Genomic DNA, 142,517 nt, shown 5'->3' on the forward strand with positions numbered 1-142,517 from the left:
CAGACTACCCTGAATTTGCCTACACTCAAGTGTCCTGAGCTGGCTCTGCCTCACACATCTCTCTTTTGAATCCTTTTTTAACCAAAGAACCCTGATTCTACCCTAATGCCCTCCAGCTTGGTGAACCTTTGTTTTCTTCTGACTCCCTCACATATATTGACCATTTATACCCCTCTCTGGGTTGTCAGACTTAGCAAGTAGAAATATAGAAAATATTAATTTGAATATTATGTAAGCAATAAAGTACTTTTTTAGTACATTCCAAACATAGCATGGGATATACTTATACTAAAAGATTAATTATGGAAATTCAAGTTTAACTGTGTACTCTTATTTTGTCTGGCAACCATCCCCTCCCACAAGTCCTCCTTGGCCCAGTCTCAAGGGAGAGGAGGGATCTCTCTCATCCTGAGCTCATCCTGAGCTGCCTCTAGGATGCACCAGTGATCGTCTGTAACCAGCAGGGGCAGGGCTAGCCTTTGAAAACACCACAGCAGGTATGGAAGCAACATCTTTTCTTCTCAGTGTCTCTCTCCTGGTACATAAATGATGGGTGATAAAACAGGCTGAGAGTACTCGTTATTGGAGAGGTCCCAATTCCTTTGAGAAACATTTCCCTCTCAAACACGAAGTTGATCAAGACATCACCATAGACAGATACACACGATTCACTGTTACCTCACTGGCAGTGGTTTAGCTGCTAAGTCATATCCAACTCTTGTGACCCCATGGACTGTAGCCTGCCAGGCTCCTCTGTCCACGGGATTCTCCAGGCAAGAACACTGGAGTGGGTTGCCATTTCCTTCTCCATTAATCTTATTCTATTTGGTGCTGAAGTCCATGGATTTCTGGGCCTACACTACCCTGATATTATTTAAACATTTAGTAGCCTGAATGTGTTATAGGTATTTCCAACTGGTGTCCTCCAAGCTGAATTTGAGATCTGGATTTGGGCTCACGGGGGTAGACTGTGCTGTGCTGTGCTTAGTCGCTTAGTCATGTCCAACTCTTTGCACCCCCATGGACTGTAGCCTGCCAGGCTCCTCAGTCCATGGGGATTCTCCAGGCAAGAATACTGGAGTGGGTTTCCATGCTCTCCTCCAAAGGATCTTCCGGACCCAGGAATCGACCTGGGATCTCCTGCATTGCACGTGGATTCTTTACTAGCTGAGCTACCCAGGAAGCCCCAGGTGCAGACTACATGGGCTAAAATGTCAGTGGAGGAATCTGCTCTTATCTCTGGTTCCAGGAGGGAGCTCTGCTACAACATTCACTTTCTAACATCTCCGTATAACAATAGTAAGTCAGTCCAGGTCAAAGCCCTTCAGATAGGCTTTCAAGGGAGTCATCCTTTCCTTCAGCTTATGGGGACGGCTTTCTTTCTTACATGAACCCCTCTGCCATCACACTTTCAACAGGAGGTATCAGGTCAAGCATATCCCCTCTCAGTCAGCTTTCTGAGTACATTCTCACCGCCACACTCCCTCACTCCTCCATCTACCACTGGCTTTCTGTCTTGAAGCATCTAAGATTCCAGATTTGGGTTTAGGTTTTGGAGGAAACAGTTCTTGTAGATCTGAGGCAGATGTCACTGGGTCCAGCTCGACTGACCTGCTCCTTTATAATTTTAATAGCATACTGATTTCTAGCACATCAGTGAACAAAATAAATAAGAATCTCCTCTATAATGTTCAGAGATTCAGAGAAGAGGTAACTAGATTAGCAAGGGTCTTCTTGCACAGTGGAGTTGCTACTGGAGATTGTAAATGAGTATGATGTGGTCAAGGTTCCCTAGAGTGACAAAGAACTAATAAAAAAGATTATCTATCATTATCTAATTACCTATCATTATCTAACTACCTATCATCTATCTATTACCTATTTATGTTGTTGTTGTTCACACAGTCATGTCCAACTCTTTGTGACCCCATGGACTGCAGCATGCCAGTCTTCCCTGTCCTTCACTGTCTCCCAGAGCTTGCTTAAACTCATGCCCATTGAGTCAATGAGGCCATCCCACAATTCATCCTCTGATGTCCCCTTCTCCTCCTGCCCTCAATCTTTCCCAGCATCAGGGTCTTTTCTAGTGAGTCGGCTCTTCACATCAGATGGCCAAAGTACTGGAGGTTCAGCTTCAGTATCAGTCCTTCCAATGAATATTCAGAGTTGATTTCCTTTAGGATTGACTGCTTTGATCTCCTTGCAGTCCAAGGGCATCTCAAGAGTCTTCTCCAACACCACAGTTCGAAAGCATCAGTTCTTCTGTGCTGAGCCTTCTTTATGATCCAACTCTCACATCTGTGCATGGCCACTGGAGAAAACATGGCTTTCACTAGTCAGACTTTTGTCAGAAAAGTGATGTCTCTGCTTTTAAAAACTCTGTCTAGGTTTGACATAGCTTTATCATCTACCTGTCATTATCTATGTACTATCTGTCTATTGATCTATCATCTATCTATTTATGTATCCATCTGTGTATCTATCATTGTCAACCTATCCATCGACCATCTATGTAGGTATCTATCTTTCTGTGTATCTATCATCTTTAACTGATTGGAATTGGCTCATGTAACTATGTTGGCTGGCAAGTCCCAAACCTGTAGAGCTGATGTCCTAGTTTGAGGGCCATCAGACAAGTAAATTCTCCCTTCCTCAGGGGAGGGTCAGTTTTTTGTTCTATTCAGCTGTCATTGTTCAGTCGCTCAGTCGTGTCCGATTCTTTGTGACCCCATGGACTGCAGCACACCAGGCTTCCCTGTCCTTCACCATCTCCCAGAGCTGCTCAGACTCATGTCCATTGAGTCTGTGATGCCCTCCAACCATCCTGTCCTCTGTTGTCCCCTTCTCCTCCTGCCTGTTCTATTCAGGTTTTCGGTGAATTGAATGAGGCCCACTCACATTATGGAGAGCAATCTGCTTTAATTCATTTAAATGTTAATTTCATCCAAAACACACACGCAAACACTCAGAATAATGTCTGGGCACCAAATGACTGGACACTCACTCCATGGACCAACCAAGTGGACATGTAATCTGAGGTTACCACCAAGCACATGGAATCATAGCTCAGGCTTCTCTTTGTAAGAATTTGGCTTCTGATTATGAAAGAGAGGCTAAAATCATACTAATCCTTCCTCAAGGAAACTATAAATGCTGACTAAGATATAAAATATAGATGATTAAAGGTACTGGAGAACAGTGTAGAAGCTTGAGGTGAGAACAGGGAGAAGATTCCAGAGAGAAAGGAAGTGTGTTGCAGTGAAGCAACATTTGCTGCTGGTTCTTCCCTCTAGGACTTTTGCTGATTTCCAGTCTAGGGCACAGAAGTGGGCAGAACACAGTGGCTTAGAGCCTATAACACTGTCACTAGACTGAGGAAACAAAAAGGAGAGTTCAGAAGCAACAAGAAGGCAGGATGTGAGGGACCAATTATCTAGAAAATAGAGACCCACAAGGAAGTGAATTCAGTGTTCTGCACACAATTTCCCTTCAAGGAATTTTCTGCCTGTCCTCCATGAGTCACACGATTTCCCCTCTGTCCATGGGATTCTCCAGACAAAAATATAGGAGCAGTGAATGCATGGGATACTGAATAATCAGACAAAAGTTACCTGCTAAAATAACAGAGGTTTCAGCAGGCTCGTGGTATTCAGGGGACAAGAACTGGTACACGAACTTGTGAAGGGGGCAGTGGAGGCCTCCTAATTGCTACATTAGGTGGCGGAAGGCCAAATAAACCAGACCTCAAAAGACACTGAAACCCAATCTTGACTCTTCGAGAGAATCTTTCTGTCCTCTCTCTGCCCAAGGGAAGAAAATAAAATATTCCCTTGAGAAAGAAAATAGTCACAACTACATGATTTTTGATATACATTGTTTGGCATCTAATAAAAACAACCAGTCATGACAAATAACAGAAAAAAATAGCTGAAGATGAAGAGGAAAAATAGAGAATAAACATTCATAGGTCTCTAGATATTGGAGCTATCAAGCAGACTTTCACCCTGATTATTTTGTATAATGAAACAGAAGAAAAGACAGACGTGGAATCCACAAAAATAATCTAATTAAAATTCTAGTATTAAAAATAAAATAACTTCAGTTAAGAGTTCAGTAGAGGTAGTCAATAGCAGTCCAAACAGATGAAAAGAGAGGAGTGAGAGATGGGCAAATAGAAAATATTCATATTAAGCCTAGAGAGAAAAAAAAAGAACAGAAAATGCAGAAAAGCACATGAGAGACATATGAGACAGGATAAAAACATCTAATACATGCATAATCATGGTCCCAGAAAAAGAAAAAAAAATTGGAATAAAAGCAATTTTTAAAGAGAGAATTTCTGAGAATTCTTCAAAACAGACATCAAATGGCATATTCTAGAAGTTACATGAACCACAAACAGGATTAGGACAAGAAAAACAGCACGTAGAGACAGCATTTTAAAGCAGTTGGAAGACCAAAAAAAAAAAAAAAAAAGAGAGAGAGAGAGAGAAGAAATTTAAAGCAGCCAGAGGGGGAAAAATTCATTACCTTCAAAGGATTATAAAAATTATGGATAGCTTTTCAGCCAAAAATATGAGTCAAATATAATGGAATGACATCTTTTCAGCACTGAAAAAAAAATCTGCCTACTTAATACCCAGTGAAATTATCCTTCAAGAAAGAAGGCAAAATAAAGATGCCTTCATGTGAATTAGTCTGGTTTCTTGATCAGGAAAAGAGGCACTGGGAGTAGTTTTGTAATAAAGGGTTTTATTATAGAAACTGGGGCTCTCAGGGGTGGGGGTGGATTGGATGAGGGGATGAAGTTCTGGAAGGCTGCAGCTGGGGGAACAGAAAGTCACCAACCTCTTCAGCCTAAAATACTGAAGTGGCATATGTGTGAATGTATGTTCGGTCGTGTCTGACTCCTTGTGATCCCCTGGGCTGTAACCCACCTGGCTTCTCTGTCCATGGGATTATCCAGGCAAGAATCCTGGAGTGGGTTGCCATTTCCTTCTCCAGGGGATATTTCCTGACCCAGGGACCTAACCTGTGTCTCCTGCATTGGCAGGCAGGGTGATAGACAGTGGCTTTTATGATGTTTTCCTCACAGGGTCCTGTGTATTCTGGCAGGCTGCACAAGGCCAGGGCCTTAGTTCCAGCACTCAAGGCCTATTTACCTACAACCCAGGGCAAAATAAGTGTAGCTGGCACTCTAAGGCATGGCAGAGATGGTTCAAGACCTACCAAAAAGAAAATGATAAGATCTTAAAAAATATAAATTTTAGGTAGCTGTTGACTTACATTGAAAATGATCAGGTTCTTCATCCACTTATGGTTACTAGGGGAAGGGGGAGGGAGAGGGAGAGAGAGCTTGGGAGTTTGGGATGGAAATGTGCATATTGCTATATTTAAAATAGATAACCAGCGAGGATCTACTACACAGCACAGGGAACGCTGCTCAAAATTCTGTAATAACCTAAATGGGAAAAGAACCTGAAAAAGGACAGATACATGCGTGTGTATAACTGAATCACTTTGCTGTACACCTGAAATGAACACATTTTTAGTCAACCATATTCCCATATGACACAAGAATTTAAAAAAAGAAAATGATCATGGTCTTCTAGATGGTTCGAAGTCTGGTTTGGAGTCTAAATACATCTGGAACCTGCACTTGGGGAGAAACATACTCAATTCACAGATGATTGAAAGTGACAGCTTAAGAAGGGAGTGAAGAAGCGGCCCAGTGAATGATCACCAACAATGATGTTTCTAGAGGAAACTCACAGGGCTCTCACCTGCGCAGGCCTCTGCAGTCTCAACCCTCATTCCTGGGCCAGCGGCTCCTCCTGGGTGCCACAGTACTGTCACAGCCAATGTCCCCCCACAGCAAATGTCCCTGGAGCAAGAGCGGTCTCACCCTCCAGGCGGATTCCCTGGGCAAAGTCCCTGAAGGCTCTCCATCCACACCTTTGGGTTCTGAGGATGTTCTACCTCCATGGTTTCACTGGAAGGGTTTACATCGCACACCTGGACCAGTGGTCACCTGAGGGATGTGGACACTCCCTAGAGCTGACCTATGCTCTGTGGGAGTAAAGGGCAACCTTGAGAGCTGGGGCAGCCAAGAGAATAGGGGGGGATAAAACCACCGTTCATTGAGCACCTACTGTATGCCGCTGCTGCTGCTAAGTCACTTCAGTCATGTCCGACTCTGCGCAACCCCAGAGACGGCAGCCCACCAGGCTCCTCTGTCCACAGGATTCTCCAGGCAAGAACGCTGGAGTGGGTTGCCATTTTCTTCTCCACCTACTGTATAACAGGTGCTTAATACTTTGCACTCATGACCTCATTTGATATTCACAATTCTGTGTGTGTGTTTTTTTTTAATGGATTTAACAGTATTTGAGTTATCTAGTTATTTAAAAATAAGTATTTTATTTATAAATATGTATAATATATTTATAACATTTCACTGCATCAGCAGTGAAATAAATATAAATAAATATTTATTTATTTTTGACTCTGCTGGGTCTTTGCTGCTGCATGAGCTTTTCTCTAGGTGCCCTGAGCCAGGGTTACTGTTCATTGTGGTGTGTGGGTTTCTCATTGTGGTGACTTTTCCTGTTGCAGAGCACAGGGTCTAGAGTGCACGGGCTTCAGTAGTTGAGGCACATGGGCTCAGCAGTTGCAGCTCCCGGAGTCTAGAGCACAGACTCAGTAGTTATGGCAAATGGGATTAGTTGCTCCACGGCAAGTGGGATCTTCTTGGATCAGGGGTCAAACCCATGTCTCCTGCATTGGCAGGCAGATTCTCTAGCACTGAGCCACCAGGGAAGCCCTGTACATTGGGTTTTGTGTTTTCCATTGTGGCCAAGATGCTGAGGCACAGACAGATCAAGCATCTTGTCCGAGGTTGTCCAGCCAGTGGGAGGTAGCAAGAATTCACTCATGTCCAGAAGTCTGCCTCAACTGGTCTCCCCAGGAAAGGTGAAAAGAGAAGACAGGAGAGAGAGTGGGCTGTCTGCCCAGCTTGAAAGGGAGTGGGTTCCCTCCCACTAAACCCTCCCATGGGACTGTGTCCCATGTCCCTCACACCACGCCCTTCATCAGGCTGTTTCCTTCTCACCTCTGAGGCTTTGCCTCAAAATGTCACTAGGTGGCATACCTCCCGCCTCACACCGTTCCATTGGTAAACGTGTTTCACTGCTTCCTTTGTATCAGTCCCCGACTCAGGAATGGCTCTAAACAGATGAAAGGGCACGTCTCTGTCCTCCAGGCATGCTTCTGGGTCTTTTCCTGTAACGTCTCCCCCAAAGGCTCCTGCTCACCGGCTTTCCCCCTCCTTCCCTTCTCCAGCCTAGGTCCTTGCAGTATTGGAGCCAAGGAGGTGTGTTTGGGTGACTTTTGAGTTGTTCTCCTGGCAGGTGAAAGTGAAGTGAAGTTGCTCAGTTGTGTCAGACTCTTTGTGAACCCATGGACTGTAGCCCACCAGGCTCCTCCATCCCAGGGATTTTCCAGGCAAGAGTACTGGAGTGGGTTGCCATTTCCTTCTCCAGGGGATCTTCCTGACCCAGGGATCGAACCCAGGTCTCCCACATTGTAGGCAGACGCTTTACCGTCTGAGCCACCGGGGAAGTCCAGAAGGTGTGCCCTAGAGGTGAAGCATATGGACTCTGGAGCTGGACAGCCTGGTTCAACTCCAGGCTCTGCCTTGGGCTAGCAAACCATGCCTCAGTTTCCCTACCTGGAAGAGGGTCGCAGAGCAGAACTACTTCTCATGATTTCAGGGGGGCAACTAATAAATTTATTGATATCTGTCAATTGCCTATAATGCTGTTTAATCCATAGTACTGAATGCATAGTGAGCACTGGACACAGAGAGGGAGACTTGAAAGGTTGGTCAATGGTTCTGTGATCACCATGCCTAGGCTGGAGCAGAGAGTTAATATCTCTAGACCTCCTGGCCACCTTGGTCTCAATTCAGAGCCTCTTCTCCAGTAGACAGGATTGGATTCCACCTGTAATTTCCTGGGTAGGAAGGCTAAAAGGGAGCACACAACACATTCTGCTGAAATTCAGCTTCATCCCTGGGTGCTCTGCTCAGTCACCATCAAGCGTCCTTCACGTGCATCAGACTTTCCTGGGTACATTCTCATCCACAGAGAACTCATCCTCACTGCTGTCTCTCTCTAGGGCAGCGGTCCCCAAACTTTTTGGTACCAGGGACCGGTTTTGTGGAAGATAAAGTTTCGTGGTGCCCAGGATGGTTTCAAGCACATTAGATTTGCACTTTGCTTCTAGGATTATTGCTGGCTCCACCTCAGATCAGAAGGCATTAGATCCTGGAGGTTGGACCCTCTGCTCTAGTGTTTATTTTATTTACCTGTTTCCTTTCCGCCACTGGAATGTAAGCCCCATGAGGGCAGGGCTTATTGTCTGCTTTTCTCACTGCCCTGTTCCCGGTGCCTAACAGTGCCCGGCACGTAGCACGTAGTAGGTGTTCAGTAAATCTGTGTTGAGGCAGCGCCCGTGTTCACCGCCATAGCGGTGCATGTAGCGCACGTGGTGGCCACCTACCTGCACACTTTAATTTTTTTAACTTAAAACAATTTTTTTTTTAATTTCTGCAAGAGCAAATTCCAGTGTTGAAGAGGATTTGGGCAGCTCTTCAAGCTTTTGAAGGTTAACTCTTATTCAATTTTTACTTCAAAGCAACAGAGAGGTTTTGTGCTTGGCAGCTTGCCAGGACACAAGGCGGGCCTCCTGGGATCCCCTCCTTTCTAATAAGAGAAGTATGGTCCACATAGGCAGGCAGGGCAAGGAGGGGAGGGGTGCAGAGGGCCCAAGGGGGCTGTTTGGACATGGGGTCACGTGTGCTGGCGGCCTGGCGGAGGCAGGAGGTGGGATGGGCCAGGACAGGGCACGAGGTGGGAGTGGACTTAGTGCAATGCCTGTTCTGGCTGAGCCCTCACACTGGCTTCACCACACCTGGTCTCATCCACACCCACCTGTCAGGAGTCTCCAATCACTGCTTCGTCCACACCCACATCTGCTTACACACTTGTACAGCCACTCCCCGCTGTGGACAAAACAGAGTTCACACCCTTTACCCCGGCAACCAAAGCCTCCAACATTTAACTTCATATCCCTCAACCAAAGCCTCCAACATTTAACTTCATATCCCTCAACCAAAGCCTCCAACATTTAACTTCATATCCCTCAACCAAAGCCTCCAACATTTAACTTCATATCCCTCTCCAGCGTGACTCTCCTGTGATCCTATGCAAGCCTTCTATTGCTATGAAGCTGGTCTTCTCTTCTTTTCTCAGAACATACATTTTCCTTTCTTTTCTCTGGTGGTCTTTGCCCATAACACATCTCCTCCATCCTCTCCTGGACTATCTTACCCTCTTTCTCTTTATTTCAGGCTTCCCTGGCTTTCAAGATCCAATTCAAGTCTTACCTCCTCGGGATGAGGGTGGGGGAGTTCTACCACTTGCTCTTGTTGGTACAGCTTTTTCCTAGACATGTACCGTCCACAGTCACCCTCTAGGGACCAACTTCATTGTGGGGATTGTATTGTCCCCACATTGTGACAATGTGTATTGTCACATTCATGGTACATACATGCAGCTGTGTTGGCATTTCTGAGTTTCCCCACTACTTCCAGACAGATGCCTTTTTAAGACTGGAGGCACACACTGGTGGGAGTGGGCCTGCTGACCCCCAAAAGGATGCATCATTGCTTAGATGCAAATTCATCCCACTGATCAAGATTGCACCATAAGCCCACTGTCTCACCACGCCATATTGATTTTTCCACTTTCTTTGATCTGGAGTTGTCCTTGGACACTTGACCTCTGTTTCTGGATTTTATTTCATTGGCCCATCCTCGCACCCCCTTCTTTTCATAGAACATGGCTTACAGATCCTGCCCTGCTTCAGTCTCCCCTCAAAGTGAACTACCTTCTGACATCCAGGCAATGATATTTCAGGTAGACATCACTTTGCTATACAGCCAAGATGGGTCACCAAGCAGCAAGAGATTCACTTACTCCTCCTGACGTCCTTTGCGCCTTTTCTTAGGACTTTTGCCCAAAGGACACTCAGGAAGGATCAGCTGTGGTAGCAGCATTGGTGGATGACTCCAGGGAGGCTATAACCGAAGGCTGTTCTCATCGCCAACTTTCTAGCCACAGCTGACTCCAGATTGGAAGAGACAGTAGAGTGAATGACTGACCCCTGCTCTGGGTGCTCAACCCCCTCTTGTAAGCATCACTCCTCACTGTTCACAAAACCCAGGGTCAACTTTATTAGCATCTTTGCACACTGATTCACTGGTCCTCACAGCAGCCCTGAGATGGAGGTTGGTGCTGGCCCTCCTGTTTTTTTAAAAACGGACAAGACACCCCCTGGCCTCCCACAATGGTCACCCAGCAGCTGGGTTGACAACTTTTCCCAGGAAGAGTGGGCTCTCGGTGGTCACCTCCCAAAGGAGCAGGAGGAAAGGCCGGTTGAAACCGGCGTGTGGGGCCGACGTCGCGTTCAGAGACCGAGGCTGGGAGAGGAGGCTGGAGGCCACAGCCGCCTCGGTTCCCCGCTCACTCACGTCCACTGTCGCCTTGTGTGACACCTAGGAGAGTAGAGGGGCAGAGACAGCACGGGGTCAGTGCGCTTCAAGGGGGCGAGGCCACTTCGTGCAGCACAGGGAGATGGAGGCGGAGTTACCCCACTCAGGCCCCGCCCTCCCAGGAAGCAACTCCGGCCTTTATTTCATTTCCTTCCTTCACATGTTTCTCTACCTCCATCATCTCCTGGGGTGTCACCCTGGCCATGCTGTTTGCTCTTTGAAGGAGAGACAGATAGGCCTGAACGGGGCTGAGGGCTGCACGAGCATGTATATTTGCTCAGTCATGTCCAACCCCATGGCCTATAGCCCACCAGGATCTTCTGTCCATGGGGTTTTCCAGGCAAGAGTACTGGAGGGGGTTGCCATTTCCTTCTCCAGGAGATCTTCCTAATCCAGGGATAGAACCCATGTATCCTGCATCTTCTGCATTGGCAGGTGGATTCTTTACCAGTGGACCACCTGGGAAGCCTGCTCAGGCATGCACCAGTCTGTAAAAAGCCAACAGCGACTCTTAGGAGCATTTCCCAAGCAGTCGGGTGTACGTGGCACAAGCTGGAGACTCATTTTCTGTTAAGAGCTGCACTTGTTCTTGCCAAGTCTCAGTTTCCTCATTGTTAAAATGGTCTGCTCCACCTAAGTCAATGGTTTCCAAAATGAGCTCAGCAAAACCAGGTTGTCTGAAGTGCCAAGCCCCCTACTGGCCTCCGTGAAAAGAATTCTGCTCTTCACTGTTTACAATAGCCAGGACATGGAAGCAACCTAGATGTCCATTGGCAGATGAATGGATAAGGAAGTTGTGGTACGTATACACAATGGAATATTACTCAGCTATAAAAAAGAACACATTGAGTCAGTACTAATGAGGTGGATGAAACGAGCCTGTTATATAAAGTCAGTCAGAAAGAGAAACACCGATACAGTATATTAACACATATATATGGAATTTAGAAAGATAGTAAAGATGTAAAGAAAACTTTTGGACTATGTGGGAGAAGGTGAGGGTGGGATGATTTGAAAGAATAGCTTTGAAACATGTATATTACCATATGTAAATTAGATGACCAGTGCAAGTTCGATGCATGAAGCAGGGTGCTCAAAGTTGGTGCTCTGGGACAACCCAGAGGGATGAGATGGGGAGGGAGGTGGGAAGGGTTTTCAGGATCCGGGGACAAATGTGCACCCATGGCTGAAACATGTCAACGTATGGTGAAAACCACCACAATACTGTAAAATAATTAGCCTCCAATTAAAATAAACCAATTAATTAAAAAAAAAGAATTCTGCTCTTTTAAAACCTTGTGAAAGTGAAGTCGCTCAGTCGTGTCTGACTCTTTGCGACCCCATGGACTGTAGTCTACCAGGCTCATCTGTCCATGGGATTTTCCAGGCAATAGTACTGGAGCGGATTGCCATTTCCTTTTCCAGGGGATCTTCCTGATCCAGGGATCGAACTCGGGTCTTCTGCATTATAGACAGACGCTTTACCATCTGAGCCACCAGGGAAGTCATGCTAAGTCATGTCAGACTCTTTGCAACCCTATGGGCTGTAGCCCGCCAGGCTCCACTGTCCATGGGACTGTTCAGGCAACAATACTGGAGTGGGTTGCCATTGTCTCCTCCAGGGGATCTTCCCAACCCAGGAGCTGAACTCGCATCTTTTATGTCTCCTGCATTGGCAAGCAGGTTCTTTACCACTAGTGCCACCTGGGAAGCCCTTTAAAACTTCATTTTCACACAACTCCTTAGGAAGGTTTCTGAGGCTTTAAATTTAATTAAATTGAAAATGTTGGCCTTGACAATCTCTTTCGTTTCTAAAAAGATCTGTAAAGAGATAAATCTAACAGCGAAGGTTACCATAAATTAAATCCTTTAAAAGATTAAATTATTCCTTTTTCCTCTTGTTTGCTTTCTCCATGATGGGCAGGTACACACACACACACACACACACTCAGAACCCTGTCGCTGTTCCCTAGTTTCATGTTCCAAATCTCAGCTGCTCTTTCTGAAATTGAAGACAGTATACTTTCTTTATGAAATTCCTAGCAAAGACTAAACTGATAATTAATGACTCTTATCTTAGGAAGGTAATGGAAGAACAGAAGGGTCTTTCTGGTCTTCCCTCTTATGGAAAATTGCATTCTTCTTCTCAAATACGAACTCTCCCTTCCTGTAGGCTGTCATCAGCCCCCGCCCATGCCTGTGGCCTGCAGTGCTTCCTGCAAGAGAATATGAGCCCACCCCACTGACGGCTGTCTTAACTGTGAGATTCGTCTTAGTCAATGAGTGGCCTTGACAGAGGCCATGAGTGAGGAGAAGTGCTAAGAGACATTGCATGTTTTCTCTGTTTTTCCCCACTGCAATGAGAATGGCATGTCCCACATAGAAGCCTCTCTTTTAACCTACATTCTAGAATGAAGAAGACATGCGAAGTAGATTTGTAGTGAGATGTAGTGATACACCTCTGATATGTCACATGAATGACATAAACCTCTGTTACAAGAAGACACTGAGATTTGGGGATTGTTTGTTACTATAGCAAAGCTGATGGATACACTTCCTGTTCATGCCCACTACTCTCTACAGTTGTAACAAAGGTAGATAGAATCTCACTGGCTGCCTTTGGAGGAAGTTTAAAGGATAAAAAGAAGACTGGTCCCACTCCTGGGGCAATTCTGGCTCCATGGATGGGCGCCTACTCTATTCAAGACTCTGTTGCTTCTTTGAAAAACATAGAAGTCTAGAAGAAAGGGGAGTAAAAAGAGAGCTGCCAGTGAAAAGAAGCCTTAAAGATTGTGATATTAAGGAACCAGAAAAGAAAAAAAGGAGCACTTGACTTTCAAATGAACCTTATGTCAAAGGAGAACATACCCTCCCCCTCCCAGCCAACACACACACCCACATACACCACCTTACCCTGGAGATGGTTCTGTTGAGCTGCCCAGTGATTCCTGAGTAGTCAGCTTCTGAGTTGAATAAGCCAGTGAGACCAATGTGGGGAAGTATCTCTTCCAGGTTATATGTTCCAGAAATGGAAAACTTTGGCAGGTGCAAATCCAGCAGGCTGGGGAGAGAATCAGATGGAGAAGCACTGCTGTCTCATTATACAGGCTGCTCTTGCCCTCTGTGTGAGAAGCCTGAGCTTTGGGAGGGAGACATGCTCCCCAGGGCGGGGTGGGGAATCAGGCTTCTCATGATACCACCTACTATGCCAGAACATCCCACAATCCAGAAACCCCTTTTCTTCAGACCACACAGAGTATCTTGTCTGGATCTAAGAAGACTCCTGGCACAGCCATAGGTGTTCATCTTTGTCACATTTCTGGAGGACTTTCTAGGTGCTGGACATTGGGTTAGGTTTCCAAGGCTTTGCTGATTAAAGTCACAGAGTAACTATGGAAGGTAAATGCTGTTAACATTGCCCCACCTCCATATCTGATTCATGAGCAAGTTCTGTTGGCTCAGTTTCTGAACTATATCCTAAACCTATCTACTGGCAACCCCTTAATAAAGTTACACCATCTCTAACCTATCTGGACTTCAGGGGGTGTTGAAGATCTGATGAGAGACCTTGCCTGTGAAGTGACGTCATGAATCCAGAGTAACTCTCTCCTGTTACTGCCATGCCTTTGCCATCAGATTGTCTTATTCCTGGATGGCATCACTGACTCGATGGACGTGAGTCTGAGTGAACTCCGGGAGTTGGTGATGGACAGGGAGGCCTGGCGTGCTGCGATTCATGGGGTCGCAAAGAGTCGGACACGACTGAGCGACTGATCTGATCTGATATTCACAAGTTTCCTTTGACCCACAGAATTCTGTCCCTTTCTTCCTGGGATTATTCATCTCTGAAATTATTGTTTGACAGTTGTCATGACACCTGCAAGCTTGGTTTAGTTACCAGCCAGCTTGGCAACTTGTGCCTCAAATAAATTCAAATTAGAGATGCTAATTCAATTTTTTATTGGTTTAACTCCTAGGCCAATATGAGGGTACAGATGTCTAACTGAAGTGGGAGGTAGTGGGAAGTCGGTGAGTTGAACAGTGATAAAAAGGAAACAAATGTGGAGGACAGAAAGCAATAGGGTATGGCAGAAATTACATTGGCCAATTTTTGAGCCTACCAGACACAATTTCATAGGCAGCCTTTGGAAGGCAGGTCCCGCCATAGAGTGGGGTTTGAGTACAGCCTAGCTGAGGGGTGTCTTATAGAGAGCCCAACATAAGAGTAGGTGTTCAATCAATGTAAATAAAGAAATGGAGTTATCAGAAAGCACAGTTCCCCTGGGCAGACCAGCCTTTCTCATAGCTGAATAAAGGGAAACCTGCTGCTGCTAAGTCGCTTCAGTCGTGTCTGACTCTGTGCGACCCCAGAGACAGCAGCCCACCAGGCTCCCCCGTCCCTGGGATTCTCCAGGCAAGAACACTGGAGTGGGTTGCCATTTCCTTCTCCAATGCGTGAAAGTGAAAAGTGAAAGTGAAGTCGCTCAGTCGTGTCTGACTCCTAGTGACCCCAATGGACTGCAGCCTACCAGGCTCCTCCATCCATGGGATTTTCCAGGCAAGAGTACTGGAGTGGTGTGCCATTGCCTTCTCTGAAAGGGAAACCTGGCAGCTTGAATTTTCCATGTCTGGAAGCCCATTCAAATGCCACCGTGATATTGTGACTCTCTAGCACAACACGTGGTATCAGGGAACAACTGAGGTTTAGATAAATAACCTGGGTTGGTTTTGATCTTTGAAGGTCAAAGTGGGAGGTCAAAACAGACCCTTCTTAAGAAAAAAAAAAATCTCCTGGTCTAGAAAATTCTATGGTACTTCCTCCTGTGATGGGGGAAAGGGCAGGTTCATCCCAAGGGAGCTTGAGAATATGGGGCTAGAGTCAAACTGACCAGAGCTGTGTAGAGTCACAGACAACAGGAATAATACCCTAAATCCTGGCCTGTGTCCTTGACCTGTATCTTTTATTTGGTACTTGAATCTCTACCCAAACACAAAACACTGTTTCTCTATCCTTGGTACCTGTGCCACTGGGGTGCTGAGAGAAGGCTCCCATGGGGATGAAGGTGACTGACACCTATCAAGTAGTGATGGTGGATTTAAGAGGTTTAGTCTATACCCCACCCCTTTGAAGCCAGTGAATGTTCTGACCAATAGAATATGGCAGAAATGACATTGGCTAACTTCTGAAACCAGGCCTTAAAAGAGCGGGAGCCTTCACCTCCTGCCTTTCAGAATGCTCCCTCTTGGATCCTTGAGCTGTCTTATAGCAATATCAACTGTGCTGAGCTGCTGTGCAGAAGCCCAAGCTAGCCTCATGGAGATGCTACATGGAGAGAGACAGATGCCTGCTAAGCTCTTAGCTTAGCCAGCCAGTCAGCCCAGGCTCTAGACATCCAAGTGGAGGAAACTTCAATGCTCCACTTCTGGCCACTATCTGACTCTGTCTATGAGAGACCCAAGTGAGAACCGCCCAGCTGAACCCAGTCCACCCGCAGAATCAAGAGAGATACTAGATGGGTGTTTTTCAAGCTATTCTTTTGGGGGTGGATCGTTATGCAGCAAGAGGTAATTAGAACTTGAGGCCAGGTTTTATCCAGAGTACCCCATAAAAGAAGATAACATCTCAAGAATGGGTTAGTTGGAGTATGTGGTCTAGGGAAACCAGAAAAGGCTAAAACCACTATGAGAAAAACCACAAACCAAAAAGCAAGTGAGAGGGAAGCGGATAGGTAGAGTTTTCCCAAACTGGCGATCGGCATTTTTATTTTTACAATGTTCTTCTTGGTATTTAGGTTCTTTAAGGAATGTTTTAACTAAAACAGAGCCACTCTTAAGAAATACCCACTGTTCTTGTGAATCATAATTATTCTTAATATTGGATAATTGTCCTTGATCTGATTTGTTATGTAGACTTAGCTGTCTTCTGGTAGTAAATTATTATCTGGAGAAAAAGACAAGAGGAAAAGCAGAAAGATGTCCAGAAAGGGGTGAAGAAGTGAAGTGAAGTGAAGTCGCTCAGTCATGTCCGACTCTTTGCAACGTCATGGACTGTAGCCTACTGGACTCCTCCGTCCATGGGATTTTCCAGGCAAGAATACTGGAGTGGGTTGCCATTTCCTTCTCCAGGGGAACTTCCGGGTCTCCCGCATTGTAGGCAGATGCTTTACCGTCTGAGCCACAAGGAAGGGGTAAACATGATTAATGCCCGGGGAGCCCTTCTCCTGCACCAGGTACCACTCTCATATTCTATACATATTAATTTGATTAATCCTCCAAGCAACCCAGTGTGGTGGTTATAATGGCCCCATTTTACATTTGAGAAAATTTGAGACCCACATCCTGGAGAAGGGCATGGCAACCCACTCCAGTATTCTTGCCCGGAGAATTCCATGGACAGAAGAGCCTGGTGGGCTACAGTCCATGGGGTCACAAAGAGCTGGACATGACTGAGCGACTAAGAACTGAGACCTACATGGCAAGAATTGCCCAAGATCACGTAGTTGGTTAACTGACAGTGCAGAGAGCCAGGCTAGGGCTTAGGATCTTGCAACTGGAGTTGATCAAGACCTGCTGGTTTCTCATATAAAGTCAGCCAGAGTCCTTCCGCTCTGGCACTTACCTGGGGAGGAGCAGTTTATCCCATTTCTTCAGGGTCTCTGGCTGCAAAGCGGCCTCCACCTGTGCCATCTTCCCTGGGTCAGGGAGGATCAGCAGGGCCTGGGCATTTCCACTGTATTCCAGCTGCAGGACAGTGCAGGCCACCTCCTGGTCATAGAGGAACCTGTGCATTTCCTTCTGGTGCATCATGGGGATGCGGAGAGAGGTCCTCCCATCCACAAAGAAGCTCTCTTGCTTCTGGGTCTGGTAACGATTGAAAGGATGCTTCCACTTGGCTTAGGACAAAAAACCCACACAACCATGAGAAGACATTCTAGAAGGGCAAGCCTGGGGAGACATACACTAAGCTGCACTGGTTAGAGATGCAGGATCTCTCACAGTCCTGTCCACGTGTGCAGTACTTTCTTTCTTTCTACTTACCATCTCCACCCACAATCATCTCCTGACTTGACCTCCTGAAAACACTGGTCTTGGTGATGGGGGAGGGGGCTGGCTCATCCTGTCCTTCATGCCCACCCCCAATCCATGACCAAGTATTGCTGATTCTGTCTCCAAAGTTACCACTTTATTTGAAGCCACCATCTGACTTTGAACCATTTCAGGAACCTCCTAAGTTGTCTTTGTTCTACCCTTAAGTGAAGTAGCTCAGTCGTGTCTGACTCTTTGCGACCCCGTGGACTGTAGCCCACCAGGCTCCTCCATCCATGGGATTTTCCAGGCAAGAATACTGGAGTGGGTTGCCATTTCCTTCTCTAGGGGATCTTCCTGATCTAGGGATTGAACCCACGTCTCCCGCATTGCAGGCAGATGCTTTAACCTCTGAGCCACCAGGGAAGCCCTGTTCTACCCTTATTCTCCTCCAAATCATTTTCCAGATTGTAGCCAGACTGAACTTGCACCAGTCTAATTAAATTTGTTTCTTTCTTGAAAATGTAACGGTAACTCTTTTCCTTGGACCTTTGCACATAGTGTATTTCAACCTGAACCCTCTTCCATTCATTTCTCCCATAGCCTCTTTGCCTGAGTATGTCTAACTCATCCTGTGTGTCTTAGCTTAGATGACTTCTCTTCCGAGAAGCCTTCCCTCGCTCTTTGAATCTGGAAAATTATATCTTCCAAGAACTCCAGTGCACTCGTATCTATTCAGAAGAGTATCACTTTCCTACTGAGTTGTAGTTGTGCTTTTTCTTACTGACAACTCACATGGGACTGTGGCCTCCACAAGAATGAGAAAACTCTGTCTTATTCATATTGTTGTTGTGTGGTTGCCAAGTCGTGTCCAACTTTTTGTAACCCTGTGGACTGTAACCCACCAGGCTCCTCTGTGAATGGGATTTCCCAGGCAAGAATATTGGAGTGGCTTACCATTTCCTTCTCCAGGGAATCTTCCAAACCCAGGGATTGAAACTGTCTCCAGCAGATTTCCCCAAAAGGTAATGAAAGTCCTTGTGATATAGTTAGTACTTAATGTATGCTTTTGAATGAATGAATAACATTCCTAGAGGCCTTAAACATAAAGCCAAAGTTTACCTTGAAAATCATTCATTCAGCAAATGTCCTTAACCTGAACACATACTTAAACCTGTGTCAGACTCAGGAGAACCAATAATGATTTAGACTCAGACCCTAATGGTGCAAACCCAAGGATGTGAGGAATACACACCAACCCTAGGATACTGGTTGCCTTTAGGGAGGGATGGAAGGAGGAAAATGGGACCAGGGAAGGATTAAGAAGGAATTGAATGTCTCTGCAATATTACTTTAAAAAAAAACCTGAAGTGAATGGCAAAATGTTAGCATGTGTTAATTCTAGGTACATGGAGGTTTTTATGTAATTTTCTACATATTTCTGTAGGTTTGAAATAGGCAATAATATAAAACATAAAATATTTCCCTAATAGTGAATTACTAATAGAAAAGTAAGATTAACTGTAAATTGTATTAAAAAATCAGAGTAAAAGTAGAACAGAAAGAAACATGGCAAAAGAAATCAAATATTGATAAATTAAGAAGTAGTGATATAAGACCAAGGCTTCTCTGGTGACTCAGTGGTAAAGAGTTCACCTGCCAATCCAGGAGACGCAGGTTAAATCCCTGGGTTGGGAAGATCCACTGCAGATGGAAATGGCAACCTATACCAGTATTCTTGCTTAGGAAATCCCATGGACAGAGGATCCTGGAAGCCTACAGCCCATGGAGTGGCAAGAAATCAGACATGACTTAGTGACTAAACAACAATAAAAACAGATAAGACCAGTATTTAAATATAGGGAGGTAACTTCCAGAAGATACAGCTATAAACTTTTAGATAGGTGCCTTTTAGGGGCAGGGTTGGAGACGGAGGAGCCTGAGCCAGTCCTCACCTTTAAAGAACATATAATTCAAGAGAACCATGAGCGTGTCTGGGGTGAACTCCTCCAGGCAGTCCACGACCTGCCCGTACGTTTGCCTGCTCACGTAGCCATTAATCTGCTTCCTAGTTGCATCAGAGTTTGTGAAGTTGGCAGAAAAGGCAAAAACTCCATACAGCTCCCTGATGTTGTCCAAAATGTGCTGCTGAGGCTTCAGCTGTGTGTCCAGGAACAGAGAGTTGCCTAGTTTCAGTTCCAATTTGGGGCTGGGTAGGTCAAGGGTGTGGATGAGGCTCTGGAAACCCCGGTGGATGTCGGCTTCTGGGGTCTCGGTGAGGTTGAAGCCAAGGCCCTCCAGGATCTGAGTCCGGGTATTAGCTTGCACCCCCAGAGAGAGCAGGGCCAGGGTGCTGGAGAGGCTCACTGGGGAGAAGAAGATGTTTCCTGGGGTTTCTGCTGCCAGCTGCTTGTACAGACGCAAAGCGAAGCTGGTAAGGGTGGGTGTGATTTTCTGGTAGGCGGGGAGGGACTCTGAGAGCTGACCACGCGGGGCTTCAGGCACCCTCAGGCTCTTATCTCCATGGGCAGGAAGGGGCTGACAGTGGACAGAGGCCAGGATCCCAGCTCCCAGCAGCCACAGCCATGCTGGCCCCATCCTCTGAAAACAAGATGGGGAACACGTCATCCTTCTTCATAAACAGCCTCGTGTTTACACAGTAAACCCACATCCAGGCTGGATCCCACAGAGATGTCAAGTGGGGCACTGCAGAGGGTGAGGAGGGAGTGAGCAAGCTGGCTCCAGACACTTTCCCCCAGGGCTTCAGTCACAGCAGGAGCCCCTTCTCAGCTTTATGTACATATTCATCTATAACATTTTGTTGATTTTTCTGAACGATTAACCCCCCTTCCCCCTCCCCAAAATAAACCCCAACAACTTCCATGGTCTTTACCCTTTGCCTTCCTTCTCCCTGCCTTCCTTCCTTCTTCCTTCCTTCCCTTCTTTCCTTTTTCTTTCTACTTTCTAGTCATTCTTTCAATCATTCATTAACTTTCAAAGACTGGGGTGACCCTCAACAGTATAGGACAAAAGTCAGGACACTGTGACAGGAGGGATGCTGGCCTCCCCTGCACTTGGGTGTGACCTTTAACTAGCATCTTGCCTACTGGAGGGGTAAGATGCTGCATGAACCTCCTGGCCAGGCTGTCCCAGAAGGAGGCATGCCCTCTACTCTTCTGGTCTCCATGAGCTGGAGTGTGGATGTGACAATCGGCCTCAGAGACCTTATGGATGAGGGCAGCTCATGAGGTGGGGCAAAGCCACAGGATGAATGGGGCCCGGGGGTTGGGGGAGAGGAGAGAGATTTACTCCATCTCTGTTATCTCCAGTAGCTCTTGTCACTTGCAGGGGCTGAAACCTCTATCTTAACTGATGGAGAGATTTAGGAAAGACATCTGCTGAATTGAGTCTCCCACCCACAAATTCAAATGTTGAAGTCCTAATCCTCAGCATATCAGAAAGTGGTCTTGTTGGGAAATAGAGTCATTGAGTTGTAATTAGTTAATATGAGGTTGTGTGCATTCAGGCTAAGTTGGCTTCAGTCATGTCTGACTCTTTGCAACCCTATAGGCTGTGGCCCGCTAGGCTCCTCTGTCCATGGGATTCTCCAGGCAAGAATACTAGAGTGGGTTGCCATGTCCTCCTCCAGGGGAATCTTTCTGACCCAGGGATCGAACCTGCGTCTCTTATGTCTCTGAAGCTCTAATCTATATGAATGGTTGCATGGGCCCTAATCTATATAACTGATGTCCTTATAAAAAGGGGAACTGAACACAGGGACACACACAGGGAGAAGGAGATGTAAGGATGAAGGCAGAGATCAATCAGGGTGATGATTCTACAAGCCAAGGAACACCTAAGATTATAGGAGCAAAGAGAGCAGCCTGGAGCAGACTCCCACCTTGGAGCCTCAGGACCCAGCCTTGCTGACACCTTGATCTTGGATTTCTTGTCCTCAGAACTGTGAGAATCCGTTTCTGTTGTGTAAGCCACCCAGTTTGTGAAAGGTTGTTAATGCAGCCTAGGAAACAAATACAATAGCTCCTGCGCTTTAAGGAGCTCATTGATGTGACTCCATTAATATCATCCATAGTATCATAACATCATTAATATCAGTCTATTAATATGAAGTGGCCAGAAGAGCCTTCATGCCACCCCTAGGGGGTCAAAGTGCTTCAGGGTGAGGAGTGCAGCATCAGCTCGGGGTGAAGGCTTATCACACACACGTCCCCACATCCACACAGAGCATGCACTCAGCACCCCCCCACCCCCACCTTGCTGTCCTCGGTAAGAAGTCCCATCCCCTTGCTCCTTTCAAGACTGACCCTTCTGTTGTCCCATGCCACAGCGGCCATCCACAGCTCACCACCCCATCTTCGTTTGTCTATCCTGATATATTTTATGTTTTAACACACTATTGACCAGGGGATTTTGCAGAAACCAAATCCTATTGCTGGTGTTTTGTTATATAAGTGAATATTGAAATGACTCTGGTCAATAATGTTTCAGTAACAAAAGATATATCTCTGATCAGTACGTTGTTAATCAGCACCTTTAATGCCTTTCACTCAAACCAACGATCTCTGGGCCATTTACATATTTTTGCAGATGGTTTATAGCACCTGGTGCCCTAAAAATCCCATTAAACCCCAAGGCCAGTTGTTGGGAGGGAAGAATGTAGTCTCACTATCGATTATGTCGAAACACATTTGCTGGTCAAAGTACTGCAGGCAGATCCCCAAGGCCATGTCCTAACCTCTCCACTGCAGCTCAGTACGTGGCATCACTGACTCAACGGACATGAATTTGAGTAAGCTCCAGGAGTTGGTGATGGACAGGGAGGCCTGGCATGCTGCGGTCCATGGGGTCGCAAAGAGTCAGACATGACTGAGTGACTAAACTGAACTGAATTGAACAGGCCCACTTAGTAATGATTCTCATTCATATTGGGAAACAGAACAGCTTAAAAATTGGACTGTCCCTGGATAAAATTAGAAATACAGCTGTAATAAAACTTTTTCCAGTTTATTCTTTTTATCCCAGTGAACTTACTACCATTTTCTACTTATTGCACCCTGAGGACACCCAGACCTGCAGAGTTTCTATTTCACAAAGGACTGAACTGTAAGTCAGAGGGCCTGGGTTTGAATCAAGGCTCTGTAGTTAAATCACTGGGTGGCACTGTGTTAAGGAAGCTTTCTGAACTGCTGGTTGATATTTGCAAAATGCAAATGACAATGCCTACCCCCTGGGGGTGGGGTTGCTTAAGGATCGTAAGACATAATATAATATAAAAGCACCTGGCATGTAGGAAGCATGCAGTGCTAATTTTCACCCCTTTCTACTGAGACTGGATGTAGTTACACCAAAGTTATTCCTTTATTCCTTTTCCCAAAAGATCTCAGAAGAAAATTAAGAATCCCATGAATTAGGTGTAGTATCCCTATTTATCGTTTCTTTTGTGGTGGAGATGGAGATATTAGCTGTATTGGGTCACTAGTTCCCAGCCTGTTCTCAGATGCTGTGGGAGGGATGTGTGCGAAAGCGGGGATGATATTTTGGATCATCTCAAAGTCTGGAGAAGGAGATGCAACTGCAGTGTAGTGGGAGAGAGAAAGCTCTGGAAATGCTAGAATAGACTCAAGCCAGGAAGCACGGTCTGCCCCACATCCCAGCAGTGCCCCAGTGGAGGAAGACTGCTTCATGTCATTTCATGGAATCCTTATGAGAACCTAAGACCTCTGTAATATTATCCCTGTTGTACGCATGGGGAAACTGAGTCTCGAGGCCAGACAGACACAAGTGGCAGGAGCATGGGTCAAATTCCAGACCAGGGCCCTGAAGCATCCCTCTTTCATATAATAAAATGTCCCATCAAGTTGCTACGACCGTGCGATCATTTTGCTTTGGGTTGTATTGCTCTGTTTTCTTGTCTAACTGTGAGAAATACTGAGAGTTTCTCAAAAGAAATTTAAAGGCCAAGTTATTCATAAAAAGTTGTTTAAAACCTGAAGTTCCCGCTTCAAGGCTTAGAAGCAGTACACCATCACATTTTTCCTTCAGGGAACTCAGTTCTGCCATTTACTCTGCCAAAGTGAGAAGGAGGGACTGGTTGGGGGAGGGGGGCGGTGAGCAGGGGGAGGGAGAGGAGAGGGGAGGGAAAGAGAGTGCCGTCATCCCCACCTTCATTTCAGACACGAGCGTGGTACTCACAGCAAGGTCCCTGGGCTGGGGGCCCTGGGTCTTCAGCACCGCCTCGCCTCCTACCCGCAGGAAAATAGTGTTTGACAATCACGGCAGCCTAGTTAATATTTGTCAGGTCAATTCCTAGAACTGGTATGAAGGCCGGAAGTGACGTTTTCTTTATAGTTTGCGTCCTGCTGGCCTGTCCAGCAGAGTGAATTGAGATCCTGGACCCGGCCTGGTGAGTGAAGACATTCACATATGGATGTGACGTCAGGGGGTCGTGACGTGGCAGCTGCTGACCCATTACTGGTGGTTTTGTGTGTCTGGGTTGTGTCCTTTATGAATCACTCTGAATATGAGATGTTAACTACACGTACTGTGGTGATCATTCCACAATATGTGTAAATCAAACCATCATCCAGTACACCTTGAATAAATCCTTCATGGACTCCCTCTGCTAAATGGAACTGAGCCAGGTGGTAGATGCTCCCCTCCCCCAGGGTAAGCAGATAGAGTTTATTCCCTGTGGAATATCCAAGCTCCAAAACTCCAAAAATACAATAGCAGGACCATCAGGAGAGGAAGCTGGGCCTTGCCCAGACAAGAGATAAGGGACCACATATTTCTCATTTTCAAAGTCAAGAAAATCTTCCCAACTGGAAAGCTCCTTGGAGGTTAGAAAGGGAGGGGGCACCACCCCATAGTAAGTGATGTCAGTTACCTGTAGTCCTCTTCGATGGAGCTCATCTTGACTGAGAGATGCACATGTATACATGAGAGGACCCATCTTCCCAACCCAGGAATGGAACTGGAGTCTCCTGCATTGCAGGTGGATTCTTTACCAACTGAGCTATCAGGGAAGCCCAACTATGGGTTCAGAACCAGGCAAACCCAGAAGAAACGCCCTATATAGGTGATTAAAACTGCCACGAGGCACCACTCTCTCTCTCTCTGAGTCTACACATGTCTGTCTACATGTCCTGTACTCTTTTCCCCAAATAAACACTTTAATTGTTTCAGTACTTTCTGTATTTATGGGAATTCTTTTCTGCAAAGCCAAGGGGCCAGGGCCTTGTCACTGACCACTGGTCTAGTGATTAGGAGCTGGTCTCTCCCTGCAGCAACCTAACCTCAGTCTCTGACAAGGAACTGAAAACCTGCTTCAAGCCACTGCAGGTTGGGGCCACTAAAGTCAGGACCAGGCCCTCAACATCCTCTACAATCACCTTCCCTCTCTGCCTCTGCCATGCATCTGCTTGGATATGATCCGTGCCCAAGCATGGGTCTCCTGGCCTGCTTCCATTTGCTTATGCTTCTGACTCCACTTCTTCCACATTTTCTAAAACAATCCACCTCATGGTTCCTCTCTTGAGTTAGCTCTTTACTGGACTACTTTTCCAAGATACTCTTGTGGCCCATCCCCAAGCCTCTCTTCTTGTAGCTTGGGTTTAAGTGATAATGCCAATGGCAAGGCCTTTTCTTGGGCATCTTTGTTAAAAGAATGAAAGTTCTAGCCCTGAAACGACTCCTCTGGTAGTGGATGGGGTTCCTTCGGGCTCACATCATCCCCAGAACACCCTTGGGTTGTGTCCTAAATCCCACCACAGAGGGACTTTTCATGTTTTGAGGGGGCCCAGGTCTCTCTTGTCCAGTCCAAGGCTCCTGGGTCTACTGGCGGCCCCCAGGAGGTTCTGTCTTGGTCATGTCATTACATGGCTCAGGAGTCAGTGCCCCCTGCCCCATTTTTGTCCACCCGTCTCACTCCTGGCCTTGTGTTTTCAGCACTGAACCTGGAATTTCTACCAGAAGAGTTTCATTTCACCATCTGGCCTCGTCTTCTCTGGCTGCTACGCTGAGCTAACCCATCCAGGCAAGGTCCTGCTGCGTGGGTAGCGCTATTGGGTCAGCCTGTTTGGATGTCTTTGTGCCCTTGGCCTCTGGACCTGACTTGTCAAATGTCTGGTTGCCATCAGAGTCCTTGATTCTATATGTCCAAGGACGTTCATAGCCAGCCGGGTAATACCCAAGTCCCAGCCACACACACACACACACACACACACCCTATTCTGTGCATGATTGTCCTTTTTTTCCCACACTGCTTTTACTTCCTGTGTGGTAGGAGGCAATAACAACTCTCTCATAGAAGGCTGTTTTAGCTCAGTTGGTAAAGAATCTGCCTGTAATGCAGGGGACCCAGATTCGATCCCTGGGTCGGGAAGATCCCCTGGGGAAGGGAATGGCAACCCACTCCAGTATTCTTGCCTGGAGAATCCCATGGACAGAGGAGCCTGGTGGGCTACAGTCTGTGGGGTTGCAAGAGTCAGACAGGACAGCAACTGACTACCACTACTACTATTAGAAGCTTGCTGTGAAGGTGGAAAGAGGCCAGGGGAGGGACAGAGGAGATGCTGTCAACATACTCGGGACTTTCAACCTCTCTGGTACCCCATTTCTCCCTGGAGCTGGGTGAACATATGGAAGCCCCCCAGGGGTCTGTCCTCTTCCCAGCCTCCTCTCTGCAGTGGGACCTGCCTCTCCCTGGGGCTGCCAGGGGCAGGGGGCAGGGGGTAGAGGGAAAGTACAGATGAAGGGCCACGCTCTGACTTCCAGTTGGGCAGGAAGCAAGGCTGTGAGACAACCCCCGACTGAAACAGCCCTCCTGCACCTGCTCACCCACTCAGAATTGCTTCTCTGCCTATGTCAGCCTTGTTCCAGGATAGAAGACATCCTGGCCAAATGTCCCTGGCAGACCCCCTCAACCCCTTTATGCCGCTCTGTTCCTGGACAGAAGACCAGTGAAGACCTGTCCCCACTCCATTCCCAGACCACACTTCTCAGTTTCAGTGTCTCTGATGCATGGCTGGTGAATTGTACTCTTTTTATTCTTGGCCTGCTAAGTTCCTGTGCTGCACAGTGTGGCCCTGGCTCTACTCAACTTGGGGGTTGAGGACTTTGCCCACAAAGAGGTCTCTTTGAGTCTTCTCATCCTCCACAAACAGCAAGAAGGGTCTGTTGACCTTCACGACCACCGGGACCTCCTTTGTGTTCATTGGGACTTTCACAACCACTGGGACCTCCTTTGTGTTCATTGGGACTTTCACGACCGCTGGGACCTCCTTTGCCTTCATTGGGACTTTCAACAGATTATCTGTGTGAATGGCTGTGTCCACGGTTAAGGCGTGCTCGCTCAGCTCTATCTCAGCTTGATGTAGGGCCTGGAAGACACAGATTCTGAGTTAGCCCCAGACCAAGCTGGCTGGAGTGGGGGTGGCAGTGGGGGTGGGGTGTGCCCAGCAATTTCCTATGGCAAGATCGAGAGGCAGCCTCCCCTGACAGCTGATGCCAGTTGAAAGAAGGCTGGTTTCCACTCCTGGAAAGCCACCAGCAGTTGGAGGAAGGCTAGCTTCCACTCCTGGAAAGCTGCCCTTGGCTCCCAGCAACCGAATTCGCCCTTGAACGTCAGATGTCCCCAAAAGGGGTCAATTACTAGGGTTGGGGATTGTTGGGTTCAGACATCCTCAGGGTTGGGCGGATGACTCAAGGAGTCTGCGCATTTAAAAGGGAAGAAAGGGGAAGAAAACAGAGAGGAAGTCTGGGTGATCTGAAGGCTTAGAAAAAATCCCGCAAAATAACTGAGAGATAGTCCTTTCCAACACTTCTATAAAAGGATGTGATGAAAACCACCAGGGAGCTAGGTTTTCTTGTCTCCATCCAACCAAGGACAATTTGCCCTCTGAGAAAAAGCGCTTGTGCCAGAACTCACATGACCCCCGATCTGCAGGAGGCCCTGCTGGGGAACGTGGCCATGACATTGTTTGTACTGGATTGTGAAGAGCTCAACATCTCCCAAACCCAGCACTCAGGGCACATCTGCTGGGTGGATTTTGTTAGTGGCTCAGGTGGTAAAGAAGCTGCCTGCAGTGCAGGAGACCCGGGTTTGACACCTGGGTTGGGAGGATCCCCTGGAGAAGGGCATGGCAACCCACTCCAGTATTCTTGCCCGGGAAAGCCCATGGATAGAGGAGCCTGGCAGGCTACAGTCTACAGGACTGCAAAAGAGTCAGACATGACTGAGCCACTAGCACTTACTTACTTATACCCACTGGGCCATGGAAAGCACAGCATGCCTGTGGGGTCCCAACCTTGGGAACTCCATCCAATGTCTCTGAGCAGCAGGTCCCTCATCTCCCAATTAAAGAACAGGGTTCTTTGCGTTCATTGGGAGACTGAGCGAGAGAAACCGTGAGAAAGTGTTTTGTGGTTTGTCAAGCGCTGTACCAGGATGAGAGACTGTGATTGCTGTTTACATTCTGGGCAAAGTGTTACAGGGCAGCCACAAGGCAGCCAGCTAGTTAGTGACCTTGGCGGAGTCATTGGAGGGCAACCCCTGTGTCCACCAGGGTGGGTAAAGTTATCTCATGAGTAGATGCTTCCTGGCATCCGAATGTCTAACTGGCATCTCCAGTTTAGCAGAGCTAGTCTCTGCCTGCCCGAGACCCACCCCTTCTTCATCTTTCCTGCCTCAGACTTTGGCTCCATTGTTTCCCACTCTTCTAGCTCACAAACTGACTCCCCTTCCCGCTCCCCAGCTCTGTCTAAAAAGCCCACAGCACCTTCTCATCACCATTAACTCTCCCTTGAATGCCCCGTCTAACCGCCAATATCTCTCACCTAGGTTACCCACCAAACTTCCTACTGGGTCCCCTCTTCCTCCAGGGACACTGCCTGTTTTCCACATGGCAAAAAGTGATCTTTCATAAAACACTCATGTCAGCCTTGGTGGTCTCCCATGTCGATCAAATAAAACCCCAGTCCTATCCAGGGCCTGGGAGACCCAAGTGACCCGGCTCTGCCTGCCTTCTGCCCTCACCTCCTACCAGACTGTGTCTCACTCATCACTCTAGCTGCCTGGGCTTTCTTGTGGTTCTTAAAAAAATGTCGGGTTCACATCCCCTCCAGATACACTGGTTGGTCTCTTTGCCCAGAACACGAGTCCCGAGGCATATACCCCCTTGCTTTCCCTTGGCCTTTATCCAGGACTTGGCATAAAGGCCACCCCAGCCCTTCTAATGCCTGCCCACTGCACTCCAGCCCACTGTTCCTGGTTTCTCTGCTTTCTTCCCTTCAGACAGTGTACTGCGGGTGGATGTAGAGCATACAGGTCTGTGGGCATGCTCACTGCCCTGTCAGGAGAACATAACAGCTACTAGAGTCAGATGTTGTCTGGCTGGCCCATGACTTTACCCCCGAATGCCTCCAGGGCTTGAAGCAATAACCTTTGAGTGAGAGAATGATGAAAGGACCCCCAAAGCCCAGGGATCTGGGCAGATAAGAGCTATAACTGCTGTATTAAAAAACTGATTTTCAATCAGGGCTGTGGTGGATAATAAAACAGAGACCCTAGAAATTGCCCCACTCACCTCCAAATTAGGCAGGGGAGCCTTCGATGTGATGGCCTGTGAGATTGCTGTGGCAGTCAGTATATGTTTGGGGTCAATCTTGGGAAGCAGATGCTTAAAGTTTATCTTGAAGGAGATCTTCAACTTGGGCAAAATTAAGCGCACCAGTCTGTTGAGAATGAAAATGACAAGGAAGCTGAGCTATGTCTCTGTCCTGGCATCCACAGGCTGCACCTTGCTTACGCTGAAAGATCTTTTCCTAGTGGAAATGTAATGGAAGTGTTTGCTTCAGGGCTTGCTTGGTGGGGGGCAGATTAAAGATGCTAGGGTCTGAGCTGCAAGGTTGAATTTCCAAGCAAACCACTAACTCAGAATACACTTTACTATTCAAATGATTCCCTTCACAGGCTTTCTATACCAGAGAAGATGAAGGTCAGACCAAGGGCATCCAGCCCTGAGTCCCTCTAACCCTCCATCTGGAAGCAGCAGTTTAAACTGTATGGTGACCCTAAGCATGCTGAGGGGGTTGGGGGACATGGGGTCCTCTTGCCGCAGGTAGAGCATAGGGAGTTTTCACAGGAGAGGAAGTTCCATCTTGGATGATAATCTTTGAAACAGAAAGGAGGACTCCTCCTTCTACAGATCAGCAACTCTGTAACTAAGGGAGAGTATTAGAAAGTGATTGCAAAAAGTCAGATATGACTTAGCAACTGAACAAAACATTAGAATGTGTAGTGCCAGCCCTCTCACCCAACATTTTTGGTTGCTCACAGACCAATCCGTCTTAGCCTGTGTCAATGCAGTGTTGAGCTTCTGATTGGATAGCGACCCACTCAGCTGGGTTCCTCCACTGCTGAATCCCCTCTGCCCCAACTAGGAATACTGTGGGATGTACAACTGTGGCAGAAAATGACAGATCCACTCTGCGGTGGCTCTCAACTGTAGGAGTAAATGCTATTTACAGATTTCTTCCCAATCTGCACATTTGTTGCCCAAAGACTATTCCCCGACTCCCGCCATTAAGATCAGTGGGCCATTGAAGATCACAGTTTCGCTATGTAATTTATCCACATTGATTGGAGCTCGACGGACACGGTACTCAAGCTGGATCAATTCAATTCTCTCTTCCAGGAATATGTAATTGGAACTGAAAGATGCTCAGTGAGGTGTGGGTTGGAGCATCTGATTGAATGGAAGAGAGTCATGTCTGACCACAGCAGTCTTAGCTTGACATTTACTTCCTTAAGATCATTTCCTACTTAAGATCCCTGATGAACACTCCACCACTGAATTATGTTATATACCCTACTCATTCTCTCATAGCTTTTCTACAAGTTGAAGCTACTTATTTGTTAGTTGACTTTCTACCTTCCCTACCAAACTGAAAATTTCATGAGAGCAGAGATGTGTTTGGCTAATCATTGTATTCCCAGTACCAGGCAGTTTCTGGCATAGAATAGATACTCAGAAAATATTCTGGGGGTGAGTGGATTGTGTGCTAATGTGTGTGGGAAAGCTGGTTTGCTGAGCTGGAGAGGTAGAAATAAGGACTTGTGACAAGAGAGACGGAGTTCCAGGTGACTTTGCTGTCCCTTGTTCCAATCCCTCATGAGACCTGGCTGTGTTTATTCCCTGAAATTGCATTTCATGTATTTTGTAAGTTTCGTGAAATTCCCATGTATCTTTCCAACCATTCCTCTCTGTATCTAACTTGATCTTTTATGAAGTGGGTTTCTGATATTGTACATGTCACCAAAAGAACCATAATTAACAGTTTAAGGGGCTTCCGACTTGGTAATGGGATTCAGGCCATTATTCTTCCTGTTTGGTTTGTTTCGTTTTCTACAAATATCCTAGGAAATAACTAGACGCCAAACTCACCCACCCTTGCCGCCCAAATAAGGCTTTTGCATAGAGGAAGTGAGGGCTGAGCAAAAATCTAATTCAAATCTAAAGTATTCATTCAGAATACCATACCTGAAGTCACTGATTTTCTGAAGTTTAGCTCGCTTAGCAGTCATCTTTTTAAGATCAGTGTCAAATTGTCCGGCATCTGGAAGCATGAGAGTTAGGGACACATTTCCTTTGCAAGGCATCTTAACCATCGTAGCATGTAGCTCCTCTGACCGGCTGTAAAGCATCCGTTCTGTCTTTCTCATCATGTCCACCTGCACTTTGGTTTGGTCATTCACAAAGAAGACCTCCTTCTGGGTGAGTTTGGGCTGAAAAGCTCTTTTCAAGATGCCTGGGAAAATCAGGAAGGAAAAGTCAAAGAGTGATCTGGTGGAAAAGTCATCACCACCTTCATGTTTGGGGTCCCCAGAGGTGATCTGCTTGAGAAGGAAGCAGTCCGTTTAAGGTGACACCTTGACTCTAGTGAGCAGAATAGTTAAAAATTCTAGACTGATGCAAAGGAAATAAAGGCAAACACATGATTTTCAGAAATAATCACCCTACAATTTCTTTAACTCTGTATTTCTCAAAAGATGTTTACCAAAATAACTGCCTTTGGGACTATAACACCGAGAAAGGATTTTGTCATCAAATAATTCAGGAAACATTGATCACAGCATCCCTTCTTTGAAAATTTCTACTGCATTTGAGTGTTTTAAGAGTTCAAAGAATGGTAAAGAAATCTATTTAAAATGTATTAAGCTTGCTGTTAAGTAGAAGCTAACACAACATTGTAAAGCAATTATACTCCAAAAAATTAATTATTTAAAATAAAGTATATTAATTTTATTCAAGGAGGTAAGCTTTTTATCAGAAAGGCACACACACCTCAGTACACATGCACATCCCTGCGTGAAATTCTATTTTAAATAATGCAATTCCCGGTGGGTTTTAAGAAACATTCAACGTACACACCAGTTTAAAAAGGCATCCATCACCCAGAGTGATGGCCATCTGGTCTGGTCTGGAAAATCTCTACAAGTGTTAGTCTTGCTTCTGATTCTAGAGGCAGACTCACGGTCCTCTCTGTTCTGTTGCTGCTACTTGCTTTTTCTAGAGAGTGATATGGATAAAGCTTTTGGAAAACTGTTGGAAGCTGGAGGGCTACAGTCCATGAGGTCGCAAAGAGCTGGACATGACTAAACCACCACTGCCAAGGGGGAATCATGCTGGAGAGTTCTCTGGAATATCCAGAGAAGCGATCCCTCCAAGATCATTCATGTTAGGACTTCCCTGGCAGTCCAGTGGTTAAGACTCCCTGCTCCCAATGCAGGGGGCACAAGTTCAATCCCTGGTTGGGGAAATAAGATCCCTTAGGCCACACAGTGCAGTAAAAAAAAAAAAAAAAAAAAAAAAGATCATTTGTGGAGCACTTTTTATGTCCCAGGTACGTAGTTTGGAACTGTGGGCCTAAATATGAATAACAGGTGGTCCCAGTGGCTTCAGCAAGCATCCTACGCTGGGAAGCACTGTTTTGTGAGCAGTTCCCTCACTTATCATGCACAGGACAAACATTATTCATGTCCTGGTAGGAACCCTGTTTAATCAGTAATAGAATATCCATGAATTGACTCATTTAAACCTAAAATTTCTTGAACTCAAAAAATGTTCCAGGTACCATACTACATACTGAGGTTACAGCAATGAATAAAACAGAGACCTGATTTATGTTTTAAAAAAACTGTTCTGGCCTTGTAATGGAGAAAAGGTTGGAGGCAGGCATGAATGGCAACAGCGTAATCAACTTTGGAAAGTCATCTAGGCAAGAGTTAGTGCTGGCCTGGGCTAGAAACCTCTGGGATAGGCTTCTCAGATGGCGAGAAGTCAACACATTCCAGGTCGACTCTGCAGGCAGAACCCATATGACTTGTGTTCTTGGATCTGGAGGTTTTGTCTGGAGCAGCTGGGTAGATTGCACTGTGATTCTCTGAGATGAGGAGACACAGGGTGTTGGGGGTGGTGCCAGGTTGGGGAATTGTGTTTGGGGGTCTTGAAACATCCCCCCAAAGGTCTTAGAATCTGGACCTCAGGGGAGGTGGTCCGGGCCTAATCTAGAGACTAGGGAATAGAGTACAGATGGTGTTTGAAGTTGTGAACCCAGGTGAGGTGAGAGACATTTCTAGAAGTCAGGAGAAGAGAAAACAGCAAAGGAGACAAGAAAGGGATGGGCTCTGGGCTAAGAGGAAGGTGGGAGTCCTTGGGCAGAGAAGACAGAAAGGGAGCCACCTTGAGGATGACGAGGGCACAGCTATTTCTTCACTGTAATGGAAGGGGAGAGTGAGAGGAGAGGCGTGTGTGCCTCAGACAGCACGTGGAGGACATCTTGCCTGACCTGCTTTCTTGTCCCCATTCGGGCAATAGGAGAGGTCACAGCTGAGAGTCAATAGAAGAAGGAGACAGGAGATACTGAGTGGAGGAAGAAGACGTAAATAGACACCAGCGAGGGGTGACTGAGGCCACCTGAAGAAACATTGGTGATGTCAAGATCTGTGACCAGGAATTCACACTGATATTTTAGACACCTGGTGTGTGACCCTGAATTCAACACTGGACGCAGCTGCAGAAAGCATCTCATCTCGCACTAATCCGAGACCATACACGACAAGTGAATTAGCCGATGTTCATGGCTCTGCAAAAAAAGATTTCTTTGTTTTCCCCTTTTTTATCAGCGAGAGTGATCACATTTTATTCCAAAATATCTTAAGCACCACAAACAAGATGACTGAGAGGATTAAGAGAAGAGACGCTGAAAAATGCTAGACAATGCAGTGATATCAAAGTCAATTAAAAAGCTGGATCTACTGGTTGCTGAGAAAATGGGATATACCGACAAAAATTATGGCTTTTTCTTTTTTTCCCCCTGACTTAAACCTGTTAGGAAACGCAAGGGCAAAGATTACCCAAAACAGGAATTCATGCAGTTAATAAGCCTCACCTTTGAAGAAAATGTGGTTAACAAGACACAGGATGGTCTCAGGGTTCAGGTCGGTGATTAAGTTTGTGATTTTCGTATGTGTTTTTTCAGCCACATGGTGGCTGATGGTCTTCTTGGCTTTTTCTATATCTGTAAAGTCAATCATCTGGATGTCCATTCCCTGCAGCTTGCTTATCTGCTGTAGAAGCATCTGGTTGACCATCATTTTTCTGTTGATAAAGAGAATGTGCTGGTGCTTCAGTACCTTCTGCTTCACTAGCTCACGCCCCACGTGGACCAGAGGCTGTAAGTACTTGTGCACATCCAACAGTTTGGGCTCAAGTTTCAGGTCCTCAGGGTGGTGGGTTCTCATTGTAGACTTGATCCCCAGGGAGAGGGTGGCCAGGGTGGTGGTCATGGCCATGGGGGAGAAGATGATATTCTTTCTGGGATCCTCAATTATCAAAGCCTTGAACAATTCTTGGGCAAAATCCTTAGGGTGAGCTTCCATCTTCTGGGAGAGAGCTGAAATTTTCTTTAATAAGACTAGGTTCATGTGCTTTTGAGAGTGTTGTTGCTTTTCACAGAAGATGCTATTAAACAGGCCACAGAGGATGAAGACCAGAGACAGGGCCAGATTCATTCTCCCGTGGGACATTTCTGCGGCAATCCAGAGCTGTTACTGGAAGGAAGAGGCATACAGGTGAATATTCTATGGAACGTGTTCTCAATGCTGTAGGGGCTGAAAAAGGCTCATTTTATCTATATGCAGCTCACCTGGGTGGGGTTGCTATTAGTCCTGGATTGGAGAATGTTAGCTAAGTCCAACGGAGAAGGTAATGGCACCCCACTCCAGTACTCTTGACTGGAAAATCCCATGGGTGGAGAAACCTGGTGGGCTTCAGTCCATGGGGTCGCTAAGAGTCGGACACGACTGAGCAACTTCACTTTCACTTTTCACTTTCATGCATTAGAGAAGGCAATGGCAACCCACTCCAGTGTTCTTGCTGGAGAATCCCAGGGACGGGGGAGCCTGGTGGGCTGCTGTCTATGGGGTCGCACAGAGTTGGATATGACTGAAGTGACTTAGCAGCAGCAGCTAAGTCCAATGAGGAAGGTCTAATGAGGATTTTGGAACCTGACTTAGGACAAATTAAAGTGATTTGGTTAAGAGGGATTTAGTTCTGTCCCTAGCTGACCCTGCAAGTGGATCTTCTCCATCCACACTTTTTTTCTTTTTTTAAATACAGGGTTCATGACTCAATCCTGAAAAGTGTGGAAAGGAAAGAAACAAGAGGAGAGAGAGAGAAAAGATTGCAGATTCAAACACCCATAGAGGTCTGGCCAGAAATACTCACACAGAAAGGCAGCTAGTTCAGTGAAATAGGCACTCTGGGGACTGTGGAAAATGGGCCAGTGTGCCCAGGTTGAAGGGGCTGGCATTACTTAGCTCCAGCTGTGACTAGGATCAGTTCTGGGGCAGTGGTGTCGGGTGTCTTTTTGTTGTTGTTGTTGGTTTGTTTCTGAAGCATCAAAAAATCTGGATTTTAACATGAAAATTCAACCTTTCCCAAAGCAACTTGCTAGCAGCCCAAAGTCCAGATGCAGGCCTGCCACATCTGACCTTAGAGATGCTGGTGTGATTTCTAAAGTGAATCCCGGGTGGTGCTCAGATGACTTGAACAGCAGCTGAACCAAGGGCCTGGCAAAGGTCATCTCAGGAGATCCCGGTCGCCTCACTTAAGCCCTCTCCCTGCCGTCAGCTACTGCTCATCACCCACTGTCAGGGCAAAAACCCCTCTCTGTCCCCGTATGCAGGCTTCCCAGGTGGCGCTAGTGGTAAAGAATCTGCCTGTCATTGCAGGCAACGTAAGAGACACGGGTTTGATCCCTGGGTCAGGAAGATCCACTGGAGTATAAAATGGCACCCTACTTCAGTATTCTTGCCTGGAAAACTCCACAGGCAGAGGAGCCTGGAGGGCTACAGTCTATGGGGCCACAGGGAGCTGGACACAACTGACTGAGCAATCATAAATGAAGGAATGAATGTCCCTATATATGACCCCACAATTGAGACCAGAAGTCAGGCCTTGCACCTGAAGGGAGCACAGATGGCAGGATTTCTGGCTGCACTGATGGGAAGGAAACAGATGAGAACCATGGCCTGATTTTGTGCTCAATTTTACCTCCTTCGGGCAGGGCCTGTCCTCACTTCCTTAGTTCTCTATGGCACCCAGCTCAGCTCCAGGTACAGGATCCACTTCTCTGCATTATCCCTGCCACCCCTGGTGTCCCTTAAATAGCATCTACTATGGACTGAAAGTTCATGCCCCTCGAAATTCCAATGTCAAAAGCCCTAGCTCTGAATGGAACAGTATTTGGAAGGAAGGCCTTTGGCAAGTAATTTGAGTCGGATGAGGTCACGAGTATCCCTTGTGTGTAGGCATGTATTAGTTTCCCGTACAAGAAGAGACACCAGAGTACGGGCTTTCCCCACTCTGTCCCTGCGTGCGCACCACAAAGATGAGGTCCGGTGAGGACACAATGAGAGGACAGCCATCTGCAAGCCAGAACTCGCACCAGAATCCAGCCATGTTGGCACCCTAATCTTGGACTTCCAGCCTCAGAGCTGTGAGAGAATACATTTCTATTGCTTAAGCCACGTGGGTTATGGTATTTTGTTATGCAGCCCAAGTTGCCATGACAGCATCACCCGCCTGTCAATCTTTCCCCCACCAACATTTCTGGACACCCTGAAGCCAGAGTGGGCTCCTCATAGTGTCAACCACTTCTGTTTCGTGGTTCCCCATGAGTTTCAAGGGGATGGAGTCCAAATTCTTCAGGTGGCAGATAAGTCCTGCCACACCCTGGTTCCTGCCAACCCGACTCAGCAATCCAGTCCTAAGCAGTTTACATCAGTCCCGCATTGTCTCCTCCAATTAGCCCCTACCTCTCACTGCCAACCATTGTTCTCCCAGCCTTCCTCCCTTCATCACCTCCTCCATCTACCTCATCTGAGCGGGAGTAGGGTTGGTGAGAAAGGAGGACATTGTGGTTGAGGGAGCCAGTGAGTGGAAGAGAGCTGTGGGGTGGGGAGAACAGTGAATGCAGGAGATTCTAGAAAATATACACATCCTTGTTATCCTGGATCCTTCATCATCTTGCCCAAGGCAGAGGCTACTTGAACCATAGCAAAAGAGCAATAAAACACTTACCCATGTAGAACCTCACTGTCCCCAAGAGAAGAAGGCTGACTTACCCTTCACGGGAGCCTGCTGTTATCTACTGATGTTGCTCTTTGCCTCTGTCAGTGACTTATTTATACTGCCATTGGTGTAGTGAAATGGATAAACCTGGATTAATACTAACTTGGCCAAATAACTGTGTTCAAATACTGTGCAGACAAAACAAGAACTGAATCATTTCAGTTCCAGTGAAGCAGTGAACAAATCAATGGATTGTGGTACTGTTGGAATGACCATTCATTCAATTACTCATGCATTATTTCAACAAACACTTACTTAGCTTCTAGTAAGATTCATGCTCTGGGCTAGGTATAGGGCGGGTAGGGAGGGGCATGATGCTTAAGGCCTGATTTTCACCCTTGAGGAGAACCCCCGGCTTCAAGGATATCTTCGTGTTGAGGAAGAAACAAACATGAAAAAGGACCGTGGGCCACCTTTTGGCTGGTTCATGAAGAGCACACACTGCCACTCAGGAGCTGCGGACGGAAAGAGAAGGGCACAGTTAAGAATCAGGACAACTCAGATAGGTGGAGTAACTGTTCCTGGGAGTCTTAAAAAACAGGCAGGAGTCAGCATATAGTCAAGGAAGCCTGAAGAGGGAATTCTGGATGCTGGGATTGGCTGGGGTTCCCTGGAAGAGTGGTGGTCAAGGCTTTACCTGCAAGGTTTTCCCAAGTCGAGGCAAAATTCAGTTCTGACATGGTGGGGTACAGTGACTGCCAAATGTTCTCTTCAATAGCAACTAAAGAAGCGGGCAAAATTGACCAAAAAACAACCATTTCAGTGCTATAGAAATTCACCACAGGCCCACAACAAAGAAAAAGGGTGATGAAAATAAGGGTTCATTAATGAAAGTACTGAACTCTGTGTAAGGACAGAGGGAGTCTCTGATATGCTTGTCCGGGGTTCTGCTGGTGGATGGTCTATCCAGAGTCCAACTGCTGCTGCCAGAGCAGACTCACCTGACTTGGAACATTGTCCGTTAAAGTGATAATATTGGTGACAAGCAAAGCATGTGTGAGCATGGGTTGGGGGGGCAGTGGTTCTGTTAACCTGCAGCTGTATTTGGATCAATCAATGGATTAATCAGTGGATTAACATGGGACTAAACATGGAGTTCCAAGAGGTGTGACAGCTGTAGGGGGCTTGATGAGCTCCCTGCATGTCCCAAGTTGAAAGGTGCTTCTGCACATGGGCACCAGAGACTGGAGTAGACCCAAGCTACCCACACCTCCCTGGCCCTTGGGGAAGCAAGAGAGAAAGATGGAAAGTAAAATATGGTGGTATGTGAGGTTTGAATGGGCTCATCGGCCTGTACACAGATCCATCATCAGAAAGTAGAACTTTTATTGGCTTGAGGTGTTTGAAAGCAATTTCTTTCAAAATATGGCTGAACAATAAGCAACACAGCTCTGTGATGACCTAGAGGAGTGGGATGGGGTGTGGGAGGGAGGTTCGAGAGGGAGGGGATATATGTATACATATAGCCAATTCACTTTGTTATACAGCAAAAACATATATAACGTTGTAAGGCAACTATTGTCATTCAGTCGCTAAGTCATATTCGACTCTTTGCAAACCCATGGATTGCAGCACACCAGGCTTCCTTGTCCTTCACCATCTCCCAGAGTTTGTCAAACTCATATCCATTGAGTTGATGATGTCATCCAACCGACCATCTCATTCCCTGTTGCCCTCTTCTCCTCCCTCCTTCAATCTTTCGCAGCATCAGGGTTGATTTCCTTTAGGATTGATGGGTTGGATCTCCTTGCTGTCCAAGAGACTCTCGGGAGTCTCCTCCAGCACCACACTTCAAAAGCATCAATTCTTCAGTGTTCAGCCTTCTTTATGGTCCAACTCTTCCATCTATACATGACTACTGGAAGAACCATAGTTTTGACTATACAGACCTTTGTCGTTAATGTCTCCGCTTTTAATATGCTGTCTAGGTTGGTCATAGCTTTTCTTCCAAGGAGCAAGTGTCTTTTAATCTCATAGCTGCAGTCATTGTCCCCAGTGATATTGGAGCCTAAGAAAATAAAACCTGCCACTGTTTCCATTTTTTCCCTGTCTATTTGCCATGCACTGTGGGACTGGATGCCGTTATCTTACTTTTTTGAATGTTGAGTTTTAAGTCAGCTTTTCCACTTTCCTCTTTCACCTTCATTTAAGAGGTTCTTTAGTCCCTCCTTGCTTTCTTCCATTAGAGTGTTATTATCTGCATATCTGAGATTGTTGATCCCAGAAATTTTGATTCCAGCTTGTAATTGATCCAGCCTGGCATTTTGCATGATGTACTCTGCATATAAGTTAAATAGGCAGGGTGACAATACACAGCTTTGATGTAATCCTTTCTCAATTTTGAACCAGTCTGTTGTTCCATGTCCAGTTCTAAATGTTGTTTCTTGACCTGCATACAAGTTTCTCAGGAGGCAGGTAAGGTGGTCTGGTATTCCCTTCTCTTTCAGGATTTTCCACCGTTTGTTGTGATCCACACAATCAAACGCTTTAATGTAGTCAATGAAGCTTAAGAAGATACTTTCTTGGAATTCCCTTGGTTTCGCTGAGAGCCAAAAATGTTGGCAACTTGATCTCTGGTTCCTCTGCCTTTTCTAAATCCAGTTTGTACATCTGGAAGTTCTCAGTTCATGTACTGTTGAAGCATAGCTTGAAGGATTTTGAGTATTGCCTTGCTAGCATGTGAAATGAACCCATGCCACGATGACAGAGTAGAAGGACTCATCTTCTCCTGTGAGAGCACCAAATTTGCAATTAGCTGCTTAACAACCCTCTACAGGAGGATGTTGGAACCCACCAAAAAATGATATCTGACATCCAAGGACCAAGAAGTAACAATGAGATGGTAGGAGGGGCTCAGTCATGTTAAAATCAAACCCTATATTTGCCAGAGACTCTTGGAGGGCACAAACAAAACCTGTGAACACCAGGACCCAGGGGAGAGCAGCAGTGACCCCTACAAGAAACTGAATCAGACCTGCCTGTGAGTGTTTGGAGGTCTCCTGTGGAGGCATAAGTCAGCAGTGGCCTGCCGTGGAGACAGAGGCACTGGCAGCAGCAGTTCTGGGAGGCATGTCATGTTGTCATAAGTCTTCTTGGAGGAGATTGCTATTATCCCTACTATAGAGCCACTGGGCAGGTGACCCATAAACTGAAGAACAATTATACTAAAGAAGGGGTCAGCTTATACCAAAGTAGATGTGCAACATGCTACTGTGGAAGGGCATAGAAATAGCTCCAGAAAGAATGAAGAGGTGGGCCAAATCGGAAATGACACCCAGTTGTGGATGTGTCTGGTGGTGAAAGTAAAGTCTGATGATGTAAAGAACAATATTGCATAGGAACCTGGAATGTTCATAGATCCATGAATCAAGGTTAGATGTGATCAATCAGGAGGTGGCAAGAGTGAACATTGGCATTTTAGGAATCAGTGACCTAAAATGGATGGGAATGGGTGAATTTAATTCAGATGACCATTTTCTCTACTACTGTGGGCAAGAATCCCTTAGAAGAAATGGAGTAACCCTCATAGTCAACAAAAGAGTCTGAAATGCAGTACTTGAGTGCAATCACAAAAATGACAGAATGATCTCGGTTCATTTCCAAGGTAAACCATTCAATATCACAGTAATCAAATTAATTATGCCAAAGAGCTGCCACTAAGAGTGGTAGTTAGTGCAACCACTACTGCCAACGAAGCTGAAGCTGAATGGTTCTATGAAGACCTCCAAGACCTGGTAGAACTAACACCAAAATATGTCCTTTTCATCATAGGGGACTGGAATGCAAAAGTGGGAAGTCAAGAGATACCTGGAGTAACAGGCAAGTTTAGCCTTGTGATACAAAATAAAGCAGAGCAAAGGCTAACACAGTTTTGCCAAGAGAACATACTGGTCAAAGCAAACACCCTCCTCCAACCATGCAAGAGCCAACTCTACACATGGACATCACTAAATGGTCAATACTGAAATCAGATTGATTATATTCTTTGCAGCCAAAGATGGAGAAATTATACAGTCAGCAAAAACAAGACTGGAAGCTGACTGTGGATCAGATCATGAGCTCCTTTTTTCAAAATTCAGAGCTAAATTGAAGTAAGTGGGGAAAACCACTGAAGAGAAGTAGGCCATTGAAGTGAAGTGAAGTGAAGTGAAAGTTGCTAGGTCGTGTCTGACTCTTTGCGACCCCACGGACTATACAGTCCATAGAAGTCTCCAGGCCAGAATACTGGAGTGGGTAGCCTTTCCCTTCTCCAGGAAAGGGAACCCAACCCAAGGACAGAACCCAGGTCTCCCTCATTGCAGACAGATTCTTTACCTGCTGAGCCACAAGGGAAGCCCAAGAATACTGGAGTGGCTAGCTTATCTCTTCTCCAGTGGATCTTCCCGACCCAGGAAGTGAACTGCGGTCTCCTGAATTGCAGGTGGATTCTTTACCAACTGAACTATCAGAGAAGCCCCGTAAGGCCATTGAGGTATGACCTAAATCAAATCCTTTATGATTATACAGTAGAAGTGACAAATAGATTCAAGGGATTAGATCTGATAGAGTGCTTGAAGAACTATGGATGGAGGTTCATAACATCATACAAGAGGCAGTGACCAAAACCATCCCAAAGAAAAAAGCAATTATGTTCCAATAGAAAAACATAATAAATGGGGATAAAAAGCATTACAGACACAAGGTGACCTCTAAGAAGAAGGTTTAAAAATAAAGAAAGATTGAGAAGAAACATCACTAGTCAGTAATTGCAGGAGAACCACACTTCACAGGTCAGTCCAGGCAAATTTCTAAATAAATCAAATTTCCAAACAAACAAAAACAAAAACCCTCAAAAGGGAAAGAGTCAGAATCCAGAGTTATTACTGTATGTTATCTAAAATATCTAGTATTCAACAACAGAAAATGTGTAATAAATGCAAAGAAATAAGAAAGTGTGACCCATATTCAGGAAAAAAAATAAATCAATAGGAATGGTTTCTGAGTGTCCAAAGATGTTAGATTTAGCTGCCAAAAACTGCACAGCAGCTATAACAAATACTTCTAAAGAAATAAAGGAAACCATGTTTAAAGAATGAAAGAAAAATGAAGACAGCAATACAATATGTAGGGAAACTCAATAAAAAGATAGAAATTATTTTTAATAGAAATTCTGGATTTGAAAATAGGCATAATAACTGAAATAAAAATTCATTAAAGGACTCAACAGTAGATTTGAGATGGTGGGAGAAAGAATCTGTGAATTTGCAGCTAGACCAATAGAAATGATCCAATATGAACAGAGAAAGGAAAATTTAAAAACTGAAAAGTAAATGAACAGACCTCTCATTGACCAGTGATACAAGATCAAGCATACTAAGATAAGTGTAATGGGAGTCCCAGAAGAAGGAGAGAGAAAAGAGTAGAAAAAATATTTGAGGAAATACTGATGGAAATCTCCTCCAAGTTGGTGGAAAAACATTAATCTACAAACCCAAGAAGTCCAAAGAGATCCACTGTAATTAAATTGGTGAAAGGCAAAGGGAAAATCATGAAAGCAGCAAGAGGAAAAATAACTTATCACATGCAAAGGAATAATAAAACAATTAATGGCTGACTTCTAGTTAGGAAGAATGGAGGGGGAAATGCAGTTGAATGACATAAAGTGCTGAAGGAAAGAAAAACCTGTCAACAAAGAATTCTGTCCAGTGAAGAAAATGAAAGTGAAATAACATTTATAGATAAATAAATATTCAGAGAATAATTGCTAGAGAAACTTTTTTTACAATAAATACTAGAGCAAGTCCTTCAGTTTGGAAAGAAATGATACCAGATGGTGGCTTCAATCTACAGAAAGAAATAAACAATGGTAAAAAAAAAAAATTGTTCTTGTAGCTCAGTTGGTAAAGAATCTGCCTGCAATGCAGGAGACCTGGGTTCGATTCCTGAGTCAGCAAGATCCCCTAGAGAAAGAAATTGCAACCCACTCCAGTATTCTTGCCTGGAGAATCCCAAGAACAGAGGAGCCTGGTAGGTTCCCAGTCCATGGGATCGCCAAGAGTCAGACACGACTTAGTGACTAAACCACCACCACCACCAAAAATAGTAAATATGTAGGTAAACATAAAAAACTCTAAGTGTATATTCTCATTATTCTTTTCTCTAAATTGCATAAGATTGTATAAAACAATGAATAGAACAATGTGTTGTTGTGTTTCCGACAGAGGATGAGATGGCTGGATGGCATCACTGACTCGATGGACGTGAGTCTGAGTGAACTCCGGGAGTTGGTGATGGACAGGGAGGCCTGGCGTGCTGCGATTCATGGGGTCGCAAAGAGTCGGACACGACTGAGTGACTGAACTGAACTGAACTGATACATACAATAAGATCCCCTTGAGGAGGGCATGGCAACCCACTCCAGTACTCTTGCCTGGAGAATCCCATGGACAGAGGAGCCTGGTGGGCTACAGTCCATAGGTTTGCAAAGAGTCGTACACAGCTCGAGAAACTTTGCATGCATGCAGATACATGCAATATATAAACAGACAATAATAGCATAACCTGGGGGAGGAAACAGCAGCTCACTCCAGGATTTTTGCCTGGAGAATCCTATGGACAGAGGAACCTGGTGGGCTACAGTACATGGGGGCGAAAAGAGTTGGACATGATTGAGCACGTGATGGAATAGCACAGAGGAGGGGAGGAAATGAAACTATATTGGGCTCAAGGTTGTATATTTTACTGAAATTAAGTTAATACTACTTTGAAGCAGATTATGATAAATTAAGATTATATTGCAATCCCTAGAGCCAACAAAAAGAAAAAAAATTCAAAGAGAAATTAAAGTGATTCACTAAAAATTTTTACTTATCCCCAAAGAAGGCAATAAACAAGGAACAGAAAAGCAAAATGGGTATGAAGTTGGCAAAATGTGAGATATAATTCAAATATATCAATAAATACAAATGCATTAAACTTTGCATTTAATTGAAACAGACTGTCAGGCTGAATAAAAACCCAAGACCCACCTATATGCTATCTATAATGGATACAGCTTAGATTCAAAGACACAAATAGGCTAAAATGATGGGAAATCCTGTTAAGGGTAGTATATCGTCTTCTCAACAAAATAGGTCTAACAATAAATTGAGAAGAGAAATTATAAGAACTGTGTTGTCTGAGTGGGCTTCTCAGGTGGCTCAGTGCTAAAGAATCCTCCTATCAGGCAGAAGACACTGGTTCAGTGTCTGGGCCGGGAAGATCCCTTGGAGAAGGAAATGGCAACCCACTCCAGTATTGTTGCTTTGGAAATTCCATGGACAGAGGAGCCTGGTGGGCTATGGTTTATGGAGTCACAAAAGAGTCAGACACAACTTAATGATCAAACAACAACAACTTGTTGTCTCACTATGACACATTTATAACAGAAAGAAATCTAAAAAAAACCCATAAATATTTGGAAAATAAACAAAGCACTTCTACATAATTCATAGTTCAAAGAAGATATCATGGGGAAAGTAAAAATATTTTAAACTAAATGAAACAAAAATATCAGCATATCATAATTTATGGGATGCTGCTAAAGCAGCTGAGAGAGGGAAATTTATAACTTTAAATACCTATATCAGAAAAGAAAGTGACAAGATAATTAAATGGGGAGCGTGCTCAGTAGCTAAGTCATGTCTGACTCTTTGTGACCCCATGGACTATGGAATTTTCCAGACCAGAATACTAGAGTGAGTAACCTTTCCCTTCTCCAGGGCATTTTCCCAACCAGGGATTGAACCCAGGTCTCCTGCATTGCAGGCAGATTCTTTACCAGCTGAGCCACAAGGGAAGCCCAAGAATACTGGAGTGGGTAGTCGATCCCTTCTCCAGGGGATCTTCCCAACCCAGGAATTGAACCGGGGTCTTCTGCATTGCAGATGGATTCTTTACTAACTGAGTAATGAGGGAAACCCATTCATATGCAAAGGTAAAACAAACAAACAAAGAAAACCCCTATATCCTTACTTCTCAGTTCAGTTCAGTTCAGTTCAGTCGCTCAGTCGTGTCCGACCCTTTGCGACGCTATGAATCGCAGCACGCCAGGCCTCCCGGTTCATCACCAACTCCCGGAGTTTACCCAAACTCATGTCCACCGAGTCGGTGATGCCATCCAGCCATCTCATCCTCTGTCATCCCTTTCTCCTCCTGCCCCCAATCCCTCCCAGCATCAGGGTCTTTTCCAATGAGTCAACTCTTCGCATGAGGTGGCCAAAGTATTGGAGTTTCAGCTGGTTGGATCTCCTTGCAGTCCAAGGGACTCTCTAGAGTCTTCTCCAACACCACAGTTCAAAAGCATCAATTCTTTGGCACTCAGCTTTCTTCACAGTCCAACTCTTGCATCCATCCATGACCACTGGAAAAACCATAGCCTTGACTAGACGGACCTTTGTTAGCAAAGTAATATCTCTGCTTTTTAATATGCTATCTAGGTTGGTCATAACTTTCCTTCCAAGGAGTAAGTGTCTTTTAATTTCATGGCTGCAATCACCATCTGCAGTGATTTTAGAGCCCCCCAAAATAAAGTCTGACACTGTTTCCACTGTTTCCCCATCTACTTCCCATGAAGTGATGGGACCAGTCAGCATATACCAAATTCAACTCAAATGGGCCATCGTTTTATGTTTGTGTTAAAATCATAATGTTTTTGTAAGAAAACAGAGGAAATTATTTTTGTGACCTTGATTTAAGCAAAGTTTTCTTAGATCTAACACCAAAAGCATGAATCAGACAAGAATAAAAAAAATTTGATAAATTTCATTAAAATGTTGGTGTTTTGGACATAATGAAAATGAAACATCCAGGCACAGACTTGGGGGAAATTTTTGCAAAATGTAAATGTACTTGGGGACTTTCATCCTAAATATGTCCATAACTCTTATAACTCAATATACACTACTGAGACTGTGTTTAAAATAGACAGTTAATGAGAACCTACTTTATAGCACAGGGAACTCTACTCAGTGCCCTGCAGTGACCTAAGTGGGAAGGAAATTTTAAAAAATGAGGGGACATATGTAAACGTATAGCTGATTCACTTTGCTGTGCAGTAGAAAGTAACAGAACATTGTAAAGCAACTATACCCCAATAAAAATTCATAACAAATAATAATAAAGAGAAAAGCTATCTAATTTAAAAATGGGCAAAAGACTCTATAGACATTTTACCAAAGAAGACATGTGAATAGCCAGTAAGAACATGAAAATGTGCTCAGCATCATTAGTCATTAAGGAAATGCAAAAGAGGCCAGACTCAAAAAACTACGTACCATATCGTTAATGTAATAAGTCCAGGAAAGGCAAGGTTTTAGGAAGAGCGGATTACGGGTGACCTGGAGCTGAGAATGAAACAGCAGGATCTTATGATTCTTGCCTCCCCAACCCCCTCGCCCCAAGTCCTCTGCCTGCCTTTTGTTTGGGGAAAATGTGCGTGGCAGAATGAGTTTAATCAAAGAAATGAGGAAAGCAGAAACAAAGGAAAACAGCCAAAGGAGACCAAATAATAATAATGTAGTCATTAAGCACAGTCAAGGACCTTTAGTTCCTTCTCAAGGACTAAACACAATATTCTGAGCCGTATCCTGTGAGCTGTCTTACAGATACTAAAGCACCAGGTGGAAGACGTTAACTACATGATGACCAGGCTGTAGCCATGACATAAGCTGCTACCGTTCCGAGAACTGGCCTCAACGAAATAGGAACAAACAGAGCCTGGAACTGATGATTAACTGTACCTAAAACACCCAGGATGACGCTGGTCAGACCACTGATGACCGATGTCAAGATGACTGCCAGAGATGACGGTGCTGTTTCTGCTGTAGCTGCCCCCATCCCCACCCCTCACCCCCCGGGGTATAAAATCTCTTGCCCCATGGTTACCTAAAGGTGGGGAATCAGCCTTTGAACAGACATCTGCCACCGTCCACACTCCATCCCCCGCCTCCCAGTTGCTGGCATCTGAAATAAAGCAAACTTTCCTTTCCACCAATTTGGCCTGTTTATTGACTTTTGAGCAGCCAGCAGCCGGACCCACCGCACACACTCTTTTGGGAACAAGAACACCTACTAGAACGGGCTAAAATGGGCTTGAGGACATTTCTGGTAACTGAAAAAAAGTTCTATATAACTGGATAGAGATGATGCTGCAGAATGTTACGAACGAACAAAAAAAAAATAATTGAATTAGACATGTAGAACGGATGAGTTTTTCATATGCAAATTATGGGCTCAGTAAAGCTATTGTTGTAAAAAGAAAGATGAGCAGTGGCCGTAGGCTACCTAGGAAATATGATGAGCTGGGGTTCCAGGGACCTGAAGGTGAATACCAGAGTCCTGACTGTGGGCGTCTGTGGGGCCCCTGGAGCGAGTTACTCATCTTTCTGAGTCTTAGCTCCCTCCTTTGCAGTAGAGAAATAGTATTCATTTTGCGGCTTGTTCTGAGAGGTTGTCCCTGCAGCAGGAAATGGCAACCCACTCCAGTATTTCTTGCCTGGCGAATCCCATGGGCAGAAGAGCCTGGCAGGCTACAGTTCATGGGACATGACTAACTGAGCATGCTGAGAGCTTGATGATTTAATGTATGTACCTGGTAGGTACCCAATATATGACACTCTCCTGGCTTACATCTGACGTTCTACGGGGTTCAGAGTCCCCTGGGAGCCAGCTGCTTTTTCCCACTGTCTGGAACCCTGTCTCCACTCCTCCTCCTTCTCAGGCTAATTCAGCTCCTTCTTCAGGACTCAGTTCAAATCTCTCCTTGAGAAGGCCTTTCCTGACAGCCACCCTCTCTCCTTCCACCTGGGTGGGGCTAGGCTCTGTGAGCTCCTACAATGCCCCATGCTCACCTCTCACGACTGTGTCTCACTAAATACTTGGGTTCATTTCCTCCCCGTCTGAAATCTTGGAATCATCTGCATGTAATTCGTGATCCTCTCCTTTGTGCTGGCACACAGCAGGTGTACAGATACTCAGTAAATGAAAAAAATGAGCACATTAGATTCCCTTGAGGGACCCTGTCTTTACAGAGAAGCCCCCACTTCCTCCCAAGGGCCATGCCTCTGCCCGTTTGTGGTGGGTCCCTTGGGGGCACTTCTTTTTTTGATTGGGGAGCAGAGGTTGAGCTAGAGAAAGGAAGGGCTGCAGTATCCAGCCCTCCCTCTGTCCAGACCCCTGTGAACATTGAATAGCAACAGTGGCCGCCTCTATGCCGAATGACGCTGAGTATCACACCTGATCTTCCGTGTTTCATTCAACCCTCACAACAGTCTCACCGAGGCAGGTAGCATTCTCACTGTTCCTGTTTTAGAGCTATGGACCCAGGCTCAGAGAGGTTCAGTAACCCACCCAGAGTCACACAGCTAGTGGGGGACAGAGCTGGGATTCACGCCGGTGTCCACCTGACACCTGAGCCACGCTCCTAACTCAGAGTCCCTTGGCCAGTCATCTCCTCTTTATGGTAATAGATCCTGGACTATTATGTGTCGAAAACTCTTGGAGAAAAGGGCTTTTAAAAATTCTTTAACTACTTCCTCTCGTCTTCAGTAATGATAATATTTTTTTGAAGATTTTTTTTTGATGTGGACTGTTTTTTAAAAGTCTTTACTGAGTTTGTAACAATATTGCTTCTGTTTTATGTTTTGTTTTTTTGGCTTGAGGCATGTCCCGACCAGGGATGGAACCTGCACCTTCTGCAATGGATGGTGAAGTCTTAACCACTGGAGGACCAGGGAAATCCCTGAAATGACATTGTTACAGAGAGCAGCAACATCAGCCTCCTTTCTTAAGTAACTTTTGTTCTTTGGTACAGATACATTTTAATTTTCGGCTTCAATCGATATAAATAAGTTCTATGCGTGTGTGCTAAGTCTCTTCAGTCATGTCCAACTCTGTGCAATCCTATGGACTGTAGCCCACCAGGCTCCTCTGTCCATGGGATTCTCCAGGCAAGAATCCTGGAATGGGTTGCCATGCCCTCCTTCAGGGAACGTTCCTGACCCAGGGATGGAAGCCGCATCTCTTACATCTCCTGCATTGCACACAGATTCTTTCCCATTAGTGCCACGTGGTAAGCCCGAATAAGTTCTGTAGCATTTCATTTTAAACTGGGGCTTCTGAACACACTTCCTGCGAATCTGCTGAGCTGGGGAAGGTAGAGGGTGTATTAGTACCAGAAATCAGCCCCACATTGCAGAATGCAAAGGGTCCCCTGGGTTGTGGATGGTCCTGAGCTGGAGTGGGTTGGAGGATGCTGGGCAGACAGTGAGGGATATTGTGGAGGACAACATTCTGCATAAACAGGTGTCTTTTCTTCTCAACTCCCAGCTTGGAAAGGAGCTAGAAAGAAACATCTTTGTTGTTTTAAAATGTTCCTGGTATGGAAACAGTCAGAACAATGACATTAATGGGTAGACTTCACGCAGTGCCAACAGTTGGCAAGGTATTGTCCCGAGGACTGTCTATGTTGATTCATATGACCGCCCAGTGATGCAGGAGCCCTGGGTGTCCGACCGTGACTGGGAGCTGGAACTGGGGATCTTTTGAAATCCTCTTTCCCGACTTTCGTCATCCCTGTGCTGTGTTATTCGTCCAGCACAGGGGTGGGGGTGGGTGGGGACACAGGTGCCACACCCCCAGTCCCAGCTCCTGCCTGCCTTGGCACACGGGTGGCCGTCATCCCCCAGGAAAGGCAGAGATGCCACTTGGGTGACTGCCCTGCCCTGGGGGCTTTCTCAGTGCTTGTGCCCAGGAGGATATTTTTGAGTCACATCACTAGCTCCAATTTCTTGTCCTGAAATCTTGTGAAAGGCTGTATTGAGCCATCACTTACAGTATCTCCCCCTCTCAGGATTATAAGCCTCATGAGGCAGGATTAGTTCCTTGTTGTAGGCCCAGTCTCAGCACTCTGCCTGGCCCATAGCATGCGCCCAGTTCATCTCAGTGGCTGCACGTGGACTCACTGGGCAGGGCACTGGGCAGGTGGAGAAGTAACACCCACCTAGAGAAGCCAGATGTTCCGAAGTTTTGAGTGGTCAAGTGTTTATGATGCCTTTTAAAACACTCAGCACAGACATGAGGGAGGTGGCAATTTTTTTTTTTTTGTACATCCTGCTACTTCTGCTAAGTCACTTCAGTCATGTCCGACTCTGTGCGACCCCACAGATGGCAGCCACCAGGCTCCCCCATCCCTGGGATTCTCCAGGCAAGAACACTGGAGTGGGTTGCCATTTCCTTCTCCAGTGCGTGAAAGTGAAAAGTGAAAGTGAAGTGGTTCAGTCGTGTCCGACTCCTTGGGACCCCATGGACTGTAGCCTACCGGACTCCTCTGTCCATGGGATTTCCTAGGCAAAAGTACTGGAGTGGGTTGCCATTGCCTTCTCCTAAGACTATCATTAGGTATATCTAAAACCCAGAAGTTAACAAAGAGGCCTTTTTCACCTAGAACTGAGTGGGATTTTCAACTTTCCTGATGAAGACCAAGGTCTTTGTGGCTTTGATTACAGCCAGCAGTATGAAGGGTCTGTTAAAGGAGATGGTAGGATAAAGGGGGCCATCCTTTGACTGGACTATGAGCTTGGTATCATTGGCTTCTGTGGCCTGTATCCCCTCCTCGCTGATGTCCAGCACAGCCTTGTGGGCCACCTGCCAAGGGAAATATAAACATCAGCAATTGCCATGCAGACACCTTTATTTACTGAGTTTTGGTGTTTTGTCTGGGAATGGGGATACCCCCTCAAGAGGCTCCAAGGTGATACGTGGCACTGGGTTTCCTCAACTAATTGCAGCTGTGGTGGTTACTGGTCAGTCGGCTCTGAAGTACAGAGTTAAATGCTTACAAATACAGACTGGAAAGACCTGGTTTTGAGCAATTGCAATTGCTACCATTGTTGTATAGAAAACCTAGGTTAGGTATTTCTAAGTAGTACCTCCTGGTTTGGTCAGATAGGGAAAAAATTCATGTCCTCCTCAACTGCAGGGGCCTGGAGGACTCTCGACAATTACAACCTTTGTTTTTCTTTTTTCAGCTATGTATAAAATTTTAATTTTAATCCTTGTTTTTGGTATGTGCAGAGAAGCATGTCACGGGAAAAGTCCATGATGGCCTTCATGTTCCAGTGAGATCTCTCTGCACTCCTTTCCTGAGCACCAGTGATGAAGAGCCTCTTCTCTGGTCCAGGACCACTTCTGATCATTATACTCTGTTATCGAAATAAAATTTCAGGTTAGGGGTCAGAGACCCATGTGGACAGGGGCTGGGCAGGTAACTCCCGTGAGATGAGGAGGTGTCTCGTAAGGGCAGAGGGCACAGGGGGAACCTGGGGGGCTCCCTCGGGCTGACTGTTTGGGCTCACTGAATTTGGCTTGGTGGCTTCTTGCAGGAGAATCAGAATCTAACATTTTAGATCCAGTATCTTACGGAAGTCAGCTGTTTCCCTCCCTCCCTCTTCCTTCCTTCCTTTCTTTCCTCCCTCTCTCCTCCCTTCTTTCTTTCATCCTCTCTACCTTCCTTCTTTTCTTTCAGTTGCAGAGCAAACACCACGCCTCTACAGGGTACCCCTGGCCTATGAGCGTCACATGATGACTTGTGAGCACCTAGGCTTTAGGAAGACGAGGTCAAATGTGGGGCAGAAGAATGGTGCCAGGCAGCTGCTCGTCTGCGCAGCTTCCTGACAAGCAAAGACTTGACTCTCGGAGCCCTGTAGTTGGACCTTAGGAACACTTACTTGAAGAAGGATAAAGGATGCCGGGGTATCAGTGGTGTGTATGCTCAGTCTTTCAGTCGTATCGACCCTTTGCGACCCTTGGGGCTATAGTCCACCAGGCTCCTCAGTCCCTGCAATTCTCCAGGCAAGAGTACTGGAGTGGGTTGCCATGCCTTCCACCAGGGGATCTTTCTGACCCAGGGATCGAACCTGCGTCTCCTGCATCTCCTGCACTGCAGGTGGATTCTTTACCACTGAGCCACTGAGGAAGCCCCTATCAGTGGTATAACAGCCATAAAGCCACAGGCCTGGTAGCTATGAGATCCAGTCTTACTTCTGTTGTAGAGAAGTCATTTTGCCTCTTGGGGCTTCTATTTCCTAATCAATGAGATGATTAGGCCTCCACAAGCCAGGCCTTTCGGACTCACACTTACATACAATATGCTTCTCAACCAACTCACTTTGTAAACTTGCAGGGTGCCTGTCTTTGTGATTCCAGAAAAATCAGCATTTTTGTCAAAGGCATCCTGGATGCTCATCTTTGGGAGGATGGTTTCCAGGTCATAAGAGGCAGAAAAGGAAAATTTTGGAATGAACACTTCTAACCACCTGTGGAAAAGAAGAAATGACCAGGTGTGGTGGTAGCCCGAGGTAGCCATTCTAGGTGGATCTCAGAAGACTCTGCTCTTCCTCCAGGCACTGGCTGCTGCTAGAGAAGTCAACACATCCCGGAAAACAACCTAGGTTGCTCTGGAAGTAAACCTCATGGATGAGCAAGTCCAGCTTTGAAGATCAGTTCAGTTCAGTTGCGCAGTTGTGTTCAACTCTTTGCGACCCCATGGACTGCAGCACACCAGGCTTCCCTGTCTATCACCAACTCCTGGACCTTGCTCAAACTCATGTCCATTGAGTTGATGTCGTGTTCAACTCTTTTCGACCTCATGGACTGCAGCACACCGGGCCTCCCTGTCCATCACCAACTCCTGGAGCTTGCTCAAACTCATGTCCATCGAGTTGCTGATGCCAACCAACCATCTCATCCTCTGTTATCCCCTTCTCCTGCCTTCAATTTTTCCCAGGATCAGGGTTTTTCTAAGGAGTCAGCTCTTCCCATTAGGTGGCGAGAATATTGGAGCTTCAGCTTCAGCATCAGTCCTTCCAATGAATATTCAGAGTTGATTTCCTTTAGAATTGACTGCCTTGATCTCCTTGCTGTCCAAGGGACTCTCAAGAGTCTTCTCCAACACCACAGTTCAAAAGCATCAATTTTTCGGCGCTCAGCTTTCTTTACGGTCCGACTCTCACATCCATGCATCTGGAGGTGGTGTAACACCCTGGTCACACATCTAGTGTGTGTTCTGCCTGGGATTCCAAGTCAGGTCTTAGATCCCATGATCCCAAATTCAAATCCCAGATCCCACATTCTGCTTTTTCTGCTTCATGCATGCTATGCATGCTAAGTCACTTCAGTCGTGTCTGACTCTGTGCGACCCCATAGACGGCAGCCCACCAGGCTCCCCCGTCCCTGGGGTTCTCCAGGCAAGAACACTGGAGTGGGTTGCCATTTCCTTCTGCTTCATAGTGTTACTTAAAAAAAAAAAAAACTTTTTAAGTTAGGGTATGCATACACACTAAGTCACTACAGTTATGTCTGACTCTTTGCAACCCTAAGGACTGTAGCCCACCAGGCTCCTCTGTCCATGGAATTCTCCAGGCAAGAATACTGGAGAGGGTTGCTGTGCCTTCCTCCAAGGTGATCTTCCCAACCCATGGATCAGACCCACATCTCTTGTCTCCTGCATTGGCAGGCGGGTTCTTCAGCACTAGAGCCACCTGGGAAGCCCAAATTGGGGTTCAGCCATTTATAATGTTTTGGTAGTTTCAGGTGAACAGTGAAGGGACCCAGCCATTCATATACGTATATCCATTCTCCCCCAGACTTCCCTCCCACCAGGCAGCCACATACGTTGAGCAGGGTTCCCAGTGCTATACTGTAGGTCCTTGTTGGTTATCCATTTTAAATATAGCAGTGTGCATGTCCCTAAGGGCTTCCCTGGTGGCTCAGTGGTAAAGAATTCACCTGCAATGCAGCAGACCCAGGATGGATCCCTGGGTTGGGAAAATCCTCTGGAGAAGGGAATGGCAACCTACTCCAGTATTGTTGCCTGGAGAATCCCATGGACAGAGGAGCCTGATGGGCTACAGTCCACAGGGTTGCAAAGAGTTGGACACAAATGAGTGTTAAATGTACAGCATGTCCCTGCCTAACTCCCTAGCCATTTGTTGTTCAGTCGCTCAATCATGACTCTTTGCAACCTCATGGACTGCAGCATGCCAGGCTTCCCTGTCCTTCACCATCTCCCGGAGTTTTTCTCCAACTCATGTCCATTGAGTCTGTGACGACGTCCAGTCATTTCTTCCTCTTTCATCCCCTTCTCCTCCTGCCTTCAATCTTTCCCTAAATCAGAGTCTTTCCCCTAACCATAGGGCTACTTTTTTTTGTTTTGTTTCACATATGATATTTTACATGTTTCAGTGTCATTCTCCCATATCATAGAGGCTACTTTTTAAAGAAGTGAGAAAGAGAAATCAGACTTCAAAGTCCCAACCTCAACAGCCAGAAATGCTCTTACCCCTTAGAGATTCCTCCAAATACCCTTCATCCCTTTTGTGTAGATCTGATAATTTTCTCACCATGGCTGCCTGCCCCTCCCTAGCAAGAGGTGTTTGCTGGTGTGTAGATGCCCTTCAAAAAGTGAAAACTCAGAGTAGAAGCCTACCTACAACTTTGGTTGTCCAGATGCCTCCTCCCTGACAGGTGTCCTCCTTTGGCATAAGGAGGATTTTAGACTCAGTGACCCGACTGCCACTGGAAACTCCAGCAGTTTTGGAGTAAGTAAGTCAGGGTTGAGATTAAAAAAATATGTATTTATTTATTTGGCTGCATCGTCAGGTCTTAGCTGTGACACGTGTGATCTTTGTTGTTTCATCTGGGAAGGCTCGTTGTGGTGCGTGGGCTCAGGGGTTGCGGCACTCGGGCTTAGTTGCTCCACAATATGTGGGATCTTAGTTCCCCAACCAGGGATCAAACCCGTGTTCCCTGCATCGCAGGGTGGATTCTTAACCACTGGACCACCATCAAGGAAGTCCCAGGTTGTGGTTGTATCAACTCTGAGTCCATGATGGGCAATTTTTTAACCTCTCTGGATTTCAGTTTTCTTATTCTGCTCTGTGACATTGAGATAATAATACAGCCCTGTAGAGCTGTTCAGAGGATTGAGGGCAATAAGGCTTGTCTATGTCAGGCCAGTCCTAACATGATAGCCGCATTCCCAACAGCTTCTTTGCTGAAACTAAATTTATGTAAGTTGGACATTTTATCATACCAAATATAACTAAAGTTTGAGAAATCTTTTTGATGAATGAATAAGTACTTTCAGTTCAGTTCAGTCACTCAGTCTTGTCCGACTCTTTGCGACCCCATGAACCGCAGCACGCCAGGCTTCCCTGTCCATTACCAACTCCAGGAGTCCACCCAAACCCATGTCCATCGAGTCGGTGATGCCATCCCACCATCTCATCCTCTGTCGTCCCCTTCTCCTCCTGCCCTCAATCTTTCCCAGCATCAGGGTCTTTTCCAACGCTACTCCCTCTTCTCCTCCGCGTCCTCATGTGTCGGCAAGCCTTTCAGCGCCTGTACTTGGTTGTGATGCCCTCCTCACTTTAATATCTCTGTTTTACCCAGCTCATCTCATCACACCCACGGGTTCGCTACTAAGATTCAAATCACTCATTACTTTCAATCTCCATCTCATCTGAACTTCCTGTATCTAACCACCTACTTGATATCTCCTTCTGATGTCACAAGTGAACCTTAAGCTCAACGTGACCCAAATGGAACTGACACTCTTTTCCAAACACACTCTCCCAAGGAAAGTTACAACTGAAACTTCCTTTCAACATCTCCATCTATGCCACCACCACTCAACTAGCTATTCAAATGTAGGATTTGTCCTTGAATCTCCTTCTTCCTCTTTCTCCTTATCAACGCATCACTTACCAGTTTAAATGTACCCATTCTGAAGGGTGAAACTGACCAGAAATGAGCAAAAGAGGTTTTTTTTTTTTTTAGGGTCTTAATTAGGGCGATCATTCCACAGTTTTGAAGGTAATTTTCACTGTCAAAATCAGTGTTACACACTATAGAGGAAGACAACAAAATCTGGATAAAATATTGCAATGCCACAGTGTCCAGCATCCAACCAAAACTGCTAAATATTCTAAGAAATGGGAAAATGTTATCTATGTCCAGAAGAAAAAAAATTAGCCAATAGAAACAGATGCAAACGTGACTGAAATTACGGAATTAACAGACAGCAACTTTAAAACAGCTGTTTGTGTGTGTTAGTCATTCAGGGGTGTCTGACTCTTTGTGACCCATGGACTATAGCCTGCCAGGCTCCTCTCTCCATGGGATTCTCCAAGCAAGAATACTGGAGTGGGTAACCATTCCTTTCCCCAAGGGATCTTCCCAACCTAGGGATAGAACCCAGGTCTCCTACATTGCAGGCAGAATCTTTACCTTCTGAGCTACTGGGGAAGCTTTTACAATAAAGCATGATATAAATCAAATGTATAAAAAGAATCACATTGGCCTTTCAGAGATGAAAAATTCAGTATCCAAAATGAAAAATTGGCTGGCTAGCCTTATGAGAAAATTTAAATTATACAAGAGATCAACAACCTTGAAAATAGAGCAGTAAGAGAAACCCAAACTGATGAGAGCAAACTGGTGGAAAAAAACAGGAGTCTCAGGGACCCATGGGAAAAAATGAAGTGGCCTAATATCCTTGTAATTATAATCTAGGCAAAAACTGGGTGTGGGAAGACAGGAAAAGCTTTGAAGAAATAATTGCCAGAAATACTGTGTAATTTGCCCTGTATACACTATACCTAAGTAAAAAAGACTAAATGCAATAAAATGAAATGAAGGCAGCCCTGCCAGTTTTTCCCTTATGCTGTATGATCATGCATGACTGTCCATCTGTCTAGATTGCCCTGGACATTCTCCCCACCTGACAAACTCCTTTTCAAACTTCCAGCTCCAGTTCCAGATCACCCGGTCACCAAGTATTCCTGAATCCCACAGAATGTTTGACCCTCCTTTTACAAACCCCTGCGACAAGCCATAGTGATCTACCTTCCTATGTGTCTGCCTCCCTGGTTAGAGTGTGGACCTTTTGTGGCTTCCTCTGGGGCAGGAAATATGATCAGGGAGTAATGGGGAGAAGACTAAAGGGGAATATAAAGATGATGGAGGCTGTGGATGGGAAAATGGGAGCCCCGAGGGCCAGGTTCTGCTGACTCACCCATACCCAGGGACTTCTGAACCATAAAGAAAGCTGAGTACTGAAGAATCAGTGCTTTTGAACTGTGGTGCTGGAGAAGACTCTTGAGAGTCCCTTGGACAGCAAGATCAAACCAGTCAATCCTAAAGGAAATCAACCCCAAATACTCATTGGAAGGACTGATGCTGAAGCTGAAGCTCCAATCCTTTGGCCACCTGATGTGAGAAGGGCCAGCTCATTGGAGAAGACCTGATGCTGGGAAAGACTGAGGGCAGGAGGAGAAGGGGATGACAGAGGATGAGATGGTTGGATGGCATCACCGACTCACTGGACATGAGTTTGAGCAAACTCTGGGAGATGGTGAAGGACAGGGAAGCCTGGCACGCTGCAGTCCATGGGGTCCCAAAGAGCCGTACAGGACTTGGTGACTGAACAAGAAGAGCTCTGGGTCTTTGTTGCTGTGCAGGGGCTTTCTCTAGTTGCAGTGAGCAGGGGCCGCCTTCTGGAGGCAGTGTGCGGGCTTCCCACTGTGGCGGCTTCCCTGACTGTACAGTGTGGGCTCCAGGGTGTGGGGGCTTCAGTAAGAGCAGCTTGTGGGCTCTACAGCTCGGGCTCAATAGTTGTGTCACATGGGCTTTGTTGCCCCGCAGCATGTGGGATCTTCCTGGATCTTGGATGGAACCCATGTCCTCTGCATTGGCAGGCAGATGCTTAACCACTGGACCCCCAGAGAAGTCCTATTTAATGTATTCTTGCTCTTAACTGTAGAGCAGAGTGGGTGCCTCAAGGCTGACCCTGCAGCACCATCTTAACCAGAAGTGACGCTTCAGAGCTTCCCAACAAGGACCCAACGTCACCAACTGTGGACCTGTGCACCTGCCTCGAGGGGAAGGGCTCCCCAGAGCTCCCGGCAACCTCTTTTGCTACAACACTGCTCATTTCTTAGCTTGCCTTGGATGGTCGCCTGACTTTCAGGAATCTGAGCCAAGCTGAGGGTGGAGATGGGGAAGGGAGGCAGGTCTAGATGGATGCCCAAGCCCCGAGGAGCTTTTTTTTCTGTTTGTTTCTAGTTGGTTTTTCCTAGTCCAGGAATCTGTGAATCATCTGTTCACAGCATGCCAAGAAAAACAACAGCCAAAATGTGACTCGTGCTGGAAGGGCAAGCAGCTTTCATGGGAGCGCACACAGTACAATGCCCTACAGACCTGGTGCCTTTAACGGGCGTCTCAGATATGGATGGGTGCCCCCCAGGTGCAAAGTAGATTCACATGCATTTCATCACCTAATCCCCCTCAAATGCCCCGTGAGATGGATATGATGATTCTCCAGGCAAGAATATACTGGAGTGAATTACCATTCCCTTCTCCAGATCTCCACTTCACAGAGAGGAAAAACTAAGGGTCGGGCCCAATTAAGTGCCTTGCCTAATGTCACAAACCAAATGCAAGGCAGAGCTTTGAACATGAACTTCAGCCTGTCTGACACCAGGGCCTCCTGCCCCAATCTCCAGCCCCTTGAAGCCCCTGCCAAAGTCCTTAAAGTAAAAGGTCATTAATTTGCAACACAATACCTTGGGTTTTAGCCTGGAACAGATGAAGAAACATTAGTGAAAAAAGCTGTTGAAATCCAAATAAAGTTCAGTTAATAGTACTGTACCAGCTTCAGTTCTTTGTGTCAAATGTCTCCTGATTGTATGTGGGCTTCCCTGATAGCTCAGTTGGTTAAGAATCTTCCTGCGATGCAGGAGACCCCAGTTCAATTCCTGGGTGGGGAAGATCCCCTGGAGAAGGGACAGGCTACCCACTCCAGTATTCTTGGGCTTCCCTTGTGGCTCAGCTGGTAAGGAATCTGGCTTCAATGTGGGAGATCTGGGTTTGATCCCTGGGTTGGGAAGATCCCCTGGAGACGGGAAAGGCTACCCACTCCAGTTTCCTGACCTGGAGAATGCCATGGACTGTATAGTCCACGGGGTTGCAAGGAGTCGGACACAACTTAGTGGCTTTCACTTTACTGGTTATATAAGATATTAGTATTGAGGATATTGGGGCCAGAGAATGCAGAAACTCTATACTATGTTCACAACATTTTTGTAAGTCTAAAATTATTCAAAAATTTAAAATTTATTTAAAGAGAATGGCCAATCAGGTAAGTAAGTCATGAACACATTCCAACATTGATCTGAGACTCTGGGTGGTGGGGCGTGGGGTGGGGAAGGTAACTTCCTTGCATTCACACATTAAACGTCTGTGATTTTTGCCCCTGACATGGACCCACAAAGTGGCTGTATCCTTCCCTTACCAGATCTGCTTCCTGATCTCCTCAAGCAGACAGTCTCTTCTTGGTTCCAGCATGTCTTTACAGCCGTTGGATGGCGGCTGACTTTCCTTTTCAACAAAGTAGACCAGGCTTCATGTTCAGAGGCTTTAGGAAACAACAGTCTCAGTGGAATTTAATTGCTGTATATTTTTATAATTAATTTTTATTTATGTCAAGTTTGGGGGGGTTTCTATACATGACTGTGATATTAATTTTCCTGTTGAAACATATTTTTTTTTAATGTGGATTGATTTAAAGGTCAATCTAGGTAAATAACAGAAGGAAAGAGATGAGGACTCAGCCACAATCAGAAAAGGGCTTGAGGAATGGATGTAAGTTGGGAAATTAAGTGGAAATGGAAAGAACAGTTCACAAAGAGAGATGATGTGTTGGCCTTGACAGCTTAAGGTTACACTTGATCACTGACCTGGTGACCCAGTGGGGTTGGGAAACGCTCTCTAGCTGGGCCTGAGCCAGAGGAAGTCAGCCTTGGGACCCTAAACTCTCACCTGGCTTTTCCACACGGGTACCCTGCCTGCGTGAGTGTGTGTTAAGTCGCTTCAGTCATGTCCGATTCTTTGCAACCCTATGGACTGTAGCCCTCCAGGCTCCTCTGTTCATGGGATTCTCCAGGCAAGAATACTGGAGTGGGTTGCTATGCTCTCCTCCAGGGCATCTTCCCTACCCAGGGATCAAACCCGCATCTCTCATGTCTCCTGCCTGCATTGGCAGGCAGGTTCTTTACTACTAGGGTCACCGGGGAAGCCTGGCACCCTGCCTGGCACAGACTCAAATGCTCAGAAACTATTTGTTGACTAAAGGCGTGGAAGAATGAATATGCAGATAAAGCTCTGGAGTTAGTTCTATGGATTTCCAATACGAGTGTCAAAGTATTGTCCAAGACAGCAGGGCCTTGGGGGACCATCCAGGACACCCCATCATGGCACAAATGGGAAACACAGGCCGGGCAAGAAGGAGGTGTTTGCTCGAACCACACAGTGCGGGGAAGAGCAGGATGGGAAGGAGCTTATTACCTGTGATTATCCTCGCCAGCACGCCAGCCTGTCACTTCCAGTGTGTGACCACAGGAATGACCTCCCCCAGGGCAAACAGGAAGCCAGCCTCCAGGCACCCAACGGGCACTTGAAAAGCCATCTGCTCGGAAGCTGCCCGAAGGCGTTCTGCATTAGTTGGAAGGTCAGGTTGGATCACATCCCAGGGTCCTTCCTATCTGGGATTGTGATGTCGGGCACTTCCATGCAGGGGCACTTCCATCCTCTCCTCTCGAGGAGTACACCCATCCGTGGGCATCTTCTGGCTCAGAAGGCTCCAGGCACTGCCTCACAGACTGAGGAAAGGAGCATCTCAGTGGTGCCACCTTCCCAAAAAGGGCAGACTGACCACCATTGTCCCTCCAATCACCATGACCTGCTCTACACAATGTTCTTATTTATTTATTACTCATACTGTTTATGATCTGCCTCTGCCTCCAAGCCTGGAACTCCCGCAAGGGCAAGGAGTTTGGTACATTTTGTTTATTGATATGTCCCAGCCCCTAGAACAGTCCCTGGCACCGTGTAGACACGGCAAATATTTGTTGGATGGCTGGCTGGCTGGACAAATGTTCCAGAGTCCCAACTCTATGGCTTCCTAGCTGTGGGGATTTGGGCAAATTAAGCGATTTTGAGCCTCAGTTTTCTCATCTGTAAAATGGAATGGCCATACTAACTTGAAGAGTTGGGCTGACAGGGACTTGTGGGCAGGTCCTACTCAGTACCAGGCTCCTAAGAGGCATTTAAACATATTCATTTGCTCATGAGGTCGGTCAGTCCACAAACACGTGGCCTGGTGAGGCCTGCGTCTGACTCCTATGTCTTTCTTAGAAGACGTAGGAGTCAGTCTTTTCTAGAAAGATGAGTAACACGCTGAGAAGAACTGCGGGAGGTGGAGAGTATGGGAAACACTGGGAGTATCTGGGAGGGGTGGGATGGCAGGAACAGAGGCTGGAGAGGGTGACGCAGAGGGCGTGTTCCGCAGATCCTTGTGAAGAAGAGGCATGGACGAGCCCCCTGATGGGCCTGCCAGGTGGGTTAAGGCACGTGGCCTTCCCTCCCTGAGCAGGGGAGAGCTCGGGAAGGGGCTGGCCGTGCCTGGAACATGGGCGGTGACTGGGGCATTCTTTCTTTTCAGCAAACATGTGCTGGGCATCTTCTCCACTTCATGCATTGGCACCTGGGCCCCAGGGGACTCGGAGATGCCCAGTCTGCAGCCTTAGGGACACTTACAACACAGAGTCTGCCTGGGTCACCCTCTAACTAAACGCCTGCTAAAGTTCCCCATAGTCCTTCAATTCAAGACCACCATTCTCCCTGTAGCCCAGGAGGGCCCACTCTACCTCTCCAGCCTCACTGCCCACTTCTTCCTGCTTTATTTTGTTACTCTGGTATATTCATCTCATTTCAGTTTTTTGTCCACATCACTTTCTGACCTCAGAGCCTTTGCACACACTGTCCTCTCTGCTTAGGACAGTGTGTGTCCTAAGGACACACAGTGTCCTCTCTGCTCCCCACCACAGCCTTCCCTCTCTTGGTTACCCAGATAGAATTTATTTCTGTAGTGAAGAATGAAAATATAACTGTGCTCATTTCACATGCTAGCAAAATAATGCTCAAAATCCTTCAAGCTAGGCTTCAACAGTATGTGAACCGAGAGCTTCCAGGTACAAGCCTTTAGAAAAGGCGGAGGAACCAGAGATTAAATTGCCAACATCTGTTGGATCATAGAAAAAGCAAAGGAATTCCAGAAATGCATCTACTTCTGCTTTGTTGACTATGCTAAAGCCTTTGACTGTATGGATCACAACACACTGGAAAATTCTTAAAGAGATGGGAATACCAGATCACTTTACCTGCCTCCTGAGAAACCTATATGCAGGTAAAGAAGCAACAGTTAGAACCAGACATGGAATAGAAGATGGGTTCTAAATTGGGAAAGGAGTACGTCAAGTCTGTATTTCCTCACCCTGCTTATTTAACTTATATGCAGAGTATGTCCTGTGAAATGCTGGGCTGGAAGAGCACAAGCTGGAATCAAGATTGCTGAGAGAAATATCAATAACCTCAGATATGCAGATGACACCACCCTAATGGCAGAAAGCAAAGAGGAACTAAAGAGCCTCCTGATGAAGGTGAAAGGGGAGAGTGAAAAAGCTGGCTTAAAACTCAATATTCAAAAAACTAAGATCATGGCATATAGTCCCATCACTTCATGGCAAAAAGATGGGGGAAAAAAATGGAAAGAGTGAGAGACTTTATTATTTGGGCTCCAAAATCACTGCAGACTGTGACTACAGCCATGAAATTAAAAGACACTTGCTCCTTGGACGGAAAGCTATGATAAATCTAGAGCGTGTATTAAAAAGCAGAGACATCACTTTGCCGACAAAGGTCTGTATAGTTAAAACCATGATTTTTCTAGTAGTCATGTATGGATGGGAGAGTTGGACCATAAAGAGGGCAATGAAGAATTGATGCTTTGAACTGTGGTGTTGGGAAGACTCTTGAGAGTTCCTTTAACTGAAAGGAGATCAAACCAGTCAATCCTAAAGGAAATCAACCCTGAGTATTCATTGGAAGGACTGAGCTGAAGCTGAAGCTCCAATACTTTGGCCACCTGATGCAAAAAGCCAACTCACTGGAAAAGACCCTGATGCTGGGAAAGATTGAAGGCAGGAGGAGAAGGGGATGACAGAGGATGAGATGGTTTCATGGCATCACTGACTCGATGGACATGAGTTTGAGTGACCTCTGGGAGACAGCAAAGGACAGAGAAGCCTGGTGTGCTGTTGTTCATGGGGTCGCGAAGAGTCAGGTAGGACTGAATGGCTGAACAACAAATAAGTAGGAAATCTTACAGAAAAACTGGGACAGTGACTGCAGCCATGAAATTAAGAGACACTTGCTCCTTGGAAGAAAAGCTAAGACAAACCTAGACAGTATATCAAAAAGCAGAGACATCACTTTGCCAACAAAGGTCCGTCTAGTCAAAGCTTTTGTTTTTCCAGTAGTCATGTACAGTTGTATGACTTGGGCTATAAAGAAGGCTGAGTGCCGAAGAATTGATGCTTTTGAACTGTGGTGTTAGAGAAGACTCTTGAGAGTTCCTTGGACTGCAAGGAGATCCAACCAGTCCATCCTAAAGGAAATCAACCCTGAATATTCATCGGAAGGACTGGTGGTGAAGTTAAAGCTCCAATACATTTGCCACCTGCTGCGAAGAGCCAACTCATTGGAAAAGACCCTGATGCTGGGAAAGATTGAGGGCAGGAGGAGAAGGCAGAGGATGAGATGGTTGGGTAGCATCACTGACTCAATGGACATGAATTTGAACAAACTCTGGGAGACAGGGAAAGAGGACTGCAGTCCATGGGGTCACAGAGTCAGAGACAACTTAGTGACTGAACAACACCACCTATTTAGAATACAGCTGGTTAAAATGAAGATGAATGAAGCACTAGACAGTGACCTTCATTTCTATTAATATTTGAAAGACCAGTCAGGGTTTGACATATTATTAACTATATGAAGAAAAACACACTCTTATGCAGTTTTAATTAATAGCTATGATTCAAAACAGACATGCTCTCAACATTCAGAGCTGTTCCCAATTGTCATGTTCTCAGTGTCTGAGTCCCCAGACAAGGTCTGGCCAACTTGTTACAAACTCTGAAAGCACCCGTGACCAGCTTTCATCATGTTCACTAGAGCCCATGGTCATGTCATTATTTGATTCATGCTTGTTTCTTTCATTGGATTTAACTCCATGAAGGCAGGGGCCAGGTCTGTTTGTATCAACAACTAGCCCAGGGGTTGCTGTCCCTTGAGTCAACATTTCAGGCAGGATTTATTGTAACCCATGTGGAAGCGGTGGGGAAATTCAGATCCAGGAGTCATCACAATGCATGGGAGGTGAGTATTTTATTGAACAACTGCTTGGTAGACAAAATTCCATAAAGTGATTATTATGGATTGGGCATTGGAGGATGAGTAGGAGCTCGTTGGGCAGGAGGTGAGCATGACCGGTAGAGGAGATAGCAACTTTCAACACATGAGGAGGTGCTCAGGCTCAGAGGCTTTAAACGACATACCCAAGTCACCCAGCTACTAAATGGCTTGCCCTCTTGTCCCATGTCCCCAGTGGCACATGCCATGGACCTGAGCGAATTCCTGGGGATTCTGGTGTTGCCCTGGTGTCCTCCCACCCCCCAGCCCCCAGGCTGGTGCCTGGGAAATGGTGATTGTCAGCAAAGTGCTCCAGGGAGTGCTTTTGCCCCCACATCTGTGTCCTGGGTGCAGAATCTCAACCTTCTCACCCTTCCCACCTTCTTAAACAGAGGCTGCGTACTCTGGTGCTGCCTGATCTTAGCACTTAGCATCCTAAACTAGTCCTCTCCCTCTCTAGGCTACCTTCCCTACCAGCTTGTGTGGCAGCTGCGTCTCCAGGGCCCTGCAAGGGCCTGGGACAGAGGAGGAGGTGCTTACTGAACACACGTATGCGCGCGCGCACACACACACACACACACACACACGTGCGTGCACGCACATGCCAAATGGGGCAGGGCAGCTCTCTCACCTGGGACTGGATCTGAGAAATGCAATAACTAGCTGGGCCCCCAGGTCTATGTGGAACCCCTCCCTTCCCGCCCCAGACCAGATGGCATGGCTGTTTGCTGCCTGTCACTAACCATGAAGACACAGGAAGTCACTTCGCCTCTCTGAGCCTCACTTCCCACACCTCTCATACGAATGTCCATTCTGGCTGCGGGCAGGGTAGCTGTAACCAGGACAGAAGAGGCATGGTGAGCCGTGAATTGCCAGGGGATGGCAATTGCTGCCAGCTCAGACTTCTTGGAGAAGGAAATGGCAACCCACTCCTGTGTTCTTGCCTGGAGAATCCCAGGGACGGGGGAGCCTGGTGGGCTGCCGTCTGGGGTCGCACAGAGTCGGACACGACTGAAGCAACTTAGCAGCGGCAGCAGCAGCAGCAGACTTCTTAGTGCCAAGCCAGTGAGGATCCCTTCCTCCTTAAACACCTTCAGCACTGGCTTTGGGTATTCACCAAGCAATCAGGTGCTTAAAGAAACCCCACACGCATACTTAGTCCTGTGAACACAGGTGCCCTCTAGTGGTTATAGGCAGACCCTGCATGGCCATGCTTTCTGGGTAGGTGAACCGAAATGATTAACTCTTCAGCTGAGCTTGCTGACAGGTTCAAACTTCATGCTCTCCATGCTGTGCCCAAAATAGCGGCTCTGGAGTCAGACAAACCTTGTGCTGGGTCTCCTGGCTACTGCTACTCTGGGTTTCATCCGCCTAATGCTGGACCAGCCCCACTGCTGTTTTGTCATCTGCCTGGATGCTTGGCTGAGCACAAAGCTCCCAAGGGGACCCTGTGCGGAGGATATCTGTGTAGCTCACATGCCAAACACCCCAAGCCAAGGGCTCACAAAGGGGAGCTAACTCTTCTCAAGTGGTGTGCTAGCCTCCTCGGAGCCCTGGAGAAGTATCATTGTCCTCAGTCTTGGTCTAGTTCTATGGGGAAACATAAGTGCGGAGAGCATATGACTTTCCCAAAGACTCTTTGTTTCTGAGATTTGAGCCCAGGTCTCCTTCACTCTGAACCCCAGGCGGGTACTCTCCTTGGCTCACAGCATCCCCATATTATCCACCAACAGTCAGCAGATCTTGGGAGTGTTTTTTATTAAATCATAAAACCCCTCTGCCTACCAGGGGCGGGGGAGAAGGTTACTATCAACTGGGTGGGAATGGGGCATCTAATCCTGAAATTTGAATGGGCGGTGAGGGGGCTAAGGGGGGGAAATGGGGCCCAGAAGCCAGTGGTGCTGCCTCTTTGGACGGTGGTGTGGAGAGCTCAGGATAATGTGAGATGAGATGAGAAAGTCCCTGTGGTCTCAAGGAGACAAAACGCATCCAACCCCAGGACATAGCTGGGGTCTGCAGGAGGTCGGGTTTCTGCCTTATCTCCCAGAAGGATTAACAATCTTTCCAAAGAAGAGCAGGTTATTCATTTTAGTCTCCCAGATCATCAGCAGGAAGCGGTGGTTTATCTTGACCCTAATCGGTGTCTCCATGGGCAGCGTCTGCGCTCCGGAGCCCGCGGCTCCCTCTGTGCCCTTCTCATCCATCTTCAGGGTAGCCTTGTGCACCGCCTGCAGGAAACGGGAGTAGGGTCAGTGCTTGGGAAGCCACTTGGAGGCTCTGGATAGGCAAAAGCTAACAAGAGGCTGTGGAACAGAGCACTTGCATGCGTGCTAAGTCGCTTCAGTCCTGTTCGACTCTTTGTGACCCTATGAGTGGTAGCCCACCAGCCTCCCCTGTCCATGAGATTCTCCAGGCAAGAGTGCTGGAACAGGTTGCCATGCCCTCCTCTGGGGGATCTTCCCAACCAAAGGATCAAATCCTCTTCTCTTACTTCTCCTGCTTTGACAGGCAGGTTCTTTACCACTAGCACCACCAGGGAAACCCTTGAAATGAAGTATTTCCTGCCATATCAATAAACAAGGATGTCAGAGCCATCAGCTATTCCAGCCCTCCAGATGGGACTTCCTGAGCCTGGGGGGCACTCAGAAAGAACAATGCCTAGGATCCAATGATGGTCAAGGAACTAAGGATGTGAAAAATCAAATCACAGGATGCTGGCCCCAGATAGCTGAGATACATATGAAAGGAATGATTTCAGTGAAGCCAGACTCTTGCATCTTCCCAGACAGAAAAACAGTAAATTCCTTAACTTGAAATCTCTGGTTTTCCTTAATTAACAATAATCTTTTGATGTTCAGACTACCTGCCCCTTGTCACCAACTTCTATATAACCTAACTCCTTCACCCCGCCACACCCCTACTTCCTCTGAACAGTTTTCTCAGGGTTACTTGAGATGCTGTCTTCCAGGCTTGCAGTCCTAAAAATTCCCACCGAATAAACCATAACTCTCAACTTGGAGACTGTGACTATCTTTTAAGTCAACAAGGCTCAGAGAAGAAGAGGCCTCTGCCTGAGTCACCCGGTAACTTGACTGGTGCCAGTGACCCCAGGGCTCACGGCTGCTCTGCTGTCATCAGTTAAGGATACTCAACAAGCAGATGCAGCTTGAAAGAAAAAGTGATGCAGGAGAGCATCAGTTACTGGGAGGGGAGACGGAGTGGGATTTTCTATGTTTCCCAAGACTCTCAGGGATTCATCAATGGTAGTAATTGCAGAAAGGCTGTGCTGAACTTTAGCTGGATGGGAGGGAGGTGAAGGCACCCCTGGCCCAAAGCAGCCAGCCCCTCTGGACTCCTTTCATCCTCCTGGTGGAATGTTAAGAGGGAGTCTGATTCCAGGGTGGCTGTTAGAGATAACTCAGGCCCCAGATCCACCCCAAAGGTATCAACATCCGTGAGGAAGTAATGGACACTGGAAAATTGATGGGCTTCTGTTAAATATTGATACATTTCACTCCATTCTGCTGCTGCTAAGTCCCTTCAGTCATGTCCAACTCTTTGTGACCCCATGGACTGTAGCCCACCAGGCTCCTCTGTCCATGGAATCCTCCAGGAAAGAACACTGGAGTGGGTTGCCAGGCCCTCCTCCAGGGGATCTTCCTAACTCAGGAATAGAACCCGAGTCTCTTACATCTCCTGCGTTGGCAGGTGGGTTCTTTACCACTAGCGTCATCTCACTCTGTTCTACAGAATGCTAATTATTTTACTGGCAAGTCAATAGTTGATGTCTACACATAGAATCACAGCTGTCAACTCCAGCCCCTAGACTCCACGCCTTCTCACCTCCCAGCCTCAGGCTGAGGTGCTTTCCTCCTGGAAGATCTTCCTCCCACCTGTCTCTGCTTGCTGAAATCTTCCCCGATCTCAGTGCCTTTTGAACCTCAAAGTACGATTGCCATAAAAGTATGGATAAATTTGAATTTCCAGTTAAATTTGAATTTCAGATAAATGATGAAATTTTCAGCGTAAGTATATCCCATGCAATATTTAGGCTATACAAAAAAACATTCATTCATCACTTATATGAAATTTGAATTTCGCTGATGTCCTGTGTTTTATTAATTTAAGATTTTTTTTTAAACGTGGACCATTTTTAAAGTCTTTACTGAATTTGTTACAACATTGCTTCTGGTCTATGTTTTGGTTTCTGGGGTCATGAGGCATGTGAAATCTTAGATCCCCGGCCAGGGACTGAACCCTAACCCCCTGCATTGGAAGGCGAAGTCTTAACCACTGGACCACCAGGGCAGTCCCTGGTGTGTTGCAGTCTGTCTGCTACATCTGGGCGCCTCCCCCCACCATCTGGTCCTTCTGACTGTCACCAGCAGGCAGGGGCTCAGCCTTGCTGGAGACCAAGGGGTCCTTAGCTTGCTTATCTCTACATTATGTAGAAAAATGTTCACAACTTACTCCTCACAAGCCTGGGTCACTTGTAGGCCTGATGACTGCTCCAAGCCTCCATCCATTGTTGCACTGAACCAACTTCCAAAGTAGGACTAGGAGATCGACAGGTCTGATTTTGAAGACTAGAAACATGAGGCTTGGGAGGGTACGTGATTTGCCCAGGATGGACAGGGAGGCCTGGCGTGCTGTGACTCATGGGGTCGCAAAGAGTTGGACACGACTGAGCGACTGAACTGAACTGAACTGATAGGTGGTTCGGGGCAGTCAGGCTTGGCCTGACTGGTGGGGGCACTCTTGGCTCATGCAGCTGCTGTGAGAGTGTGTCTGGCCCGGGGCGGTAAGGCGGGTCCCTGAGCTGGAGGAGGGCCGCATCCCGGCCAGGCAGGCTTACCTCGTCCACTTTCAGGTTCCGATGAGGGGAGATCCTGGTGAGATCACCGTGTTCCTCAAAGATTTTGCTGATGCCCAGGTGGGAAAGCATCTTCTTCAGGTCGTAGCTACTGGTGATGGTCAACCTGGGCACAAACACATCTGCGACCCTAGGGAGGACAAAGTGACAAAGATGAACAGCGGGGCCCTGCCGTTTTTCCAGGCAGGCTTTAGGATGGTGACGAGGCATCTGGCCTCCCAGCCCCCGAGGTCTCAGAATTTTTCTCTATCCACAGAATAAAGAGAGACTCCTTAAGCCTGGACTTAAAAAAAAAATTTAGTTGTGCCGGGTGGGGTCTACTTCCCTGACCAGGGATTGAACTGGGGCCTCCTACATCAGGAGCTCAACCTTAACCACAGGACCATCAAAGAAGTCTCCTGGGATGGGTTGTTAAAACATCCAGGCTCTCTGACTTGTGTTCTTATTTTTCTATCAAACTACCCGAGCCCTCATCCACAGCAATGTCCCCGAGCCCCCCTGTCTCAGGACCCCTTCAGGGCAGCCATGGAGGGTCTCTCCACTATAGCCTCAGCCACACCCATGCGCTGAGCTGATGCCAGCAATCTGGTGCTCTCGAGGTAGCAAGGCCCTGAGATGGGAAGCTGGCAGAACTGAGTTCAGATCTACTCTGCCTTCCAGGAGCTCTGTGGTTGGGATCAGATGATGTCACCTCTTTAAGCCATTTGTATGAAAATGAGGACGGTGACCATGGCAACCACAGACCAGAAGGGGCTAAAGTGCGTGCCTCGAGCGTCCTGCTTCGGAGGCTCAGCAGTCAGAGAGCAAGTGTTCATCCTCTCAGCCTTGAATGAGCCGCTTCAGATTCTCTGTGGTTGGGACCTGGGTTGGCGTCCCTGCCCTGGGGTCAGCCGTGCTGAGGCCCCTGTGGAACCTGGGTTCCTGTCCACGGGGTCACGGACCCCGTTTCTTTCTGCCTCTCCAAGGACCTCATTCCTGCCTATGTTTTCTTTTCCTCCTGCACAGTCCATAAATGCCTTCTACTGGACCGCCCTCAGTGGCAGACCGCAGGCTCGAACAACCCTCGTCCTCAGTTCAAAAGCAAAATCAATTCCCTTGGCCTCTAGTCACGTCTTCAGCTTCCAGCCCACGTCTTTCTTTCAGAGCAGAGAGGAAAAAAAACAAAACAAAACTTGTCCTCCCATTATTTGTTGCTGTTGTCTCTCAGTTGCTAAGTAGTATCCGACTCTTTTGCGACCCCATGGACTGCAGCCCCCCAGGTTCCTCTGTCTGTGGGATTTCCCAGGCAAGAATACTGGAGTGGGTTGCCATTTCCTTCTCTACGGGATTGTCTGGACCCAGGGATCGAATCCACGGCTCCTGTGCTGGCAGGCAGATTCTTTACCACTGAGCCACTAGGGAGCCCACTTTCATTATTGGCTCACACCATTTTCCAGAGCGGCCACTGACCTTGGCTTGTTAGAGCCAGAGGCCAAAAATCAGGAAGTGGCACCTGATAGTCAATCCATTCTGAAGCATTCCCACCCAGATCCATGCCCTCTGCCCTCCCCTCCATCCCTGGGTGCTCCTTCTCTCATCCTTTGCTGGCTCCACCTCCTCGCCTGTCGCTCACCATTGAAGTGCTCCCAGCCTGCCTCCCACCAGGTCCTCCTTTCTTTTGTTTTTTTTTTCCCCCATCATCTGTTCTGTCTTTTTTCCCTCTTGGGGGATTTCATTCTGCGCCTTGGATTTTAACATCCACAATAGGCCCAATGACTCTCAAACTTACCCTTCCACTTATCTGTTCATTTGACACAAGCTTATTTAGTGCCTACTGTATACCAGGCTCTGTTCTACATGCTTAGATGCATTTAGAACAGGCAAAAATCCATGCTCTTGAACTTGTGCTCTACTAGGGAAGAAAGACAATAAAACCATCACAACAAAAGGGAGACAAAGAGTAGATACATGGACTGGGAGTCTCAGTAAATGCCATGGGAAAAATACACAGATTGACTTGGGGATCAGGAATGCTGGAGTAAAGGGAAAGGCTGAGCAAGCTTTCAAGGGGGCAGAGGAGTCCGGCAAGTTTCTTTTTTGCGTGTGTGTGGTTATTATTATTTTTTTTTCTGAACGAAATGGGGAGTCATAGTAGAGTTAGACTTTATCATTCAGAAATAGAATTTCTCTCCCATGAGCTGGCAGCTAAATCTGGATATCTAAGACGCGTTCTTCAATTTCTCCAAAGACTTGTTCCCATGTGAAGGAAACTCTGTTGGTTCACTTATCACTCATGGACAGCCCAGCTCAGTCCTAGCATTGTGTCTGCCTCTCTTAGAACCCTCCGCCACTCCTGACAGCATGTTGGGCTTGGCAGAGGTTCTCAGAAAAGGACTTTTGGATGGAGAATTATGGTGGAGCCAAGGTGGAAGAGAGAACAAAAGGACCAAGGAGATATCCTGACATTGTTTCTACCAAAGTGGAAGCTCCCCTTTCCGTCTCATAGACCCACGGAAATGGAGCAGGGCCCTGTGGTCTCTTCCCTGCACGTCCTCCACCTGCTTTTTGTCTGTGGGAAAACTTTAGCCAAAGAATAAGTTTAATCAGAGAAGTGAGAAAAAGGCAGAAACAAAGGAAGGCAGTCAAATGAGACCAAATAATTATAGCTTAATCATCAAACAAGGTCAAAGACTTTTAGTTCTTCTCAAGGGTTCAGATAATATTCTGAACCATATCCTTTGAGCTGTCTTGTAGATACTGACAATGCTACCAGGTAGAAGCAGCTAGCTACATGATGATCAGACGATAGCCATGACACAAGTGGTCACAGTTCCGAGAACTGGCCTCAAAGAAAAGGGAACAAACCAACCCTGGATCTGAAGACTTAAAACAATCAAGATGATGATCAGACCACTGATGACCAATTTCAACATGACTGCCAGAGGTTTCTGCATGGAGCCCCCTCCCTTCTTCTATAAAAGCTCTTGGTCACTGATTGTCAATCGGCCTTTAGACAGCAGTCTGCCCTTCCTCCCATTCCCTGCCCCACTGCTGGCATCCAAAGTAAAGTAAACTTTTCTTCCCATCAATTTGTCTCTTTATTGGCTTTTGAGGAGTGAGCAGCAAGACCTCCAGTTTTGGTAATATCACCATGTCTCCTGGCTGCCACAGACCCTGTCCTAGCCCAGAAGCCTTCAAGGCGCCTTGCAGGTCTACACTGATGTCAACTCCTCAGTTCTTAATTCTAGCTCTCATCCTTCCCAAGAAAAGCTGTCAGTAGGCTCGTGCCTGGGTGAGATTCTGGAGGCTTACCTTAAATCTGTTCTAATTTTATGTTTGAAAAGAAAAGTATTTAGTGACTTCAGTCCCTCAACTATTATTAATACAACTTACTTGGCTCATCCTTCACTGGTTTCATTATGACACCACGGTTGAAAACATCCTATGTACAATGTACAACTCACAGCTCCCTTTGACACCCCACTTGGGCTTGTCCTCACCTAGGACACCTCACCTAGGGTTTCTCCTCCTTCTGCCTAGGATTCTGTCTCTCCTCATCCTTCCGTATGTACTGCTATTCAGCCTTGAAGATGTGGCACCAATGCCACCTACTCCATGAAGCCCTCCCTGATCACCACTGCCCACCAAGTTGCTTCATCCTCTGCACTCTTACAATGTTTAAGTATCTACATTTCTATGACTTGTTCTCTAGCATACTTCCTACCAAAATATAAATTCATCATGGAGCCCAGAATGGGCTTATCCATGGGGTAAGAGCTCAATGAATCTGAGAAAGAAGAAGCAAAGACAATGGAGGAGAGGGAGGAAGACGGAAGGTACTGCATACGTTAGGCACCCTCCTTACCTTCGTACGAGTAACTTCTTCCATCTGGCAAAAGTGTCCGGCCCCAGGGCTTGCTCCACTTGCTTCATTCTGCCCTCCTCAGGAAGAACAAAGATGGCCGTGAAGTTGCTCTGGTAAGGTATTTCCAGGATGGTACAGGAAAGCTGGTCGTCATGCCCCACTTTATACATGCCCACATGGAACATCATGGGCACCTTCACGGTCTTGTTTCTGTCCAGAATGAAATCTTCCTCTTTCGTTTCCTTTGGGTCAAACTCATGTTGCCACCTGGCTTAAGATGGAAGAATAACAGAGTGATGTAAGTGTCCTGAGGGAGAAGGGGCTACTGGATCCTGTTAACCATGGGGTCTCTGTCCCCACGGACTTAAAGAAGGAGTTTGGTTGCTCTGGTGTATCAGAGCTGGTGCACAGGAATCCTTGGCCTCATGCCATGCCCTGAACACCTCAGGGGACGTGAGCTTGGTCCCAGTTATCATTTATTCCAGTCAAGCCAAGACCAGGGCTGCTGACTAAGAGGGGAACTTCAGACTGCCCCAAGACTCAAGGCTCCTGAGGCTGAGAAAGCCTGTGGATTCTGTTACAGAAGCAGACCCTGGATCACACTTAGTGGGGGCTATTTGGGTCTGAGTGAAAATTCTCACACCTACTCCAAGCAGCCCTGGAGAAGCCCCTCTCATGTAGGACTAAGAAAACTAAACTAACAGACTGCCCTTGGGAGCATGCTGAAGTGCAGTGAACTCTTAAAACTGGGCATTTTGATTCTCTATTTTTGACCCAGAGACCTCTCTGATGGCATAAACTCAGACCTGGGTCTCTTCACTTACTACCCTCAGAGCCCCCAATATAAGGCCCTTAGGTCCAACTCCCCAAGCTCAAATGTCTGGCTTTATTGCCAGACAAAACCTTGGTCAAGTGTCTCAACCTCCCTGGGTTTCAGTGTCCTTGTTTGCCAGCTGGGGGTATTGATGGGAATCTCACAGGGCTGCTGTGAGACTCGGTGGGGAAGGGCAGCACAGCTCAGTGACTGCGGGTAGGTAAGGGTTGAGTGGATGCTAGGCACCGTCACATCACTGTCGCTATGGTTCTTGCTGTCATACAGAGGACGTAGGGACTTTGGGAAATTCCTAATTTTCCTTTCTTCCCTGCTTTGGACAGTCTACCATTAGCCCTCCTGTTTTACCCCATAACCATCAATCTCCTTGTGGATTTTGGGAGAGCTGAACTTCCATATTCAGGATCATGTTGTTGACAGCCCCAACAGCCTTGCCTGGTCCTAGGGATGTTGGCTTCTCATTCTCACCTATGTTGGCCAACATTTGTGTGTGTGTGCTGTGACTGGGTGTGTATCGTGTGGTAGATGCAGCTTGAATTAGGGAATATACTTTCATCTTCTTTTTCAATACCTCACCCTCAGACTTGTGGAGTCTATAACATATGGTGAGAAGACCAAGGCACCTACCAATGTGATCATGGTCACAGTGTGACCATCAACACGGTCACCATCCTGGGCATCTACTTGGAGTTATGAAAACCATAGCCATCAGGTCAAGAGAAGTGGATTCTACTCCTGACTTTCATTAGCTGGCTTTGTAGCTTTGAGTAAATTAATTAATCTCGCTCTGAATTTCACTTTCCTGATCTAAGAAATGGGGAAAAGGATGACACTTCAACCTCTACAACCAATGTTGTCTTAGGATAATCAGTAACCATAAAAATGCACATATGAGGCATTCATTTATCATTCATTTTCACTTTGAATCCTAATAACCACCCTATCAGCTATGTATCAAGGTACTCCTTTTTCAGACACGAGAAGTAGGATTCAAAGAGAGCAATTACATGTGACTTCAGGGTCACAGAGCAAGTAAGTGGACAACCATTGAATCTGACTCAAGTCTACATGCCAACATACTCTAAGCCTTACCTCGAAAGAAAATATAGTTGATAAGAAGCATCACAGTGCCAGGGTCTATATTCTTGACTAGGTTGTTGATTTTCCCCTGGGTTTTCTGACTGACATAGTTATTGATCTGCTTCTGAGCATTTTCTGAGTTCCGGAAGTTGGTGGGGATGGTGTCTGCCTTGTACATATTCCTGACTTCTGTCAGAAACTTCTGCTTGGGCTTTACCTTCTGGTCAATAAACAAGGCATTCCCGAGCCCCAGCCTTTGGTCCTGGTTCCTCTGATTCAGCCTGTGGATGAGGTAATGGAAGGCTTCATGGAGGTCTTTCTCAGGGATGTTCCTGAAGTTGAAGCCCTCCTTGATCTCAGCCAGGGTGGAGTCCTGGGCACCCAGAGACAGCATGGAGAAGGCCATAGAGATGCTCCAGGGGGAGAATAAGATGTTATTGTCAGGGCTGCTGAAGGACAGTTTCTTAAACAGCTTGAGTCCAAAGTCTGCGTTTCGCTTTGCGAGCTCTTGAGCTGTCCCCTTTCCCTTCTCTACTTGGCCCTGACTCACAGCTTCATGATTCTCTGGAGAGAAGTTGGACTTCAGAAGACCTTCCACAGTGAGGAGGCCAGCCAGAAGCAGGCCCAGGCCCAGAAAGGGGTTCATTTTTCTTGGAGCTTGTCCTGTTGAGTAGTAGACCCAAGGTTAGCAGAAAAGAGAACAAAAGAACTCCATTACCCCTGTCTTATCCACAAGGAAGACCAATGAAAGAAGTGATACTGTGACCAGCGTGTACTGGGCATAGCAGTTCATAAATGCTTTGACATTCATTACAACGTCTAGCCTTTGCAATCACCTCGGAGACTAGAAATGATGACATGAATAAGAAGTCTGAGTGTAGAGGATAGCTCTTGCTCAACCCTTCCCATGTCTTATAGTAACAGGATCTCAGTTCGTTTAAGGAATTGCTTCCTTCTCTACACTGGATCACAGTAAGAATAATCCATGGTGTGGGCATCTGACCCAAGCTAAGTCATCATAGTACTCCATCCCCCTGCCACCGAGTACTTAAGGAATGAGAAGGGGACAAAAGTCGGATCAATCAGTGTCTTTCTTTGAGAATGCAAAGTCCATTTTATCTCCGGGGTAACTGGCTTAATGTTAAAACCTGGGACCTGAATGTGAACAAGACATCCACATATAGAAGGAAAGGTGAGAGAGAGAGACAGAGAGAGAGATGGAAAGACAGACGGAAGGAGAGAAAGGAGAATATGTATTTGGTGACATCTTTGAAGTTCCTGGATTGACCTTTACCTGCAGCCCACCCACTTCCATTTTTCCAAGTTATAAGAGCAAATGAATATCCCTTTTAGAGCTGGCTGGCTTGAGTTGGTTTATTTTTCCTTACAACCAGAGCTAAATTTTCCTAGAGAGGAGAGGGGAGCTGTGAGCTGGTAGCAGCCAATGCTCACAGCATCACCAGCCCCAGGGACGTGCACCAGTTAGGCTCCTTTCAATTGACTGAAAGAGAGAATAAATGAAGAGTGACCCATGGACAGAGGAGCCTGGTAGGCTGCAGTCCATGGGGTCGCTGGGAGTCGGACACGACTGAGCAACTTCACTGTCACTTTTCACTTTCATGCATTGGAGAAGGAAAAGGCAACCCACTCCAGTGTTCTTGCCTGGAGAATCCCAGGGACGGGGGAGTCTGGTGGGCTGCTGTCTATGGGGTCGCACAGAGTCGGACACGACTGAAGCAACTTAGCAGCAACAGCAGCAGCACAAGGCCTCACCGAGGAGAGCCCCATATCCTCACTTTTTTCATGCCCCCAAACCCTCTATGCCCAGGTCCTGTGGATACAGCCATCTTCACAGCAGACATGAGTCTTCAGGAAGCTTGGGACCCTGCGTCTGAAAATTCTATTAGATACTGCCTTTGCTTGCCATGATCCCTTTCTGTCTTCCAAAGGAAACTTTTTTTCAGGTATCTACCCTTCCCTTGGGCAGCTCACATTCCTCAGGGACAGGACCCCAACTCCACCTCTAAGGATAGCCCTGAATGGGGCAGGTAACCTCCACTCTTCTACTGCTGACCGGGGCCTGAGCCAGGCCTAATCCAGTCAGCGCACAGAGAGTTTCTCTTGTTAGTTTTCAGAGAGGGACAGAGGACTTAAGTGATCCAGTGAGGGGGTATCTCAGGGTTCCTTGCTGGAATGTTGGGGTGCTGTTTTCCTCTCTCCTCCTCTGGATGTCCTGACCAGGGAGATGTAGACCCAGGGACTACCATAGCCCTTAGTCCCATGAGGGGAATGACTCCAGGGCAAACCCAGAACATAAATAGGGTGCCTACAAGGGCTTTGCTGAGAAACTGAGGTTGGGGTCCCAGAGTAAGCTCACCTAGAGCCCACTGTACCCTAAGACTTTCCATGATGCCAGTGTGTGATATGTGGTCAGTTACCTCAAGGCGAAAGAATCCTAGCAAATGCAAGTTTTGTTTTATTTCAAATGTTGGGACTACCGGGCAGACAAGAGTCTTGACTCTGATGTGTGACACTGAGGAAGCGCCTTCCCCTCTCTGAGCCTGGGTGATCTTCAAATACCTTTCACTCCTAATGACTCACTGTTTAGTAAAAATTAAAGACAGTCAGTGATGAACCAGGGCTCCAGGGGCTGTCTGAAAATAGAGTATAGAAATGAAGATCAGTAAAATTCCCAGGGTTGTTTCAGATAAAGGGAAGAGAACAAGAAAATGGAAAAGATTCAGTGTCTCAGGGTAGTGGGCTGGACCGTACAAAGACTGCCTGGATTAAAAATAGAAGTTTTTCCTATCCAGAGGGGCAGGCCACGTATGCATTATTTTCCAATGCCTGGGAATGAAGAAGTGAGGACATGGCTGTCAAGGAGCTGAGAGAACACTTTAGCAGCAGGATGACCAGCCAGGTGGGTTGGGAAGCGGTGTGAGCACCTTGCCCTGGGAGCCGAGCACGGATCAGGGCAGGACAGGGCCAGAACTTGGAGCAGGGAAAGGAAACTGCTGGAACTCCATCCCGGAAGCACAGATGACTCACATGCATAGTTCTACAGTGATGCCCTGTCAGTGACCCCCAAAGTCGATTGCCTACTTCACTGAGTTTCAGGAATAAGATCTGACTATTGGAATAAGACCTGGAGAAGGGAATGGCTACCCACTCCAGTATTCTTGCCTGGAGAATTCCATGGACAGAGGGGCCTGATGGGCTACAGTCCATGGGATTGCAAGAGTTGGACACGACTGAGTGACTAACACACTCACAGGGCATAGGAAGTCTGGATATTGGTCTTCTCTGGCTTATGTGTTTGTTCAGTGGCTCCCCAGAAAACTTTACAGAGCCTCCACATTTGCATCTAATAAATGGGGAAGGAGTGATATCTTACCCTTCTCCCCATTGGATGCTGCTAATCAGCTCGCTGCGCCCACCCCTTAGGACACAGCCCACCCTGCCAAGCCTTAGTGTCCCCTGCCTCTGTAACCTGTGTCACAGCGGTCCCCACAGGCCTCCACTTAGGCTCATGGAGTGCTGACAGTCTGGCCTTCCTCCCCTGCAAGCAGCCCACTCTACCCCCCAGTTCTGGGCCCTTCCGTCTGTCATCACAGGCCCTAAACCAACCTGAACTCATCAGATGGGTACCAGTCCCAGATGCCTGAAGAGGCCACTTTTTTTATCCCATCAATTAAAATACCTGAGGGACTGGTTATTTCCCAATAAGTTGATAGATTGTCCAAGTTGAGCAAGTCTTTGCTCATTTTTATTTTGGGGTGTGTGTATTTGGTAGTCAATCGAAATACTGGGTTGGTCAAAAAGTTTGTTTGAATTTTTCCATAACATTCTACGGAAAAACACGAGTGAACTTTTTGGTCAACCCAATAAAATAGGTAAATAGAATAACGGAAAAGAGCAAACTAGAAACCTAACTTTGTGGACTACACAGGGGGCAGATAAATCTGTAGCAGAATTTCAGCTCATCTGTGACCATCTTGGTTTTACATTTCTTAGTAATGTGGGGAAAAAAATTTCTTCTCTTACTAGTAGTAATAGCATGGCATGGACTCAGGACTTACTTATCCTAAAGACAGATCCAAACCAAATATATTCCAGGTATAAACCTGAAGCCCTTTGGACTAGCAGTTCAGGTGCTTGAAGTCTACATATGGGGTGGGGGTAGGTTTACTCATGGAAGGGCAAGGCAGCCGGCACTGCATTTACCCGCAACACCATCCTGCCAAGCCCAGTAACTGGAATCTCCTTATCACAGCAACTCAGGGAGGGCGTGAAAGTGAAACTGTTAGCTGCTCAGTCGTGTCTGACTCTTTGCAACCCCATGGACAATGGTCCACTGGTCTCCTCTGTCCCTGGAATTCTCCAGGCAAGAATACTGGAGTGGATTGCCATTCCCTTCTCCAGGGGATCTTCCTGACCCAGGAACTGAACCCAGATCTCCTGCACTGTAGGCAGATTCTTTACTGTCTGAGTTACCAGAGGGCAGTGAGCTAAAATAGCACTTTTAACAATAAGAATAGTTGTGATTTTGCAAAGTGCTTTCATCCTTGTTATCACCAGTAGTTTGAGGAAACAGCACTAACAAAGGGAGCACACACAGGGTACAGCAGAATGGTTCCATGCATGGAGCTTCGGAGCCATTGTCTTCAAAGAGAAAAGACCTCCACCCACCCTCCCCAGATCTCCAGTCTCCTCCCTGTCTGCTCTATTTCTCTTCCCTGTGATAAAACCGAGCAACAAGGAAAAGTTTAGGTGGTATCCGTCCTCAAGTCAAAGTTTAGGATGCTTGGGGCAAGCTCCCATCCCCTAAAACTCGAGCCCTAATGCGTGAGAGCCACCAGCCCAAGGGCTGCACTCAAGTGAGGGGGTTGTTGTTGTTGTTCAGTCACTGAATCGTGTCCAGCTCTTTGTGACCCCATGGACTTCAGCACACCAGGCTTCCCTGTCCCTCACCATCTCCCAGAGGTGGTGGGGGTCTCTGTCTTCAAAGGCTGGACACAGGCATCCTGCTCCATCCCAAGGAAACCCAGGCCCTCAGAGATCCCAGCTTTTCTCCAAGCCTTTCCAAAGTTCTCCATAGAGTGCACAAGACCTGGATAAACTCAGAAGGCACCTGATGGACCCTTCCTTCCTAAAGATGTGCCTTAGCATCCCAAAAGACCAGCACAAAAGCCCCACACCAGAGGAGACATCTCAGGCATGCTCTGTGGTCCAACCTGCTTTAAGGGATTGATATTGTTAAAAGAGATCACTCTGGACATATTAGAAGTTATTATTTTTAAAAGCAAGTTTAGAACTCAGTGGAGGTGAGACATATCCTCCTTCCCTTGTTGGAAGTGACAGAAGACCGACCCATGAAAGAACTCTAGTGACTATGGCAACAGACTTCATTCTCCTTCCCGGGAAGAAGAGGCTGAAACACAGGTCCATCATCTCATCTCTGGATTTACCCTGGAGATTTCTGCTTTCATCTTTTTAAGAATTATTTTGAGCCCTTGCTATGCATTAGGCACTAGGGCATTTGAGCAGTCCCCAAGAAGTGGTCCATGCCAATGCTGCTGACTAGCCCATGGTCTCCTTTGAAACCCAAGCATGGAGCTCCCTCTATTAAGGCAGTGCCAACAGCCATCCCCAAAGACTTCTCCAAATCCTCAACCACTTTCCAGTTCTTTGCCTAGCCTGTTCCTCCTACCTTATGACTTCATTCTAGGATGAGGGACTATGTGGGTTGAATGACCATCGACTTTGGGCCACTTGTGCTATAAAGGGAAAACCAAGGCCCTGAGTGGACAAAGGAGCTATCTGAGGTCAAAACATGCATTCTGATGGGTCAGAACAGGGATCTAATCTATTAAGACAATTCTGCAAAAATTCATGAGATGGGCTGCTTGGCCTCACTTTCTCCATGGAATAGTTGTTGTTTGTTGTTCAGTCGGCCAACTCATGTCCAACTCTTTGTGACCCCATGGTCTATAGCACGCCAGGCTCTCCTGTCCTTCAGTCTCTCCTGGAGTTTGCTCAAACTCATGTCCATTGAGTCAGTGATACCATCCAACCATCTCATACTCTGTCACCCCCTTCTCCTCCTGCCCTCACTCTTTCCCAGCATCCGAGTCTTTTCCAATGCTGGAATAGTACATGGATGGATGCAGCCTCTGTCCTTGGGAAGAGATAAAGATACACAAAAAGCTCACAGACAGGACTGGCTATGGCCAGAACTACAGGGAAGACACAGACCCGATTTGGAAGGGTCTCTTGATCTTCCTAGGCAATCCCCATCCCCACACCCTCTAGAAAAGCACAAGAGATAGACATCTGGGAAAATGATCAGGGCCTCACCTGATCAGCACCCTCTCCAAAAGAGGGGTTTCCAAGCTCTAGAACTCCTCCAGAATTTTCTTCTAGACAACGCTTCCAGGACTCGACTGTACCCTCCTTCAAGCTGAAGCAAACTTTGTGTGGAATAAATAAGAAGAAGTTGACCTTTTCAAAGAGAAGGTCTCATACTCACAGTACATTCAGAAGAAATCTACGCAGCCAGACAAATGGATCTGCTTTTCTTGCTTTATTATTTATACTTCCATGGCCTCTTGGAAAAGTAGACCATAGGCCAATAAAATTAGATGGCCTGATTGGGCAGGTGATGGAGGTTCCAAAGTAAAGGCCACACCACTTCCTCCAGGGCTTCTCATCTCAGGAGGCAGCTGCCTGATATTTAGACCACACCCACTGGGGTGTGGCTTCCCTAATGAAGTCCATTCATAACTTTTGCAACTATTATATTTCCCAATCATGCTGGCCCTGCAACCTGGGGTATTCTACAGGTAGATCATTCTGTAGTTCTGATGCTAAATATTCGACCCAAATATCACCACTGTCATCAGTGGGAGGAGGTGGAAAACAGGATTTTCTGGTCTCTAACTCCCGTTTCTTTCTTTTGATAATTTTTTCAGTCTCTTTACGGTTGGCAGTTCTATCAGCTTAGCTTACGTGGAGTCCTTTGAGAGAAGAGAACTCAGAGAGAGATGAATAGACAATTCAGTATATAGTTTTGGTTAGGGAGAAACAGGAATCCAAAATTCACATGGACGTTTGTGATCATTCAAGAAAATTACAAATTGGTTTTTGATGGCATATTTGTAGCTCTGAGTGATGAGACGAGGGTTGGTTTTCTGCCTCCTGGCTTTTCTGTATTTTCCAAGTTGTCCTTCGGAAACAGGTATTACTTTAGAGTTCATTCTAAGAAGATTTAAGATAAGATGGCATTTTTATCTTCTTTATCAGAGGGTGGTGATGATGTCTGAAAATGTTTCAGACCAACTGATGCTGCAATGGATCCAAGGGACCACTTTTCAAGTCTGTTTTCATTAATGAACGCTAATGAGGAGAAAAATCATTTGAATATTCCTTCCCCATTTGGAGGTGTTTCACACTAGGTTCTGTATGAGCAAAGCACCAGGAATTGGGGAGCAGCAAAGCACCAGGAGTTGGGGACAAACAAACCACCAGGAGTTTTCCCTCCTTTGGGATACTACTTTTGTCAGACCTGACTCTCATCCCCAAGAATGTATAGAGCAGGTGACCCAGCAATGACTTCTAGAAGAGAGGTGACCCTGGCTCTTCCCTGAGCTTGGTTCAGCCCCAGACTCGATCACAGACCTGGCTAATCAGGCAGTGGGGATGTGGGCGCCAGATCTCCCGGAAGCAGGAAGCTGCCATCTCTCCTCACTCGGGGAGGTAGGCCCGTCCGCTGTGATGCATCTGGGTCAGGTGAGAGGCCTCCCTGTGTGACTCTGCTCCCTGAGCCCCTGACCGAAGGACAGGCAGACGGGAAGGCGGTCCTGACACTGATGGGCGCTGACAGTCAGCCACACAGACGCCAGCCCAGAATCCAGGTCAGGCCGGAAATAACCCTGCCTGCTAATGACAGGATGAGGCCAGTGGGTGTCTGCCAGCCACACCTGCCGGCCGGGCCCAGACGCGCTCGGTTCCAGGGCAAACTCCCATGAGGATGCATGGGTGAGGCCGGGAGGGTCAGTACCGGGGCGAGTGGGGATGCCCATGGAGCCACTGGGGATGCCCAAGCACACACAGCTCCTAGGGGACAGTAGGTCACAGTGGACGGCAGCCATGGGTGGGCTGGAGGCCAGGCCAGGCACTAAATCTCAGTGAGGAGCCGCCCACCCTTGCCGGAGGAAGCCATATTCAAGTCCTCCATCAGCCAAGGTAGACTTGCAGGGGTAGTGTCAGTGTGGAGCATCAGGGGGTCGGCTACGGGAGGTCCAGCTCCCATCTAGCACCATCGAGGGACCACAGCTTAGACTTGAGGCCTCCCCAGTCCCCTGTGGATAATGGGATTGGAGCCTAGTGTCCATCAATGGCTGGGAGGATAAAGATGACAGTCAAGTCTGGGGACATTGCAGGGAGCTGAGAGATGAGAGGCAATGCCCTGAGACTGGGCAGTGGCTTGAATATGTTTTTACAGCCTGGCCATGTGCAGGGGTGAGAGGGAAGCAAGGAGTTTCCATTTTACCCTTGCTCTTTGGTTCTCCCAGATGCTGGGCTTGTGAGAGGTCTCAGTTCAGTTCAGTTCAGTTGCTCAGCCGTGTTCTACTCTTTGCGACCCCAAGAATTGCAGCACGCCAGGCCTCCCTGTCCATCACCAACTCCCGGAGTTCACTCAAACTCATGTCCATCAAGTCAGGGATGCCATCCAGCCATCTCATCTTCTGTCGTCCCCTTCTCCTCCTGTCCCCAATCCCTCCCAGCATCAGAGTCTTTTCCAATGAGTCAACTTTTCGCATGAGGTGGCCTAAGTACTGGAGTTTCAGCTTTAGCATCAGTGCTTCCAAAGAACACCCAGGACTCATCTCCTTTAGGATGGACTGGTTGGATCTCCTTGCAGTCCAAGGGACTCTCAAGAGTCTTCTCCAACACCACAGTTCAAAAGCATCAATTCTTTGGCGCTCAGCTTTCTTCACAGTCCAACTCTCACATCCATACATGACCACTGGAAAAACCATAGCTTTGACGAGACGGACCTTTGTTGGCAAAGTAATGTCTCTGCTTTTGAATATGCTATCTAGGTTGGTCATAACTTTCCTTCCAAGGAGTAAGCGTCTTTTAATTTCATGGCTGCAATTACCATCTGCAGTGATTTTGGAGGCCCCCAAAATAAAGTCTGACACTGTTTCCACTGTTTCCTCATCTATTTCCCATGAAGTTATGGGACCAGATGCCATGATCTTCGTTTTCTGAATGTTGAGCTTTAAGCCAACTTTTTCACTCTCCTCTTTCACTTTCATCAAGAGGCTTTTTAGTTCCTCTTCACTTTCTGCCATAAGGGTGGTGTCATCTGTGTCACGCGAGTGTATATTCCTCAGTTCTTTGTCTCGTCACAACAAAGATTTGGAGCGACGGATGTTAAAGCCCTTGGTGCGTCACAGCTCTCGGGTCTTGGACAAATTGTGCTACAGCTCTTAGGCAAATCAGTGTTACAGCTCCATTTTATTTAGAAGATAGCAGGAGAGAGAGAGTGAGAGAGAGAGAGAGAGAAAGAAAAGAGCGCATGCACGCGGGAGAGAGAGTCTGTGAGAAAGCGCTTTGGCTCCTCCTTTTATATGTTTTTTTCCTCCACCTGGGCCTGCCCTATGCAAATTGGGCTTAGCCAGGAGTGCTGTTTGTTCTGCCTGAAGTCTTCACTCTGGTCTCGGACCTTCCTTTGACCTTCCTTGTCTTTTAGCCACCGCCATTTTGGACTCCTTTTCCCTAGTCTACCTACCTAACAATCTGCATATCTGAGGTTACTGATATTCTCCCGGCAATCCTGATTCCAGTTTGTGCTTCTTCCAGCCCAGCGTTTCTCATGATGTACTCTGCATAGAAGTTAAATAAGCAGGGTGACAATATACAGCCTTGACATACTCCTTTTCCTATTTGGAACCAGTCTGTTGTTCCATGTCCAGTTCTAACTGTTGCTTCCTCACAGTCAAAGGCTTTGGCATAGTTAATAAATCAGAAATAGATGTTTTTTCTGGAACTCTCTTGCTTTTTCGATGATCCAGCAGATATTGGCAATTTGATCTCTGGTTCCTCTGCCTTTTCTAAAACCAGCTTGAACATCTGGAAGTTCACGGTTCACATACTGCTGAAGCCTGGCTGAGAGGTCTAGGAACATATTAATGACTATGCCAGGCCCTGACTCCAAGAGTCCAAGTCTGGTGGGAACACAGGAGAGTCCAGAGATACAGACAAGCTTGGTAAAGACTGAGGTAGAGGTAGCTGTGGGAGGTGAGAGCAGATGAGAGGCACCTGATTCCTCTTGAAGCGCTTGGGTTGGTTTCATAGCTGGGGCAGTCTTGAACTGGGTCCTGAAGGATGAGTAGGAGTCCTCTGAGTGAAGACTGAGAGCAAGGGCAGCACAACAAAGGTCTTGCAGCCTGGAAAAAGCGAGTGGATGATCTAGAAAAAAATGACTCTTCTATTTCCTTTTCTCCAAAAATGGGCATATCCTATCTCTAAAGTAGTTGTCTCAGGTCTGGGAGCATGTTAGAATCATCTGGAAGCTTTAAGAATATTCATCCCCTGAATATCCCTTCTGAGCTTCTGATTTAGTTGGTTTGGGGAAAAGCCAGTGAGAGGCCACTTTTATGAACCTCTCCTGGGGGCTGTAATAAACATCCAAGTTTGAGATTCTCTGCTCTAAAGCAAGTAATTCCTGCCTGATGATCGTGGGAAGATTCTGGGACATCTCTGAAAATGCTGAGCTTTCTTACATGACCAGCTATCAGTCATGGCTATAAAGCTATAGCGATTAAGACAGTGAAGTATTGGCACAGATGTACTACTTAACAAATGGAGTAGACTAGAGAATCCAGGTCAGACACGCCTAAGAAGAGTCACCTGCTATGCGGCAGAGACCACTGCAATTCAGTGGGAAATAAAGATCCTTTCAAAGAACAGTGCTGGAAGGTCTGAATATTCACATGGCAGAAAAAGAACTTTGACCTCATCTCACTCCACATACAAAACTAATTTAAGAAATAATAGACCCAAATGTGAAAGATACTAGAATGAAACATATTAACTGCTGATAGTCAATGTTATTTTTACTTTAGGAACGACAACTATTGGACTTCCCGGGTGTCCCAGTGGTTAAGGATATGTGTTTCCACTGCAAGGGGTGCAGGTTCGATCCCTGGATGAGAAACTAAGATCCTGCATGCCACACTGTGTGGCAACAAACAAACAAAAAGCCCCACTACAATTGTCAACACAGTCTTCTAGAAGAAGGTGTGGTAGAATATCTTCATGATCTTGAGATAGCAAAGACTTCTTAAATGGCACACAAAACATATGAACCATAAAAAAGTGATGAATTGACCTTCAGGAACATTAGGAATCTCTGTTCACCAAAAGTCACCTAAGAGCATGCAAAGGCAAGACACTGACTGGGGGATGGTACTTACAAGATGTCTGTCTGATAAAGGACTGATACTATCCGAGTCTTAAACGTTTCTACAAATCAATAAGGAAAAGACAATAACTTAGAAGCAAAGGCAAAGGCTTGAACAGATACTTCATCAAAGAGGATATCCAAATTACCAAGAGGCATCTGAAAAAAGGCTGAATAACATCAGTCATCAGGAATGCACAAAAAAAAAAAACCCTACGAAAACCAAAACCAACCAAATAAAACGACAATGACCCACAGCAAGATACCACTACCCACCTACCAGAATTGCTGGAATTACTAGGACTGACAACTCCCTGGTGCGGAGAAGTGGAATGCTCTTTCAAGGGTGGTGTGTATGTAAAGACTGAACACGCATTTCTTACTGTATAACAATATTACACTTGCCAATTTGATTTTGGCAGTGTGCCCATGCATACACAAATGCACACACATAAACTTAATTCTTACAAGCCCATGGGGGATGGACTGCTGTCCCCCACTACGTGTGCATGAGTGCTAAATCACCAGTCTTGTCTGACTCTTTGCAACCCTACGGACTGTAACCCGCCAGGCTCCTCTGTCCATGGGGTTCTCCAGACAACAATACTGGAGTGGATTTCCATGCCCTTCTCCAGGGGATCTTCCCGACCCAGGGATCAAACCCACGTCTCTTATGTCTCCTGCATTGGCAGGCAGGTTCTTTACCATTAGTGCCACCTGGGAACCCCTCACTCCCACTCTAAGATTAGAAAATTGAAGTTATCTCAAGCCAGATAAAGAACAATCCCTGGAATATCATATCATTATTAAGTAGATGCATGTCCTCTTAAGAATATTTTGATATAAAAGAAAGAAAAAAATTCAATGTAGAGGCCATTTAGTGAAAAAGTTTGGGAGAAATTGAGGAAAAACTAGGACTCTCTCCACAGCTCCACATTGCCATCAAGTGCTGAATCCTTGGCAAGACTTTGCAGTTTTCTGTCAAATTTTCCCATCACCCTGGGCTTGGGGACAGAGAGAAGAGACAGGCAGATGTGAGCAGGCTAGGAGGAGGGAAGCAGGGACAGAGGATGAGGGAGGAGATATATGGGCCCCAGGCTGAGTGGCTGGTATTCGTCCCCTGAGGACAGACACTTCAAGATCAAGGTAATGTTAGCAGCAGAGCACAGTTGAGCCCCACATGGATCAAAAGTTAAGGAAGCTACACACTTCTCATTCTTGCAGTCAAGGTCAAGGAAACCTCACAAACTTCACATGCACAGGAAGGTTCCTCAGGGGTCAGCAAAGGGAGAGGGCACTAGCCCATAATATGACCTGCCAACCTCCCAGAGATCCCCATGTTTGATTCTGTCTTGAATAAAAGATGCCATGCACATCTGGAAGGACCCTGAGTCAGACCAGATATGGACATGGAGTCAGACAAAGCAAGATGATTGGCCAGAGGGGACCCGGAAAACTGCCCCCTTATAAATGATTTAAATCACCCCAAAAGCACGTGGCTCCCTCTGGGTCTGCCCATGTGTCTTCCCCACAAGTACTTTACTCTTAATAAACGCTCTATCAACTTAACAGATTCCCATCTCTTTGCTGGAACTCTTCCTCCAAAGAAGAAAAGAGCCTGCCTCTAGCCTCTCATCCCTACTAGGCCAGCAGTTAGGATTCAGTACCTGTACCACTGTGGCCGGAGTTCGATTCCCAGTTAGGGAAGTAAGATCTGGCTTTAAGATGCCGCACACTGCAGCCACTGCAGATCTAGGACAGGCAGAGACTCAGGTGGGGTGGGATCACTGTTACCTGCACCCATCACAGGTACACAGTGAATGAAGCCAATGCCTCTAAGAAAAACCCAGCACCATCTGTCTCCCCATCGGCTCCTCAGCCCCAATCTCAGGGATGTACTGTGACACTCAGGTGTAGCTCAGCTCCTGAAGTCATGGAGACCTGGGTTCTAACCCTGGTCAGTCCATTAGCTGGACTAATGGTGGTCCGTTAGCTGGGCCACCTTGCCCAGGTCCCCTCATCTCTCTCTGCTTTACTCCTGCCATCTGTTCAGTGGGATCACAGAAGCACCTGCTTTGCCAACTCCACCAAGATGTTAGCTATCAAATGCAATGGGCAATGTGAAGGTGGCAATTTGGTAATAATTATAATAATAGCAGTAAAAAATAATGATAATAGTAGTAGTGATAATGAACATGAGGAACAGCTGATTCTGCTCTTCCAGGTCACACACTGCTCGTCATTTTAATCCTCTGGCACTAGACAGAGTGAGTTGTTGTTCAGTCTCTCAGTCTTATCTGACTCTTTGTGACCTATGGACTGTAGCACTCCAGGCTTCTCGATCCTTCACCATCTCCCGGAGTTTGCCCAAACTCAATGTCCATTGAGTCTGCGATGTCACCCAGCCATCTCATCCTCTGCTCCTTCTCCTCTTGCCCTCAATCTTTCCCAGCATCAGGATCTTTTCTGATGAGTCAGCTCTTAACACCAGGTGGCCAAAGTATTTAGAGTGCAGGGGGCTTAATGCTGCTGGAGGCCCAGGGGCAGGACCGTTCTTCCCCCATCGAATGGAAAAACGCTATAATTAACAGATCAGGTAGCAAGAATAGTTTCAAGGAAGGCTGAGGTTGGTAGGTAACTTAGCACAGGAAAAGCTGGCCCTTTTTGAGTAACTTCTGGGTGTTTTATGTGCTGCAATGCAGTCAAGGATGGGAAGCACTCATTTCTGAGTTTTTAGGAATCAAGGAAAACAGAATGGCTCTCTACCTTGGACTAAGGAAAGGACCAAGTCACAGAGCTGGGGAAGTCGCACTGTGTGGGTGAAGAAGTGATGAGGAAACCCCCAAAACCATATATCCATTCTCCAGCAATGCTCTACAAATCCCTCCTGGGGTCCAGGACCAGCCACGAGCCATGAGTGCAGGAATGAGGGGTGAGGGAGCTCTGAAAGCCATCATCAAGGGCTCACCCTGCAGACGGAAGGAAGCTCAGGCACATCAAGGAAGTGCTTGTGTGGGGGGTGGAGGGTGGGGGTGGTGGAGATTCCTTTCATTAATCCATGTTTTCAGCACTCCTTCCAAGATGAAAAAAAGCAGTGTTTTGAAAACCATGCATGTGCTAGTAAGCAGATGCACTTTATTTATTTGCTCTCAGATGGCACCACCAGTTTCCTGATCAGAGATTATCCTTTTGCAGAGGACTGGCTCTGCAATCCAGAATAAAATGAAGGGCAATTGCTTTTGGTGAGAGAATATATTGATTGAGACTTACTCATCAGTTCAGTTCAGTCACTCAGTCGTGTCTGACTCTTTGCGACCCCATGGCCTGCAGCACATGCCTCCCTGTCCGTCACCAACTCCCGGAGTTCACCCAAACTCATGTGCAGTGAGTCGGTGATGCCATCCAGCCATGTCATCCTCTGTCATCCCCTTCTCCTGCCTTCAATCTTTCCCAGCATCAGGGTCTTTTCAAATGAGTCAGTTCTTCACATTAGGTGGCCAAATTATTGGAGTTTCAGCTTCAGCATCAGTCTTTCCAATGAATATTCAGGACTGATTTCCTTTAAGATGGACTAGATGGATCTCTTTGCAGTCCAAGGGGCTCTCAAGAGTTTTCTCCAACACTACAGTTCAAAGGCATCAATTCTTCAGCACTCAGCTTTCTTTATAGTCCAACTCTCACATCTATACATGACTACTAGAAAAACCATAGCTTTGACTAGATGGGCTTTGTTGGCAAAGTCATGTCTCTACTTTTTAATAAGCTATCTAGGTTGGTCATAACTTTTCTTCTAAGGAAGAAGCATCTTCTAATTTCATGTGCATTGGACATTTTGAAGGAGATCACCATTATCTTCATTATATCCACCATAGTTTGGCCTCAGGTCAAATAACAGGGAGGGAACACAGCCCCGCCCTTCAACAGAAAATTGGATTAAAGATTTACTGAGCATGGCCATCTAGTCAAGGCTATGGTTTTTTCCTGTGGTCATGTGTAGATGTGAGAGTTGGACTGTGAAGAAGGCTGAGTGCCAAAGAATTGATGCTTTTGAACTGTGGTGTTGGAGAAGACTCTTGCGAGTCCTGTGGACTACAAGGAGATCCAACCAGTCTATTCTGAAGGAGATCAGCCCTGGGATTTCTTTGGAAGGAATGATGCTAAAGCTGAAACTCCAGTACTTTGGCCATCTCATGCGAAGAGCTGACTCATTGGAAAAGACTCTGATGCTGGGAGGGATTGTGGGCAGGAGGAGAAGGGGACAACAGAGGATGAGATGGCTGGATGGCATCACTGACTTGATGGACGTGAGTCTCAGTGAACTCTGGGAGTTGGTGACGGACAGGGAGGCCTGGCGTGCTGCGATTCATGGGGTCACAAAGAGTCAGACACGACTGAGTGACTGAACTGAACTGAGCATGGCCCCACCCATCAGAACAAGACCCAGTTTCCCCCTCAGTCAGTCTCTCCCATCAGGAAGCTTCCATAAGCCTCTAATCCTTCTCCATCAGAGGGCATACAGAATGAAAACCACAATCACAGAAAACTAACCGATCTGATCACATGGACTACAGCCTTGTCTAACTCAATAAAACTATGTGAGCCATGCTGTGTAGGGCCACCCAAGATCGACAGGTCATGGTGGAGAGTTCTGACAAAACGCAGTCCACTAGAGAAGGGAATGGCAAACCACTTCAGTGTTCTTTCCTTGAGAACTCCACGAACAGTATGAAAAGACTATATCATACTAAGAGGTAAATAACGGATACCATTAATGGAGACAAGGAAAGACTCCCCGCCCAGTGGAAAAGATCAGATAACAGGGACACGGAGTGGGTGGGGGGTCAGAAGACTCAACCTGGAGTTAGACAATCTGGGTCCAGGCTCCGTATCTGCCACTGTCCAGCTTCACAACCTCCTGAAGTTACTCCATCTCTTAGGATCTTGATCTCCTCACCCATAAAACTGGGGAAATGCTTGAGAAATCCACTGGGAGGATTCAGCGAGCAAGAGCCTTTGATCGGCACAGTATAAAGCACCTGCACCTCTGGATAAGCTGTTCCATGACTTCAGAATTTTGCAAGGGTCCCTCAAGACAAGACCAGTTGCTTTTCATACCCTTCCCTTCTGGGATGAATGAAAACAGGCATACTGTGTGCCCAGCTGGAAATCTGCAGTGTAAGTACTAAAACCTACACTTCACACAACTGCCAACACCTTCCAGATGTGTTTCCAAACACCGGAAAAAACCTGACCTGTCAGCTCCTCTGTGTGACTTCCAAGGCCAGAAATGATTTTCCGTCTCAAATGACCAGCTAAGTCATTCTGGATGTTTCCTGCCGGTCACAGCCTGAGAAGATATGTGGGTCTGAAAAGGGTCAGACTCCTTGTACTCCTTGAATTTCACCATATCTTTGTGCCTCAACTTGTTCACCTATAAAATGGGCCTCCCTCCCTCCCCACAATTGAGATAACCCATGCTAAGCCTTTGTGCTGTGCCTGGCATATGGAGGCACTCTGCGGAGCTGGTTTCATTACTTGATCATTATCATTACTACATATCATTTAAAGTATTATTTTATGGTGACACTGGTCATGGAGATGGAACCCAGAAGGCAGAGCATCTCCACAGTTATGTCCACAGCTCCTTGACACACCCACTCCACCTCCCAGTCACAGCTGTCTCCTCCCTGGCACACCCTGGCTGCCTTGGGCTGGGCAGGAGATGTGCGCCACAGATGCACTTGTGGGGCTGGATGCTGGCAGCAGGAGGCAGGCACTCTCAGGCAGCCCCTGGCGGCTTTGACTCACCTCTCAGGTATAGCTGGCAGAGGTGGGGAGCAATGGTCTAAGCTCAACACTGGGTCGGGGTGTGGGAGAAACTGGGCAGAGCTGGGGCAGGACAGGGACCTGGGTAGGTCCTCGGAGGTGGCTCTGAAGCCTGAGTTGGGCACGGTCACTGACCCTGGGGTGGGGATTGGGGTGAGATGCGATTTGGGTCCACATGGGTGTTGGGAGGGAGGCTGGCAGGTGGGCCACATGTCCTCTGGACCAGTGCATCTGATCTCAGGGACTTGATCAGGGCCAAGGTAGGTACTTAGGGGGCCCACAGGAATACCGGGCCAAGGGGCTTCAGAGGTGGTGCCAGCTGGTGGCTAGAGACAGGCAGGGGGTGGAGCTTCGAGCCCATGGTCATTTGAGCAAGTCCATGGTCATTTGAGCAAGTCCATGGTCATTTGACGGAGAAGGCAATGGCACCCCACTCCAGTACTCTTGCCTGGAAAATCCATGGACAGAGGAGCCTGGTAGGTTGCAGTCCATGGGATTGCTAAGCATCAGACACGACTGAGCAACTTTACTTTCACTTTTCACTTTCATGCATTGGAGAAGAAAATGGCAACCCACTCCACTGTTCTTGCCTGGAGAATCCCAGGGACGGGGAAGCCTGGTGGGCTGCCGTCTATGGGGTCGCACAGAGTCAGACACGACTGAAGCGACTTAGCAGCAGCAGCAGCAGCATGGTCATTTGAATCAGAGCTTCAGTAGCCAGGAGTTTGGGGGATGGAGTCCAGGTGATAGGAGGTGGGAATGAGCAGGATGAGAGGGTGGGTGTCAGGAAGGGAGAAGAAACAATAAATCAAGACCTGGAAGATGGCTCTCCAGAGGTCTTCTATGCCATTGAGACAGTTCTGTTCCATGTTCTCACTCTAGCGGAGGGGCAGTGGTGGGGAGTGGAGGGGCGGGTGGTTCTGACCTTGCAGTTCTCTCTCTCTGCTCTGGTCTCTGCTCCATCTCCCCGAGTCTGAAGCACATCTCCCTGGCTTATTTCATTCATAGCCTTCAGTACTTCTGAAATGGTCTTTTTTTCACCTGCTTGCCTACTTCTGCACTGCTGGCCTTCCAGCATTTGGATACCAGCTCCTTGAGTACAGAACTTGGCACTGACCACAGCTGCATCCCAGCTCCTGGGATAGACTAGGTGTGTGCTCAGGGCAGTCTTTCCAGGTGGTGCTAGTGGTAAAGAACCCACTTGCCAATTGCTAATGCAGGTTAGACATAAGAGACATGGCTTTGATCCCTGGGTTGGGAAGATCCCCTGAAGGAGGGCGTGGCAACCCACTGCAGCATTCTTGTCTGGAGAATCCCGTGGACAGAGAAGCCTGGCAGGGGATGTGGAGATACCAAGGGAGAGCCACTGATGGGACGCTGCTTCATGATGACAGAGCTCCCTGGCAGGTGAAGCCCAGCAGTGCCTGGCACCCACGCTACCCTTTAGAGAGTGTTGGCTGCTATTTGACCTCTACCTTCCAAACCTCCAGGACACTTGCCTTGTGATCAACCCTCACCTGGAACCCACACAGGAAAGGAAATTCTGGGAGTGTGATCCTTTCTGAATTCAGCTGACACACCTGGCTGGAACTGGTTGCTCCCAATATCTTCCCTGGTGTGTCTCTTCCAGTTTCTGCACGAGAGATTGCCTTAATTCTCCCTGGTCCAAATCCCTGATCCCAGGACCCAAATCCTCCCTGCCTGCTTCAAGGGTCCTTTTGTTGTTGTTGTTCAGTTGCTAACTGGTGTCTGACTCTTTGTGACCCCATGGACTGCAGCATGCCAAGCTTCCCTGTCCTTCACCATCTCCCAGAGTTTGCTCAGACTCATGTCTGTTGAGTCAGTGATGCCATCCAACCATCTCATCCTCTGTCTTCCCCCTCAAGGGCCCAGTCCTGAGCCAAAAACCTCTGGACAAGAGGTCAGGGCAGGACAGGTGATAGGATGGCAGTGCCTGCAGGTGATTTCCTGAAGAAGGACAGGAAGGATGAAACTCTATGCCACCTCAGTTATTACACACACATGCACACTCACACACCTTAGTAGGATAATGTGGGGGAAGAAACAGCAGTAAGAGAAGGGCAGCCAGTCTGCTGACTACAAATGTCAATGCCGTTGCCCTTTAGGGAGCATAACCCATAGTCCTCTGGGTCCTAGTAGCCAAGGACCAGAGGAGGAAAGGAACTTGACTGCATGTAGCACCCCCAGTCTCTGTGTGTACATGTGTGCACCAGCTCCTCCCTCCCTCAACCGTGACCTCGGAGCATGGGGACAGTGGCCAACACCACTCAGCACCCTTGGCAGGACCTGTCACAGCACGAAGCACAAGGGGGAGTCCAGGTGGGCTTGGGGCTCATTCTGAGCACCAGTGTCTCATTATTTGCCATCTGTCTCCTCAAAGCCAACAGGGCAGCTTTTACAGGTTTCTTTTCTCCAGGAAGGCACCACCCAGCTTTCTGGTTAAATCCTTCTTCAACATTCCTTCATTTCATTCATTTGCAAACATGCATTTGGTACCAAGTGTGTGCTGGGCACTGGGACACAGAAATGGGCTAAAGCTGACATTGGCCACATCCTTGCAAACCTGCAAGTGGCATCAGGGAGAGAGACCCTGGTCACCACGACCACCACTGGCCCAGGGCGTCTGCCTATGTGGAATGCCCGCTTACCTGGGTGTTGATTGCTTTCTTTTTTATGTTGGGTTGATATTTCCCTTCCCTCCCGAACACTGGAAGTTTTGCCTTGTTTCTCCCCTGGGTGTAAGTGATGGCCCAGACTTCAGACGATGACTCAGCAGACTGGGCTCGACTCGGGCGTGGAGCGTGCTCAGTTTCAGACAAAGGTTAACAGGTTTCCAACCTTCTGTCCTTGCAGATGTCGGCCAGCCATCAGCCAGGAGGCAGGTGAAGATTGTCTGCCCAGGGGATGGGGGGCCGTCCTCAATATCCAGGGAGGGGCTCTCATCTTGTGACACACCAAGTCTCTCAGAGGTGGCTCAGGCTGAAATGTAGCACTGGGATGTGTGGAAATGAAACCTGTGAGGATGTTCTAAACCTCAGGAGCCCCTGGCTGGGAGGAGCCAATGGGAGTCCACGCTCAGCAGACTCCCTGGGGAGCCCCAGGCATTCCCCTACCCCGGCAGGTGGAGCAGTGGGGGAAGAAAGGAAAAATACTGGAAAGAGAAGACTGTCCTTGCATTTAAGCACGGGTGCAAAGAAGGCATGCTGAAAGCACCGTCGACAGCAAGTACATCGAACTACATGTCGAAAACATCCCACAGGGCATGACTCACCTGACGGCCTGGTGTCAAGTTCCAGCCTCATGGCTTCATCCTCGTGCTGCAGACAGCGCTTTGAAAGGAAAAGAGTGTGTTTGGCTGTCAGACCAGCCTGGCCATAGCCCTTCTCAGCTGATGCGTCTTGACTGGACAGTCAGCCTCTCAGCTCCACGTTCATCTGAAATGAACTTCCTACTCCCACACAGGGCTGTCATGAAAAGCAACTGTGGGAATGTCAAGTTTAGGGCTTGGAAGTGATTTTTATCTGTAACTATAAAACAGATAATCTGTCACAGCATCCGAAGGTTTATTATTGATGAGATCACTGAAACACATTTTGTGGCTTTATTTATTGCTCTATCCTTAGGCTCTGCACATAAAGGACACTCAATAAATAACTGCTGAATAAAGAACAAATGAATGAGTGAATGAATGTGATTTTCTCTTTAAAATTCTTTTGCCTATGAAAGAAAATCCAAGCTTTTACAGTTGCAATAGAGAAGAAATGCTGTGTTAAAACGTCTGCACCTACCACTCCCCACCCCCTTCAATCCACCAGCTGGTTCAGCTTCTTTTCCCTTCACCATTCTCTAGAGGGGCCAAATCCTTAGCTTCTCCTTCCTCAACAACCCCATCCTGTCTTCACACATCTGGGCCTTGGCTGGCAGTACCTGCCTCATGCCCACTTGGGAGATTCTTACTCATCTTCAATATTCAGTTTAGATATCACTTCTTCCAGGAGACCTTTTTTGAACTCCCCTCCTCTCTGCTCTCAACACCATGCTTCCCTGCACTGGGTCCACCATCCTGTGGCTGGTTCTGCCAGATCTCAGTGTAGAAAAGTTACTGTTGTCAAGTCTGTCTCCCCACTGAAGACAGGAGAACTTCTCTGTCCTCTCTTCCTTCCTTCCTTCCTTTTATTCATCCTTCTTCCCTTCCTCTCTTCCTTTATCTTCCCTTTCTCATTTTCATTAAACTATCCAGGCATTTTCTCCATATCTAGCATCAGGAATACAGTAGCTCATAAGACACCAGAGACTTGGTCTTCATGTAGCTTGTATTATGGTGAGGGTGGAGGTGATGGAGGTGGTGGAGGTGATGATGGTGGTGATGGTGTTGGTGGTAATGGTAGTGATGACTGAGGAGGTGGTGGAGGTGATGATGGTGGTGGTGGAGGTGACAGTGGTGTTGACAGTGTTGGTGGTAATGGTGGTAATGACTAAGGAGGTAGTGGAGGTGATGGTGGTGTTGGTGGTGGTGCAGGCAGTCAACAAATCCTTATCCTAATAAACATGGTCAATCGCTCAGTTATGTCCAACTCTTTGCGACCCCATGGATTGTAGCCCCACAGGATCCTGTGTCCATGGGATTTTCCAGGCAAGAATACTGGATGGGTTTCCAACTTCCAGCTGACGGAATATGTGCTGTTATTTCCCTTTCCTCTGCTTGAAATTGCAACATGTTTCAATCTTCAGGAACCTCAGCTTTCATGAGTTCTCAGCCATGGATCCCTGGATGGGAATGAAGTTTCTGAAGGGAGCCAGGTATCTGTGACAGACAGGTAGGAGAAATAACAAAGGGTTCCTAGAGTGGGAAAGGGGTGCCCAAGATGGAAGTCCCCCCTCAACTTGTCCTCCACTACCATCCATTCATCCATTCATTCATCCATTACATGTCTTCACTGAACATTTCTCTGTGCCTGGTAGCTTCTGGAGGTATAGTGTTAAAAAAAAATGCAAGGATTCTTCAATATCCACAAATCAATCAATGTAATACACCACATTAATAAATTGAAAAATAAAAGCCATATGATCATCTCAATAGATGTAGAGAAAGCCTTTGACAAAATTCAACATCCATTTATGATTAAAAACTCTCCAGAAAGCAGGAATAGAAGGAACATTCCTCAACATAATAAAAGTTATATATGACAAACCCACAGCAAACATTATCCTTAATGGTGAAAAATTGAAAGCATTTCTCCTAAAGTCAGGAACAAGACAAGGGTGCCCACTCTCACCACTACTATTCTACATAGTTTTGGAAGTTTTGGCCACAGCAATCAGAGCAGAAAAATAAATAAAAGGAATCCAAATCGGAAAAGAAGAAGTAAAACTCTCACTGCTTGCAGATGACATGATCCTCTACATAGAAAACCCTAAAGACTCCACCAGAAAATTACTAGAGCTAATCAATGAATATAGTAAAGTTGCAGGATATAAATCAACACACAGAAATCCCTTGCATTCCTATACACTAATAATGAGAAAATAGAGAAATTAAGGAAACAATTCAATTCACCATTGCAATGAAAAGAATAAAATACTTAGGAATATATCTACCTAAAGAAACTAAAGACCTATATATAGAAAACTATAAAACACTGGTGAAAGAAATCAAAGAGGACACTAATAGATGGAGAAATATACCATGTTCATGGATTGGAAGAATCAATATAGTGAAAATGAGTATACTACCCAAAGCAATCTATAGATTCAATGCAATCCCTATCAAGCTACCAACGGTATTTATCACAGAGCTAGAACAAATAATTTCACAATTTGTATGGAAATACAAAAAATCTCTAATAGCCAAAGCAATAGGCTTGAGAAAGAAGAATGGAACTGGAGGAATCAACCTGCCAGACTTCAGGCTCTACTACAAAGCCACAGTCATCAAGACAGTATGGTACTGGCACAAAGACAAAAATATAGACCAATGGAACAAAATACAAAGCCCAGAGATAAATCCATGCACATATGGACACCTTATCTTTGACAAAGGAGGCAAGAGTATACAATGGAGAAAAGACAATCTCTTTCACAAGTGGTGCTGGGAAATCTGGTCAACCACTTGTAAAAGAATGAAACTAGAACACTTTCTAACACCATACACAAAAATAAACTCAAAATGGATTAAAGATCTAAACGTAAGACCAGAAACTATAAAAATCCTAGAGGAGAACATAGGCAAAACACTCTCCGACATAAATCACAGCAGGATCCTCTATGACCCATCTCCCAGAATATTGGAAATAAAAGCAAAAATAAACAAATGGGACCTAATTAAAATTAAAAGCTTCTGCACAACAAAGGAAACTATAAGCAAGGTGAAAAGACAGCCCTCAAAATGGGAGAAAATAATAGCAAATGAAGCAACTGACCAAGGACTAATCTCAAAAATATACAAGCAACTCCTACAGCTCAATTCCAGAAAAATAAACGACCCAATCAAAAAATGGGCCAAAGAAGTAAACAGACATTTCTCCAAAGAAGACATACAGATGGCTAACAAACACATAAAAAGATGCTCAACATCACTCATTATCAGAGAAATGCAAATCAAAACCACAATGAGGTACCATTTCACGCCAGTCAGAATGGCTGCTATCCAAAAGTCTACAAGCAATAAATGCCAGAGAGGGTGTGGAGAAAAGGGAACCCTCTTACACTGTTGGTGGGAATACAAACTAGTACAGCCACTATGGAGAACAGTGTGGAGATTCCTTAAAAAACTGGAAATAGAACTGCCTTATGATCCAGCAATCCCACTGCTGGGCATACACACTGAGGAAACCAGAAGGGAAAGAGACACGTGTACCCCAATGTTCATCGCAGCACTGTTTATAATAGCCAGGACATGGAAGCAACCTAGATGTCCATCAGCAGATGAAAGGATAAGAAAGCAGTGGTACATATACACAATGGAGTATTACTCAGCCATGAAAAAGAATACATTTGAATCAGTTCTAATGAGGTGGATGAAACTGGAGCCTATTATACAGAGTGAAGTAAGCCAGAAAGAAAAACACCAATAGAGTATACTAACACATATATATGGAATTTAGAAGGATGGTAACGATAACCCTGTATGCGAGACAGCAAAAGAGACACAGATGTATAGAACAGTTTTTTGGACTCTGTGGGAGAGGGCGAGGGTGGGATGATTTGGGAGAATGGCATTGAAACATGTATAATAACATATATGAAATGAATCACCAGTCCAGGTTCGATGCATGATACGGGATGCTTGGGGCTGGTGCACTGGGATGACCCAGAGGGATGGTACGGAGAGGGAGGTGGGAGGGGGGTTCAGGATGGGGAACACGTGTATACCCGTGGAAGATTCATGTTGATGTATGGCAAAACCAATACAATATTGTAAAGTAATTAACCTCCAATTAAAATAAATTTATATTAAAAAAAATTCCCCCAAGGTGCCACAAATGCAGGTTTTCCTAGACAAAGTACAATGGTTCCTCTTCCTTTTGTCTGGAATCCAGTGGAAGAAAGGTCTAAAATTCATCTCTAGGTTTGCTATGCCAGAGCCTGCTATCAAGATAATTGAGTTCCCAAGCCTGGAAGTTTAACAAAAAGAAAAAAAAAAAAAATACAGTTGAACCCCTTGCTTGAGAGGCAAAGGAACTGAGATGACAATCGGGGTGCCCAGAGTCTTAGAAACCTTTGGGGCCTCAGGCTTGGGCCTGGGAGGAAGTGAGAGAGAGGTGAGGAGGATGCCAAGGGGTCCAGGTGAAAAGAGGTCCCTCTGGGACCTGGAATGCTGCCAGCTTGCGCAGACAGGTGCCACGGGGACAGGAGGCAGTGAGCACGACCACGCGGCCTCCAGGCTGGCGGGTGCCACCGGCTGGCTTTTCCCTTCACTCCATCTAACTGAAGGGATAACGTGTGCCAGCAGCTCTCACCTCCCGCCTGGCGGACGACAGCCTCAGCCACAGGGGCTTCTTGGGAAGATGAAAGCTCCTCTCGGCCTCTGGAGGATGGTGGTAGGAAGCAGCTTCATCACTTTTGGGGTGACATGTGATCCTGTTTCCTCTCTGTCCTTCCCAGGGGTTTTCTGAAGCGATGCCGTAAGCCAGCTTTCCCTTGAACTCCTCTTTCAATGGGACTTTGATTCTGGAGCAGTTGCGTAACGTCAGTTTGGACCAACCTCCCACCATCAGGCTGCCTGACTGACCTCCTGTTTCTGCTGCGCTGCTGGGTCTTCAAAGAGAAATCAAGGGCAGCTTCCGGTGCTGGGTAAGTGTCCTCACAGCTGAGCTTTTCTCAGTTCACCGCTCCCTCAAGGGCTGGCCTCTACCCACCTTTCCAGAAGCATTGCTGCTAACCCTTCACATGTCCAGGCTGCAGCTAAATGCTATACATCCTTTCTCCCAAGCCTCTGGGGGCTGTGCTCTCTCTTTAAACTCCCTGCCCTCCAGCTCTCTAGAGCTGCAGACAAAGAGACCCTTCAAGTCAAATTCCACCAGGTCTGGAGAGCATCCCTGATTCCTTGTAGTTGGATGAAGACACAATCTTCTCTTCCCCGCTGTACCTGACCTGCATGTTTCCAGTAGCACAGATCACAGGCTGTTTGCTGCTTGTCATCTGTTCCCTGCCTGGTTTTAATACCACCACCACTGACAGCACCCTTGACCCTATGAACCTGTGTGTCCAGCCCGCATCTGGTGGACATGGGGACTCACTTCCTTCAGCCATGGGGGCATGGTCAGCAGACAGAGCCCAGCTCTCCACTCCTTCAGGGTCTGCACTTCCCGGGGGAAGGATGCACCCAATGACCAAGCAAGATGGGGATGTAAAGGTCCAGTCATTTCAGCCCAAGATGGACAACTATACTGAACGATGTTCCCTCCTGAGCTCAGGGGTGGCCAGAGCTCTGGGGAGCTGGCACTCCCGTTCCCCTTTCCCGTCTGCCCCCATCCTGTCTCCTCTCACTTCCGCTCATGGTGTTGATCCCCACCAAGGGTCTTCTACCCCAAACTCCAACTCAGCGCTGCCTGCTTTCCCAGAACACAGTCAGCAGCACTGGGCCTTCTCCTGGGCTTCTTTGTTTCTTCTTTCGTTCAGCAAATCTTGATCCAGCCCTGACCACATGCAGACACTGTTCTGAGCAATTGAAATTTGGCAGCAAAAAATGTGGGACTTGAAAATACGTGGGGAGAGAGATGAGAAACAGCAAATAAACGAATAAGATTGTGTAAATGCCGTGAGAATAGACAGGTAATGGATCAGAGAGTGACTTGTAGGGAACCAGCCTGGATGGAGCAGGAGGGTGCGGAAAAGCTTCTCTGAGGGAGAGAACTTTGATGTGAGTAATAAAGGTTGAGAAGGAGCCAGACATGGGAAGCCTGTTCTGTGTGGTTGTTTTGTCTAACTGCCTCCTGGACATCTCACCAAGTGCTCCCAGGCCCCAAGTGGCCTCCGCTGTCCCAGTCCTTACTACACTTCTCTGCTTGTATTCATGATCTCAGGAGATGCCACCTCTGTCACCAACGATTCAGCCCAGATCCCTGCAGTCACCGTGCCCCCTCCCTGCCCCTCATCACCAGGTCCTGACGCCACTAATCTACTGCGGTGACCACACCCCCAAGCCAGTTGCAAGCTGCCAGCACCTGTCATCAGCTGTTGCAATACTCACCTGACAGGTCGCCCTTCTCTGTCTGTCACCATCCTTCTCACTCTTGAGATCCAGATCCAGCGTCCCTTCTTTACACAACCCTGCATCTGACCCCACCCTCACCTGCCTCACAAAATGAAGCACTCCCAACTCTGGGATCACCCATCACCTGGTGTATTAACGTGCTGGGGCCAGTGTCACAAGGAACCTCAAACTGGGAGGCTTGGACAGCAGCAGTTTATTCTCTCACAGTTCTGGACGTGGGAAGTCTGAGATCAAGGTGTCATTGGGGCTGCACTCTCCTGGGGACTCTGGAGAGGACCCTTTCTGTCTCGTCCCAGCTTCTGGTGGTGGCCGGAAGCCCCTGGTGTCTCTTGGCTTGCAGCAGCATCAGTCTAATCCTTGCCTCTATCATCACGTGACACCCCCTCGTGTCTCTTCACATCATCCTAACTCTGTGTGTGCCTGTCTCTGTTCAAATTTCCTCTTTTGGGAAGGACACACATTACATTGGGGTAGGGCTCACCCAAACAGAGTCATTTTAACTTAACTACTATTGTAAAGATCCTACTTTCAAATAAGTCGCACCCTGAGACATGAGGGTTGAAGACTTCAACACATCATTTCAGCCCATGACACCTGCCAGGCTCCTACCTTAGTCTTACATCTTGGCATCACCTTCTTCCCTCCTCCATTCCCTTTCCAACATCTAGACTTGCAACAGAATTATTTATTTTTTTTTTTTGCAGCACAATTCTTTTTTAAAGCACAATTTCATATCCCACTCTGATAATGAACACAAAGGGGAGATGCTTTCTGATTAAAAGGGAAGGTGGTAAGGACTGAAGGTAATCACCCTGGCCATGGCACCTTCACTAGCTGGCCTTTGAGGTCTGGGGTGCCATGACCCACAGTGGGGAAGCATGGACAGCGAGATCCTTGGTAGTGAGCCTGGACCTTGGCCAGTGGGAACCCGAGAAGCCCAGGCATGTGTCCTCACTTCCTCAAACCCAAACTTCAGCTTCAGTGTTGTCTCCTCTGATGACCTAGAGACAAATATTAACACCCTGCTTTCTCTCCCCCAACCCTGTCCTGCTTTATTTTCCTCCCTAGCACGTGTCACCCTACTTATTTGCTGTTTGCCTGGTACTAGAATGTAACTTTTGTAAGGACAGGCACCTCCTTGCTGTTCTTCCAGTGGCTAGAACAGTTTCTGGTAGCTGGTAGATGCTCAGTAATTATTTGTTGGGTGGATAGCATTTTTCTTTTAACAGCTTTATTGAGAAATAACTCTCGTTCCAAACGACTCAGGCATTTGAAGTATACAATTCAAATGAATTTCAGTGTACTCATCAAACTCGGGAAAACACAGTAGACCATCATCATGAGATTTCCTTCTCTGAATGACACTAGACACAAGTTACTCAACACTAGCTGAACAGTTTATTATGTATATTAGTTCAAGAAAAAGGGAAAATCAGGGGTTCTGACTACGAGATGAGCATTGACATGGAATTTTTTGTAGGTAATGTTTTTCTCTTATCTTGTGAGAAAACACAGGTATTATACTAAGAAATCAAACACTGTATATAAGCTGACACTTTAGGAATATATATTAAAAGTTGTATAATGTTGTTATTCAGTGAGTAAGTCATGTCCGATTCTTTGTAGCCCCCTAGACTGCAGCATGCCAGGCCTCCCTGTCCTTCACTATGTCCTGAAATTTGCTCAAATTCATGTCCATTGAATCCATTGAGTTGATGATGCCTTCCATATTATACAACATAAAAGTTGTATAATATAACAACACAAATTCATTAAATTTAAAAAGTTCAACAGCTGTGTTATGTGTATGCAGTTGTGTCCAACTCTTTGTGACCTCAAGGACTGTACTCCACCAGCCTCCTCTGTCCATGGAATTTTCCAAGCAAGAATACTGGGGTGGGTTGCCATTTTCTCCTCCAGGGGATCTTCCAGACCCAAGGATCGAACTTGAGTTTCTTGTGTCTCCTGCGCTGGCAGGCAGGTTGTTTACCACTGAACCGCCAGGGAAACCCTATAAGAGCTGTAGCTGATGTCTTTTATTTTTATTTGCTGAGAACCCGTTACCCAGAAACTTCCCCTTCCCTATCTCTGGATGTTTCCTGTTGCTATGGCAGCTGCCACAACGGTCCAGTCAGTCAGTTCAGTCGCTTAGTTGTGTCCGACTCTTTGCGACCCCATGAATCACAGCACGCCAGGCCTCCCTGTCCATCACCAACTCCTGGAGTTTACTCAAACTCATGTCCATCGAGTCAGTGATGCCATCCAGCCATCTCATCCTCTGTCGACCCCTTCTCCTCCTGCCCCCAATCCCTCCCAGCATCAGGGTCTTTTCCAGTGAGTCAACTCTTCGCATGAGGTGGCCAAAGGATTATCAGTCCTTCCAATGAACACCCAGGACTGATTTCCTTTAGAATGGGCTGGTTGATGTACCCAAATCTGTACATGACTGATTAGTCCCAAGAGAGCTCCAGAGGCGAGCTGGGCCCTTCAGAATCTGGACTCCAAACTAAGTTATGCTTCATCTGACTGCTTGCTGGATAAAAGAGATGTGAACGTGGAGCCCTTGGAGATTTTGCTTTGCTATGTGGACTAAGAGGGGATAGATTAACTGGTGTACAGTAAGAAAGAAATATAAACCAATAAAAAAAGGAAATGGAGAGGGAGACAAGGAGGAGAGAGTGATAAGGGGGAGAGGAAGGAAGAAGAAGACAATTCAAAAGCACCCAGGATGCTCTCAACAGTGTTTAGGGGATCAGTTATTCATTCCCCAATAATAACAAACAACCATAGGACTTCAGTGGTATAGGATCAGCCTTGCTGGTGTGTCAGGAAGTTGGCTGACTGCCACCTAATCTAAGCTGGCTTCCCCCAGTATGCCTGAGTGCCTCAGCTGTGTTCCACTTCTCTCTCACTCTCCCCTAGACCAGCCTGCCCATCTTCTCCTGTGATGGCAGAGACAAAAGAACTCAAGTGGAAACATGCAAGGCCAGGGCTGAGAACTAGCCACCTTAACCTGTAGATCAGAGTAAGTCTTGCTGTCGAACCATGATCTGAATGGACCGCACTACACTTTGATGTGCAAAGCGCATGCGTGGAGGAGTTGGGGGCGTAGTCGGGGTGGTGTTTGCAATCTACACCACGGATGCTTGACTGGGATCATGACAACGTATAAAAATGAAGATTTTAATGGTCCCTATTCTCGGTGAGAGTGCTGAGTGAACCCACTTCAGATGTACCTCATTGCTCCTCTGCATGGATGAAAGTGATGCTCTCTCCAATCCTCGCTAGCAGTGAGAGCTCCTGCCTGGTCTCCCCGGACTCACAGCCTTTCCCAGATTGCTCAGGGCCTCCAACCACAGTCTGCGCTCCAGTTCGATTCATGGTCCTTTTCAGTATGGTCCCAACTTGCTCTGCTTGCCTCATCTCTCCTTTTTCTGCACTTTCTACCCTGTGGTTCAGTCAAGCAGGATCACTGCCCATCCTCTGCCACGTCTGCCAGGCCGCAGGCTCCATGTCAGTCACAGGTTGGCTGCTGGTCTGCTCCAAAACGTCTTCACTCTGGAACCCAAACTCCTTCCCAAACACTGTCACGCTGGCGATGGGAAATGAGAGCAGGGTGAGCTGCGCATGCTCGTAAAGCTTGTTCCCAGAAGGAACATGCCATCACTTCTGCACTTACTTGAATGTCCAGAGTCAACACATCACCTTTTCCCAGGGAAGGCACACCAGAATACTCCAGGTTCAAAATACCTGAAATCCTTTGTTGGGGGGGAATTAAATAGGTTGGAAAATGTTGTTGCCAAGTGTTTTCAAGTTTACAAATAAGATTTTTACAGGTAACATATTTACATGGCTATCAACAACAACATTGGGTAAAAACAGAAATGTTTCTTTTCAAAATATTTCCAAAGCATGAGGATGGTTTTTGTTTTTGAAAACTGTTACTTTCTTACTCCTAAGTAAAACCTCTTTTATTTCAGATATAGATTGTTTTCTGGAAACAAATACAGTTGGAAATGAGACCCATTTTTATTGCAAAGGAAAAAGTCAACAAATTTGAAATATCTATCCTGTGTAAAAAAAAACAAAACACATCTTTAAGAATGATACTTTCAAGTACTTTACAAAAGATAAGCTGAAAATTTCTCTGTAGTATCAAAGCTTTCAACATAATTCCTTATTTTCTGAAGAGTCACTCTGAAATATTCTTTTTTATAAAACTTATTATATTGATAATATCTTTCAAATAAAGACTTTGAAAATGACTATCTTACTATAAAGTGTATTCTGATAATATAACACATTGATAGTATAGTTTGCTTATGTATATAAGAAAAGAATTTCACATGTGGTGTTATTTCTATAAATATACCCTAAATCCTTCATATCTTCCAGTCTAAACAAATACTGCATCTGTGCCTACACTCTTTCCCCATAAAAATATTGTTTTGACTTAAGAAATAACAGTGTTGAAAAATATTATCCAATACACCTTTCCTTTAGTGTTTTACCAAAAATAGTAGTTTTTTTAAGGCATATTTCATTGCTGAAGCAGCATCTGAAAATCTAGCAAACATCCTATTTGAGACATATTAGTCTCAGTACTGTCATCCAACTATAGACAAACCATCCACATGAGGAATTTGTTTGATTCAAATCCCTGTTTTGAATCTTCAGCAATGTTTTCTCTGGTTCATTAAGCAGTATCTGCTAACCAATGGGTCCATCTTAGTTTATTGTCATAATATTTTTCCATATATTAGTTTAGTCATTGTTCTAAAACAAACAGTATGTGATCTTTCACTTTCATTATTAAGAAAGATATCTAAAAAGAGGCTTCTTCTGGGAAATTGGTCACATTATCTTTCCTTATCTGGGTCCTGGCTCTTTGGATGGGCTCAGTTTGTGAATAATTAATGAGCTGCACACTTAAACAATATGTGATTGGTTCTATATGTGTATTATACTTAAATTAAGCATATTTAAAGAGATTCCTAAAATGTGTTATTAAATTAGATAGCATTTTACAACATAACTGATTGAAATTTACATGAGTTTAAACACTGCTGAAAAAAATCTAAAGGTTAGTATTAGTTTTTAAATAGCTGGCTAATTGTGATTATTCCACACAATCGGAGCTAATATTGCAAAGAACAACATCTGCTGAGGAGTCAGTTGTCTAGAACTGTGTTCTGTAGCAAGCAACCCAAAACTTGATCAAATAACAGCTTAAACAAATGAGGGCATTTTTTTTTTTTCATACAGCAGAAAGATAACAGTGCTTGGCATCACGCAGAGATGTCAGGACTAGTCTTTACCGCTGCCTTGTCCTTTCTCTCAAGATCACAAAAGAGCTGCCACACCTTAAATCATCACATCTGCATTCCAGAAAGGAGGAAGGAGGAAGGGTATCATCTACATTACAAAAAAAAAAAATCTCCCCAAATCCTTAGAAGACATCCCATTATTTCTCTCTAGCCAAATTGCTGCTTGATTATCATCTTTCGTAGCGAGTGCGTGCTAAGTAGCTCCAGTCATGTCCAAATCTTTGCGAGTCTGTAGTAGCAAGGGAAACTGGAAAATGGGCTTTTTTGTAGCGCACATGGCTACTCTGTATAAAATCTGGTTTCTGCTAGCACGAGAGGAGGAGCTGGCCATTGGAGAATCACTGGGCAGTGTCACAAGGCAAGGCCTGGAGTGGTTGATTGTGAATGTAAATCTGTGTTTCAAATGGTCTTCGAGGCGTCTTGAGCACTTTGGCTGATTCCTTGTGAGAAATGGCTTGAGTATCAGAGCTCCGTATGATGGGGCTGTTGGGGACCAGTACGAGAAACAGGACAGGGAGGTGGGGAAAAGGCATTCTGTCTAGGAGGACACAGCCCTGCACTTGGGAAGAAGGACTGGCCACTAGAGTGTGGACTGATGTCAGCCGCCGCCTGCCTCCTGTCCAAGTGCCCTTGTGCGGTTTGCAACCTGCACAGCTGTGTCCAGCAGCCATCAGTGCAACACATACTGGTCCTGCCAGTTCCTATGTGAACAGTTCTCTGTGCATAGTAAGCTTGATTATCCATAATCCACAGCTGCCTTGTAGGAATCCCTTTAAGCGGGCTATTCATGTTGTGAGAGTTACTTTAATTAACCCCTGGGTAATATATTCTGCATATTCTGTCAACGCGCTGAGCCAGGCACCCAGAAACTACAGTGTGAACCAATCATCAGAAGTGGAGCCAAGGATCAAGGATAGCACTGTGGGGTGCCCCCATCAACATCACGTGGATTCTGCACATGGAGTATGCCTGGGTGTCAGGTAGCTGAGTAACGGAGCCAGTGTTAACCCATATATTATATAGAAGTAGAACTTCATTTCTTTTGAATTAAAACAGGAAAAGGTAAACCAAAAAACCTGATACTTTCTTCCTGCCCCAATGGATCATCTCATATGCTTTGATTTGCAAGCCCTGAGATCCCTGTAGAGCCAGGTGTCTGCTCTCATGAAGGTTACAGCGGTGAGAGAACAGATTCTGTATGATTTCAGTATCCTTTGTTGTTGTTGTTCTGTCGCTAAGTCATGTCCGACTCTTTGCAATCCCATGGACTGCAGCACACCAGGTTCCCCTGTCCCCCACAATCTCCCAGAGTTTGCTCAAACTCATGTCCACTGAAATGGTGATCCCATCCAACCGTCTCATCCTCTGTCGTCCCCTTCTCATCCAGCCTTCAATCTTTCCCAGCATCAGGGTCTTTTCCAATAAGTCGACTCTTTGCATCAGGTGGCCAAAGTATTGGAGCTTCAGCTTCAGCAGCAGTCCTTCCAATGAATATTCACAACTGGTTTCCTTTAGGATTGACTGGTTTGATCTCCTTGCAATCTAAGGGACTCTCAAGAGTCTTCTCTAGCACCACAATTTGAAAGTATCAATTCTTTGGTGTTCAGCCTTCTTTATAGTCCAACTCTCACAACTGTACATGATTACTGGAAAAACCATAGCTTCAACTATATGGACCTTTGTTGGCAAAGGTCTCTGCTTTTTAATAAGGTATCTAAGTTTGTCATGACTTCCCTTTCAAGGAGTAAGTGTCTTTTAATGCCCTTAGACTGTGAAATTTTTGCACCTCATTTTATGTCCCTGGATATGTTCCAGTGTCTCTTAGTTTAGTCTATGGGAACTTCAACAGAATTTGTATCCTACTGCTGTGTGAAAATTGTATAAATCTTGCATGCATGTGCTAAGTCCCTTCAGTCTTGTCCAACTCTTTGCTACCTCATGAACTCCAGGTTCCTCTGTCCATGGGATTCTCCAGCCCAAAATACTGGAGTGGGTTGCCATGCCCTCCTCCAGGGGATCGTCCCAACTCAGGGATCAAATACGACTTTCTTTATGTCTCCTGCATTGGGGCAGATGGGTTCTTTGCCACTAGCGCCACCCGGGAGCCCCAAATGAATCTTAATTATGCTTAAATATATATATATAGTACAACACAGGAATATAGCCAATATTTTATAATAATTGTAAATGGAGTGCAATTTTTAAATTTTTTATTAAAATATTTTACTTAAAAATATACTACAAAATAAAAATACAAAAAAGTCTAATGAGGTGAAATGGCAAACAGATAAACAACAGATAAATGGGCACAGTGGCTGCAGGTAGAGATCACTGCTTTGAAGAGACAACGGGACAGTAGGATTTGGAGTGACTTTGGGGAGAGGCTGAGCAAAGCTCTTTCCATGAGTGCCCCCCAAAGACCTCCCTAAGGAGGCCGATTTGAGCAGAGACCTGCACAGAAAAGGGACCCACCTTGGAGGAGTTCCCAAGCAGGGGCAATCGGGCATTCAAAGGCCCTGGGGTATGGCCAGTGTGTTGGTAGAACAGAAAGAAGGGCAGGGAGGCCGGACTGGAATAAGTGAAGGGGAGACTGGTGGGAGGTGAGACAGGAAAGGAAATGAGGCTGGGCCATTGATGTCTCCTGGGTCATCAGAAGGACTCCGGGTACCATCTTGCGTGAAACATGAGGCCTGTGGACCTTGGAGCATTGAACCTCCTCTTCCCCAGACATCCATGTGCAATAAAGTCTGCAGACTCCTTGGGAGCAAGGAATGTGCCTGGTATTGTGTCCCAGGGCCCCGCATTGCAGGGGACTTAGTGAGGACTGGGGGAATGTGGGCTGCCTAGCCTTCAGGCTCCTCCCAGTGAACCCAGCTCATGCCAGTATCATCTCTCATCCCATGTAGGTGCCTCCTTTCCTCAGCCAGGCTTCAGGACCTCATCTCCAGGGCTCTCATCATCCCTGTCTTCTCTGGCCATGCTCCCTTCATCTGTATCCAAAGGAGGGGCACCTGGATGGGACATGTTAGAAACAGGCAGAAATTGGGCAACTTTCATCTCTTTTATTCTAGATTCTATTCTACTTTTAATGCAACTACCTTATAGATATGCCACAGGCAGAGTAGCACTGACTACCTATTACATGCTGAGCAAGTCATGTGCATGATTTAATTTACACCTAACCACAGCCCTATGGGGTAGGTGTCCCCGCCAATAAGTGAGGAATCTGAGGATCAGAGAGCCAAGGGACTTGAAGTGCCCCCAGCAATTTAGAAATGGAGGTGAGCTTCAGCCCCTGGGGACCACTGTGCCTCCAGAGCCTCTTGGGATACGGAGATACTGTCTGGCTTCAGAAGCCTCTGTTCAGATGCCTCATCCCCGGAGGGAAACTGCCCCCCTCTCTCTGACAGTTTCCTTAGCTCTGCTTCAGCCTCTAGGAAGTTGTTCACTCTTTTTGACCCGCAGATGACCTTCCATCACTCTCTTCTGTCTCCTACCCCTGCTTTGCCATGCTTTTGTTACCTTGGCCCTATCCCAGCAAACCAAGGCTCCGTGACTCCTTGGTGGAGAGGGCAGATGGAATGAACACTGCCACCCACCCAACCAGGTTCTGACCCTGCCTCGCCCCTGGATCCTCATGGGCCTTATTAAGTTTCGACTTCCTCCAAACAGTTGGAATCGGTCAGCTGATCTCCATGCTGGCCTTGGTGGCAACCCCTTGGAAAATGTGGTAAGGGCTGATGGTCCTTTCTGAAGATCAAAACACAATTAAAGGACCCTCAGGTGGGCCCATGGGGAGCTGATGCGAGAACCTCTTTGGGCTCAGTGAGGCAGGCTTTGAGATACAAGAGGAGAGGGGAGGCATGGGTGCAGGGCAGACTAACGAGTAGAAGACAAGAAACCCCGAAAACCCATGTAGCAATACTGTCACCTGGAAAAGTGAGCCCAGCCAAGGTCATCTCTGTCTGGTAAAAACCTAACAGAGACAATAAAATGAGGGCAGTGAGGGTGCTGAGGCTAAAAGTTCCAAAGGTTTATCAGTCTCAGGACCTTGAGGGATGAGGGAACTAAGACAAAAAAACAAAAAGCCCTCACAATTTTGCCTTTCATCAGGAGAACATGATGACGTCACCTAATTTGCTGCCCCGTTCTTCAGTGAGTCATAGCAGGTGTCGGCTCTTCCAAGTTTAGGAAACACATCCCCATCCTTTACCTGGGGAAATACATCCTCCGGTGATGCAAGGGAGCATTATTACTCCTGTTCACGGATGAAAGAACCTGCAGCTCGGGTGAGAGATGGACTCGGCCAGGTTGAGCCAGTGAAGATGGAAGTCAGGGTATGTTGGAGTGTCCAGCTTCGAATACTGGGCAAAAGCAACCTGGGCAAAAGTCGGCAGACACTTGCCCAGCATCTGCTCAGAGAGATGCAGTCAATTCAGGCAAAAAATGCTCTCCGTCTTGCAACCAGAAGATGAAATCACAAAACTCACCTACATCTGCAGTTCTTCAGATGCATTGTCCATGTTTTCTAGGATGTCCTAAATGCATCTTGATATTTGTTCACCTGTTTTACAGTAAATCAATTCAGAGGGCTTATGATTTATAAGAAAAATCTTCTCTAACGGAATCTTTTCCTCCTAGGCTTCTGATCATCTATTCTGGGATCAGCAAAAAGGCTGAATTTCTGATTATCTGGTTCTGCACTCTTAGCATACATGACTAGTTGATTCTAGGACTCTTATCTGCTGAATATGGCACTTCTCAACCCAGTGCTCTGGGCAGCGTTAGTATCTGATCAGGAGGCAGTGTCAAAATGCAGCTATAGCTATTGCCCATCTTCAGATGTGGAGGGGCCTATTCAATCCAGTTCAGCCAACTTTTCCTGAGAACTTCTGTGGATGCAGGGAGAGAGACAAAGAAATCAGACCCTCTGCCCTCAAGCGTAAGTGCTTTGTAAACCCTCATCACAGTTTTCACCTCATCTTATCACCACATCCCATAAGCATGCTGGGAAGCCACCCACACAATTAAACTCTCCCTCGGTGTCCTCAGTTTACTCATCTATAAACTGGGGCTTCTCAACCTCGGCACAGTTGACATTCTGGGCTGGATCATTCCTGGTCGGGGAGGCTGTCCCGTGCACCCTAAGGTGTTCAGCCGTGTCTCTGGTCTCTGCCCACTAGGTGGCAGTAGCAATTTCTCAACTGTGACAATCCAATGTCTCATAGGCTCCCTGGGGGGCAAAATCTAACGCCGGCCCCACAGTTCAGAACCAGGACACTAAAGCTCCTTTCAGCATCAGATTCTCAGAGTAACTCACGTCACAGAGAAGAAAGCAGCAACCACAGAGGCCTGGGAAGGATTTTTGCACCATCTGCTGGTGACTCAAAGCCTTGTCATTGCTGAGCCTGGTGAGCCCCACTGCAGAAGGCCAGATGCAAACACCCCTGAGAGGTGGACGCTCTGAGGCTCAGCCTGGGGAAAGTGCTGGAAAAGAAAACGGAGAATGTAAGACTCGTGTCTGTGCTTTGTGTAAGGTTCACAAGTTAGAGCAGAAACCAAGGCTGATGGTGTCCTTGGTGAGGAGCTGCCGGCTTCTCTCCCACTGTGTTTCTCAATGGGAGCAATGTTGCCTCCTGGGGGACGTTTGACAGTGTCTGGGGAGGTCTGGGGTTGTCACAACTCGGGGGGCATGCTACTGGCATCTATGGGTACAGACCAGGGGTGCTGCTAAACACCCTTCATTGCACAGGATAGCAACCCCGCCCCCAAGAAAGAATAATCCAGCCCTACATGCCAATAGAGTTGTGTTGAGAAATTCCATTCTAAACAAATCACTGAGCTTTCTAGAGTGTTCCTTGCCTCCTGGGGCAGACTGGGCCTGAGTACTCATAGATACATTCCAATGCACACCTGCGGAGTGTGGGGAAATGCACAGACTTTACGGGAATTGCATTTGGAATAAGGTATGGTAGCAGGGTTAGAGGGGGTTGGAACAAGGGCAGACTTGCTTTAAACCCAGCCAGCAGGGTTGTTTTCCCTCCTTATGAAGCAAGCCATCCACCCGCAGCACATTTACCTGATGGTTCCCACAGACCCAGCCCTGGGCTGAGTGGACAAAGTGAGTTGGTCACCCAAGTTGGCATTTCTGAGGAAAGAAAGACTGTCCTTGAACATTAGCTCGGCCACTTTCTCACCAGTGAGTTGGGGAAAGGACTTGACCTCTGGAGACCTCAGTTTCCTCATCTGTAAAATGGGCATAATGCCAGCAGTACTGAGCTTTCACAGTAGTTGGGCTCATTCGAAGGAAGTCAGGGGGCAGGGAGGAGCTGGGCAGTGGCTCCATCGGCTCACACTCAGGACTGGACCTGCCCTGGGTGCCATCAGCTCAGCTTCCAGGCCCTCACGAGGGGGTGAATGTCGCTGCCCTGAGGGGGACTCAGCTGCTCTCCGCCTTGGGTGCTCCTGCCTCTGCCTCCCCAGGTCCTCTGCAGCCTCCAGCTCCTCCTCACCCTCCCACATTAATGCACTCTGTGCCTTCCTGAGTAAGGGCTCTCACCAGTCAATCAATCATTGGCCAGGATCTGGGCTTCCCAGTGGCCTCCCCAAGGCCTGTGGCCCCCTCAAGACCTGTCCCCCCACCCAGGCCTATAGCCCCTATGGGAAGGGGTGAGCTGCAGGTGAGATTCCCCACCCAAAGCCAGGGCAGGGAAGTCAATGACACACAGTAGGGTCACTCTCAGTGGGGCTGAGCTCATAGGTGCCTCAGCACCTATGCAGAACGTGGCCACGCACCTGCCATCGAGGTCAGGATGATGCCGTCAGTTCAGGGAGAGCCAGGTGAAGGGCAGAGTGCTGGCTTTCTGTAAAGGAAGGAGGCGCACAGGGAGCATGGCCGGTCCCCACTGAAGGGCATGGGATAACCAGGTGTCAGCATTTGGGCTGAGCTTGGAGAGCTTCGTCTTCCAGCTGATCCTTGGAAAACCCTATGCAGTTGGAAGGACAGCCTTCTTTTCCAGATGTGGAAACTGAGGCCCAGCCCTCAGGGAAGGAAATCCCTGCCCCTGGAGGTTATAAACAGCAAGTGCCAAGGCCAGGGCGGATGGCAGGTCTGTCTGATTGCAAGCTTGGCACAGCACAGTTGCCTGGACCCTAGGTCACCCGGGAGGGCAGATGGAGGCGTCCCCACCGCAGCCCGGAACGTCCCCTCCACCACCCGGAGCCCTGGCACGTTAGCTCGGGGGGAGTGCAGGCTGCAACTTGGCTGTGACAGGGGCATCCAGGGCAGGGCTGTGACATCCAGGGGCAGGGTGAGCCTGAATAAATGCTGGTAGATCCCGCATGTGTGCATGGTCGATTGCTCAGTCACGTCCAACTCTTTGCCACCTCATCAACTGTAGCCCACCAGGTTCCTCTGTCCAAGGAATTTTCCAGGCAAGAACACTGGAATGGGTTGCCATTTCCTACTCCAAGGGATCTTCCTGATCTTGAGATGGATCGCGAGTCTCTTGTGTCTCCTGCACGAGCCAGCAGACCCTTTACAACTGTGCCACCTGGGATTTCTGGCAGACCCTGAAGAAGGGAAATTATGGATGTTTGGCAGAATGCTTAAATGTGGAGGACAACACGGTCTAATGCTGGCTGGAGAGGGCAGGGCAGGAAACCCCGTGTGTTAGATTGAAGCATCGACTATATGAATTTCCGGCACTTGCCATTGTTCACCTAAACATCCACAGTGATATGAAGGAGCAGCTAGAAGGGGCGTCTCCAACTTGGCGCTGGGGGCTGAGTGGTGGGATCAGGGAAGAGAGGGGCTGTGGATGAGCAGGGGATAGCATTCCAGGATGTGGGACAACAGCGTGAGTAAGACGAGGAAGCCAGCACAGCACGGGTGCATCTCGGCCTGATCCTTATCTGGACACAGCAGACTGGACCTGGAGCATCCCAAGGCTCCCCTTTCATCGTCCTCCCCAGCCTGGACGTGGGACAGGCCTGAGCACAGAGCCTTCCTTCTCTCCCAGTGGACCTGAGGGAGGCGGCTCCTAAACCCCCTACTCTGGCCATCCAGATGGCCCTTCTCTGCATCCTGGGAGGAGGGGGGGAGGGTGTGTAGCCTGCGATAGCTGGAGCCGCTCCCGGGGAGGAGCTCGGGGCTGCTTTAGGAGGGACCAGCACCCTTGCCCATGTGAGCAATGAAAAACAGGTACGAAAACTCAACCCTTGTGACTTTGGTCTCTAGGAAACTAAGCAGCAAATAGCCTTGTGAAAACTTCTAACTCGTAAATATGCACGTGCTGTGACTTTCCAGCTGTGGCGTTCTGTTTCTGTTAATTTACTGTGTCTTTGATAATATCTTGAAATCAGGTAGGGTCAGCCCTCCAGGTTTGTAGTTTTTTTATCACGGCTTTGATCAGCATTCTGACTTCATTTACATTTTTCCTGATGGTGAGTCTAATTTTTTAATTTTTAACTTTTAAATTTGAATCTAGGGAAGGTCCCTTAAGCCAGTCTCAAATCCTTTAACGAACTGAATGAAACATAAACCTTTTTTTTTTCTCCCAGGAATGCAGGGTTGGAAAAGGCCTTGAAGATCTATTGGCACCAAGGTCATTGCAAACTGACAGCAAACAGGTTGAACCAGTACAAGCTGTACTGTTTGGTGTGGACAGATTTATAAAACTTGCTTAAATTAGAGACCCACATTTTAAAATTGGGATTACTCCTCGCTTCCTCATTAGTTGCTCAGTCATGTTTGACTCTTTGCGATCCCATGGACTGTAGCCCACCAGGCTCCTCTGTCCATGGAATTCTTCAGACAAGAATACTGGATTGGGTTACCATTTCCTTCTCCAGGAGATCTTCCGAACCCAGGGATCGAACCTGGGTCTGCTGCATGGCAGGCAGATTCTTTACCATGTGAGCCAAAATCGAGATAAATCACATTAAAAAAAAGAAAAGAAATCCAGATTTACAACTCCCTTGGGACAATCAGAAGGTTCACTGGGGCTGTCAGAAGATCAGACACCAGGTTCATCTAGACCTTCAACAAATGTTGAAGCCTAACTCTTATGGAGAGTTAGACCATAAAGGAGGCTGAATGCTGAAGAACTGATGCTTTCAAACTGTGGTGTTGGAGAAGACTCTTGAGCATCCCTTGGACTGCTAGGAGATCAAACCAGTCAATCCTAAAGGAAATCAACCCTGAATATTCATTGGAAGGACTGGTGGTGAAGTTAAAGCTCCAATATTTTGGCCACCTGATGCTAAGAGCCAACTCATTGGAAAAGATCCTGATGCTGGGAAAGATTGAAGGCAGGAGGAGAAGGGGATGACAGAGGATGAGATGGTTACATAGCATCACTGATTCTACGGACATGAGTCTGAGCAAACTCCGGGAGATGGTGAAGGACAGGGAAGCCTGCTGTGCTGCAGTCCATGGGGTTGCAAATAGTTGAACATGACTGAGTGACTGAATAAAAATCTACTACATGGTAGACGCGGCCCTGGGCACTGAGAATTTCTCACAGTGCTTCTGAAACTTACTTCATTGTCCTGTTAACAGCCTGGTCCTTGAGACGGTTCAATGTGCAGCCCTTACTGATCTGGCCACCTTCATTTACAGAGGGGGAAACTGAGGCCATAGAAGGAAAGAAACCTGCTAAATGCCACCCAGAGACCACTGACCATCGAAGAACCGGCACCCAGGTCTCCAGTACCCATTCCCAGCTACATAGCTCTCCTCTCGGCCTCTAGCTGGGGGAGCCTATTACTTCCACACCTCCCTGCTCCAGTTCCTATTATCAGCATGTTCTCAGCAGCACCAGCGGCTCTCACTGCCCAGGTCTCGAAGGCAACTGACGAATCAGAACCCATGAAGACTTCCATCTGAGTGACTCTGCAGCCTCCTTCGGGTTCTTGCCTTTTTTTTTTTTTAACTCACTGTGATCCAAGCATCATGTACACCCAATCCATCCATGCCTGCACTGAAAGCAGTCGTTAGAACTGACGCAGAGTTCATTGTCAGTTAGCTGTCTCTCGTGCGTTTGGTTCTGCCCATGAACCTGCGGGAGGTTGGTGCCCTCACCGGCTGGTTCTCCTCCCGCTGCCCCGGCTCCCTCTGCTTGGTTTCTATGGTGAGTGAGGAGTGAGGAAGAGGGACACCACTTTCTTCTCCAGAAGGTGTCTGTGGCAACGGGAGCAGTGGATGCAGATCCCCCTGGGGTGTCTCAGATGCCCCATCGCCTGCCTCATCAGTGACGTCCTGAGTGACTTGGGCTAAGCCCTCTCCCCTTGGCCTTAGCTCCCAGCCATGCTTGTCTGCATGCTTGTCCCTTCTCCTCACCCATGTCTTGGTTCAAATGTTACCTCCTCAGGGTGGACTGCCCTGACCAGCCACCTCCCAATCAGTCTGTATCTCCCCGCAACATGTTCCTTCCAACACTGACCATGATCTGATAGTCTATTAATTATGTGTTTATTTATGCCTCGTCCATCATCTGGACTACGGCATGTGTTCCATGAGAATGGAGACTTTGTCCTCCTCAAAGCCCAACTCCCAGAGCCTTGCACAGCACTGGCATACAGTAGGTGCTCAGTAAATGACTGATGACCTGATGAATGGACTTGTGCCTCCTCTCCAGCCTCTGCCTTCCTCACTCTTGAGAACAGCCCCTGTCCTGTGTGCTGTCTTGCTACTTAGCGTCTGTCAGGTGATCTGTGCTTTAGAGTCCTTCTTTAAAAAAAAGCAAAAAAAATCTGCTCTTAAAAAACCCTAAGTCTGGACTGTTCGGAAGATTCACAGTTACATAATGAACCACCCAGAATCTCAGTCATTGAAAGCAGCGATCACTCTCTCACTTACTTGAAGGTTAGTGGTGGGACATTCAGGCAGAGTCTTGCCAGGCAGTTTTTCTGCTCTATATGGTGCTGGTTGCAGTCATTCACTCAGCTGCGTGCACAGTGCGGCTGTGCGGGGCTGAGAGGTCCCGGAGGCTTCACTGGCATTTCCGGTGCCCCGTGCTCCTCCCTGTGACCTCCCTTCCCCTCTCTCCCTCCTCCCTATTTGGTTCCATTGGGCTTCCTCCCAGCATGGCCGCCCCAGGTCAGCCTCCTTACCCAGCAGCTGGCTTCCAAGAAGGAATCTACCAGCATGTGAAAGCAGAAGCTGCTGATTGCAAGGCTCAGCCTCAGAAGTTCACACAACATCACTTCTGCTCCAAATTATTAAGACAAGTCACAGGGGAAGCCCTGATTCTGGTGGAGGGAAGGAAAATAGACTCTACCTTTTGATGCAGCACAGACTTTGCGGCCACGTCTGCACAATCACTCATAAAAGCCTGTCCTCCTTTACCTCACAATCCTTAACAGCCCTAAATGCTGAGACCCAGCTGGTTGTGAGCTAAGGAGTGCAAAGGGGCCTAAAGTCAAGACTGTGTGTCCCACCTGCTTTTGGTTAGAGCTGTGCAGAGCCAGCAGGGCTCACAGACAGGAGGGAGGGAGACAGAGTCTGAAGGACTGAGTTGGCCCTTCAAGAGCAGAAATCCCTATCTCCTCCTTTCCTTCTTGTCCAGAATGACTTTGACCTGAAATTACCTGCTCAGGATCAGATAGAAAAGCCTCATGGCTAAGATGATACATGCTCTGCCCAGTCAGAGAGAAGAGCCTAATGCCTTTGAATCAAACCAAACCAGGATCAACCTAAATGCCTCCTCCTCCGTGAAGCCTGCCCTGTCTCTCCTTTCCAATCCTTTGCTCTGTGGCTATGGACTTGCCTAGGGCTGCCTCACGCTGTTGCTGCTTGTGGTCAAACCTTGTCTCCTGCTCCCCGAAGGTCAAGGTGGTGCCTTGGGCACCTGTGTGTCCCCCATGCCAGTTCTCCCACCCTCCCCCATCCCCATCATTCACACGCTGATCCTTGGGCACAGTGGGGTCTTTGTACCCATCATCATTCCATGATTCATTCTTCTACAGAACTTTTTTTCATACTGTTCACCTGTCTGGAACACTGTTCCCTGCCCCACCCCTCTCCTTTAACTTGGTAACTCCTCATTCATATCAGCTCTCATGTCCCTTCCCTGGGAATCCCTTCCTAACCCTCATCTCCACCTGCGGCCAGTAAGTAAGTCCCTGTACTATCAGTCCTAACTCCTGAACTTACCCTTCACAACTATATGCTACAGTGCATGGATCCAGCCAGTGAGAATGTAACAGTGTTGCTCCTGATGGCAGGAGCTCAGTAAGCAGCTGGATGAATGAATGAATGAATTCAGAGACAGGCTGAAATCTCCCCCTTGAGCCCCTGAGAGTTTCTATTTCCCCTCCAACCTGTAGTCAAGTCTGAGCTCAGGAGAGGGTATGTGGTGGTATGGACAGTGCTGTGTGTATAATTTTCTGAGCTGCTGCTGCTGCTGCTATGTCGCTTCAGTCGTGTCTGACTCTGTGCGACCCCATAGACGGCAGCCCACCAGGACCCGCCGTCCCTGGGATTCTCCAGGCAAGAACGCTGGAGTGGGTTGCCATTTCCTCCTCCAATGCATGAAAGTGAAAAGTGAAAGTGAAGTCGCTTAGTCGTGTCCGACTCTTAGCGACCCCATGGACTGCAGCCTACCAGGCTCCTCCGTCCATGGGATTTTCCAGGCAAGAGTACAATTTACTTGCCTTGAGCAAGTTCTATCCCCCTCTATAAGAGGAAATGTTTGGCTAGATGAGCTAGATTTAACATTCTTTTAAAATAGCAGAGGGTGTGTTTTCCCAACCACAAAAGCCACCTTTTTTTTCACCCAAACTCCCAGGGTGAGGGTTTTGGGAATACCTGACGTTAGAGGAGATGCCTGTGCCGTTAAGAAATAGTAGTTAAAAAAAAAAAAAGAAAAAGAAAAAGAAAAAGAAATAGTAGTTAGCCCTCTGGTGGTGAAATATTAAACTGCAGGGAAGTCACACACTGACCCCATGGACTGGAGCCCACCAGGCTCCTCTGTCCATGGGATTTTCCAGGCAAGAATACTGGAGTGGGTTGCCATTTCCTTCTCCACACACATCTGGGAGTTGATTAAAAAGGCAGATGTCTGGATCCACTCTACACCACCCTCATGATTCTGATTCAAGAAACTTGGGGAACATCTGTGATTCTCTGCTTTTAACAAGTGTCCCTCTTGTGGAGGACCTCAGGGCCACGTTTGAACAATGTTGGTCTTTGGAAAAAGGCAACCACCTCCTTTCTGATGTCAATAGTTAGAAGTGGAAGTTGTCATTTGGGCTTTGGAGCCAGAGATGCCAGAGTTCAGATCCCAGCTCTCCCATTTACTAGCTGTGTGACCTCGAGCAAGACAGGTAACCTCTCTGGGCCTCCGCTCCACCCCAGTGCTGCAGAAGGGGAAGAGGGAAACTGACACGGATCTGGGCACACTTTAGGATGCCATCTGTTTCCCTCCTATGAGCCTTCCCAACGGTAAGCACTCCTAATTTGTCAGATGAGGAAAGTGAGGTTCAGAGAGGTGGAGTGATCTGCCCAAGGTCACACAGCGCAGTGGTAGCAGAGTGTGTCTAACACCCAAACCCAACCTCTGTCTAGAGCATCACAGGGGCAGGTGCCAGGGCAAAGGGCAGTCACTGGGTGCAGTGGGGTCAGGCTACCTGTCCCTCCAGCTGTAGCCAAGCATGTGCTAACCCCTGGAAGCCGTTGCATCAACCTCTAACTCATTGCAGAAGGCAGACCAAGTAGCAGAAACCCAAATTGTGGACTGGTGAAGAACAAATCATTTGTTTTCACATGCATGAGACCAAATATCAATAAGCATCTTTCCTTCATTCATTCCCTCGGTGAATACTGCTGGCACCCCTGCGGTATGCTATACCCTGTCCTGGCACTTGGGTTAGAGCCGTGAACAAAACTGGAGCTGATGTTCCAGCAGAGTGACAGTCTGTCCACGTAGAGAAAGAATAGTTCAGAGTGCAAATCCTACCTTGGAATCTGAGCTAGCAACTTCTCTGGGCAAGTTTTTTTATGGGATAGTATTGTGTGTGTGTGTGTGTGTGTGAGAGAGAGAGAGAGAGAGAATGAAGTGACATCAGAATTCTCTGTCTTACCTGGCACATCAGGTTCCTCTCTCATCCTGGTGTTGATGCCTTATTGTGTTGGTAATTTGGGCACGTCCCTGAACCTTCTGAGCTCCACAGCAGAGCTGGGACTTGGGCCCTGGGCCAGCTGAGTCCAGGCCCATGCTGGGACCTGTCCTGCCCAGCCTGGGGCTCCCGGCCCTGTTTCACTGCTCTATACTGGTGTACAGTCCACTCAGTTCCACCAAGTACCTGGAGACCTATTCAGGAAAGCCTATTGGAGGAAGCCTGCGTGGTCTAGGGCATCTCATTCAGGACTCCGAGGGCCACATCACTCCCCAAATGGTCTGAAGAACAGCCAGACATCACCCCTACCTACAGCTATCCCAGAATGATTCAAGGCTGCTGGGGCTCCCTTTTTACTGCTCCCTGTTTACTGGAGAGACAGCAGCTTCATTTCCATGATTAGAGAGGAAGTGTGAGACTGGATTCCTGGGTCAAGGAGGTGTCTGTTCTCACCCTTGCTCCTGGGATGCAATGTCCTTGCCATCTATACTGTGTGATATCTTGGTGGGTTACATTGCAAAAACATGCAGCTATAAAGCTGGCAGTGAAGTGAGTGAAGTTGCTCAGTCATGTCCGACTCTTTGTGATCCCATGGACTGTAGCCTCCCAGGCTCCTCTGTCCATGGGATTATCCAGGCAAGAGTACTGAAGTGGGTTGCCATTTCTTCCTCCAAGGGATCTTCCCGACCCAGGGATCAAACCCAGGTCTCCTGCATTGCAGGCAGACGCTTTACTGTCTGAGCCTCCAGGGAGGCTAGCAGGCTCCTCTGGAAATCTCCTAGTCCAGGATTGCACTTTGGAGGCTGTGGGCAGGGTCTAGCCTCCAGATGGGTCTCACCTGGCTGCAGAGGGATGACTCCAGTTCCTCATGTCCACTATTCCCCACCTTGTCACCCTGGAAACTGCCTTCCCGGGTTTGAGAAGGCCCTGGAGTTTGTTGCCTCTGGCCCAGCTCTTCATTTGTAGGGGGTGGGGATCAGACTGAAGTGGTAGTACAGGGCAACAGACACCCGGAGAAGGGGATGGTTAGATTTAAGCTCACAAGGCAACTGAGAGGCAGAATGAAGACTAGGCCCACTAAGGGGTTCCCCTGACCTGCAGGGAAAAGCTTGTATCAGGCAAATCTCAACATGTAACACAAACTTGGAGGGTGAACTCTCTTGGGGCCCCAGCAAGGACGGCGGGTTCTCCTGGGGGAAGGTGAGCCAACTGGCAATGAGGTCTCTCTGTTTTGAGATTCCACGCTGTACCCATGGGTCTGTTCATTAATAATTACCTGATAGGGGAAGTGGTAGGTGGGGGCAAAGAGGCTTATCCAATCTTCCTGGGCTTGATAAACCCAAGCCACATCCCTGGGTGACCTTTAGAGCTGAGACAGCTGCCTGGGGGGCCACTCCAGGACTGACTGTGCTGTGAGTAACCCTATAAGGGCGGCGATGGAGACGATAAAGAGAAGATGACGAATCGTCCTGGATTGACCAGGACTGAATGTTCTGGAACAAAACTTTCAGTGTCTGGGGCAAAACTAGGACAGTCCTGGGTGAACTGGGACCACCGGTCACCCTCATTAGGGTGACAAAGGCTAGAGAGTCCCTTACATATGATTGCACCCACCTCCTTGTGGCCCTGGGTGGGGGGACTTGTGTTCATACCCAGAACAGCCTTCTCCAGCCACACACAGCTGGGGACTCAAGTCTTCCGGCTCCAGGTGCTTTTGAAAAGCTCCTGCCAGAGGGGAATTATGTGTAATCTCACCGCGAAGCTGGAGAGAATGTGTGAGAGGAAGCGAGGGGTGTTCCCCAGTGAGCACAGCAAACTGAATAGATGAGCCAGTGACTGTGCGGTCCCCACAGCCAAAGATATTTACTATTTGGCTCTTTAAAAAAAAAGTTTTCTGACCTCTGGTCTCAGAAAAAGATGACAGAGATTTGAATAAGGGTCATAGCAGTAGAGGGGCTGAATGGGGTGGGAGTGGAGGGAAGGCCAGACAGATAGTAAAGGGTGACAACCGGGTTTGGAGCCTGATAACTAGGTAATGGTAGGGACGTGTGATGGAGCAGAGAAGATTTGGTGGAGAAAATCTAGCATCCTGTTTGGGGCAGGTTAAGTCAGTCTAGTCAAGGCTATGGTTTTTCCTGTGGTCATGTATGGATGTGAGAGTTGGACTGTGAAGAAGGCTGAGCGCCGAAGAATTGATGCTTTTGAACTGTGGTGTTGGAGAAGACTCTTGAGAGTCCCTGGACTGCAAGGAGATCCAACCAGTCTATTCTGAAGGAGATCAGCCCTGGGATTTCTTTGGAGAGAATGATGCTGAAGCTGAAACTCCAATACTTTGGCCACCTCATGCAAAGAGTTGACTAATTGGAAAAGACTGATGCTGAGAGGGATTGGGGGCAGGAGGAGAAGGGGACGACAGAGGATGAGATGGCTGGATGGCATCACTGACTCGATGGACCTGAGTCTGAGTGAACTCCGGGAGTTGGTGATGGACAGGGAGGCCTGGCGTGCTGCGATTCATGGGGTCCAAAAGAGTCGGACACGACTGAGTGACTGAACTGAACTGAACTGAAGTTCATTAGGAAAAGGGACCAATTTTATTCCTGAGACTTTGGACAAATCATGTTCTGAGCATCAGCGATTTCATCTGTACAGGGATGATAAGAATACCAGTTCTATTTACCTCTATGTGGATAAGAGGGTCAAACAAAATAGCATAAAAGCGATTTTGCAAACTGTAAAGAAAACCACAGATGTTTGTGGAGTCAATGCTAGCATAGCCGTTGTTTAGCGGCTTTGCTGTGATGCGTCACTGGGTTAAGGAAATAAACTCATATGGTACAAGACAACCCGGGCTGAGTCCAGAGCCCTCTGTTCTAGCTAAGATATTAACTAGTTTGATGACTTGGTTGAGACACTTTGGGCCGAGATCAGGTGCATTCAGAGTGGTATGGCTGTAGACAAGACACTTTGGGAGTCTGTTACCCCGTCTCTGCAATGAGAATGGAGTCTAGTACCATGCAGAGCTCACAGAGATGGGAAAGGAAATGAGCCGGTGGACAGGGAGCCCTGTGCTTTGTAAATCTGAAGTCTGGCTATAGCATGCCAGGGCACCTCACATGTGGAGGTGCTGGGTGTTCGCTCGTCCCCCTCAAGCTCATGTGCAGGAGCTGAGGGACCACTTTCATCCTGGGGCCCTGCCCTCTGCCAGCCTTCTCCGAGGGGTGGAATGTTCCACTGGGGAGCTTCCTGGGCATGTTTTTTTCTCCTACAAACCTGAGACCACAGAAGATGCATCTGGCTGGCTTCCTGCTCCTCCTTCTGGCTGGACAACTGGTCCTTTCTCAAGGTCAGCTGCATCCCAAGCACTACGGCCAGGGTCATGCCCGCCTCCCCCGTCAGGCTCCCGGCACAGGTGAGGGCTTCTCCAGCCTCAAGATCAACCCAGGCAACACCACCTTTGCCCTCCACTTCCACCACCTGTTGGCTTCCCAAGCCCCCGGGGGCAGTATCTTCTCCCCTCTAAGCATCTCCACAGACTAGCTATGCTGTCCCTGGAGGTCAGCTTGCACAGCAGGACTCAGATCCTGGAGGGTCTGGGCTTCAACCTCACACAGGTATCAGAGTTTGACAGCCACCAAGGCTTCCAGAACCTTCTGCACACTCTCTACCTCCCAGGCAACAGGCTGGAGATATGCATGGGCAACGTCTTGTTCCTGAGCCCTGAGCAGCTGCTTCTTCTGAGAATCCTCAAGGACTCCGCAAGCTTCTGTGAGTCTAGACTCTTCTGCACCAACTTCAAAGACTCTGTGAGCATGACCCAGCTAATCAACCACCACCTTAGGTAGGAAACTTGGGGAAGATCGTGAATTTGGTCAGCAAGCTCAATGCCGATACTACGATGATGCTGGTAAATTACGTGTACTTCAAAGGTCAGTGTGTTGGTGAATCCCACTCTTCCCTTTCCCCCTAACTTACTGAAGGCTCACGTGTCAAAGAGAAACCCCTCAAAACAGAAAGTGGATGGATTGAGTCTGATACATTGAGCAGACTTCAGGAAATTTAATGTTAGAGCATCAGATATTTAAGTTTGTATAATATTGATTTCCATCTCTTCATACTTCTAGACAGGTTTTCTTATTTATTTTTTTAATAACAGCAATGCATGTGTGACAAACATCTTATGAATTCATATCAAAGCTTTACCCCTTACCAAGAGTGCAAATCCAGCAGGCTGTTTGCTTGAAGTGAGGATATGAGTCCCTGCTTCAAGTTTTATTTCTAAGGATCAAATGATGTCACATATTTATATGTTCCTTAGAGGAGGGCCTGAAGGGATTGGCAAGCTTTAGGTCCCAGCCAAATCCAACAGACCACCTGTTTTTGTAAATAAAGTTTTATTGGCACACAGCCACACCCACTCATTTATGTATTATCTCTGACAGCCTTTGCAAGACAGAGATTAACTCTTGCTACTGAGACAGAATGACCTGTAAAGCATAAAATATTTACTTTCTGACCCGTTGCAGAAGAAGATTGCAGATCTCTGAGCATTAGACATGCTCAATAAATAGAGCATTTGCAATTACTCTAATGACAACAATTTTGAAGACCTTTAAAAATACATAAAAGTATAAAAAATACATGGAAGTATAAAAGAAAAAATAGAAGTTGTCCATAATCTTACCTTCCTGAGTGAACCAGCATTATTTAGCCTAATTCCTTCCAGTCTTCTATTTATACACATATGTTGATAGAGTTGAAATCACAGGTGGGGACGTTTTTGTACAGTGTGTATCACGTAGGGTGCCATCCAGGGAGCAGAGTCACCGTAAGTGTTAAGAGAAAGAGGATTGTCCTAGGAATTAGACTTGGTGTATTTGTGGGAGGGACTGGGGAAGTGAAGGTCTGGAGGAAGAATTTGGAGGGACAGAGAAAAAGGCACTGGAGCTGGTAGACAAGTTGGAACTTCTCTGGAAGTCTGTATGCCAGCTGGGCACATCCAGCCACCAGATTGGTTCTACATAGGGGGAGCCTGGGAAGAGGCCCAGGCCGTAGTCTGGGGACACAGTTGGGCACCATGGAGGAGCTGGACGTTGAACGTGGAGGACAGCATGGGTATCTGCAGCACACACCTCCTCTGGTCTGTCCATCATCTCATCTGTCCATCATCTCATCTGCCTTCAACGGGCGATGGCTGTTTCACATCTGACTCCCAGTCTCCTGCTGTGACCACCTTGAATCTACAGGAAACACATTCTGGGAAACAGCCCCAGACTAACAATTCAGCCACACTGGTCATTGCTTGCATTTTACATGTAGAATTTTTACACTTAGAATTTTTACACACCATTGAAAATTAAAAAAAAATTTACATGTAGGATTTTTACACCATAGAAAATTAAAAAAAAAATAAATTCTGCAATAACTATACATTCACAGGAAGTTGCAGAGTTGTGTGGAGAGGTCCCATGTACCTTTCACTCAGGTTCCCCTGGATAATGTCTTACATTTGCTGCTGTTGTTTAGTTGCTCAGCTGTGTCTGACTCTTTGCGATCCCACGCAAAGAGCATTAGACATGTCTGTCTCCTCTGTCCGTGGAATTTCTCAGGCAAGAATACTAGAGTGGGTTGCCATTCCCTTCTCCAGGGGATGTTCCCGATCCAGGTGTCGAACCCACATCTCCTGCATTGCAGGCAGATTCTTTACCACTGAGCCACCCAGGGAACATCTTACATAATTGTATACAGTTGCAAACCAGGAATTTATTTATAAAATTTTATTTTATTTATAAAAATAAACAAACTTTATTCAGATGTTATCAGTTTTCACATGCACTCATGTGTGTGTGTAGTTTTACGCTCTTGAAAAATTTATTTAGATCTCATTTTAGTGGCTGTACAATATTCTATTAACTCCATTCAACTGGAAAAAATAATATAATTTACAGGTATAATATACACTCTCACCACACCCAAATCTCTGGCCAGAAATAATGAAGTTTTTGGTGCTCTCTTCCTGTAACCTTCTTTCCAATTGGGTTAGTGCTCGTGGCACAGGCAAAAGGCTCTCCAGAAATAGAAGAGAAATAGCCTGCCCTCTGACACATTTGCCTGTCACCTTGGGGATATAAATGTAGCCTCAAGCCCTCAATCTAGGTCACATGGTGTGAAGAGTGGAATGACTGTGGTTTATCTTTAAAAATGAAAAGTACCTAGAAGAAAACAAACCAAAGATGTGCAGCATCTTTCTAGATAAAATTATATTGAGAGATACTGAAGTGGGCAAACAAACAAAAAAAAATAGTATACTGAATTTATGAATAGGGAGACTTAATGCGCTAAATATGTCAGCCCCCCAGCAATTGATCTAAATTTTTTAATGTAATCCCAACAGTTTTGGGGGGAAATTTTTGTTTATTTTTGGCTGCACTGGGTCGTCACTGCTGTGCACAGGCTTCCTTTAGTTGCCGTAGGTGAGGGTTACTCTCTGGCTGTGGTGTGCAGGCTTCTCTCTGTTGCTGAGCATGGATGGTAGTGTGCGAGGGCTCAGTAGTTGTGACCCATGGGCTGAGCTGCTCTATAGCACATGGGATCTTCCTGGACTACAGATTGAATCTGTGTTCCCTGCATTGGCTGATGGATTCTTAACCAGTGGACTGCTAGGGAAGTCCCTCCTAACAGCTTTTTAAAAGATTATTTTTGGTGCCAGTTAACAAGCTGATTCTAAAATGTATGCGAGAGAGCAAAGGGCCAAGAAGAGCTAAAAAGGGAGAACCTGCCTGCTGGGGAGCAAGACCGGTTATAAATCTATATTAATTTAGACTGTGTGGTAGACCAAGGGGACAGAATAGAAAGGCTGGAATAGAACCCAGAAGTGGCCCCTTGGATATACAAACATCTGATATTTGACAAAACCTGCATGATAGAATGTTGAGAAAAAGGATAGATTTTTTTTTTTTTAAGTGGTGTAGGGACAGTACCCTCATGGGGGGAAAAATGATTTTGTACGCCTCCCTCCTACTGATAATAAGCATTCATTCCAGGTGACATAAAGCCCTAAATGCAAAAGGTAAGAGCAAAGCTTGTAGATGATGGAGGGAAGTATCTTCAGGACCTGGAGGTGGGAAAATGTCCCTGGGTAGGACACAGAGATCTAACCATAAAGGAAAAAACTGATATGCTCGCTGCATTACAGTGGAGAATTTCAGTCACCAAAGCACACCATTATGAAAGTGAAAAGACAAGCCAGGGAGGAAGAAAACTCACTGACAACATACAGAATTGATAAACAACTAGTGTTCAGAGAGCTGCAAGTCACTAAGAAACAGCCCTATAGAAATACGGGTCAAAAACGTCGCCTGGCACTGAGCCAAAATCAAACAAACAACCCGCTACCAAAACTAATAAAAAACTCCCGTGTGCTCGTGCTAAGTCACTTTAGTCATGTCTGACCCTGTGCAGCCCTATGGACTGTAGCCTGCCAGGCTCCTCTGTCCATGGGATTCTCCAGGCAAGAATACTGGAGTGGGTTGCCACGTCCTCCTCCAGGGCATCTTCCTGATCCAGGGATCGAACCCGTATCTCTTACATCTACCTGCATTGGCAGGGGGTTCTTTACCACTAGCGCCACCAGTTGATCCATAAACACAGAAGAGTACTCGATCTTACTTTAAACTGAGAAAGGGCATGTCTGAAGCACAATGAGCTACCACTACACAAACACCAGGTTGACAAAATGAAGTCCAACAATTTCAAGTAACTGGTGAAGACATGAAAAGATCTTGCTGGGTATCCTCTTGGGTCTCTTACTTTAGAATCTTTCTGAACCCCCAGGTCCATGCCCCAGGCAGGTCTGGTGTTGAACTGATGGGATGGTAAGGTAAGGGTCTGGAGTGATGGTTGGGGGGGTGTGTTTCTTGGATGGAGGATGGGCTTATTTGTCCACAAATGCCTGCTACCCTCTTCCCTTCTTCCCTCCAGCTCTGTGGGAGAAACCATTCATCCCTTCCTTGACTGCTTCCCACAACTTCTATGTTGATGAGGACACCACAGTCAAGGTGCCTATGATGCCACAGGATACCCAGCACCACTGGTATCCTCACAACAGGTACTTGCCCTGCTTGGTGCTGTGGATGTATTGCCAAGGAAACATAACAACCCTCTTTATCCTTCCTAACGAAGGGAAGATGGAGCAGGTGGAAGAGGTTTTGACTCCCAAGATGCCAACAAGATGGAGCAACTTGTTCCGGAAGAGGTAATCCATCAGGGCATGGTGCAGGCTGTGTCTTCACTGTGAACCCTTCCAACCAGAGCCAGTGTCCCAAATTGGAAAGGGGATCACCAAATTTTGGAAGAAGTCTTACTTTCTCCAAGACTTTCCATGCTGCTGCTTAGTCGCTTCAGTCGTGTCCAACTCTGTGGGACACCAGAGATGGCAGCCCACCGGGACCCACCGTCCCTGGGATTCTCCAGGCAAGAACACTGGAGTGGGTTGCCATTTCCTTCTCCGATACATGAAAGTGAAAAGTGAAAGTGAAGTCGCTCAGTCGTGTCCGACTCTTAGCGACCCCATGGACTGCAACCCACCAGGCTCCTCCGTCCATGGGATTTTCCAGGCAAGAGTACTGGAGTGGGGTGCCAGGGCCTTCTCCGACTTTCCATGGGTTTCCTTAAATAAGGATTGCCAATACTGTATCTAAATTTTGCCCTCATTAGTGAAGAGAGAACCAGACTAGGAGTTAGGAATCCTGGGTTTAGATGTAGCACTTATACTACCCACTCCAGGATCCTTGCCTGGGAAATCCCATGGATGGAAGAGCCTGGTGGGCTGCAGTCCATGGGGTTGCATAAGAGTCGGATACGACTAAACAACAACAACTTGTACTGCACAAGTCCGGGGTGAAGAGACACCAGCTCTCTGAGGGTCCACCTTGTGCAATGAATGAGTAGATTTCTGGTCAAGATGCTGACCATTATGCTATAGAGGTATTTAGCAAAACCCCACCCACCCACCCCAGCAAGTACCAAGGAAGCTTTCACATCACCCTGAGGCTATGAGGAGGAAAAGTCTTCAAACACACTTGAGAAAAGGACCTCAGGTCAAGGCCATATGGGGGTGGGCAATTCACACAACTCATGTGGTAGAGGAATTCTATCCAAAGAAATCACCGGTTGCAAACAAGTGAAAACCATGGGGCCCCATCAGTTCAGTTGCTCGGTTGTGTCCAGCTGTTTGTGATTCCATGGACTGCAGCACACCAGACCTCCCTATCCATCACCAATTCCTGGAGCCTGCTCACACTCATGTCCATCGAGTCAGTGATGCCATCTAACCACCTCATTCTCTGTCATCCCCTCTTCTTCCTGCCTTCAATCTTTCCCAGCATCAGGGTCTTTTCCAATGAGTTAGCTCTTCGCATCAGGTGGCCAAAGTACTGGAGTTTCAGCTTCAGCATCAGACCTTCTAATGAATATTCAGGACTGATTTTGGCCCCATCAGAGACAAAGGTAAAACTGCCGCATGAGGAGACCTGTATCTCCTGACACGTGTGCAGAAAACCACCTCTGTTTAGAAGAGCTGCCAAAGGAAGGAGACCTTGCAGATGGCTGACCCCGGGGTCAAAGGAGCCTGGCTTTAAGTCACTGGGAGCACTCACTGAGGGCATGGCACAGAACTCTGATGGAGTGAGGGCAGGGAGCGAGTGCCCTTGAGAAGAGCCCAGCCTAGATGGGACCCCTGGCTAGTTCAAGAGTCCAGTGTTTTAACCCACTGCCTCTTTCAGCCATTTTTATGGGAAGCTCAAGTTGTATCTCCCCAAGTTCTCCATTTCTGGCGCCTATAGATTAGATCAGATTTTGCCCAAGCTGGGCATCACAGACCTGGGTATCAACCCCTGGAGACCTTGGAGGGGAACTTCTACCTCTTGGAAGGTGCTGGGTGCTGGGTGCTCTCCCGGCCACCATGTGAAGTCTCAGAGCCCGAGTTTTACTCAATAATCCCTGGGTGTAGGGAGCCAAGAAGTAACCCACCGTGTGCTGGGTGTGGTGCTCGATGCTGGGAATCCAGGGGCCACCAGGCCCCTGCCCTCAGAGAGCTGTCCCAGTCAAGTCACAGATGGTGGCAACAAGAGTGACAAATGCAGAGACAGAAACAGAGGGAGGACGCAGACGAGGCTGGGTTGTTTCATGCATTTCTTAGGTGAAAAAAAGGGACCTGTGACCTCAGTTATGTAAGACAAAGTTGTGCTAGAGGGTAGAGTCTTGGGCTTGAGAGTTCAAGTTTCAGTTCCGCCTCTTATGACGTTAGAAGTTCTGCATCTTAGGACCCTCCTTTGACTCCACGGTCAGCCGTCTGCAATGTTACCCAGCCTCTGGATTTACCTTCCTCATCTGTAAAACAGACATAAGACATTGACATCATAGGATGGTTAAGAAGATTTAAAAGAGTGTAGGCACACAGTGTGTGCTCAATAAATGATCACAATCACCATTGTATAAATAAGGGATCTTTAGCTCAATGACCCTCCCCACGGTGCAGAAATTCCTGCTGTGTTTTCTCAACAAATGGCTTTGGTCTTCAGTGGTTTCTGGTCTCTCCAGGCTTCCCTAAGCCCTGACTCATGCTCTCTGGTGGCTCAGGTGGTAAAGAAGCTGCCTACAATGCCCTGGGTCAGGAAGATCCCCTGGAGGAGGGCATGGCTACCCACTCCAGTGTTCTTGCCTGGAAAGTCCCATGGACAGAGGGAGCCTGGCAGGCTACAGTCCATGGGCTCGCAAAGTGTTGGACACAGCTGAGCGACTAACATACACACGCTCTCTCGGCGCTAACACTAGCCATTTCCCTTTCAGAGTTTCCGCAAGGCCATCCTGGAGGTGGGTGAAGTTGGCACCCAGGCTGCAGTGGCCCCCGGCAGTTTTGCCACCTTTTGGCCCCCAGGACAATTGCTAAGCCCTTTGGTTTAACCAGTTCTTCCTTGTGATCTTTTCCACCAATGCCCAGAGCATCTTCTTTCTGGGAAAAGTGGTCAACCCCACAAAACCATAGCCCTCCCAGGGCTGGCTTGTCTGTTACAAGCAGGAGGACGTAGCCTGGAGGGAGAGGCATGAGCAGCTCTGGGCTTGGAGTGGAGGATACAGAAGATGCTGAGGATCTGGGGCAGAAGTTGTTGGTGAAGGATGCGGGTGGTATCTGAAGGGTGTGGACTGGACACCCAGCTCCTCAGGGCTGTGTCACCCCAGACAGACCATCTAACCTCTTTGAGCAGGTCTACCCTGGAAAGTGGGAGAAATGTCCACCACCAGCCGCACTGCCCAGGGTAGTTATACAGATTAAACAAAATGATGGCTACGGGGAGCCTGGCTCAGCGCTTCCCACATAGTGGATACTCAATCAATGCATCCCTTTCCTATCCCTCTGGGGTTTGCCTGTGGTCCCCTGGCACACCTGGTCCAGGATGCAGTGGTGAGATGTTCCAAATTTCAGTAAGTTCACGAGGTGTGTGTGTGTGTGTGGTAGGCAGTCGTGGTGTGGGCAGCCAGTGGACAGGGCAGGTGCCGTTTCAGAGCCAGGGTTCAGAAGGCCTTGGCAGGGAGAGTGTCCACCAAGGCATCTGCTACCGAGACTGGAGATGGAGGCTCAGGGAGGCAAGCTATTGCAAGGGAGCTCAGGCCCTGCCCCACCTGTGGTCACGGGGATGTGGCCAGTATCCCTCTCAGAGCAGATTGCCATGGCCACGGACTGAGCTTCACAAGGAGAAGTGTGAGATGTAGGAGTCTAGAGGCCTATCTTCCCATCCCTGCTGTGCCATCGAGGTGCTCTGAGACTTTTGTGGTCCTTCCCCCTCTGGACTTCAGTGTCCCCACCTCAGTAATGTTAGCTGGCCCAGTATTAAAAAGCAGAGACATCACTTTGCTGACAAAGGTCCATCTAGTTAAAGCTATGGTTTTTCAGTTATGGTTGGATGTAAAAGTTGGACTATAAAGAAGTCTGAGTGCTGAAGAGTTGATGCTGTTGAACTGTGGTGCTGGAGAAGACGCTTGAGAGTTCCCTGGACAGCAAGGAGATCAAACCAGTCAATCCTAAAGGAAATCAGCCCTGAATATTCATTGGAAGGACTGGTGCTGAAGCTGAAACTTCAATACTTTGTCCACCTGATGTGTAGAGATGACTCATTGGAAAAGATCCTGACCCTGGGAAAGACTGAAGGCAGGAGGAGAAGGGGACGACAGAGGATGAGATGGTTGGATGGCATCACTGACTTGATGGACATGAGTTTGAGTAAACTCAGGGAGATAGTGAAGGACAGGGGAGCCTGGCGTGCTGCAGTCCATGGGATTACAAAGAGTCAGACACGACTTAGCAACTGAATAACAACAGGTGGCCCAGCTCGGACCGTCTTTGAGTTTGTGGGGTGAAACCTCTGAGGAGGGACCACTCAGAGTCTGTGAGAATAAACCTCTCCCCCTCCCATGGGAGGAGGCAGGCTGACAGGACCTGGCTGTGTTTGTCCTAAACCTCAGTAATTTCCAGCAAATGCAAGGTCTAGTGGGTTTTGTTCATTTGTCTGTTTTGAAGGTGAGTGTCAGAGGCAGCAGGAGGTTTCACAGCCACAAAATCAGAGTTTACATTGGTGACAAGGAAAAGTAGACTGAGCACCATCTACAGAGCTGACAATTATTCAAGAATCAAAATATTCCAGGGACTGTGTGACTTGGTCCTGGTCCTTGGCCCAAATAATGCCACGATGGCAGAATAGAATCATGTCAGGAAGCTAGGAAGCCAGTATCTGGAGCAGGAAACAGACAACTTTTTTGATGGAAAAAGCCATGGGGAACAAACTGAGGAGTGGAAGATTCTGGGGTCTCCCCCATTTTCTCTGTAACACAGCTGATGGCCTCAGGTGTCACCGACAGAGAGAAGATCCTATAGGAGGAAATATCTCAGCAATGCCAGCCCAGCGCTAACCACACCAGCTCTGGGCTACAAGGTCAGGAGCCTGCCAGGGCTCAGCACCAAGTCCTCCAAGGCCCCAAGGACCTCACTCTTTTCTTGCCAACCCTGGTTTAATTGGTCCATTTCCCCCTGCACCTGCTGGGATGTTGGATTCTATTTTTCAACAGCCAGGCAAGAGATAGTTAAGCGCAGGCTGACTCACTTCCCTGTCTGCCCCTACAGCAGCAGGGGGTGGGTGGATTTGAGTCCCAGACAAGCCTGGAAGAAATGCAGGCCTGGGGTTACCATGGCGATGACACTGCTGGAGTGAGGTGAGGAAGAGAAGCTCTGGTGTGAGGAAGGGGAGGAGAGGGGTGCAGTCCCCTTGAGAGTGATGCCTTCTTGTTCTGATTAAGCTCATCTCATTCCCTCCTCTGCTCAAAAGCACTCAATGGCTCCCTATTGCCTCCAGGATAAAGTTCATATTCTTCCAACTGTAGTCAAGGCCCCCATCCCAATCTTGTCCCTGCCTGCCTCTCCCGCCCCTGACTCCTCTCTTGCCTTCACTCACCCAGTGACTGCACTCATGGAAAGTCTGATGTCTTCCCAGGCTACCCATAGCTTCCCACCTTTGGGCTTCTGTCCCTTCAGATCCCTATCACCCAGAATGCTCCCTTCCCCATCTCTGAGAATCTATTAGGATTTCCAACAAGTGCCTCCTGCTGTCCCTAAGGAAGACGGTCTTCCTACTATTAAACATGGCTGGCTGACATTAATCTCTGCCTCCCACTGGGTCAACCCTGGCCCCTCCTAGACGGAACATCTCAGAGGGAGAACCCTATTCACATTGCATTCCCTTCACTCACCTTAGTACCTGACCCCAGTGCTGATCATCTGGTCTGGCACGTGACTCAGGCCCAACCAATGGTTCGTGACTGAATGAATGAATGGAAGAGGCTGTACCCTGAGCAAGGTCCCCATGTTATTTGTTCTGTATCACCACCCCCCGACACACCCCAGGAATTGATTGGGTAAATATTTAGTCCAGCTTCTCAGATTTCAAAATGTCCTTTGGAGCATTAAAAAAAAAAAATTAAAAAGATCTACAGGGCTGTGTGTGACCCTTGTTTTGCTACTTGGGAGGCACACTGTGGGCATGGAGTTCAGTGTCGGGAGGTGGGGTATGCTGGTGATTTCTGTCATTCTCCTCTGGCAGGAAAGGCACAGTCTTTCTTCACCTTGCAATTGGAGAGCGGAGGGAGGCAAGGGAGTGTCATGAGTGTCGTGGTGGAGCTTGGGGGACCCGGATGCCAGTGGATGGATGAATTGCCCTGCCCTCATAAGCAAGTGTGGAGAGAAACATCGTGGGTTCATTTGGTTATTCATTCTCTCCTTCAACAAACAGTGGACTGGCCACTAGCCAGGAAGCCAGGGGGATTTCCTCAATGGGAGAAGAGGCACTTGAAATTTGGGCTGGGACAGAAAGTCTGCATTCCCAGCGTCTCTGTTACCCGCACCGAGGACAAGCTCTTACCTCTCCAGATTTCACTTTCCGCACCTGTAAGTGGGTACATAATCCCGCAGCATCTATAGAGGTAGGGATCAGATGGACATGGGATCAGTGGAAGATCCAGGCCTGGGAACCCCCAGCTCTGATGGAGCCTGTGAATGTGTGGACATGTGAAGGGCAGGAGAGTGTCTGTTCCATCCCTGGCTGCCTGGGAAGGCGAAGTGTCCTTCTCTGAGCCAGAGCAGATCTAAGCCTAATGGTTTCCAAGCCCTGAGCATCTGCAGCGAGCAAGGCACAGTGACAAGTGCTTTCAGGGAGTTACCAAGAGGCCACGAGCATCTGAGCACAGAGCTGGACTTTGGAGGCAGAATGCCTGTGCTTGAACCTGCACTTGACCCATGACGGAGTACACGAGTTGGTTAGTGTACTAATTTTGCTCTAACAAAGGACCACAGCTGAGTGGTTTAACAACAGAAGTGTATTATTTCACCCTTCTGGAGGCCAGTATGCCATGATCAAGGTGATGGCAGAATGGTGGAGTTGGTTCCTTCTGAGGCTCGGAGAGGGCATCTGTCCCGGCCTCTCCCCTGGCTTCTGGGGGTTCCCTGGCCATTTTTCCTTGGCTTGTAGATCTCCGCTTCGTCTTCACATGGTGTTCTCCCTGTGTGGGGGTCTCTTCCCAGATTTCCCCCTTTTACAAGGACGTCAGCCATACTGGATTAAAGGCCCAGCCTCATTCCGAATGACTTCACCCGAACTAATTACATCAGCAATGACCCTATTTCCAAATCAGGTCACCTCCTGAAATGCTGGTGGTTAAGTCTTCAATTTTGGGGAGATGTGCTTGAACCTCTGACCCGATGCGGGACTTGGGTCCCCCGTCTGTGCCTCAGTTCCCTCGCCTGTGAAATGGAGATGAGGCACCTAACGCATGAGTAGACTCTGGATGAGTCACTGTGTCTAAAGCACCTAGCTTTGCTGTTTCACAAATGCTCCCTATTGTTATTTCATTTTATCTCTTATCACAACTCTCCCCTAGGGCAGGGTCACAACTCCACCTCCCCGCCAGAGCTGGCAGGTGGCCTGAGCAGGTAAAGCAGGCTGACAGCCATGGGGACCAAGAAGGTGGAATAATAAGAGCCCCCATTGAAAGACATTTCTGTTCCACGTTGTCACACTCACTTGGGGGTGACAGAACTCAGTTCTGCCCAGGGTGAAACTCACCTATTGGGAATAGTACTCTTCTTTGCTCTGGATGTCAATGGAAAAATAAATCTAGCATGACTTACTCAGTCCTTAAAATCCCCATATCCTGGCCACTGACTCATCCTACTATCTCACCCCCGTTGTTGTGGACTGAATTGTGTCCTCCAAAAGTTTGTATATAGAAGCCTGAACCCCCAGTGAATGGGCCTTCAGGGAAGTAATTAAAGTTCGGTGAGGTCATAAAGACGGGATCCTCATCTCATAGCACTAAGTGTGCTTATTAGAGGAAGAGACACCAGAGCTTGCTTCTTCTCTCTCTCCCTCTTTCTCTGTCCCCACACAGGCACAGAGGAGGGACTGTGTTAGGACTCAGCAAGGAGGTGCCATCTACAAGCCAGGAAGACAGATCTCACTAGAAACGAACCTGAACATCACCTTGGTCTCAGACTTCCAGCTGCCAGAACTGAGAAACATGTTTCTTTTGTGTGAGCCCCTCCATCTGTAGTCTTTTGTTTTGGTAGAGCAGACTAATCTGTGCCCTGAGACACCCTCAGAACTTTCTCTTTCAAGTGTTCCCGTCCCCAGCCCCCCTTCCTTCAGAACCTGAGTGGCAATGGGGAGTCAGGGCTTGCCCTGTTCCCCAGATTATCAAGCTAGTCCCTAGACTGTAAGCCTGGGACATGGTACGTGGGGTGCCTCCACAGACATACACACGGGCTGGAGAAGTCTTTTCAGCATCTTGTTTAGCCCCATCTTTCATCAGAAACCCGTTTTAAGGTATTACACTAGTCTCCCATCGCTGCCGTAACCAATTAGGACCAACTGGGCAGGGTAAAGCAACACAAGTTTATTCTCTTATGGCTCTGGAGGTCAGAAGTTCAAAATGGGTCTTCCTGGGCCAACATCAAGATGTCGTGTCAGCAGGGTGTGCTTCTGGAGTTCCTTGGCCCAATGCCCCACATCCCATTGTTTATTTCCTCCTGCTTCCCTGGTCATGTCTCCTTCCAAGAGACTCTCAAAAGGTAACAAACACTGATTCCCTTGCCTCCTCTGACTCTGCTCTCTCTTTCCCCCCGATTCTGCTTCTCTCCCTTATAAAGAAGGGCCCTTATGATAACACTTAGGACTCACCTGGGGAATCCATAACAGTACTCCCCAATCCCGTTTCAAGATCAATCAAAGTCCCTTTTGTTCTATCAGGTCACTGTCACAGGTTTTGGGTGTTAGGACATGGATATCTTTGGGAAGCTGTTGTTATCCATACTACACACATCTTCGGTTGCTGCTGCTGCTAAGTCGCTTCAGTCGTGTCCGACTCTGTGTGACCCCATAGATGGCAGCCCTCCAGGCTCCCCCATCCCTGGGATTCTCTAGGCAAGAACACTGGAGTGGGTTGCCATTTCCTTCTCCAATGCATGAAAGTGAAAAGTCAAAGTGAAGTTGCTCAGTCGTGTCCGACTGTTAGCAACCCCATGGACTGCAGCCTACCAGGCTCCTCCGTCCATGGGATTTTCCAGGCAAGAGTACTGGAGTGGGGTGCCATTGCCTTCTCCATCTTCAGTTGCTAAGTTGTGTCTAACTCTTTGCCACTCCATGGACTGCAGCCTGCCAGGCTTCTCTGTCCTCCACTGTCTCCCAGAGTTTGCTCAAATACACGCCCATTGAGTCTGTGATGCCGTCCAACCATCTCATCATCTGTTGTCCCCTCTCCTCCTGCCTTCAGTCTTTCCCAGCATCAGGGTCTTTTCCAATGAGTTGGCTCTTCACATCAGGTGGACAAAGTATTGGAGCTTCAGCTGCAGCATCAGTCCTTCCAATGAATATTCAGAACTGATTTCCTTTAGGATTGACTGGTTTGATCTCCTTGTGTGGGACTTTGTTCTTGCAAAAGACACTCAAAAGGTAACAAACACTGATTTCCTTCCTAGAAAGCATAGTTTGGGAAGCTCTTGGTTATGAGATGAGGGACTCTTGCTTACATCACGTGGCACGATGGATGGAAAACAGAGCGTGAACAAATGAGACCTAGTCTCCCCTTGTTAAGGCCTCTCCCTAGCAGCCGTGTGCTGTTGGGCTGATCACCTACCCTCTCTCTACTTCCATCTTCTCACTGATTCCTTAGGGGTTCCAGCACCCATCTTCCAGTGCATGGCGAAGGTCGTGAGCACACGCCAAGCACCTGATGCCCGGTAGTGACTGTGCTTGTCTCTAGATTGAGGCAAAGCTCAGTATTATCCCCTTTGCAAGGTGGCTGGAAGTACTAAACTAGATAAAGGGCCAAAACTGGGTCCAAAATTATGGGGCAAGAAAGCAGATGTCTCAGAGGTTCTAGAGGGACCCTGTTTGCTGAGCAGCAAGGTCACGTTCTCTGGGTAATACCCGACCCTCTGTTTCCTCTACCAACTGCACACCCCACATTTACTCACACAGCCTTCTGGGTCATGGCCACACACTGTACACCCCAGTTATTTGGAAGCCCCAGGCATGAGGACATTGGCAATGAAACAAGGGTTGAGCCAACACCCCACCACTTGGAAACAGTCTTGAAAGAGTGGGGCTGAGTTTTGAAGCCCCAATGTCAAGGTAGAAAAGAACAGTTCAACTGAGCCCACAGAAATCCTGGGGACAGACTTTTGCTTTGCAAAATACAGTGGCCTTGAAGCTGGTGGCCTGAGCAGTCAGCCCCACTCTGTCCCTAACTGATGCACATCTCTGAAAAGTCCTTTCATCTCTCTGAGCCTCAGTTCAGTTACTGGTACAATAAAAGGGGTGGAGACAGTGATCCCTCATCTCAGCCACTGTGGTGGTGGTGGTGGTGGTGGTTTAGTTGCTAAGTCATGTCTGACTCTTGTGATCCCATGGAGGCTTCTCTGTCCGTGGGATTCTCCAGGCAAAGACCCTCTTGATACATCTAATTTCCACCAGGAGCTGGCTGTAGGGGTCCATGAACCTCGTAAATGCACAGCCTGCATAGAGCTTGGGCTCTCATTTCCCCAGATTTGCAGCAAATTGGCTGCAGGAAACGAAGCTAAAGAGGGTTTGGAAGGGTGTCTCTCTTTGTGTCTGGACAGCTGGTCACCTGTCCAGCCTGGTCCACCTGAGGTGTTTGTGCCATAGCAGTGGTGGCTGGTGTAGGGTTTTCAGGGCAGTGAGGGGCTGATCCTGGTCAGAGCTCAGCCCTGCAAACGACTGGACAGGGAGGAGCCAGGGAAGGGGAGGAGCCCCAGAAGGGGCGGGGCCAGGGGAGAGGCAGAGTCAGGGCTCTGCTTGGTTAGTGACAGAACCTGGCTCTAGTCCAGCCAGTTCTCTACCAAGCCCTACGGACAGTCGCCTCTGCTGTGTGCACACTCATCACCGGACAGAGTAAGTACAGGCAGTGTGGACCGAGGACCTGTGGGGCTTAGGGTGGTGGTGGGGGAGTGGGGGTATGGCCTCTGGAGTTATGGCATTTGGAGGGCTTAAAAACTCTGGAGGTGTCCCAGGGTGAGCAGGACAGTGGTGGGGAGGGAGGAAGCCAGGGCCTGAAGATTAAATAAAGTGGTGATTCTCACCCAAGTGTGATTTGCCTCTTGGGCACTGCTTCATCTGGAGGCATTTTTAGTTGTCATAACTGGATTGGGGGCTGCTGTTGGCTTCCAGGAGGAGAGGACAGGCCAGGGATACTGTGAATACTCTACGCTACACAGGACAGCCCCCACTGAACGACCTGGCTCGAAGTGCCAATAGTCCTGAGAAACCCTGAACTAAGTGGTGCGGACACAACGTCTGGTCCCCGGAACATGCTGGACAAACCATAGCTTCTATTGTTTTCTGTGCCTGGAATGTTTCACCTTCAGAAATCAGGAAAAATGATCGAATACAATCTGTTTCCCTAAGATAAGGCTGGCCTGCCAGGAGGTTGCCACCCAGAGTGGTCATTTGGCCATTTGCTAAGTAAGAAAATGTAGACATACAGTGAGTGGAATTTTCAGTTTTTCTAAAGATAAGGCTTTGCGCATGAAACACAACAATAAAAGGGAAACTGCTCCTCTGGGCCGACATCCTATTGACAGATCAAGAAACCACAGCTTGAAGAATAAAGGGGGTGGGAGGGAACTTCGGGAAGTGGTGGATGGCAGTGATGATTTCACAGGTGTGTACTTCCCTGCTCTCCAAACTCATCAAATTGTGTACAGTAAATATGTACAGCCTTTGGCAGGTCAGTCCGACCTCAATAAAGTATTAGAAAAGAAAGAGAAAGGAAACTGAAGCTTAGCTTCAGTGCGGAAGTTATTCAAGGTCAGCTGGCAAGTTAGCCCCAGGAATGCCAGGGCTCAGCCCTGGATGCCCAGACTGGCTCACTTCCATGACTCGGTGGCCAGCACATGTTCTAACACCTCTGAATTACAGAGAAGGAGCCCGAGTCCAGTCATCCATCCACTCATCCATTCATTCCACAGGAGTGCTGGAGCACCACCTCTTGACTGAACGCGTCATGGCGGGACCAGTAGAGACGGAGGTCCTTTCTTGCAAGCACAGGTTCTAGTGGGGGAAAGGCTTGGACAAAAGAAGCCCGCAGCACACGCATATGTAATTTCACTTCTGTAACTGGTGGAGCCATGAGAGAAACAGTCAAAGGAGCCCTTATAGAGAATAGCAGTGGTGAGGGTATGGCCAGGTGTGGACAGGGTGCCATCAGGATAAGTGGAAGCCTGGACCCAGAGAGCAGGTGGCGTTAGTGAAGAGGCGGGGAAAGGTTTCCAGGAGGGAGGGTAGAGTGTACAAGGGCCCAGGACTAGGACAGGGCTTCTGTGTTAGGAACTGAAAAACAAGACTTGTGTCCTGGGAGGCAGAGCTGGTCAGGTGCGGCTGGTGAGAGCCAGACAGAGCTGGCAGCCTCATGGGTTATCGTGTAATCACAGTTAGGTTTTACCGAGCCAGTGGGCAGCAATGGTGTCTTTAGGCAAGGGAGGGCCCTGCCCGTGTTTGTGATCGAAGGGGATTATTTCAGAATATACTTATGTCTGTCAAAG

General features: G+C 47.3%; 5 protein-coding genes across 12 annotated transcripts in view; 2 read left to right on the forward strand and 3 right to left on the reverse strand.

Annotated features, from left to right (window-relative positions):
• Positions 1-10,273: 10,273 nt before the first annotated feature.
• SERPINA11 (serpin family A member 11) lies at positions 10,274-23,960 on the reverse strand. 4 transcript variants are annotated; one of them, XM_027521614.1, is made up of 6 exons: positions 23,855-23,944; positions 21,543-21,662; positions 19,597-20,242; positions 17,235-17,508; positions 13,529-13,703; positions 10,274-10,618 (listed from the first exon to the last, which is right to left on the reverse strand). In XM_027521614.1, exons 3-6 carry the CDS (start codon positions 20,237-20,239, stop codon positions 10,415-10,417), a joined length of 1,296 nt encoding a protein of 431 aa, XP_027377415.1. In that variant the 5' UTR covers positions 20,240-20,242; positions 21,543-21,662; positions 23,855-23,944; the 3' UTR covers positions 10,274-10,414. The 4 variants fall into 4 exon arrangements, with proteins under 4 accessions (XP_027377415.1, XP_027377416.1, XP_027377413.1 ...); XM_027521615.1 differs by lacking the exon at positions 21,543-21,662 and having other exon boundaries at positions 13,529-13,676; positions 23,855-23,960; XM_027521612.1 differs by lacking the exon at positions 21,543-21,662 and having other exon boundaries at positions 23,855-23,960.
• Positions 23,961-26,688: 2,728 nt separating this feature from the next.
• LOC113879799 (uterine milk protein) lies at positions 26,689-61,128 on the reverse strand. Of its 4 annotated transcripts, none has more exons than XM_027521602.1 (6): positions 60,781-61,128; positions 37,615-37,814; positions 34,115-34,775; positions 31,204-31,471; positions 29,248-29,395; positions 26,689-27,042 (listed from the first exon to the last, which is right to left on the reverse strand). In XM_027521602.1, the coding sequence occupies exons 3-6, from the start codon at positions 34,749-34,751 to the stop codon at positions 26,755-26,757; spliced, it is 1,341 nt and encodes a 446-aa protein (XP_027377403.1). In that variant the 5' UTR covers positions 34,752-34,775; positions 37,615-37,814; positions 60,781-61,128; the 3' UTR covers positions 26,689-26,754. The 4 variants fall into 4 exon arrangements, with proteins under 4 accessions (XP_027377403.1, XP_027377399.1, XP_027377400.1 ...); XM_027521598.1 differs by lacking the exon at positions 60,781-61,128 and adding an exon at positions 46,653-46,878; XM_027521599.1 differs by lacking the exons at positions 37,615-37,814; positions 60,781-61,128 and adding an exon at positions 37,353-37,456.
• Positions 61,129-66,462: 5,334 nt separating this feature from the next.
• On the reverse strand, positions 66,463-82,113 carry SERPINA12 (serpin family A member 12). Of its 2 annotated transcripts, none has more exons than XM_027521623.1 (5): positions 81,905-82,113; positions 75,388-76,038; positions 73,464-73,734; positions 69,602-69,749; positions 66,463-66,974 (listed from the first exon to the last, which is right to left on the reverse strand). In XM_027521623.1, the coding sequence occupies exons 2-5, from the start codon at positions 76,019-76,021 to the stop codon at positions 66,783-66,785; spliced, it is 1,245 nt and encodes a 414-aa protein (XP_027377424.1). In that variant the 5' UTR covers positions 76,022-76,038; positions 81,905-82,113; the 3' UTR covers positions 66,463-66,782. The 2 variants fall into 2 exon arrangements, with proteins under 2 accessions (XP_027377424.1, XP_027377423.1); XM_027521622.1 differs by having other exon boundaries at positions 66,488-66,974; positions 81,733-82,113.
• A 43,024-nt stretch (positions 82,114-125,137) lies between these two features.
• Positions 125,138-132,902, forward strand: SERPINA4 (serpin family A member 4). The gene is given in 7 exon segments (XM_027521196.1): positions 125,138-125,390; positions 125,393-125,707; positions 125,710-125,787; positions 129,839-130,112; positions 131,641-131,788; positions 132,707-132,780; positions 132,782-132,902. Coding segments are annotated over 7 exon segments (1,254 nt in total). The 5' UTR covers positions 125,138-125,146.
• Positions 132,903-140,756: 7,854 nt separating this feature from the next.
• The window catches only part of SERPINA5 (serpin family A member 5), a 13,063-nt gene continuing 11,302 nt past the window's right edge, over positions 140,757-142,517 (forward strand). The window contains exon 1 of the mRNA XM_027521327.1: positions 140,757-140,868. The gene's annotated coding sequence lies outside the window, so the exon portion shown is untranslated. The remainder of the gene's footprint in view (positions 140,869-142,517) is intronic.

This window comes from Bos indicus x Bos taurus, chromosome 21 (assembly GCF_003369695.1).
Source record: "Bos indicus x Bos taurus breed Angus x Brahman F1 hybrid chromosome 21, Bos_hybrid_MaternalHap_v2.0, whole genome shotgun sequence".
NCBI lineage: Eukaryota > Metazoa > Chordata > Mammalia > Artiodactyla > Bovidae > Bos > Bos indicus x Bos taurus.

Coding starts and splice junctions, on each gene's coding strand:
- SERPINA11 (XM_027521611.1), bottom strand. Junction 17,509..19,596: donor GAATTATATGTTCTTTAAAG/GTGAGGACTGGC, acceptor TTTTGTCCTAAG/CCAAGTGGAAGCATCCTTTC. Junction 10,619..13,528: donor TCAACAGAACCATCTCCAGG/GTAAGGTGGTGT, acceptor CTACTCTCCTAG/GTGTCACACAAGGCGACAGT.
- LOC113879799 (XM_027521602.1), bottom strand. CDS start 34,751: ATGTCCCACGGGAGAATGAATCTGGCCCTGTCTCTGGTCTTCATCCTC. Junction 31,472..34,114: donor TAACCACATTTTCTTCAAAG/GTGAGGCTTATT, acceptor TGATTTTCCCAG/GCATCTTGAAAAGAGCTTTT. Junction 29,396..31,203: donor CAGAAAATCAGTGACTTCAG/GTATGGTATTCT, acceptor CATTCTCAACAG/ACTGGTGCGCTTAATTTTGC.
- SERPINA12 (XM_027521623.1), bottom strand. CDS start 76,021: ATGAACCCCTTTCTGGGCCTGGGCCTGCTTCTGGCTGGCCTCCTCACT. Junction 73,735..75,387: donor CAACTATATTTTCTTTCGAG/GTAAGGCTTAGA, acceptor TTCCATCTTAAG/CCAGGTGGCAACATGAGTTT. Junction 66,975..69,601: donor GGAACCTGAAAGTGGACGAG/GTAAGCCTGCCT, acceptor CGTTTCCTGCAG/GCGGTGCACAAGGCTACCCT.